This window comes from Melitaea cinxia, chromosome 5, assembly GCF_905220565.1.
Source record: "Melitaea cinxia chromosome 5, ilMelCinx1.1, whole genome shotgun sequence".
Taxonomy (NCBI): Eukaryota; Metazoa; Arthropoda; class Insecta; order Lepidoptera; family Nymphalidae; genus Melitaea; species Melitaea cinxia.
The window spans coordinates 5,364,634-5,486,529 of record NC_059398.1 but is presented as its reverse complement, the minus strand read 5'-3'; the positions used below and the strand labels follow the sequence as shown (position 1 = coordinate 5,486,529).

General features: G+C 31.5%; 5 protein-coding genes across 5 annotated transcripts; 2 read left to right on the top strand and 3 right to left on the bottom strand.

Moving 5' to 3' along the window:
• The first annotated feature begins 2,111 nt into the window (after positions 1 to 2,111).
• Positions 2,112 to 7,009, top strand: LOC123653984. Its single transcript, XM_045589949.1, has 4 exons — positions 2,112 to 2,253; positions 5,034 to 5,202; positions 5,716 to 5,930; positions 6,093 to 7,009. The coding sequence occupies exons 1-4, from the start codon at positions 2,112 to 2,114 to the stop codon at positions 6,734 to 6,736; spliced, it is 1,170 nt and encodes a 389-aa protein (XP_045445905.1). The 3' UTR covers positions 6,737 to 7,009.
• A 1,407-nt stretch (positions 7,010 to 8,416) lies between these two features.
• LOC123653983 (L-ascorbate oxidase-like) lies at positions 8,417 to 24,416 on the top strand. The gene is made up of 9 exons (XM_045589948.1): positions 8,417 to 8,537; positions 9,698 to 10,048; positions 11,012 to 11,225; positions 12,124 to 12,287; positions 17,918 to 18,069; positions 18,533 to 18,740; positions 19,376 to 19,573; positions 20,670 to 20,808; positions 23,716 to 24,416. The coding sequence occupies exons 1-9, from the start codon at positions 8,417 to 8,419 to the stop codon at positions 23,945 to 23,947; spliced, it is 1,779 nt and encodes a 592-aa protein (XP_045445904.1). The 3' UTR covers positions 23,948 to 24,416.
• A 49-nt stretch (positions 24,417 to 24,465) lies between these two features.
• Positions 24,466 to 34,108, bottom strand: LOC123653773. The gene is made up of 9 exons (XM_045589756.1): positions 34,079 to 34,108; positions 33,220 to 33,415; positions 32,700 to 32,912; positions 32,192 to 32,422; positions 31,449 to 31,562; positions 27,060 to 27,208; positions 26,337 to 26,488; positions 25,450 to 25,661; positions 24,466 to 24,899 (listed from the first exon to the last, which is right to left on the bottom strand). The coding sequence occupies exons 1-9, from the start codon at positions 34,106 to 34,108 to the stop codon at positions 24,493 to 24,495; spliced, it is 1,704 nt and encodes a 567-aa protein (XP_045445712.1). The 3' UTR covers positions 24,466 to 24,492.
• LOC123653450 (laccase-1) lies at positions 33,868 to 80,220 on the bottom strand. The gene is made up of 8 exons (XM_045589447.1): positions 80,048 to 80,220; positions 38,236 to 38,677; positions 37,673 to 37,957; positions 37,095 to 37,570; positions 36,597 to 36,781; positions 35,675 to 35,870; positions 35,351 to 35,563; positions 33,868 to 35,269 (listed from the first exon to the last, which is right to left on the bottom strand). Exons 1-8 carry the CDS (start codon positions 80,142 to 80,144, stop codon positions 34,887 to 34,889), a joined length of 2,277 nt encoding a protein of 758 aa, XP_045445403.1. The 5' UTR covers positions 80,145 to 80,220; the 3' UTR covers positions 33,868 to 34,886.
• A 5,853-nt stretch (positions 80,221 to 86,073) lies between these two features.
• Positions 86,074 to 87,959, bottom strand: LOC123653982 (odorant receptor 22b-like). The gene is made up of 2 exons (XM_045589947.1): positions 86,967 to 87,959; positions 86,074 to 86,280 (listed from the first exon to the last, which is right to left on the bottom strand). The coding sequence occupies exons 1-2, from the start codon at positions 87,957 to 87,959 to the stop codon at positions 86,074 to 86,076; spliced, it is 1,200 nt and encodes a 399-aa protein (XP_045445903.1).
• Positions 87,960 to 121,896: the final 33,937 nt, after the last annotated feature.

Here is a 121,896-nt window from a genome sequence, read left to right as displayed (position 1 = left end):
TTTAAGTAAAAACTAATGAAAATAAATAAATGAAAACATCCATACGTGTGTATGTTGCAGTCAGAACTCTTAACCAGTCAAAAGTACTATTGACTAGCGAAATCAGTCAAAAGTACTTTTGACTGGACAAGTTGGTCAAAAGTGGTTTTGACTGAAAATTATTGGTTATTAGTACTTTTGACTGCAAATTCGCAGTTAAAAATACTTTTGACTGACGCTCTCCGTCAAAAGTATTTTTAACTGCAAAAAAGCTTCAGTCAAAAGCACTATTAACTCGTTAGATGTGAATAAATTTAGTCAAATGATCCTGATAAACCATAATAAATTTATGCCCACGATCTTTTTGCGACTGCATGTCAATCAGATCGACTTGGCAGCGGCTGTTCATTTCAGTGTGCAGGATGGGTTTCTAAACCTGACCCATCCTTTTCTTGCTTTTCTTCCTTTGGCATACTTCACACATTGATAAATATATATTAATCATTTCTTTTGTAATATTAGCGTACTTTTTTACCGTTTCATTCTTAAGTCTATCGCGACCACCATGCCCTATAGAAATATGAGCAGCATAAATAATGTCGTAGATTTCCTCAGCCGGCAAAAATATTTGACAGGTTCTGTGTTTGTAACTAATTTTTTTATACCACAAACTTCAATGTGTTAAAGCGTTGTAGTCTACTGTACTGTAATGTTGTTTCCTTTTCATTAAATTTCGCGTCTTCCACATCCATTGCAAACTTTTAAAATTTTTCTTTTGTCATCACATTGAAATGACTATCTTTCATATCTTCCATTGCTAAAATTCTTTGCAAAAAGCCTTCTTTCTTTTCGTAGTCACTCATTTTTGTTCTAATAAAAACACGCTCTCCACTAATAATGAGTAATATAAAAGTTTATATGTGCGTTTGTCGTTATTTTTATCGACCACCTTAACTTTTTAAGAGTTTTGACTGATACAACCAGTCAAAACCACTTTTGACGGAATCATTTAGTCAAAAGTACTTTTAAACAGCTCCATTGGGCAAAAGTACTTTTAACTGTTATTTTAGTCAAAAGTATTATTCACTAAAGCAAATGGTCAAAAGTACTTCAGACTGATTTTGCTAGTCAATAGTGCTTTTGACTGGTTAAGAGTTTTGACTGCAACATGTATATCATATTTTTTGCTCAATTTAAATTGTCCGGTCTTACAAAACCCTCGGACTTTTTATTTCTAATTTTTAATATTTCAACTTGAAAAATAATACGTGTAATTATATAGTGATATGAAATATTAATAGTTATTTTAAACACAAGGTGTGAGGAGGGCGTGTGCTGAATTCAGGAAAATAATATGTGATGAACAAAAAATTGCAGAGTTCTTTTTCCCCTATTATTTTTTAAATGATATACCTACTTTCTTTTTCAAATCATTATTCATATGTTTAACTATATCAATAAGTATATTTTGTTTGTTTGTTAAGTAAATTATTAATTTCATTACTTGATACATGCTTGATACAGCAAAAGAAAGTTAGATTTGCGTACAGCATTCAAAAAGTAATTTATATTCGATGCAATAAATAAAAAATAAATAAAAAAGTATTGTATCCTCATTATGTCACACTGGCTCTATCTCATGTCATCCTAAAGGGTTTGCTACCAAAAATAATATATTTTTCTATTTTATAGTTGAATAACTATTAAATAACAGCGGTTAAAAGACGTGAAAGCTCAAACTTAATGACTTTCCATTAGTGATAGTAGAATTGGTACATTTTTTTTTCTGGAGAAATGGAATTCATTAAGGTTCTCCGCATTATAGTCACTATTGCACAGGAACAAATTTGAATTTATGATTTGCTTACAGATAGTAAATAATTAAATTTGAATTGTAAATATGTATAATATTTTGTATAAATAAAGTTTATAATACCTAATTCTAAAAAAAAAAAAAAAAATTAAAATATATTTTTAATAAAAGCAAAGACATAGGATTAAAATTGTAGTTGTAAAATTATAGATGAAGAATATTCGCATTATTTCCTTTTAAAATATCTGTTTTAATTTATGTCTCTTAGCACTCAGAAGTCACCGTCATATGATAAGACACATTAATCATTTTTTTTCCAATGATGCTTTTGGATTACCTGAAAGATTCTTTTAAGCAAGTTAAACACAACATTAAAAGCAATGATCTAGAAAGTATAATTTGGCTTGTAAACTTAGTTCCATCACGGGCTGGTTTTTCCATTGTGGGAGATAAAATATCTGGTAAGTTTTAAAACAAAAATGACTACCGACGGGTACCAATTTTGTTTTGTATTTATAAATTGTAAAGGTAAGAAGAATTAAAGTATGAATAATTGTGTTTGCTCGCAAACGAAAAAAAAACCGACTTCAATTACATCGACGAGTAATACAACGTAGATCGACGAAAAAATAGTCAAGTAACAACGCATTATCAAAGATTACTCAAAAAGTAGTTATCAGATCTCGATGAAATTTAAATGTGACCACATGATAAATTTAGGCTTTCGATTAAATTAAAAATCATTAAAATCGGTACACCTAATAAAAAGTTATTGCAGATTTTCAAGAAGTTCCCTCGATTTCTCTGGGATTCCATCATCAGATCCTGGTTTCCTTATCATGGTACTAAGCTTGGCATATCTCCTTTCCAACAAAAAAAGAATTATCAAAATCGATTCATCCAGTAGACAGTTATGCGGTATAATACAACGTAGGTCGACGAAAAAAGCGTCAAGTAAAAACGCATTATTAGATATAGCTCGAAAAGTAGTTGTTAGATCTCAAATAAATTTAAATGGGACCAATTGGCACACACCACCTTTCGATTAAAAGAAAATTTGTCGAAATCGCTCCACCGAGTCAAAAGTTCTGATGATATATGATATAATGATTCATACATAAAAAAAAAATACAGTCGAATTGAAAACCTCCTCCTTTTTTGGAAGTCGGTTAAAAATAAAAGGAAACGGTTTTTGTGATAAATAAGTTTAGTTGATATGTAATGAAATAATCTTTAAAATATTTCCTAACTTTTTATTAAAGGATAAAATAAAAAATAAAAAATAATTGAACATGACAAAATATGCATTGTAGTAAATAAATGTAAAATATATATATATATATATATATATTCTTAACATCTATCCCGAAAAATACCTATAAATATAATGAAACGGTAGGAAACTCAAAACTGTACACTGAATATTCTTTTAAAAGAATACTTATAAATAATCTACAATCGATACCGAAGCCAAAAATATAGTTTTTAGAGTTTTTGTCTGTTTGTCTGTATGTATGTCCGGGATAAACTCAAAAAGTACTGCATGGATTTACTTCAAATTTGACACAAATTTTATTAAGAAGTCGGGTCAACATATAGGCTACATATTATCACACTATCACCTACGGGGAACGAGCAGTGAATTTTTATTTCTTCAACGCATTCTGTAACAACGTGTAATCTAACGACGCATATTCGAATGTTGTTTTTATTATGTTAATAACCATGTCATAAGCTAGCTTCACACTATAAATAAAGACATTCTGTAGTATATTTAGTATCAGCATTGCAACCGTGCGAAGCCGGGGCGGGTTGCTAGTTTTTAATAATTGTGTTTGCAGGCAAACGAAGAAAAACTGACTTCAATTACTCGTATATCGACAAGTAATACAACGTAGGTAGACGAAAAAATAGTCAAGTCAATACGCATTATCAAAGATTACTCCAAAAGTTGTAATCAGATCTCGATGAAATTTAAATGAGACCACATGATAAACATTGGCTTTCGATTAAATTAAATTAATTTTCGAAAGATTCCCTCTATTTCTCTAGGATCCCATCATCTGATCCTGGTTTCCTTATTATGGTACTAAACTAGGGATATCTCCTTTCCAACAAAAAAAGATTTATCAAAATCGGTTGATAAACAACCGATTTATCCCCGAACACAATATATATATATATATATATATATATATATACGGTCAAATTGAGTAACCTCCTCCTTTTTTTGAAGTCGTTTAGTAAAAATATGAAAACAAATATGAGGTTTCATATTATTCTAATATAAAAAGTTCATATATGTATGGGTACGATACAAAAGTATAAGAACTTGATCGGCAAATTATTCTTTCGGTAAATTCAGTATTTACTCATACGTACCTGCTTAAATATCACAGCAATACTTCGACTAATGCTGTCTGCGAAATTGCAATAAGGTTGTTGCTTTTTGTTGTCATTCCAAATTTTTTGTTCATTATTTTTTGTTTTATCATTATCCTCATCATTACAGCCTATACAGTCCACTGCTGGACATAGGCCTCCACAAGTTTACGCCAAAAATAACGTGAACTCATGTGTTTTGCCCATAGTCACCACGCTGGGCAGGCGGGTTGGTGACCGCAGTACTGGCTTTGTCGCACCGAAGACGCTGCTACCCATCTTCGGCCTGTGTATTTCAAAGCCAGCAGTTGGATGGTTATCCCGCCATCGGTCGGCTTCTTAAGTTCCAAGGTGGTTGTGGAACCTTGTTATCCCTTAGTTGCCTCTTACGACACCCACGGGAAGAGAGGGGGTGGCTAAATTCTTTAGTGCCGTAGCCACACAGCACTTATTTTTTGTTTACATGGTTTAATTTATTTATGAGAACACTAATCTACTAAGATTACATTGCGGACTTCCGATGATTCTAATCAGTATTTAAACTCTTGTTGCTTTTTGTTTCTTGTTCATTAAACTTTATCTTTTTTGCATTTAAAAAGACATTACGAATAGATTGGTAGAATAATGTTTTTTACTAGCTAGCCGGACAGACTTCGTACTATCAAAAGTTAATGGTATACATACTATTTTTTATTTTTATTTTTGTATTAAAACCTTTAGTGGGCCTTAAGAAACATACAAAAAAAAAAAAATTGCCGAATTGGTCGAGCCATGCTCGAGTTATGCGCTTAGCAATTAAACATTCATTTTTATTTACATAGATTAATTCATACAAGGTATAATTTACAAATTTATTTAGCACCATTCTGGATTGTACACTTGTCTCTTCTATTCTACGTGTATGCAGTCGGCAATTACGTGTACCTGACGAGATTTGCGGAGGGAGCCGTGGACTCTATCAAGAGTTTCGTCAATATATCGCTATTTACGCTTATATTGAACAACAGCTATTGGTTTTTGATGAAAAAGTAAGTAAAAGCACATTGAAATATTGGTCAATAGTATAAAATAAATTATTTGTATTCATATTGAGATAATAGAATCGAATAGTCGGCTTATAGATAGATATAATATACTTTATTGCACACCACTCAGAAAAGATTTACATTATCACACATTCACAAAGGCGTTCTTATCGTTTAGTAGCGATCTCTTCCAGACAACCTTAAGAAACAATAGTCGACTTAATCACTTGATGTATAGCTTATAAAATAAATAAGTTAAAAAAAAAACCTTTAGAAAGAGGAAAATATGCATTTTTGTGTCCTACATACTACATACAAAAAAACTAAATTATTGTATATTATTTTTTATTTGTTTGATCGCATTATATTCAGGATCCATCGGATGTTTTAGGATTTGAAAGCCTTTGTCAATTGGATTAGGCTTTATACAGTACTATAAGAGGTTAAAACTACGATAGATGCTGAGTTAATTTTATAAACTTATATTTCGTGTTTAATTTTATTTACGTATTTTAGACCATTGTTGAAGACAGTACTTGAACAAGTGAGCCTTAACGATAGTTTGTCAAGAGAGAAAGAATTTATGAGGAAAAAGCATGAAAAGTTATTATATGTCATTAAGAAGATTTTATTTATTTTCTACGGATCCAATTTAATAGATGCATGTTTTATTTACTTGCCACATCGAGTCAATGTTACAGATGATTATTACTCGATGACGCCGTGTGTCGGTAAGAAAAGTCTAATATTATTAAGGCTTATTCTAAACTCCTCTTGCTTGCTAAAATAAATTACAAGAGGATCAGCGCCTTACGTACGCTCGTGCAATTTTTATAACCAACACTTGAAATTTCCTTCATACCATCTAATGCAGCACACCAAATTTATTTTAGGATTGGAGCCGCTAACTACAACACCCAACCGCGAAATATGTCTAGTAATTCTTTGTGCACAAGAAATTTGCATAATGACAGTTGTTCTCAATTATCAAGCTCTACTTCTGTTCATTATCGCACATACTGCAGCTATGTACGAAATGCTATCAGCAGAAATATTGATCTTTGATGAATATGACAATACTCCAGAAAGTTACGCTGCTGTGAAAGAACGTTTACCAATACTGATCCAACGTCACTCCTTGACTTTGAATATCATTAAAAACATCAAGGCCTTGTACTCTATGCCGATTGGGGTTAACTTTGGCAGCAATGCAGTTTGCATATGTTTATTTTTCTATGTACCTTTTGACGAATGGGTCACATTGACACCGATTCTTATATATTGTTTTCTCGTTTTCTTTTTGTATTGTTTCCTTTGTCAGCGGCTAATAAACGGTGCAGAGTTGTTCGAGAATGCAATATACAGTTGTGGTTGGGAGAAGTTTAGTATGAAGGAGAAGAAAATGATATTTGTGATGTTGATGCAAGCTCAACGGGCGGTCACTTTGTTAGCAGCTGATATAATTCCAGTTAACATTTATACATTTGCAACGACTCTTCAAGCTATGTACAAATTTGTAACTGTCGTAAAACTTTAAATATAAAAAATATATTTAGTCTGCATACTTTATGCAAGTAGTTACATGTTAATTTTTACAATCACTAATTATCACTTACATTACAAATGAACTCATTATTACCTCTTTGAGAAACACTATCTTACAGGTAAAATAAAGGGTACCTACTTATTGAAAAACAAACTCTAATGGCACAGTAATTCAAAAAGGTCATTAATTTCATGATTTGCGTTTATTTGTTGTTTCATAATGCTAGTTTTGAAATAAATAAAACATTTTTGGTTCTTTCTGAAAGTTTTCTTTGTTTGACCGTAACAAGTAAGTTTTTTATGATATTAAATAAAGGTTTGCGGTAAGAATAAATTGCTTGAAATGTTACACAAGGTTTCAATATAGGTCAAGGTCTGATTTAAGGCCAAACTGTATTACTTTTTCCGATACTTTCATAAAACCTTACTTGTTGAATAAAATTTTCTAAAGTTTCATATGCGCAATCGTGTAAAACATAATTGTGTTTGCTCGCAAACCAAAAAATTCACACTAGTACAATAAATAATAAATAGTACAATAAAACAAAAGAAAACAAAACAAAGAAAACAAAACAAAGAAAACAAATTCTGCATTTTAATTTTGTAAACAGGTGAACATTATTTATTTAAAAAAAATTTGTAATAACTAAACTAACATAGTATGTAAGAAATATTGTTTACTAACCAAAATGAGTCACTGGTCACTTTAATAAAGAATATTATTATTATTATTATATTATTACCAGTAGTCATTCTAAACTACAAAACGAGGAAATGGAAATGTCGAGAACACAGAAGTCTTGTCAGAATATTTCGTACAATCTATTAAGTCATCATGATTATCATTACTACATACGGAAAGAAATGACAACTTGTCAACATATAGTTACACATTTTGCAATTGATTATTGACCATGTGATCAGTAAGGAACCATGGGATAAACTAGAGCATGACGGATGATCGCAATGGTAATGAACGTACAGTGGAAAGATAACACTTATTTAGTAGCCTAAAATCCTTAACGAGTGTCGTATAAAAAATTTACTAAAAAGTCTTTTTTCCTGTATAATAGAAATTAGCTGGTTCAGTAGCAGTTAGACTTGTATATTTACTAAATGTACCCGTTTGTTTTCACGTTATTAGATACTCTTTTAAATGGCTTATATCCTGTATCTCCATGAAAACACAGCTATCACCGGTAGTAGATAACTGAGATAAATTCATAAGACATTTTAACATGCTAATGGCGTGCATATTTCTTACTAACTTTTTTTGGAAAACTGTCATGTTTATGCTTTATACCTATCAGAAAGTTTACATTCTTATAAAAATACTGATAACATTTCATTTTAAGAGTGAATTCGAAAAAAGTAGGCTTTTAAAAGCGAAGTTACAAGCCATGGGTAAGCAGTTATATATTCTAATTATGAATCTATAAGATTCATTCTCGTTTATATGTTGTATTCTAGAGATGAAAATGCTTTCGCCCTCAACGTGCCGACAACAAGTTCCGTCAGTTTTATTCTACAGTTCAAAGCGGGTTGTTGTATCTGTATCTATTTAATAACAAATAACTTAATTATATGATTAAATATACATAAATGAATTCATTACCGAATATTATTTTTGAGCAGTTATCTAGATAATTCCGTGATTTTCAGTGTTTTTAAGATGAGGTTGTTTATTCTTTTTATATATATTATTGCGAATGTTAGTAATAATAGCAGAGCATCGCTGGAAAGTTTTTTACCGAGTAATGATGTTCTATTGTCTGATACCACGAAAAGTTCTGGTAAGTTATTTTATTATAATATAGAAAACAGAAGAAAAATATATGATTTATTTTTATATGATTTATTAATTGTTATTATTATTTAGTAAAAACTATAATTTGCTTCTGTTTTTGTAAATTAATTAATTATTAAAATTATATGACGGCTTTAATTTGGAAACAACGTCAACATGATAGACGGTTGGTAAATTTTTACTTTTTTTTGTGCGAATTATTCTCACGGATATTGCTAGTTTTATCCTTATTTGTTTAGAATGGGTCAAAGCGTTTAATTTATAGTTGTCCGGTCGTGAATACTACACAGGCAACACAACATTTATATAAAATAAAACCTACTACAATGACGAGAACTATAATATATAACTACAATAAAATATACAATACCTAATCATGCTTAATGTAGCTTCTAATACTAAAATTCTAAATTATTCCGGTTTAAGGTTAAAATTCAATAAGGAAGTCTTATTTCATTATCATGAGATCATTGCCAATGTACTCATAATATATGTATATTTATTAATTTATGTATTAGTTATAAACGCAAACCTATTAAAAAAGTAAGTTCTACTGAGTACTGTATATGTATTTAATTAATTAATTATTGTCTATTTAGCCGACTTCTAAAAAGGAGGAGGTTATCAATTTGACTGCATTTTCTTTATGCCTCATACCTTTTTACCGGATGTACCAATTTTGATGTTTATTTTCTTGATCGTAAGCTGGTGCTTGTTTTGTGGTCCTATTCTCGAGTTCTCACGAGCATATTTTGAGTCATCCATAATAATAATACATATTTAATTGATATTTTTTGACTATATCCGTCATATTACTTGTCAATGTTTTTTGGCCGGTTTTTTCGTTTGCAATAACAACTTATATAATCCTAAGAATATTAGGAAACTGAAATAAGTTTTTCTTTTTGAAACTATTAAATCAATTCTGCTACTTCACCAAAGTATGATGTGGCTATAATATACAGTGATAAATTAAGGCTATGAAAAATCATATTATTACAAGTTCATCATTATGAAATATAGTCCTTTATATCAATTAGAAAAAAGCTGCAAGGATTCTTTAGTAACACAACTTAATTAATTATATTTGTTTTGTTTGCAATGCATACGATAATTACATATCTCTTAATGACGAACATGTTTCAGACAAATCGTGTAGCCGACCTTGTAAATTCAACGTAAGGCCTCGACGATGTCGTTACGATTTCGAAATTAAACCAACATTCGGTGAAGATGATAGACCGGCGCTAACTATTAATGGACAAACGCCAGGACCACCAATCCACGTCTGCTTACATGATATTATTGTTGTTAAAGTAAAGAATAAGATACCTAATCAGGATATAACTATGCATTGGCACGGGATCGAACAGAAAGGTACTCCGTATATGGATGGAGTACCAATGATTACACAGTGTCCTATTTCATATGGATCAGTTTATGAATATTCGTTCGCTGCTTCGTCACCTGGAACTTTTTTCTATCATGCAGATTCAGGTAAAAAAAATGAATTTTACTTTATGCACAAAATAGTTATTGTAATAAGTGATGAACGATTATTATGAATCCTTACAGTATCTACTAGTTACGAATATAAAAAGCTTATTTGCTTATCGAAGTTTTATCATAAACAAAGGTGACATTTTGTGTGTCGCCTAGTAATTAGAAAGAGTAGATTTAATTTATAGGAGACACATTATAGTTTCTTATTTCATCTATACTAATATTATAAAGAGGTAAAATTTCTAACTTTGTTTGTTTGTAGGGGGTAATCTTCGCAAATACTGATCTGATCACGAAAATTCTTTCACTAAGAGAAAGCTACACTATTTAGAAGTTACATAGGCTATATTTTATAGTGATTGAACTAAAAAAAATCAGAGAAAAATCTTATATATCAAATTCTCGTGTCACAGTGTTAGTTACAATACTCCTCCGAAACGGCTGGACTGATTTTTATGAAATTTTGTGTGCGGACAGCTCTGAGAATCGGCCAGCATCTATTTTATTATTTTTCTAACAACGTTTGCGGGGTCAACTAGTGTGTAAATATAGTAAAGATATTTCGTTAGAAATTAAGAGAAAGCAAACGACTCTTAAAGTTAATATTCTAAAGGTGTTATTAAATTACATTTTTCTTCTTATTCACTGGTTGAAAAATAATTAAGCCATTTATTATTCAAACTTATATTTTCGTGTTTATTATCATATTATTCGTTTCGTCCAACAACTGTTTTTTTTTCAATGTTCTGATGAGTTACAGTAGCAGAGTTGTACTTGCAATATATGTGATACAATTGGAAATAAGGAATAATTAAGCAAGGGTATACGAGTAATAACAAAAAAAAAACAAAGTGAAGTCGAACAGTAATCAAATGGTGAAACAAAGCCAGTGTTACAGATGCATAGTTTTAAAAATAGTTATTATTTTTACGAAATTCATATTGAACTATATTTCAGTATTACACCATAGTGACGGAGTTTATGGCACTCTCATAGTTGATCAACCACAGCCTTTAGAACCTCACGCTTCTTTATATGACTATGATAGAAGCGATGAGCATACATTAATAGTTGGAGCAAGGTTTCCAGAGTTATTGACGGCGAGACTCGAAGATACCAGCTACGTACCACCTGATGGTATTATTATTAATCGAAACGAAGATTATTCAAAGTAAGTGTAATGAAGTAAATAGTTGGCATCCGTAAAAAACTTAACGGAACAAAATCAAACACTAAAATGGGTTATTAAGGTCAAAGGGTTTTAGCCCAAGGGCCGCGCATCTTCTTGAAGATTTCCTTTGCGTAAACAAAAAAAGGGTCAAACGAGTTTCGTAATTTACATACGAGAGATAAATAAAAGTTCCAACATACTAAACAGTGTAAAAATTTTTTGCTTGTTTTTTTTTTTGTAATGGTAAAAAGCTTTTAAATACAACGTAGGTGTAAGAAATAATACGTTGATGTTTCATCAACTGTACACGTTTTTAGTTCGGTAATGTTTGTTGGCAATGAAGGATGGCAATGAAACTCATTTATTTGGAATAATAAATGTTATGTCCTGGTATAAAAACTTTTTCAAAAGTGTTAATATTGTAATGAGAAGTAGTTTTTATAACAGTAATATTTAGCAATGCACTCAAAAATAAAAATGTGTCGATTCTATTAACAACTTTCATAGAAAGTACAGGGCTAAAAGCGAAAGAGAATGTTTTTTAAGTTCGCTGTAAAAAGAAACCATTCGATCCAAGTTTGAGATTATATTTTTGTATTAGAAAGCTTATTTTTTTATCTGGTTTGGTTATTACAGTCCTTGCTGATTTCTTGACCTTTCGTCGAAGCACACACAATGTCGGCTAAAGTTATGACCGTTTCATTTATTAGTTCATATGCTTTAATGGCTTCCAATGGCGTACGTACCATAAACACCTGACAATGATCATAAGTCTTGGTGGAGCTGCTAGCTGAATTAGAAGTAAATTTACTATTATCTACGTCATAAATATTTCATAAAACCATTTTAATGTTGTTGTTATGTTTAAGTGTGTTCTTATAGTACTATATGTTTGCAGGATATTCGTGATACCGGGCTACGGATACCGGTTGCGTTTGATCAACGCGATTGCGTTAGAATGTCCTTTAGTAATCCAGGCTTACCGACATGCGGCGACGGTCATAGCCACCGACGGAAAACCTGTTCAGCCAGTCACGACCGCAGCTGTTAAAATATATCCAGGTAAACATCTACACTAATATTTTGTTGATTTATATAATTATAAATTAATAATATTCGATTTGATTTTGTGTTTGTTTGTAATGGATAAACTTAAAAACTACGGATTTTAATTTATTAAACCAGTAGAAGGCTACGTTATGCATGAGTATTTTAATGGAAGAAAATAGAAATTTCAAAATCCGCTGGCAGGGAAGCAACGAGTCAAAAATCAAAATCAAAAACAGCTTTATTCAAATAGGCTCCAAGACACTTTCGAATCGTCATTTTACAATTTAAAACTTTAAAAATCAATTATTATATTTGTAGAGGTAAATGTAATGCTAATAAAGATATAAAAATAAAGAATAGGTATAAGTTTGTTTGTTATTGATAAAATTTCAAACTACAAAACGCAAAGTAAAAAAGTAACATAGATAGTAATATAATCACAGTACAATCATAGCAATGAAGCCAATAAATATTTGGTAGTGAGATTAAGTGGAGAGCGGTAAATTAAGCTTTTTGCCTTCCCTACAATGAGAAGAAGCATTAAACAATTAATTAGAAATTTATTTCAGTTAAGCTGTGACTTATATAACATACTGTTAAAATAATGTGAAGCTAAAAGGCGACATCCAAATGTAATTTTTACACAATGTTATCTTCAACAATAGAAACCGCTACATTAATGTGTTATAAAATCTCTTTTTCATAGTAATACTGGATGTGAATGTGTGGTTTATTACGTTTTACCTTTTAGTTTTTGTGTATTTTTTACAATATGCATACATAACATCAAGTGGATCTGCTGACATAAGATTGATAATATTTAGACGTAATTAGCACGTGGCACTTGAGAAACTATCTGAATATTGGATAAAATAAAAATCAATAAAACTCACGTAATACAACTCGTTACGCATAACTTTTTCTTTTTAACCGATTTAAAAAAAATGAAGAGGTTCTCAATTCGATTGTATTTCTTTATTTTTATGTATGTTACCTCAGAATTTTTGACTGAATGGACCGATTTCAATGATTTTTTAAAATCGAAAAGTGGTGTGTGTCATGTGTTCCCATTTAAATTTAATAATGCGTATTTAGTTGCCTATTTTTTCGTCGACGTATGTTGTTTTATACCGCATAACTTTTCACCGAGTGTACCGATTTTGATGATTCTTATTTTGATCGGAAGCTCATACTTGTCTTGTAGTCTCATTTAACTTTGATCGAGTTTTGACAACTAAATTTTATAGTAATCTTTGATAACGCGTATTTACTTGACTATTTTTTCATCTACTTAAGTTGTATTACTAGTCGATGTAATTTATTGCGAGCAAACACAATTATATCATTCTTTGGAGACATCTGTAGATGTCCAATGTAACAAGTATACAATTGCAAAATCATTTTTACCAGTCATCTAAGAGTATCAATGCTACCAGTAATATAGGTTGCTGAAAGAGTTTTTTACTGTTGCGTTTTACTATAAAATGTAGTACTTAATACCTCCAATAGGATCTTCATTATGCTTACTTATGTGAAATCTATCTTACACCTTTAAAACTATAAGATTTAATTTCACACAATAAAACGCGGTGTTCGAATGCTTATAATTATATACTGCGTTAATGCTATTTTATTTGTTATCATATACCTTTTACATATATTTATTATAAATTATTGTAGTAAAGGAATTAATACAGTATAGAACTGCAACTACCTATGTCAAGTTTATAGACATCAAATACTGTAACTACGATTTATGGCAATTTGGCTGACGCGGGTAACCGCATAATTATAATAAAGTTAAATCGCGTAAGGTATCTATATGTAAAGGTAGGTAGGTACATGTATGAACCCTTTACATGTATTCACAAATACTTTCTTCTAATATAATATAATTTCTTCTAAATATACTTTAGAAATGATACAAAACTCTTGGAATAAGCTCCGTACCTTCTCCTGCATGGAGAAGAGGTATATGCCTAGCTGTGGGATGTTACAGACGAAATCAGTCAATCAATAAAATTACTTAAAAATAGTCTTGAAAGTTAATATGTATACTAATAAATGATGTTTCTATTTACTAATTCACACTGTCATTATTTTTAATTTCAATTCAATATATTATTTTCTAATTTCATTTCAATATGTTTCGTCTATAATATTAGAAAAAAAGTACTTCTTAGTTGTGTAACATTGAAATTTATGACTTCAAAATGTACATGTACCCGTACATATACTATTTCTACAAGAATTCTTTAATGTGTGTAAAATAATCTTGAGGAAAGTGATTCATCGAAAATATATTTGTCGAGTTAAAAATTAACACAGTAACGAATTACAATACCCATGTGGATATTTGTGGCAGTATGTTGTATTTGATGCATCTAAAACTAGCAAGCTGTACAAAAAACTGTGTTCACAATTTGGCTTTTAAAGGAAACGTTTTAAATTGAGACATAAAGTCTTTTTTCCCAAGGGAACTGGATTTAATTTTGGGACAAACCGTGTCCTGCCTTATTTTTGCAAATTAATCAAAAATAGGCAAACAAAGATATGTATAGATGAAATGAATAAAAATAATAATAATCATATAGATATAATAAAAGTATACTTGTTTCAAATGAAACTAAAACTAAAAGTTAAATCTCATTACTTGTAATGGTAGCAGCATGTTCAAGTAATTACGTACTTTCCCGCCGTCGAGTGAGAGGAGAAAGGTTCGTCTCGTTACACATTGGAGTTTAAGGTTAACAAACCGGTCGTGTCTTTGATTTTCACTTTCTAAACAATTGACATTACGAGTATGAATTATAGTACGTTGGTGCCTTATTACGTGTCTCATGATATTATGGTTTCTCAATTGCATTATATTTTAATGTTATTTAAAGGTGATATTGGCATTGTTTATTAAAGGCATAAATAAAAAAAAAAAAATTAATAGATAAAGCTTATTACTCGGTGCAGAATTACATAGTTGATAAAGATGTGTGGACTTAGTGACGCTGTATTTCATGCAACATGTTTCTAATTTTGTTCTAAAACACAGTTTATATATTATTTTCAAAAGAGTAACTGCGGAGTTTCTTGCCGATTCTTCTCTGCAGAACCTACATTCCGAATCGGTGGTAGCTTCACTTTTACAAAAATGATAATTAAATTCTAAAGTTTTAATTTGTAAAATGACCATTCGAAAGTGCTCTTGGAGCCTATTTGAATAAAGCTATTTTTGATTTTGATTGATTTTTAGATTTTTTTATAATATATACATGAAAATGTTTGTATGGAAATGTAGAAATATGATATGTTAGTCAAGTTTTAGTTTCCTGAAAGTGAGTTCGAAGCGAAAGCCATAAAAATTAGATTTTTCAGTTGAAACGTATTTATTTGCCTCTATTCGATATCTTGTAAAAGAATAAAACCAGTCACTTCTAACATATTTTAAAACGCTTATATGTATTGCTAAGCTATTACAACAAATCATGTGAGTAAGTAATTTGTACTTCCAAAAATTTGTACCCGCTGCTGAGTCCCTAACCGCAAAAATCTATTAAATAGGCTGTTTATCTAATAGACGAGCTGTGCCCGGGACTCAGTCCGAGTGGAATAGTGATTTTGGACAGCATCTTTGGATATATATTTTGGTTTGTTTTGAACATCAGAATGGCTCTAATATCTATCTCTTGACGCAAACGTATAAAACATTCACACAAACCTTATTTATTTCCATACTAACTTTAATCCTCTATTCCCTATTGTTATTTTATACCCTTGAGAGTAAAACTTTTACAAAATTTGAATGTCATATTTATTTATACCAAATCAAAAGCCTAAAAAATAAGTTTCAAGCTTCAGGCTCTAAAAATGACGATACTTTCATACAACTTTTCATCCCCACCATTCAACTTCTTACACCCTTTTTTGCATTAAAAAGTAGCATATGTCCTTTCTCAAACTAACTGTACAAAATTTCATTTAAATCGGTTCAATAGTTTTGACATGAAAGCGCAACAAACAGACAGTCAGAGTTACTTTCGCATTTATAATATTAGTAAGGATTTAAATCACAAACATTTGAGATAATAGCTATTGCACCATTTTAGTTTTAATTTTGAGCAGAATCTCGTAGTAAGCATTATAATATGCTATTAAAAACCCACTTCTCATTATTTTTTCTATGTTCACGATATCAAATGAAAACAAATGCAGAGCTACCTACTATGTCAATTAATATATACGTGTTTAACATACACACACGGTCGTCTCTTTCAAGATTGGTGAATTAATGCAATATGCCATGCCATGTAATAGCCGACTGAAATTGTTACACCTTTTTTTTCGTTGTATAACATTTATACATAAATATATATTTTACACCCAGACTTGGGGCGGTAATCGAAAGCCCCCGGTCAGAAAGCAGAATCTCTGCAAACTGCGGCAGTGGATTGGTCAATATATAATGTTTTGTTTCATACAGTGTGTACATACAATAGCACAAATTGACCGTACTGCAATAAATATTTCGAAACTTCTTTGAGATATCTTCAAGGAAGTAATAGCAGTAATATTACGTAGTATGCTATAAACTATTAATAATTTTCTTTTTTGTCATCATTCCTACTGTTTCAAACAAATCATTATTGCGTACATTGCGTACACTTTATTGTTTATGTGTCATATTTGTTTATTCAAATGGAAATTTAAATGTACGATAGATATATTTATTATTTATACTTATATTATATTATTTATTTGATATATTTAGCCTTTCAGAATAGCTCGAATTCGCTATATATCTAATCTATTTTTAATGAAAAGTATATGCACGGGTTCTTACCATAAAGCGATTTACACACTATGCGTTAGATCAGCAGTCTTAAGAATTGTCGAGTGAAGACTGGTCTGGTCCATGGTCTGAGGTTGATGGTGTCTTCCTTTTTCAATTTTTTGAAAGTGGGATTTTCATCCCTTAGGGTTGTAACTACTAAAAATATATTAAATGTCTAGCTTATCTTACCATATATGTAAATGAAGATTAGGATTTAAGTTTAACTATCTTATTTCTGTATATACATACATAAGCCATTGACAAGTAAAACTACATAGTTTTAGCATATCAGCTGTTGACCACAAACATGGTCAAATACTCGTAGTTGGTACCAGCTGTAGTAACAATTTTTGTAATAAAATCTTCTTTTGAAGTTATTAATAGTAAAGATTACGAAAGATACAAGGCTTTTTTGTACGATCAAGGCAGCAAAAATGCGTATGGTCAACCAGATGGTACTTGGTTACTGTAGTCTAGAGACCTCTGCAACACCAAAAGCATCGCAAGCGCGTTGCCGAAACTACCCAAGATTTTTTGCTACCTTACTCACAATAGGACCACAATAGGTATTACTTTGAAAGCAGTATTATTTAGCTGTGTCTTCTGTAAGGTTGAGGTACCTTCCCAAACGGGCTGTTCCAGATTTTGAGTTGAATCTTTCCTGATGTGCCCTACCTCAAAGAGCCAATAAGCTAAAAGATAAAAAGGCGCATTTAAACTTCTCAAATAACTTCAAAAAATAAATTTAATACTTAAATACTTCTTGAACATTCATGATATATTAATATTTCATGACAATGTTTTGTAACAATTTCAGGCGAGCGAATGGATGTTGTAATCAGAGCGGATCAAGAAAGCGGCGGCTATTGGGTCCGAGTCTCCGGTGAAGGACTCTGTAAAGGACTAAACACATATGCCATGCTTCTGTATTCCGGCTTCAACTATACTTCTATGCTTTTAGATGGACCGGTAAACATTTTTTACGGATTACTATAATTTTTTATTTGTCTGATAACAAAAAATACTAATGAAAGTTCTTTTAAAGCCTACTTGATAAATAAAATTTTGTCACGAAAATTATTCGAAAACGGGATATTTACCATGTTTATTTATTTACTTTCGCTTTGCGGAGCTCGATATTTCGACATTGACTTCGAATGTCTTGATCACGAGACTGGTAAATATCCCGTTTTCGAATAATTTTCGTAATAGAAGTAACCATCTTAATCTAAAATCTTAAAATTTTGTCTTCTTAATTTAATACCATTTTATTATTTAAGTGTTTTGATGAGTAATATAATGGCATAATGTTAATTAACTTTATATACTTTTTCATGCAAAATTAAATTATTTTAATTTAATGATAATATTAACTATATATTATAATGAAGTATTCATTTCAATACATTTATATTTAAATGTATATTTTAAGGACGCAGATACAGAATTTGTACTAGAAGACAAAGAGGCGATAAGCGGACAAGCATTACACTCATCGCGGGATGTACCCGCGGTTGACAACATAAAGTCGATATATCTAAAAATAGATAGATCTCACTTGAGGGTCAAGGACGACGATATCGATTTCCGTTATTTAAGCGACGCTGTGCCACATAAACCTTTTTTCCCCGCTGCATTATGTAAGTAACATTTCCGCTGCGATATATAAGTACGTACCTAATTATGTTTACGATTATTTTGTGCTGGAATCCGTCCAATTACAGTTTTTATTAGATAATTTAATTACTCATGCATATTTCATTTTACAAATTTGCAGTAATTGATTAAAATATTAAATAAAACGCAGCTATATGTTATAAATGTCATATTCAATTTGAGTTAAGAAAATAGTATCTCCCAGCTGTTACTTTGCTGCGCCTCATGACCAATAAATTAGTAGTAAATAAGAATTTCGTGTTCCTATCGACCAGTTTAAGTAAGCCCTTTAGACAGACGAGAAAAAGACTAGTTCTTGGAGATTTATATGAATGTTTTGACGGACGGTATGTAACAGCATTTGATAACAGCCTAAACGATGATTATAACGAAACAATTCACTGTTAATGGATCTTCTCATTGTTAATACATTCAAATCTTAGATCGGTCTTGCAGACAACTTTTTCACGATTTGTGTAAGATACGTTATTAATGTGTTAAATGACCAAAAAATCAATTTAAATAACATTTACTGATTTGGATTAAATCCAGTACTGAAGCTGGTATCCTTTTTCTTAATTATGTAATAATTAAATTAAATTTTCTACCTTTTTTCTAGCGCTACGTGATGATGTTGTTCAGATAAACGGTAAAAATTTCCTATACCCTACCGCGCCGTATTTACTGAAACGCCGTGAAGTTCCCCAGCAAACAGTTTGTATTGTTGGAGAAGAGGAAAATAACAAACAACCTCAATGTATGCTCATTCTGAATGTCAATCTTAATGAAGTCGTTGAACTGGTCTTAGCGAATGAAGGTAAGGCATTTGACATTGGTATTCTTCGTGCATGTCATATTAATTGAGTTTTTTGTCTCTATGGCGGTGCATTTTTAGTGTTTTATTAATTTAAGGGGATTTATTCACTTTTACCTAATATGATTCTGGTTATATCAGTTGCCTATATTAGCCTATAGCTTAGTTTTTTCTTGACTAGGCCATTGGCGGAGTTTGTAATGACAATGCTTTCTTTTCCGAGGGTTGTGGATTCGATTTCCACCTCAAAGTTGGGTGTAATATATATAATATGTTTATCTATATATGTTTTATTTATATAACGTATAGTATGTGTGTAATTATCAACAACATTTATAATGTAAATGGTGATGTGAAAAACTGATAATAGCTTGGCTGTTCAGAGCTGGTTTCGTTATTCAGTAATTAATGGCTTACACACATCATCATCTAATTATACTAAGAAATATAATATACAAACATAAACACAATAATCATGTTTTTTTATACGACTGGGTCGGCAAACATGCGTAAGATCGGTAACTTGGTAAATAGTGCGGTACCGGTGCAGACGTCTGCAACACCAGAAGCGTCGCAAATGCGTTGCCGACCCTCCCCCCCCCTTCCCCCAGGAGCTCTGGCTACTTTACTTACCACAGGAACAGAATATTTCTTGAAAGCTGTTATTTTGTTGAGGTACTTCTCCAGACCGGCTGCTCCAGATTTTGAACAGGATATAACCTGTTGTGCCCTACCATAAAAAAAAGTGAAAATATGAGAAAATATCTCTGGGTGTAAACGTTATTCACAGGAATGTTGTTTCCCGATATGTTCTGATAATAATTTTAATATTTACTTAAATTTATGAGATTATTATAATACTTTTATTTATTTCATTGTAATGCATATTTTTTGTAAGCGCTACTAAATTTGTACGTATTTATGTCGTAATCTTTGCGAAATATACATTTTCTCATCTACGTAAATTCTATTTACTATCGCTTTCCTATAGTTTTGAAAATTCAAATAAACGTTATGTGTAAAATAATATTTACGTCGCTCAGTCTACTTTAAATTACACTGATTTTTTTTAAACTTATTTTAATTTATACAATTACAGGTCATAGAAGTAATGACACGTACACATTCCATATGCACGGCTATGGTATGCAAGTTGTTACAACATGGCAAAATCCTGGCAATACTCCGATATCTAAAGAAGATTTTCACAGATTGGAACGCGAAGGTTTAATTACAAGGTATCGTTTTTTATACCATTAGGGTAGCAAACAAACTTACGGCACAGGTCACACAGTCGTCCAATGAAACCGTTTAGACAGGATTGCGCTGAGTGTGGAGGGGTGAGACGCCGGTAGGCTAGCCCGAGCTGCATACGCCGCTGCCGCCTGAATTAGTTAGTAACCCGGGACATAACTTTTAGGGTTAACACGCGTTTGTTTTATTTTGTAAATAATAAAAATTGTTCATACTACCTGTGCTGTGAGAGATTGCACATTTTCATCCCGCATAAATAGAGAATTGCGATTTCATCAAATTTCGCACACGGAAGAAAGATCACAAGAAAAAATATATACACCTATTTTTAATATTAATATATTATTTTTTTGTCATATTTTTAATTTTGAATCAACATAAACAAGATGACGGATATAAAAGACAAACATTACCCAAAACATTGAAATATCTCAAAAATAAAAAATAAAAAATAAAATAAAAAGCAAACAAAATATTTGTCATTTTTTGAATTTTTTTAAAAGCTTTTATATAAATTGCATTGTATATGAGTATGTATATATGTTATGTATGTAATCTTTAATAATTAAGTTCAATCTAGTAAATCTAGAAACCGAAAATATTTATCCGTTGCCCATTTATACTAGGTGATTTCGAAATTTAGTTATTATTCATAAATAACATTATATTACATAAAGCATTGTAAAAAGCGTTTTGAATTTTGTTACCGTGAAATGCCTTTTTAACCGACTTCCAAAAAAGGAGGAGGTTCTCAATTCGACTGTATTTTTTTATGTATGTTACATCAGAACTTCTGACCGTGTGGACCGATTTCGACAATTTTTTTTTAATCGAAATGTAGTGTGTGACAATTGGTCCCATTTAAATTTATTTGAGATCTAACAACTACTTTTCGAGTTATATCTAATAATGTGTTTTTACTTGACGCTTTTTTCGTCGACCTACGTTGTATTATACCGCATAACTTTCTACTAGATGTAGCGATTTTGATAATTCTTTTTTTGTTGGAAAGGGGATATCCCTAGTTTGATACCATGATAACGAAACTAGGATCTGATGATGGGATCCCAGAGAAATCGAGGGAAATTCTCGAAAATCCGCAATAACTTTCTACTGGATGTACCGATTTTGATAATTCTTTTTTTGTTGGAAAGGGGGATATCCGTAGGTTGATACCATGATAAAGAAACTAGGCTCTGATGATGGGATCCCAGAGAAATCGAGGGAAACTCTTGAAAATCCGCAATAACTTTTTACTGGATGTACCGATTTTGATAATTTTTAATTTAATCTATAGCTGATGTTTATCGTGTGGTCACTTATAAATTTATAATACTTTTTGAGTAATCTTTGATAACGCGTAGTTACTTGACTATTTTTTCGTCCATCTACGTTGTATTACACGTCGATGTAATTGAAGTCGGTTTTTTTTTCGTTTGCAAGCAAACACAATTATTAGGTATATTAAGAACTTCAATAAATTACTAAATAATAAGATTATATTTTAATTAAGTTATATAAAAAAAAGTTTGTCTAAAATGAATGTATTTTTCTAAAGAATACTTATATGACATTTTTTTTAAACTTGAAAAATATCTTTGTTTTATGATATTTATTTTTTATTTTCGCCTTCTCATATTACTCTCCAATCAAGTAAAAAAGTGCTGAGTGATTGTGCTTGTAACTTTCACGCACTGAAGTGTCACTTTAATTGATTGCATTTATTTTGGCATTATAATGACAAGTCTGGTTGTACGGATACGTAATTATCTTATCGGCATTTATTCTTAATATGTATAAATTTTGTAAAAAGTAAATGTTATAATAATAATAATAAATGTAATAATAATAATAAAATGTTATATTAACTCGTCTCTTTCTGGATAAAAAGAAAAAAGTAGTAAACTAACTAGTAACTCGTATCTTTATGGATAAAAAGAAAAAAGTAGTGTTAGAAAGTCAGCTCATTAGAGAAGTTTCTAGGCTATTACTATAAGCCATGATTCAATTGAACGAATAAGTATGCAACGCGGATGAAATAGCGTGGTTCTTTTGTATAAATATGTAAAACTTCAATTTGATTATTAATTATTTTTGTACTAATAAATATAGATTACGTTATTAAACACATTTACTAATTTGTCAAGAGATTTGACAAAATTACAAATTACAAAATGCTTGAAATTTTCTCCTGAATAGATTTCAGTGGAATCTACCTTTCTAAAAATGCGAATGTTCGTGGCGATGAATGAATAGGCTAATGATTTCCTACTGAGTTATGATGATACTAAAAAGTATTTAACCGATTGTGATAAATATGTTCATAACTGAATTTATTCTACTGTGCCCGCGACTTTGTCCGCGTGGAATTTAACAAAAAAGTTATTTTTCAATTTGCAGAGTTATAAAATAAATAAATTTCTAGAATATAAGCAGCCTAAGTTACTCCTTACTACATCAACTATTTGCCAGTGAAAGTCCCATCAAAATTGGTCCTGCCGTTTCAGAGATTAGCCGGAACAAACAGACAGACAGAAATTGTAAAACATGTTATTTTGGTATATGTGCACTGTATTTATCCATATGCACATAGAAAAAAGCGGTTATTTTAATATCACAAAAAGACACTTCAATTTTATTTATTTGTATAGATAAAGTGAAGTATTCTAACATATACGAGTAGTATACACAGCTGAAAAAAAAGGCTACTTCGATACTTTTGGGTCATAAGTTTAGGTATACATTATAGTTTTCTTTTTTTTTGTTTGCCATTTCCATGATATATAACTTGATTTATGCACTTGCCATTTTTTACATTCTAAATAATATGTAGAGAGTAGTAGACGTTACAAGTATTAAAAAAAAGTTATATTGAATTATTCTCTTTTCAGGAACGTTAAGAATCCACCAGTGAAGGACACCGTTGTTGTACCAAACAAAGGAGTGACAATTGTAAGGTTTACATCAACATTTGGCGGAAGTTGGCTTCTGGAGTGTAGATCATGCTCATTTTCATTACCAGTCGCGATTCTCATCAACGTTCCCCTATCTATACCTAAGTTGGTTACTGACTCTCTACCAAGTTGTGGGAGCTATAAACCTGCTGACGTACTGCTCAATTAATTATTTTTAAAATCGAACATTAGAGTTTTAAGATAAGTCTGAAATTGTACATAATATGATTTAGTGAAGACTGTATATATTTAAATGTTAAGTTTATTTATTAACGGGTTAGAAGGTTGTGTTCGAAGATTTAATAAAATGTATTTAGGTAATCTTCGTATACTTTCTGTCAATTATTATTACATTTGCTGGCTTAAAAAGCTTGCTGATTTATATATAACTGAATTTTCATTTCAAGTTCCTTTATTTAAAATGACATTGAGTTACTTAAAATAAACAAATTATGAATATATATTTTCATCAACTCATTACTTGAAGATTTACATTTTATCAAAGTAAATAATAAAATCAAGCAAAAGAAGAGGTGGAAAACTTATCTGAAGAAACAGTCAAGGTGGTAAAAATGCTATATAAAATAAACTAGAAACAATATATAATTAAATACAGAAATAAAGTGATATATCGGAAACTGGTAATTATTTATTTCATTTCACAGGAGGTAAAATAAGAAAAAAATGTTAAATTTTGATTATTTTTGTATTTATTCATGGCTGAGTGTATTCTTTAATAAAATCTAAATATTCTGACACCTTCGTATACACAGATGGAGCTCCTTTATCTCCGCAGGGCGACATACCCCATGATACAATACCAACAACTACTGGTACTTTTTCCGTATCATTAGACCTAATCATTTCCTGCTCAAGAATATTATTCTGGTTACTATTATCTATATAATTTTCTTCATCGTAATTATCATAAAAAAGCTCATCAGTTGTTTGGTCAACGCGGTGTAATTTATTTCTAGTTGCGTATTGTATCAAAGGTCCGCCTGAGTCACCACTGCACGCTGCGATTCCGCCTGTGATTGGTCCGGTACAAATGTTTGCCTCTTCGTTTAAGGGATTTACCTCATTATCATCTTTGATTTTATCAATGGCTGCATAGCATTCTGAAAATATCAATTTATCATAAATTATAAAAAATATATATGTATCTAAATGAAAATATATGTTAATGGAGTTTTTATCAACTATTAGCTGTACGCGCATTGCTACGTTTATTTTTATTTTTATTTTTGTCGTACCAACTCAGAATCTTTGTGGGCACATGCACATCACTTTGCTGATGATGGTATTATGATCAAAGGCATAGTTTACGATTCTATAAAGAACATACCGACAAACAATCATTTTTATATATATAAATAGAAGATAATGTTAAAAATAAATTAATCTGTTTCTAGTACGTAAAAATTCTCAATGTCTGCTATCGATTAATGGTTTTTTTTTTTTAAAATTTTTCAAACAAACTAACAAACGCCTTTTTTATGAATTAATTTTAGAGTTAACTCCTAAAAATCATCCAAATATAATGTAATTAAAGAATAATCACCTAAAACTGGTATAAAAATACCACGATACTTTGTAAATCATACGTAACTTATAACCGACTGAAATTCTCTATTTCCCAGCTATTAACAACCGAAAATTTTATTTTACCTTGATACGGAATGTAAGTAACTTTGACTTCTTGTAATCTACTCGGAAGATCTGGTATCAAGAAAGTCGTTCTTAAAACACCCCATCCTGCTAACATCATCGAATCGTTGCTGATTTTATAATTGTATGGTAGGTTTATTGGTTGAATTTCATTTGTGAATGTGAAGGGAGTACTGGTTTGTAACACTGCAATGTCATATGGACCGATGCCTCTAAAATATAAAATCTTCTTTAAAATAATAAAAAATTTAGTAAGTCCTAATTTTAAAATGTGTTAACATTTAAATTATAGGTAAGTTTAGTGTAAAGTGTAGAGAGTAAACGGAATAATGACACACGTAAACTGCATTTGCTAAAAGACACATAAACAGTACAATTACAATAATGTTTAGTAAGCAGTTTTTTTTTCGCAAATGAAATCACAAAAATGTAATAGTCTGACTTAATGGATTATTCGTTGCTAATAATTTTGTATGTACCTATTCATGATTTATTCTTTAAAAAATACTTTTTTATTACATAAAAAATATTGCATTCAAAAATACAACAAATAAATAATTACATAAAATAATAACAGCTATCATTAACAGCTTCCTATATAATAATAACTAATGTAAAATTAATTAGGCAATAAAGAATATGTTAGCATAGGACAGTGTTTCCCAAACATTGATCCAAACATGGACGATGATTTTTACATTGCTTTTTCTAGGCCCACTTAATACTTTTAAACCCAAGCTGATTCCATTAGGTGAAAGTATACACATTTATTAATAGTAAAAATCAAAGCAAGGCAAGGTTTATTTTAAAGACCCGGTACCTGGTCGCGACCCGGGGAATGGGAAACGCTGGCTTAGGATAATCGTAAAACTTTTAAAAGAACTGACCCTGGATATAAAGGATGCGGAAAACGTTGGCTTATAGTATTTATTTGGGCCTCTGGTCCGAAATTATTGACATCGTGCGCTCCCGCAATGGCGTCCACCGGTAGCCACCTAACTAGAAACGATTCCTTCACGCAGTGCGCGGCTGTTAGAATCTGCGATATATATAATATGTATACAATAAATTTGTTGTGTAATAAGCTCAAAATTGCTGTTATATGCTGTACTACTGCTTAATGCTACTGGACTTTGTATACAAGAGGTATACAATAATAAATAACATTTAAATCATGTATGTGTAAATAATTTTAGTAAATTAGTCATCGAAGATAAACAGAGATGTATTTCGTAAAAATTCAATTGTTTCCCTGTGTGAAACAGAGCTGGAAGATTATTTTTTAATCAGCAGGCACTAAATATATTTAATACACAGTTATGAAAAAAAATCGAGCTCCTTTAACCTCAATTTTAACTAAAATAATAAATGACTACTAATCTAATTATATCAACCGACCTGCAGTGGGGCAGCCTGGTAAGTGAGCTCCAATCTTTCTACATGGAGAAAGAGGCTTATGCCCAGCGGTTGGATGTTACAGGCTGAATGCGTACAATATTTTTCTAATATTCGTAGTAACGACAATGTACGAGTATATAGCTACTGATTTTAGAATTTATTATTATTTTGGACATTTCTTATCATATTTTTATAAAATGATAATTACTTACCCAATTTTCGTTCAATATACTGCCACCACAAAAATGTGCCCTTATCCATAGGAACCTAAGCTGAAGAGTCACTATGTAAGGATGGCTATACGGCTTGGCTTCATGGCCACCCACTAGTCTCCCATCCCCTATATAGTTATGTTTACTAGCTAAAGGAGAAATTTAATTTATTTGTGAGCATAAACTTGAAAATGGTAATCGATATTTTAAGGGAATAACTATAAAAAGTTAAAAATTGTTCAGTTAAACAACCAAGTAATAATTGTATGATTACACTTGATATGTATACGGAAGTTGTTTTATACGTATATTAAATTATCGCATGAAAAGTCATTTAATATTATAACTACTAAGAATTTACTATTTTTAAATAAATTTTAAATAACATACAGTTTTGCTATCTGGAATATAAAAATTCTTTTCTACCTACCAGCCAAGCAGAGGTAACATTTTAAAAATATTAAAAACAAATTCACGACAAAGTTCATACTCGTAGTAAACATTGTTGTGTCATATGATCTACTAAGGCTTATATAATATTTAATTAAGATGCGTGTGCGTATTTTTCTTTTGCATAATTGTAAATATCAGAGGAAACAAACAGTGACGAATGAAGTTCATATTTTGCTAATATAAAGGTGAAAATATTAAGGCTTTCATGAAAATTGTTCTCAAATTGTACAAAAACTAAAATATCAACATTATAAAGTATATCGCTTAAGAGAGATTGCTAACATAAAAGATTACAATTTTAATTAAAGATTGACAAAATAATGTACAAATAATATTTATTTACTAATTAATTAGTAATGATACTGATTTGGAAAGATGAATATACAAAATAAGTACCTAACCAAAAGTAAGTAAAAGTAAGTAACCTTAACCTACTCTAGTAATAAAATTATGATACTTCTAGTATGAACATGGTGAAATAGTTTAAAAATAACGGATTGTGGATGATTCCTAAAAGTAGAAGATTCTGGCAAACGTAATATACGTAATAAACGTATAGTCAATAAAACTTCTATTGAAATTCCTAGCATAAAAATGTGTTTTCTTTAATCAATAACCAATTAATTAATTAAATTCTTTTTCAATAATAGATAATCTTTTAATTAAAAAGAATTATATTAGCTTTTATAAAACAAGACAGATTTTTTACTATTTTAGCACTTATTTTAAATAAACAAAAATAATGAGAGAAAATCTTTTCAAATAATAAATAAATAGTAGATTAAATAAAATATTAATGTTTCAATTGTTGATATTTCCTGATACAAATGTAAAACACAATATTCGTCAAAAATGGTAGTATATCAGAGCCTTAATTGTATGTCTACGGATACTTAATAACATATCTACGGGTGATTATAATATTGAAGTAGGTCAAGTATGTGGTACGTTGTATAATCACTCACAATTCAGAGGAAGCTGATAACGATGTTATGAACGTAAGATTTCTTTTTAATCATTTATAACACAAAAAAAGAAACAACTATAATAGATACAATTCATAATAGTAATACTTGATTTTTTCAGCTGTTTGTTTCCGTGACGAGATTTCGAAAATCATGCAAAAGGATGAAACGAAAGAAAACAATATGAAAAGTCTATAATCACATTAGGTATGTAAGATAAATGCAGACTCTATATTGAGTATAAACATTATGTTCTATATATAACGTTTATATAATGTATATTTCTATAACGTTTGTCTGTATGTCTTTTATAGAATCTGAAACTATGCATTATCATGTCATGATCTTCAGCAAAGTGTTGTGTATGAGCCCACAAAGGTTTCTGAGTTGGTACGAACAAAAAAAGAAAAAAAAAAAGAAGCGTAGCAACGCGCGCAGTGTACATCTAGTAATCTAAAAAAGTGATGATGTTCTGAAAAACGCAGAGCGGTGGATACGGTTAAAAAATATTATTACGTTGTTGAAATTTAATTGTGTTATAATGTTCGAATATTTCTAAACCTTGTGTTAAAACTCAGGTACACAGAAAATGTTCTTATCACTGTTGTCTTGATATCAGTTATTTCGAATATATTTATGTATGAGAAGACCTTTCGATGACTTGTGTATAGAACCGAGCCAGGAAATAGAGAAGATCCACAAATTCCGAAAATGATGTTTATGTGTGTTTATGTATTAAAATTAAGAATCTAAACGTAGACAAGAAAAATCAAGCTCTTGGATTTTAGAATATGGATAACGCACCACATAGACCAGCTACTACAGGTAAACTGCTCATTTTAAAATACTGATGTGTATAATATAGATTGTAGGATCCACTTGTGTTTAATTTTTGTTTTGCCTTTTTGATGACCCTACTCTGTTTTGTTTTAAAATCTCCTCTACCCCAAGGTTGTCTGGAAAAAAACGCTTACCTAGCGATAAGACCGCCATTGTGCATAATATTATTTTGTAAGTTTTAGTTTTTAAGATACCTATGTATGTTAACTTGTATGCACAATAAAGTATATTTCTTCTTCTTCTTCTTCTTCTATTATGATAATAAAACAATAATTTATTTACATTTTTTTCATTTATTTGTTTTAGTTTTTTTTTGTTATTTCACTCATTCGATGTAGATCAATACATATTTAATAGTAACTTAAATACAAATATACAAAACATTATTAATTATTATTAAGCATAAAACTATAAATGTTGTGGCAAACCCACCACAGACGTATATTTTAAGTTAAAATACTACTCTGTGTCAAAATAACCAAGCTCTTCATATCAGATAACTGATGTTAACGAAAGCGAACAAATCTTATTGAACATATCAAGACTTCCAAAATACTTGATCAAAAATAATTATGTTATCTTTATTGAAATAACAATAACACAGTCGCCTGTTACTTATAATACAAGCATTAAGTTGCTTACTTTAGGAACAGACGACCGTGTGTGTATTGTGTAGATATTTATTTATTTATTTAAAAAAAAATAAGTAAACAGAATTACAGAACATTATTTAAATGTTAAGTTGTTCTTATCTTAAGCAATATTATGATTTGTTATTTAATTAACAAAAAAAAAAAAATACTTGATGACTATATTTTGATTGAAAATACAAAGCACACATGTCAGAAGTGAAACTTCTTTGGCAAACAAACTTTTAAGTCTCGTTTATATTTATACAAATCTAAAGCTTTAGATTTCCGTTCCAGCGCCATAGATAAAAACGTTGCCGTTTCATCCGTAAAAATTTTAACCTCATGCGCCAAAGAAGTTTCACTTCAAAAATTGAGGTGATGACGTCATTTTAAAAATAAAATCTTGAATGATATTATTCTGCTTTAGTTAAAATCGGTTATTTATTCTTTATACCTTCTAATGAAGCAAATTTTGAAGTGCTTTTTGGTATATTCTATACATAATATACAAATATATCTATATAACTTTTGTAACAAATATCTATTAAATGTGCAGAAGAAATTGGTCGCCGTAATAAAAATTACGGTCTCAAGTCTTAACGACTTGAATCAAAGAAATACAAATTTAATAATACGAAGTATCATTTCATAAAACACAATATTACGTCTTCTACATCGACATTGTTTTTTAACATACAAAAGGTTGTTGTACACAATAGTAACACTGCTTATACAAAATTTTATCTAGGGTAGAAAATAGATTTTTCTCATCAATTTAGAAAATAATGTCGTCAATTTGCCCTGACTGCAGGGTGACTGTGCTTGAGAAGTCGCATCTGTGTGTGCACGCCGTTGGATAATTATAAAAGTCATAAAAGTACGTGGACTTTAATACCTAATGAAAAATGTATTCTGTTGTATAAACGTACTATAAAAAAAATTATAACTATAATCACTAGGTTATACATTACGCGAGTTTTCCTAACTATGTTTATTTACAAATCTAAAACGGGTAACAAAACAAATTGAGGTAAAAACTTTAACGGATTACCATTCGAGCCCCTAATCGCCTATAAAAAAATACAAAAAAAAAAATAAAAAAAAATCAATAAATCCGCTAAAATAATTTACATCAATTGACATTTTTTTAATGAAAACAAAGTAAAAAGGTTAATACATAAATAATAATAATTATGTCAAAACAGAGTAACAATGAAAACATTCACAAGTAAATTAATACAAGGGGCTATATTATATTCGATAACTTTGGTCTTCTAGTTAAAAAGATGTTTATCATGGATCGTTTATCCAATATAATTTTTTTCGTTCGTACGTTGTTCATATTTTTAACAACACAATAAAATATGGCAGTACGCGTATTTGATGTTCTCGGGTATATAATACATACCGTACTAGATAGAGAGCGCTGAGATCAGCAGTGATCTAATGTTAGTGAATAGGATACAAGGCTGGCGTTATCGACGGTAGATGGTGCCCACATCTTGGAAAGTTCGGCGGAACGGGCGGTAGATCCCTTTGCGTACCTATGTGTAATATTAAGTTCATTCCGATCACTATGTGGTAGATGAAATGACAGTGGAACAGCCAATATCCTGAAAAAAGAAAAGGACGATTCGATTAAAGAGGGTTTTTACATCTTTATGATACGTATTGGCATAAAATAATTATTATTACAATTTTTAAGTGTTGGTTCTAACTCTACATACGCATCGAAGTTACGTTCGAAGTACGTCATCGAAGTACGTTAAATTACGTTCGCAAACGAATCGAAGTTAATTAAAATAATTCTTTACTACTTTAAGGTAATTTTTAAAATCTAAAATACGCACAGCTGTTATGTACCTCGATTATATCATAACAGATTATAAATAAAGTATTTATTTTCTGAATAAAAAATCTAAGAAAAATAGGGTTCAAAAGCTGGGTAAGGTAGGCTAAGGTTTTGTCGAACGCAGTGCTTGTTTCAATAAAGTCCATTTTCAACCGACTTAAAAAAAGGAGGAGGTTACTCAATTCGATGTATATATATATTGGAAAGGAGATATCCCTAGTTTGGTATCATGATAAGGAAACCAGGATCTGATGATGGGATCCTAAAGAAATCGATGGAAACTCTCGATTTGCATAACTTTTTACTGGGTGTACCGATTTTAATAATATCATATAATAATATCATATTTATGCCATATTAGTCATGTTTATTACAAAATTATTTTCTCACCTGGATTATCAGCTTTCAGTCTTAATACAACGTATCCATTATTGGGCACGGCGAGTGTATCTTTGAAGGGCGGTAAATTATATTGCCTATGCAAAAGACCCTTTCTGTCAAGATCTAGCGCGTGCTTCAAGTTTATCTTCTTGATATTCTTATCTGGCGATCTTCCCATACCGATGACGTTATACGATACTCCGTGTAGATGGAATGGATGAGAAAGATTCGGAGATTGTACTGGAAGGTGTAATTTTTTTAATAATTTACGTTAATTTTAATATGTGTACAATATAGTATGAAGATCAAATATATGACATCTTCCACAACTAATTAAAATAAATTACCAATTTAGTTAAAATAAATTATCAATTTAGTAATTACTCAATTGGCAACGGTATCGTATGCAATTGGTACGGCTCTTCTAAGCAATGTCTATTTACTATTTTCCCGATTTTTACACATAATTTTAATAACTAGAAAAAGAATCAAAAGGCTGACATTAGCTAAATATTACCTTCATCCACAAGAACTATTTCAACAATAGAGTTTAGGGGCACATCAATCATGTGCGTACATCTGCAGTCGACTGAACAATCAGCAGGTCGGTTATCGCCGTTACAGAATAGTTCTGGAGGCAGTTCATGCATTTGAGATAGTGGGGGAGCTGGAGGAGCTGTGTATGAGATCTCATCAACTAAACTCAGGACGTGATCACCACCTGGAGCCACTGTAAAAAAAGTAGATTTAAAATTGAATCATTTCATAATAAAAAATAGTATAAATATAACTGTAGCACAAAACTGGTAAATGGTAATATTACTGACTAGTATTTTAAGGGTAAAAAATTAAAAATACAAACATAAAAATGTAAACTCCTGTTTATGTAATATCATATGAGATTTACGAAAATATTAAAATAATTACATTTGGTTTACTTTTCAGTTAACGTTTGTTTGTTTTATGTAACGTAATGTAATACAGTTTATTTATTTATAAGATTTATTTATTTTCTCACACTCTCACAGTGAACTCACCTAAAAAGTTTTTGTACGTATTTTCTTTGAAGAGATCCTTAGGTTTGTAGAAATGGAATCTAAACGGAAGGAATATTTTGACGTCAGGTCGCTCTTGTAAAACCGCCTTGTCGACAGGCTTAGCTGATTTTAAATTACTGACACACACAGCGTCATTACGTTTGACATCGCAAATTGCATCTAATGGGTTCAAAACCTGAAATTTATTTATCAGATATTAATATAAATGATAAAAAATATAATATGAGATTAATAAAAAAAAAAAATAATAGAAATCATAAAAAATCTTTAAACAAAAACATTTAAAAATAAAAGTAAAGGTTACATTTTACTATAAAAATATATAAAGTAAAAATTAAATATTGTACAACCTTTATTGAAGGGCCTCGTGCAAGAATCCAATAGGGACCAGTGTGCCACTACACTTCAGCTAAGGGGTATTACTTCATGGTTCACTATCTACTGGTGCATTTAATAATGTACAAAAATACCACCACAGGTGTGCAATTTACACTAATTTATTCATAAAACAGCATTCAACTCAGTGACATCAGAATTCTGATTTAAAACGGTGAGTGGGTGTTTGTTTAATATTTAGTAAATAAACATTTTATAATTATAATAATAGGGGAAAATAAAATTATACCATAGTTTATATATTTTATTAAGTGGTATAAAAATTTACAATTTTCTAAAAAAGTAAATATAAAAATAATTTGCTGGTAATCTGTTGATGATGACTTTTCTTCTTCATATTCAACGAAATATGTATAATAGAGGTTTTATCAAATGAATATTGTTTTTTTTTTTGTATGAAAAATATTTTTGAAAATCAATTTGAACGAGTACTTCGTCTTACATAAATATTGGTAACTGCGTGTGGTAACATTTTGTTTACTTATTTATATAAATGGTTATAAACAGTCTTCAGTGGGTGCTGTGCATCTGTTTAAAAACCAAACGGTACATTTTTATTGTGTATGTACAAATATTGCAATTTTTACTAAATATTTACATGTTTTTCATTTTTTTTGTTTCATGCAATTCTGGGTTAGTAACTGAAATAGTAACTTAAATATCTAATTATATTTTAAATGATCGCCCACAAATTTAGCCACCCCGCATAATTATGGTATGTTCAAATTAAGATAACATTTTAATTAATGACGTTATTATTATACAAATACTACATAGGTTGTAAACAAGAATATTTTGGGCGACTTATTCGTAGGCGACAATAAGATTTAATATATACACGCAATAAATATCCTTGGTGAAAAATGAAATGGCAAGTCGTTAGTTACATAACAAGTATGTTCATAAAATATAAAAGTCGTACATAAAATGTACAATAAAGAGCCTCAACTAAGCGATATTAAAAGTGATATATCGACCGTAACAACGTATCACCAAAATAAGACAAGATTCAATTGAAATTCACTCAGCAATTATCACCTTTAAATAAAATCACAAGATAGCACGAACTCCAGTAGAAACATTCTAATATAAAATAAACACAAAAGGCAGAGTCGAGCACTTCGATTCTACCGAACACATCACACAAAACAAACATAAAATTACACTTAGTTAACATAAAAAATCAACTGAATTACCAATTCTTGCGCACAATACGGTATGAAAACTGTAAGATGTTTCTAGGAACCGCTTTAGTTGATAGGAGGAAGATGGTCTCCGCAAGTTGGGAAGTTGGGAGGGATTGGAGGAAGGTCTGCGTGAGTGCCTACTTGAAGTACTACGTTCATTCCGATTACGATATGAAATAAGAAGTGGCAATGAAGAAGCCAGAATCCAGGATTGTTAGCTCTAAAACGAACAATCACATAGCCATTGTTGGGGACAGCAATAGTATCCTTCGCTGGAGGGAGGTCACCCTGTTTCAAATGACGCTCCAGCAATCCTCTTCTATCAAGATCGAGAGCGTGTTTCAAGTTAATTTTCTTAACGTTCTGGTCTGGTGACCGTCCGATACCAATAACATTGTATGCGTATCCGTGTAAGTGGAACGGATGAGATAAGTTAGCGATTTGTACTGAAAGTAAGAAAAAAGTTGCGTTAAGGCATTTATATAAGAGTAAAAAATAATACATATTCACTGGATTAAATTATTTACCTTCATCTACCATTACAACTTCTACAACAGCATTAAGGGGGATATCCACTTTGTGTGTACACATACAATTTTGTCCACAGTCGGCTGGTCTGTTGTCACCGTTACAAAACTGATCTGGGTTAATATCATCATATTGACTGATAAGAGGAGCAGGAGGCGCCATGTATGAGATTTCATCAATCAAACTTATCACGTGATCTCCTTGTGGTGCAACTGTAACATTGAATTAGTTTTAACATCTTGTTCTTAATGAAAATGTATCGCACATTTTACTAATGTTTAAAATTATATATATGGTGGTGATATATATGGTGGTAGCCTTACCTAAATATCTGTTGTATGTATTAGGTTGGAACAACATTTCTGGCCTGTATGCAAAGAAACGGAATGGCAAGAAGATCTTGACGTCAGGTCTCTCTTGTAAAATCGCGGGATCAATGTTTCGTGCATTTTTCAGTTGGCTGACGCAAATAGCATCGTTTCTGCGAATATTACACCTCGCATCCAAGGGGTTCATTACCTGAATAGTTAGTGGGGAGAAAGGTTCGTGCAATTACTAAAATACGTGCATAACTACTTCTACGTCTAGGTCTTCTACGCTTATATTTATTTAACTACTTTATTATAAGTAAGAATATAATTGATAAAATTACTTTGATTGGTAAAAAGATTTAATTGATACATTGTAATAAACTTTTAAGTAGTGCAATGACTTCTGTCATACATTTTTAAAAGAAGAAAAATAAATCTTTTTGCCATAAGTAAAGTCCATTAAGGGACGTGCAAAAGGGGTTCTACATTAAGATACCACTACTTTTTTGTATACTGCTTCATTCCGGTAGAATATAAGTAACCTTATTATGTATTACGGTATTTACAAATCTCACTTAATATAAGCTTTCTATACCATTGCATACTGGTCAATAAGTAATTAAAAAGATAAAATGATTTGAATTATCTTATTCGAAACTAATGTTTATGCTTAAGAAATAATGTGAAATCAAATTGGCTAAGTTTATCGAGGTTGTCGTGTCGGCAAAATTCCAGTATGCAATATCCGCCGATTAATGAGTAAGAGAGGTTCATGACAAAAACTAAAGGAAGGGTAATTCATTCAAAGTGTTCAAAGGAAACATAATACTCGAACACCATATTTTAGAAGTACTTATTTACATATGTGGATATTTTCAAATCCATTTTGTAGACGTGTTTAAATATATACAAAGTGTTTTTTTAGAGAACTTACGACTCCTTGTGGTATTCCCACGTCGTAGGTTGGTGGGGCGGATGATGGTTGGTACGGTCCTCTAGCATATCGAAGTATACCTAATTGCTGAGTTCGTTTAATTCCGCACTCTCCAAGTCCACGAACTTGAATCCAGTACGCACCAGGGATATTATTAGCTTCGATGACAAAATCGTAACGTTCACCTAAAATAAACCATGAATTACGATTATTTTTATTCTGTTTCATGTTAATAATAATTAACTGAGAAAATCGGCGTAATCGAGGAAGTAGTAAGAAACATTATTCAATTCTCTTCGCTTGAGTTGATGCACAAGTTAACGAGATACAGATTACAACATAACAAGGTGTGCCTTATTAAAATTACGGTCGACTATTAAAATATTCATATTGTTAAATAATACATATAATAAAGAACTTCCGGAAAGTACATTCAAGAGCTAACATTAAATATCTTTAATTTTATATTACTACTCATTTATTTAGATCTGAACTTACCAGAGAACGAGATAATTGTATTAACTTGCACAGGCTGTACCGGCTCACCGTCAGTTGCGATTACGGTAAGATTATGTCCCGCGATGGTGACTTGGGCGGGACAAACTGAAGCAAAGGCGTTAATCATTCTGAACCTATATCTCCTGCCAGGTGTAATAGTAAAAACTTCAAGTGGTGTATTCGTCATAAAACCAGTATTAGGGTCTCTGAACTGTCCCTTTCCGTTAATCAATACGTTTTCGGGGTCTTGGCCAGTATTTACGGCCAAACGACCAGGGAATCTTTCAGCTGCGTCTTCGTGGAGCCAATCGCTGATCAACATAACGTGAGTTGTTAAGTCGTAGTCATACAGATGACTGTTGGGATCCTTTGATGGCGGTTGACGAACGACTATACTTCCGTATAAACCATCCAATTTCTGTAGACCAGTGTGAGCATGCCAGAAGTGAGTGCCAGCGTTACCTTGCCATTGGTATCTAGAATGTAAAATTATTGAAAATCAGTTTATATCATTTATACTTTAAAAGTTTTAAGTATCGAATTGCTTAAAATTTAATGTAGATTACATTCAAAATTACCTAAAAGTGTTTCCTTGTTGAATAGGACATTGGGTAACAAATGGCACACCGTCATAGTATTGGGAACCTCGTTGCCAGATTCCATGCCAGTGAATAGTTACTTCCATACCTTCCATGTGGTTCTCTACGTCAATAACGACTTTGTCGTTTTCACACACTTGTATAGAAGGACCAGGCAACATTCTGTTTGCAGTAAGGATACCACGTTCTACTCCATCAGCTAACACACACTGGCAATGAGACCATACTACGTTGGTTGCGTTGGGTGTACATACTTGACAAGCCCTGAAATTAATAAAAATTAAACATTTCTAGCAAGGACACTACCAAAAGTTTACATAGCCTAAAAGTATTATATTTATAAACCGAAACCAAGATATTTTAAATTTATGAGTCAACAACTTATTTAATTAATATTACAAGGTAACAACTCGCCCTGGCTTCACGTGGGCGTATTTAATTAATATAACACTAAAGAATTTTAACCAGTACAACTATTCAGTAATTATGCTTTATAAGTTAAACGTATAATTACATCTTTTAATGGAGTAATGAGTACTTACGCTCCCAGAACAGTGTAGAATTCGAGGGTGAAATGGTAGTAACATATCCTCGGAGGTTCGTTTTCTCGACACGCTCTTGCACACTCATCGGGAGCTGATAAAGCAGGGTTTCTTCTAAGCTCAGCAGTAGCGCTGCTCGTGAAGTCCAAATGTTTTAATGAAAGTTTTCCATTAGCGTTTCTCGCTAAAGGTGGGAGGGGATTGCTTCTGAAGCTACCACCACTGAGCGGACCGCTGCCGCTTGTTGGCACGAAAGGATTCGCTGAGGGTCCAATTGTACTATCGATTGAACCAAACGAACTGAAAGGATCGTTGACAGTTGGGTGAGTTTGAACTAAACCATGTGTAGAAGCGAAGTTACCACTGTCGCGGAAAGGCGTCGCTGTGCCAGACTGCCACCATGATGCTGAGGTTGATTGGTCATCCGGGATGTTTATTGCTTCTGTAAATAAAGAAAAAGTAATTTAGCTTTAACCAATAATAAGCTATAAGTTATAGCCATCCGCATTAATACGTCACTATATTAAAAAATGAATTAAAAGGGTTGTGTGATTCCAATATTTAAAAAGAGTAAATAAGACGATGTCTGTAACTATCGGCACACTACCTTATTGTCATCTATTGATAAAATTGTCGAAAAATTTGTTTGCGATCAGATTCACACCTACTACCAAAACAATAATATTATAAACAAACATCAGTAAGGATTCCAGCCAAGTAAGAGAACAACGATGCTTCTATCCAAATTCACAGACTATATCAATCATAATCTTAACGATAAGAAACAGGTTCTTGCACTTTTCATAGACTTCTCCCGGGTTTTCGATGCCCTTGACCACCAAAAGAATGAGCTTTTTTTTAGAACAAGTTTAAATAATACAGGAATATAGGGTTATCCTTTGGAATGGTGTAGAAATTATCTGAAGGAACGGTATTTAAGTGTTAAGATACAAAGTTATTATAGCAGGGACATGAAAGTTACCGAGTGGGCTGTACCCCAGGGCTCAGTCCTCAATGACAATAATAGAACGCTGAGCCACTGCATCACCTTCCAATTTGCAGATGATACCTGTTTACTCTTTGCCGATAGTAATATAAAAGAAGCAATGAAAAAATTACAAATAGATTTAGACGCTCTCTGCAGATGATGCCACGATGCAGGATTGGTTCTAAATGCGTAAAAAACAAAATTAATCTACATTAGCTCCTATCAAAAAAGAGACATTCTTCAAAAACATATTTTAATATCCCGCTGTCACTCATGCCTTCATAACCAACAATTACCTATGACTTGTCCGAATGATTGCCAACTCATTGAAGTTGTAGACAACCACACATATCTTGGTCTTGTAATAGATCGCAACTTAAACTGGCAACCACATATTTATAGTATATGTGAAAAATTAAGAGCATTTTTGGCCAACATCGTAATAATAAAAAACCGTATTTATTTCATACACGCTTGCTGATTTTATAACCTCTGTCTTTTTTAACCTCTGTCTTATCCTCCGGACTCAGTAGTTATGGACGTACTTATCGCACTTATCTACCACAATAGTATTCATCGATTTCAAATAAGAATAATTAAAAACATTGTACCGCCAAAAAATTAAATTGGACTTCGCTAATAATGATAATCTATTATTTAAAACCTGTAAAACACTTCCCGTTCACGACCTTGTTAATAACAATTTACTTAAAAAACAATTGTTAATTTAGATATTTAAAAGTTAAGGGAACACAAAATTGCCACACGTCAAGTAACAAACAAAAAATTAAATATACCTAAATTAAAAATATATATGTACGGCAAACGTACCAGCGCCTATCTGATTCCTGTTTCAGTCAACGATCTCGACCTAGAATTAAGAAATAATATAACACCAACAAATATAAAATACAGACTTAAGATGCATTTCTTGAAAAAACTATAACAGTCTATATAAATATCGCTTCGTAAACTTAACATCTTATATCACGTCACCCTTATATGGTTGACATTCCCCCTATTCACACTAAGCGATTCGCTAGTACATGCTTGATCCGTACGGCCAAAGAATGGAACTCTCTACCAGCGTCTGTGTTTCCGGAAAACTATAACCATGATATCTTTAAGTCGCGAGTGAATAGGTTACTGCTAGGTAAGCGTGCTCCATCTTAGACCGCAATTTTACTTATCATCAGGTGAAATAGCGGTCAAACGCAAGCCTATCAATGTATGAAAAAAATCTGTATGTATATGTATATTTTTATTTAATGAGCTGCCCGGCTTGTCGGATTTCTTTTAATACTACCTTCATAATTATGTTTTGTTTTGATTAAGAACTGTATTGTGATTATTGTGTTGCGAATAATTGTTGAACGACATATTCCTGTGTAAACCTAATTTTTTTTTTGTGAATGTGTAATTTGTATTTTTGTTACATGTTTGTATGGTAATAATAAAAAAAAAAAAATACGTAACAAATAACAAATACAATAATTTCAATTGTAGTTGGTAACACAAGTGTTAAACTAGATATGTTTTTGTTGGATCTCTCGTCGTCTTTTAACATTTGTATTGCATCAATGAAAATTTTGTTTTGTATTTAATTATTAGTCCAGTTTACGCGTTGTCACGACCGTTTTGCAATTGTACTCGTTAAAGGGGGTCCGGTCTCGTGTCTATCCTTAATTTATAAGGACTTTTACTTCCTCTATTACCGTGTGTTAGATTTCGCGACAGTTGTTCTATATTTTATCAAGCGTTACACTTAATTGAACATTTTGTTAGATACAATCGTATTATTCTATTTCAACACCATTTCTTACTCAACGTTGGACTACTATGTTACGGACTGTTTTTATTTGTAGCTTGGCGTTTGGGATCCACGACCGTGAATCGATTTTAACTTTTACTTCCTTGTCTCTTTTAATTTGTTAGGTAATTATTTTTTTAATTAATTTAAGGTAACCAATTGTTTATCTGTGGTGATATATTTCCTGTTAATATCAGCTAATGCAGGTAATCTTTTAATCAAAGTATGACGCTGTATATTGAATATTTGTATAATAACTCCTTTTTAATAATCTAAGTAGAGCAAGAAAATATGTCACGTCTTACTCAATATCGCAAATTTACGATTATGCGAATCAATGTACAAAATTAAACTTAATATATTTCTGTGGCCGACTATAATTTAATGTGCTTGTGAAAGAACTACGTAATGACTAGTTGGGACAGTGGTTACTGTCGATGGTTGTCACTTTAAGTATTGGTTGTACGATATTTACTTCGATAACTATTTGAATATATATTTGCATATATCCATACGAATGAGATGAAAAAAACTTGCCCGATCATACTTTTCGTAACGCTCTCGTCACGCATTCACTAGCTTACTCCCCTAGTCAAGCGGGCGTAAAAAAGTTTTACTTCAAAATTTTGTAAAGAACTATAGAACTTGTGATATTTAACATCATGACATTGTTTTAAATAAAAACATTTGCATTGAAAAAATTAACAGGCGCTTACGTAACTGTTATGTGATAATAAAATAATATTTTTAGGTCGTATTAAAATCATGTATGATTAATATTTTAGATTTAAGTAGGCTGCTATTAGTTTGATTACCGACGTAAAGTAATTGTGCTCGGGCGAGCCTGTAATTATATAGACGTTGTTTGAATATCTATTACTTATCATCTTCAATCTACATATTAGATTTTAAAAAATTCTCGCAGTTTCGATTACATTAATTATAATAAAAAGTTAAATCTTTTAATCACTCACATGAACATGTTCGACTTGGTTTTTCTGTAGTCAAATTGAAGACTTAAAAAATCTCTTCGAGGGTTTGTATAAAAAAGGGTTTATTGATGAGTTTTTATAAGTATAAACGTATTAATAAAAATCTTTTTGTTATTTAGCATCAGCTGTGCTCCCGACTTTGTCCGCGTGGAATTCAACAAAATAGTTATTGTTTAGTTCGCAGAGTTATTGTCGTTTTCAATTTATTCGCGTCTTCCAAACGTAAAATACATTTAAAAAAAAAACAATGTTTTGTTATTACACATTGATTGATTCAGCCTGTAACAACCCACTGCAGGGTGCTGATTTATCCATGTAGGAGAAGGTTTGGAGCTTAATCCACCACGCTGCTCCGCTGCGGGTTAGGGGATATATGCCAAATACGTATGAATAACGCTATGACAACGAAATTGTTACATATAAAAAGTAATATTATTGCATAATATTATCCAATAAGTTAAATCAATTTAGGTAAGATGTATGCATGAGTATTATATCGTATGTTCTAATCGAGTATGATAATAAGCGGAACACCAGTTTTCCGTTCCGTTCGACCGAATTAAACGTGAACGCCCTGAAGCAGAATAGGAAAGATTCGTTATTGTTACCTTCGAATTGAGGACGATAATGATATTGAGATTGCTACGAAATGTAATTTCTTGATAACATCGTGATTTTGTAATTGTGGGTTTTCACAAATAATCGAAATCTACATCGATTATGGAATTGGATGTCAAATTAAATTAGAATTTTATGCAATTCCTTGTGACATTGTTTTGAAACCTTGAAAAAAATTTCGTAATCGATATTTAAAAGAATTATGTTCCCTAATTTGGAAAAACCCAAACTCTGCAAGTCTTATATTAGGTGTAATCATTGCCTCATACATAATGTATTTGAAATATAAAATTCTCATGTCGCGGTGTTTGTAGTTAAACTCCCCCGAAACGGCTTGACCGATTCTCATGAAATTTTGTGTGCATATTGGGTAGATCTGAGAATTGAACAACATCTATTTTTCATCCCCCTAAATGTTAAGGCTAGTCCACCGCTAAATTTTTTTTAATATTTAGATAAATTCTTTATATTTTATTTTATTATGATTTGGCGTTGAAAAATTTATACAATCCTAAATTTTCACCCTTCTACCACAAACCCCTATTTTTAAATAGCGTTTAGCGGCAAGACGTTTGCCGAGTCAGCTAGTATGTATATATGTATATATAACGAAAGCGACCTTATCAATTAATAACGCCTAGTTGAATAGTTTCAATACTAACTTATTATCATTGAGGCCGGACGATATTATAATCGTTCAGTATTCGGCGTTTCATGGACGTAATACAATGATTGATATACTGGCTGCGTTTGTTATACGCTTTTGTATTTAATCTAGAAAATATTATAGTTAAATATCGCCACTGATTTAGGTTATTATCGCGTTATATAACACTGATCAATGGCCGTAGCCATGTAATTTATTACATCGGATTGGTTTTTACATTCATCAGAACAATTACATTTAGATTAGGTACTCGATCTAATAGTACTAAAAGAAACATAAAACAGATTTTTATTGTTCTAGTAGGAACTTGACTGAAATTTTAAAAATTACATTTTAAATAATATAAGGAGAATGTTTTAAAAGCCTTGTTTAATTTTTTTATCTGTGCTTTATTTGTGTGTACAAATTAACGAAATATTTTACATAACGAGTGCATAATGATTGCAGTTCAGTGTCTGTTTCATTGCATTCGCGGAAACTGAAATAAGACTATTTATTTACATAAATACTTTATCTTTTTAATTTATTTTGTGTTACAAAACTTTATGGACTATTCAAAGAACCAAGCTTTTACTTAGTCGAGCAAGCAACTGTGTGCGTTCAAGCATGAAGAGTGAAAGTGGACACTTTAGCGATGCTTATAACTTTAATCGAGTTTGAGCGACTAATGATGTGTAGTAAAATACGTTGTCGGGTTCTAGAATAGTATTACGAGTTTGCCAATTTTGGTAGAACTAGTCCACTTTATTAAATAACACAAATGAAATTAAAAAGTTGTTAAGTTACTTAAAAGAATGTCAAAAGTTTGCATTATGTGATTTAATTTTCTTAATATACCCACATTCGTTTATCTAACGCTCGTAAAATTAAACGAATAAGAATAATATTTAAAATAAATCAATCGTGTTAATAATAAATACAGTCTAGATCGTAAGCCAGGCTAGTTAACAAAGCAGACCGCTTACGGCAATTCGACGTTGACATAAAATTAATTCGTTGTCAACTCAACAACCGCGTAAACGCAGCCTTTCAGTTCAATATGAAACTATATTGCAAATGCAACATTGTAAACGGGTTTGATTTTAATTACAGCCTGAGCCCGAAATTGTCAGTTGTTTTTACTGTCGCGTGTCGTAAAACTGCTTCAGAATGTAAGTAAATAAATATAGTACCCGGAGATTTGTAATTTTGATGTAAGAGCGTTACAAAATGTTCATATGATTAGTCCGAAACTGAATTCCTTGGTATACTAGAGCTCTTAATGATTATATTTATTTTTTATTTATTTACTTAATGCTTTATTGCACACTTTAAAAGATCAGAGAAACGCATATGTACCTATGTGTACATAACATTTTAAGCTTTATAACGATTTCTTGAACCATTAAAAAGTTTAAAAGTTTGTGTATCATAACTTCTGTCTGTAAATATATGTGTTTATATTACACTTTAGAGCGTATGTACGTATTAATTTATTACCCAAAAGTTTATCTACCTCTCCGTATCAAGTATTAAAATATAACTACAAATGAAACATGTTTTGTCACCGAGTAAACCAATTCTGTTATGAATTATGTATCAATATCGGCGGCGGAAACTATAAAATATACAAATGGGTTATTCTACGTTCCAAAATAATTTTGTTTGTTGGACAGAAATTGTAAATCAGATAACTAACTTTCAGAAGCTGAATTAAGTAATAAACTTTATTTTGAATAATGTTAAATAGTTGGTTCGTGTTTGTAACTTCCACAACAGTTTGCTGTTTTTATTTTAATTTTAAACCAACTTTAATTGTGACCTCGTCTGTGGTAGTTATTACATGTGTGTCCAAATCGACTTCATTACAATTTTAATACAATTATTTATAGAATAATTACGAGAGGGAGGATATTTCAAGATAAAAGCTACACAAGATTTCCAGTTAGATCTTTAGGAATGCAATTTATTTTAGAGAAAAAACTAAAAAAAAAAAATAGAAACAGGAAAATACTCAAAATAATGCTTGTAGCTACTCATGCTCTTATGAAAATCCCAATACTTCGTTGTCCTTAAGCATCTTTCAAAATACAAAAACTTTCGATTACAATATGTTTGACTGTTTGTATATGTTGTCATATACAAACAGTCAAACATAGATATTAATTTTATGACAGCAACGAAAATGTAAACTTTTAACCGACTTCCAAAAAAGGAGGAGGTTCTCAATTCGACTGTATTTGTTTTTTTTTTTATGTATGTTACATCAGAACTTTTGACCGGGTGGACCGATTTCGACAATTTTTTTTTAAGCGAAAGGTGGTGTGTGCCAATTGGTCCCATTTAAATTTATTTGAGATCTAACAACTAGTTTTCGAGTTATATCTAATAATGCGTTTTTACTTGACGCTTTTTTCGTCGACCTACGTTGTATTATACCGCATAACTTTCTACTGGATGTACCGATTTTGATATTTCTTTTTTTGTTAGAAAGGAGATATCCCTAGTTTGGTACCATGATAAGAAAAACAGGATCTGATGATGGGATCCTAGAGAAATCGAGGGAAACTCTCGAAAATCCGCAATAACTTTTTACTGGGTGTACCGATTTTGATAATTTTAATTTTATCGAAAGCGGATGTTTATCATGTGGTATGGTATCATTTAAATTTTATCGAGATCTGATAACTAATTTTTGAGTAATCTTTGATAACGCGTAGTTACTTGACTATTTTTTCGTCGATCTACGTTGTATTACTCGTCGATGTAATTGAAGTCGGTTTTTTTCGTTTGCGAGAAAACACAATTATTTATTTCACTTGACTTTTACTATTACGTGTAACAGACATTTTAACTAATTATATTATGCTATATAATTCGAATTTAAATATTAATATCGCTACAACGATTCATTTATCATCGCTAATGATTACAATTTTACATGAATCATTTACATTCTATCATAAATAGCACGTGTGATATATTTTCATACATTTCAGTGTTTAAGTGATTCAATAGAAGTTGAGTAATCTTAAGATTGTAATTTGATTGTTATTTCATAAATCATGACATCATAAGTTACTGAAAAGGTTTAATTGATGTTTATATGCTATAATAATTCGTTCTAAATAAATGCAATGAATAGAGTTATTTACCAACGTTATATAAAATGTTAATATTGTATCATATTGCAAACACTAAAAGTACCTGAATTTAAATACTTATGCAGATTTCAACAACAGTCATACTTGTGCTTTATAAATAGTTACGGTACTGTAATACGAGTTAAAACTGTTATAATAAGTATAAACACATTATCAACCTATTCTAGAGTAATTAGCATTATTATAAAAAAAGCGTTGTTCTTGTAACATTGAATATGTCAAAAATCAAAGTGTAGCGATTATATCGTTAAAAAAATATACAGTGGAACATGGAACCTCTTCTGATTTTGAAGTCCATTTAAAATAAGGGTCTATGATTCACCGTAGTGTGACTTTTGTAGCCTATTTCCCTTTTGGATAATGTCGGTTTTAGTTATAAATCATTTATAAAAATCAGTCGATTACAGACAAACGAACAAATCTCTCATCTTTATGTCTGTTCACGATTTATCTTTTTGATTCTAGTTGTAAAACACACTTGTAAATACACTGTTTAACTTACATTTTTCTCACGAGTGTTATTATTTTATCGTAAATATGAATCAAAATAAAATATCTTAATCTACGCGTGAACAAATCATCGTACAATTAGATTAGACTAGCAGTGCGTACTATCCGAATATGAAATCATAAAACACGTACACGTTTTGTACGTTACGGTCACGAAATAACTGAAATTTGATAATAAATTGAGATTAACAAGAAATTATTTTTTTCGTGATCATATATTTTTGTTTCAGGGGAGTTCTAGTTTTTATCGCTACGCATCAACAAAAGCATGCTTCTTCTTCCTCTTCTTAGTTACACTAAACTATGTATTGATACTTATGCAAATAGCTTTTGTATGTTGCTTAAGAACTTTATTATCTCTAGAGATATTTGTACGTATATGCCGATGTTAATGTTAATGAATCAAACTACAAGCGCATTAAAACAATTACTTGAATATACACAATAATAAAATTTTAAAACTTACTAAATTCTTAAACTTACGCGTAATATACTATTTAAAATATTAAATACACACCGTGTGTAAGAAATGACATAAGCTGTCCGATCTTAATTTCTTATTTTATTTTACAATATCTGTAATTAACTATTTAGTTTATTCGTAATCTATAAAGTATGTACCCTCATTTGTTACCTCCATAACAAGTCGATTATAAGTTTGAAACTTTGATGAGAGATAACAACACTGCACTGTTATGTTATAATTAGTCTACACGTATCATTACAATCCGGCTAACATTCTAACATTATGACATCGCATTAATAAAGTTTAGTGTCTGGTTCATATATTCAGATAACGACTCGTTTTCCTCGCTTATTTCTTAAACGCGATGTGCTATAAATTTTACGGTTCGTAGCCATAACGAATGGTTTTCTGAATATACATAAATAGTTGCTTTTTTACTTTTTTTTTTTATAATAATATTTCTGTATTATAGTTTAATATCTTTGTTAGTATATGTACGAAGGGACCGTTTACGTATTTATGTGTTTTGAAGTGACTTTGAACATAAGTAGGAGGGTCTCAATTCGACTGCACAGAGTTATTTCATAACTTTCTTCACTGGATGTAGCGCCTTAGGACGTATAAATAGCAAATAATGATTGTATTGATTTGTAAAAAACACTATTCACCAAAAAAAATAAAAAAAAAATAAAATTACTTTAAGTTGCGTATTGATATTTACATTTGTATAACCAATATGAATAGCTTAGACGACCCTTGCGGTTTCACCCGCGAGTATAAGCTAAGCTTTCAACGACTATTAAAATAATCTAGTAAATTCTGAGCTTGAGGAGTTCAAATAATGAAACAGATTTTTCTGTTTTATAATTTTCGTAAGTAACATGAGTAAAGTTGATGTGTCTAACGAACTCTTTTGTTAAACGAGGAAATAATTTTTAATACTTATGTCGCTTATGTTTAAATACTTATGTAGCTAATTGCATAGCCATTAAATCATCATTGAGTAATTATGTCTTAAAAATTATTATCACTTTTAAAATAAAAAGTGAAAGTCCATAAATTGTACTAATGAGTTGTCAGTTAATGAATATATTTAATCTGTCTTTCATTTTACTTTTTAACATTTTTACTTTAATATAAAAATAATAATAAGTAATTAAAAATATATAAAAACATCTTTTTTAATTATTAAAATACTACGTCCGTAAATATATGCACAGACGGATTGTTACGCATATTAATATCCACTTTCACTTTTTATACCGTTGTCTTGTCCAGTGTGGTATGCACATGTTATTTTATGTTGCTAAATAAGATCGGATTAGTTGACGCACGCCATGTTGTGCAATGAAGCTTTTGTTGGTGTTTTTTCACATAGTTCTCTTGCAATAAAATAAACGCAAGCCATAAACACTCACTAAAACGCACAACAGATTGTGTTGCAATATCATACCTTTTTTTTCAACAATTCGCAAACACGCGTGTGCTACGTGATTTTTTTTAGTCTATACCTTATTTGATCCGAGTGATAATCAATATATTTGTTTTTAATTTTTTTATACTATCTTATTGTTGATCTGAGTTTTTAATTATAGGTAATAAACTAACAAATTAAGCCCATATATTGAAAAATAATAATTAAGATCAAGTCAATTATTATGGGTAGCTTAGATGAATTATCGGCTCAGAATACAGAAAAAACTTGTTTGTTCGTTTTGTTCTGTATTCTGAGATTATCGGCTTTGTGGCTTTAAAGGTTTTATTAATATTTTAAGAAAGCTACTTAGTATCGATATTTTGCTTAAAAAAAAACTTTATCTGTGCGACAAATACTAAAACATTAATTGATAGTTATATTTTATTATTAGATAAATAAGTGGCAAAGTTAGTTGTTTAAAGTGTCACGGACTATTAACCCGTGAACTGGTTTAAGGTGAATAGTTAAAATCAGTAGCATAACATTTTTGTACAGAGTAAAAAATGTTTCGTATAAAAAATGCATAATTTGAGTAACAAAGGCGTGTAAAACAACGTATACGAGTAATTTAACTCTATTTTTTCAACGAGGTCAAGAAAACTGTTGAGTTTTTACTATATCAGTAGTCTATAGTAACTGTTGATTTTATTCTAACTAAATGTCTATTAATCCCTTATTGTATAAATATCTCTTGGTTTCCCAAAGTTAAATAAGAAAAAATAAATTATATTCTTTTCTATATTTTATTATTATTCGAAATTATGTATAAATCGATCTATTAAACCCCATGCTTAAACTACGAATACATATTTTAATATAGCCTACTTTGAATAATTTTTTTTGGATACATATAGCTTAAAATATTTGAACTATTTTTTCACGTCAGTCACCATTTATCAAAATCACTTTAAAAATATGGATAGACAAACGGTTTTATTTCTTTTTTAACAATATTAGTTTATTCCTAACTACGCAAGTGTAATAGACAGAACCAACACCTAATAAATTGCTTATTGATAGATTTACTGTAAAAGAAGGACGTAATAGTGTCACAATTTTCCGCCAAGTGATTAACAAAAATTTGCTTGGAATATTAAGTGAAATTGTTATATTCCGGAAGGCGTAGCATCACGATCTACGCTACTAAAGACATTTTTTTTATAATTAACTCGAAAGAGAAATACTTGATTCGAATAATTGTAAAATGCAAAAAAAAACATCATTTCGCAAAATACTGTTACTTAAAACATTTTCGTAGAAAGTCTAATTTATCAACAATTTCTTAGTTTAGTTTTTAATTAATTATTCAAAATTATTTGACAATTAGCATTGGGCAAGTGATCACTGTTTCAACTAATCTTTGAATAAAGTTATGTGCTTACTACATAAAGCAATTTTTACTAATTAATATTACTAAAATATCTATTTAACCTTTAATACGTCGAGTTGTTTACATTATATCGTAATATATAAGTGACGTCCAATCCAAATTAACACTAATGACTACACTGATGCCGGCCGTTACTGTTACTTGTAACGTAATGTTAGACAGCCCATAAACTTTTTTAATAAACATACAAGAAAAAAATAATAATAATTAAATTAGATCTTGAAGTAAAAGATTAACGCATTACAAACATTTTTTTATTATCAAGAAACAGACAGCATTTTTTTGTAACTCTTGCAACGTAATTGAAAAGAAAAAAGTTTTACCTAGAATCTAAGCAGTTATAATTCCACTTTTACATATTATTCCCACGGCGTTTTGTCGGTGGCAAATCTCTAATGAAGTTCGGTTTAATCAGCATGGGTCTGTCTATTTACGTCTCACTCTTCCATACTAGGTGCTCAGTTATGGGGCAAGATAATTTCAACTTGAATAACGATCACCAGATCGGTTAGCTTATTTCATTCCAATACGGATCTAGATTTATACTGCAAATTAAGGCTCAATCTTTATATGTGGTATTTTAATTAATGGAAATGTTTCAGTTTTTTGAGAATAAGCTTACAATATGCATGTTTCGTGTGTATAAAAAAGTCTATATTATGTAACTGTGTAAAGGTTATCATGTTATAGAGCTTTTTGTAATGTCGGTTACATACTTATTGATGGTTGACATCTATCACATCTGTGTTAGTACTTCAAATTGTGTGGCTCTGACTTAAATAAAGAATACAAGGCTTTTGCGCTACTGCTTATTTTAGTATTAACTACGTACTCTATTTGTTACATCTGACTAGATTTACAGATTTTTGACATATATTAATGTAACTTATCAATGTGCTATAAAAATACTATTCTGTGTTTATCTGACTTTGTCATAGACAGAAAAATAACGTTAATTCTATTTGTATTTACCTGACAGTATCAATCTATTATTATCTATTAAAATTTAAAGTATAATTGCGTGACATACTTTTTTCGATGTCGGTAAAAAGACGAATAATATATTTTAACCTGCCGTTTTACTCTCGTTAATTTAAGGAAAAATGTACTAAAATATTTTCAAACCATTACTGTGCAAATCGGGTAATTTACAGGCGCGCCGTATCGTTTCTGCGTCGCAAAAGTTTCATTTGGTTTCAAATTATCTCCTAAATTATGCGACCAAATTAAATTCTATAAAAGACAAACTTTATCTTCATAAAATAGTCTTATTGATGAAGTATTTTTGAATTATACTTCTTTTGGCGCGTTCAGGGAAAAATGATGAAAGTAAATTTTTACGATGTGTCAACGAAGTGTCGCACAGTCAACGAAGAAGAAGTTAGCAACGTGAAGTTAGCTAGCCAATGAAGAATAACTTCTTACGTTCGTACGTAAGTACACACACACACACACACACACACACACACACACACACACACACACACACACACTCACACACACTCACACACACACACACACATATACACTTTTTATTTTTTTATTAGAATTGGCCTGGCCAATAATAATGTAAAATTACCTTTTAATTTTTGTGATCATTAATTTGTTGCAGAGTTATTTGAAAACTATGATACATATCTTCTAAGATATTCATTGAAGTCAAATTATATGAAGGACCATTTAGTTAAAAAGAAATACTTGTGATGAATAACGTATTTCATATAATTTATATAAAACCATCTTCGTAAATAATGCATTATCTTAGAACATATTGGATTACAATAAAAAAGTTTATAATGATTTAACCTTAAAAGATAGACGAATGCTGATGCGGACTTTTTTTTAAGAACTTTTAATGGCAATCCACTCCATCATACATAATTTTTGGGTAGCATTAACCGTTTACGCGGCGTACGCAACGGAAGCTCACAAAAAGTAAAAATATTTTTTGCCGTTTTCATAACATATCTTATTAATGCTCAGCTCCGATTAGTCGTAGCGTTATATTTTATAGCCTCTAATCTTCCTCGGTAAATATATATGCAACACAAAAATATTTTTTAATACGAAGCAGTAGTTCTTGAAATTAGCGCGCTTTAACAAACAAATAATGAAACAAGTTTTTAGCTTTATTATATATTGGTATTATGACGGTTATATTAGTATAGATGACGGTTTACCGACATACATAATACAGGGTAATTTGGTATTACGATGTCTCTGTATAATCGCGGTCGTGTTACGTTTTTGTACTGCAATATTTTGCCTGGGAGAGAGGAGGGGGGGTGCCCGCGCGAAACAAACAAACTTATGTCAGTTATGCAAGTGGCAATCTTTAATGCTTAAAATAACAAAATACGCCTGTAAACACAGACATCGACAAACAAGTTAGGCAACAGTATATACGTATATAGTCTTGCTCAATAAACAAGGACAGTGAAATTAACAACAACAACAAAAAAAGCAATTTGGTGCAAATAACAGATGAATGTAGGATAATTAGGGCATTACGGTAAGGCCGGCGACTTTTAGCGATCGAAGAAAATTGCAATAACGTCCTTAACCTTAATTCCATTATGACAGCTTTGTCTATAAGTTCTCACGAGCATAGCTAGTAGATTGGGTGCACTATGCATCGATTGCGATTCAGAGGAATAACAATCAAGTCCAACAATGTATGTGACGATTCACACGTTCAAGCTATTACAATAAAACGTATATGAGTTCGGCATTTTGTGTAGATGTTATTTCACACAAAAATTAAAAAAAAAATACTTTACAGCTATGTAATATTTTGTAACAAATAAATGAATAAATAAAAGCCTCACACTAGATTTGCTTCTGTGTTGGGGGTTGAGAAATACAAATGTCCAGCCACAAAGGTTTTCCGTGAGCGGGTATCAGACATTCGACTGGCAGCGCAACCAGTCAGTGCTGTGGTCGATGCGGCAACGCTTCGTCATCATAATCATCACTAATAAATCTGATCGAGTTTATTTCATTGTATTGTGTACACGTCAATACTAATAATATAATAAATATTATGAAAAAGTTTCCTTATTTTTATTATTATAACTAGACTTCAAATTGAATGTGACACTTTTATGTATATATTAATACGTGAAGCAAAAACTGTGCTCTTTTTATGAAAAATGCGCTGAAGGAGGAGTATGAAATGTTGTACACTTTTTATATAGAGAAGGAGTGCAGAATGCTAATATTTTTTTTAAATTATGCATAAAAATATATTAATTCAATAAAACAAACATTACACACACTATTATGTATTTGACACAACACGCATATTATACACACTATTTTGTTGATGTCTGTAGTCAATTTAATTTTTAAAAAAAAAAGGTTCTTTATTTTTATTATATTTCATCATTTTGGGTTTTATTTAAATTTAAATTTTTAATTTTGGTCGAATTTCGACTACTGGGCGACCATTAGTTTTAATAAATTGACTATAAATAATACTTGAATCAGATATATAAATATAATACTAGATAGCTTAAGTAAGAATTTTTTTAATGCATTCTAATAATATGATAAATATGTTTCGTTTCAAAGCGTTACTCTCAGAAACAACTTATCCTACTTTGAAAATTCTTTTTGAAACTGGAAATTATCACTCTTCCGTTCTTAAATACGGAGTAAAATCATAAAAGCGAGCGATTCTGAATGGGTCTTTTAATGAGGCATAAAAATAAGAATCGCACTTAGAAAAATAATTATGTATTGCGTTTTTATCTAATTGCATAAAATACCGCGATCAAATAGGACCACGTGATAGGGACCTAATTAAAGTTTTATAGCCTTTTATAGAAATACACTTGTATAAAAAGAACATAATATATATTTTAAGAGTCAATACACTCATTTATTTAAAGTAATTGGATTAGTAAATATTTATATATCGAGTGTGTTAAACGAACCATGTTGCAATCGAATAAACGTTACTTTTAATTTTGTATTCTATAATTATATTGACTACCTACCTATTTTTAACATAATGTGTAATAAAATTAAAAATAAATCACGGTTTATGAAGAATTTATATAATTATATAGATTATTTTATTTTATACTACTTTATAGCTCGAGTTAACATTTATTTACGGAAAAACATGTGATAAGTAACAATATAATGATATTGTTTTGTATAGAATTTTGAACTAGTTCTATTGACGTTAACATTTGATAATATGAGATAAATGTTAGCCATAATAAATTGATTAACGAACATTGATATAAAAAACCTTTATCTACTGTCGCTTTCAATAATGAATAAGTAATGTTAAAAGCATTATTTATAACTTTTTACATTAAATAATAATTAGATTAACATTGACAAACTGGATTTCACTAATTATGCATTAATTACTAAGCAAGAATATTTTAATTTACATAGTTAATTATTATGATAAATCTGAAATACATATAAGTTAAAGCGATAATATAAAATAACTATCAATAAATATCTAAAAATAATAAATGAAAACGCTTTTCTATACGCTGTCCTATACCCAAAGGTTGGAAGAAATCGCTCTTTTAGCGATAAGGCCGCCTTTGTACATCTTCCTCTAATTATACTACTTTTGTTTGTATGTTTTAATGGTGTGCAATAAAGAATATTATTATTATTATTATTAAATGAGCTTACGAAACTATATCATGTTTATATATTAAAAATTAAGATTTAAGAAGACTAAGATAATAATATTTAGTCGAGATTTATAAACCAACAGACTGTGATCTTAGTTTTATATGTAGATTGTTATCTGAATTATAGAGCAATGTTTTTATTTTCTCTGATTTATTGTAATAATCATGGACACGTTTTTTTCGTGGAAGAACCTAGTAAAGGATCATGAATCAAGGCTTTAGTGCCATCAGTACCAAATTCACACAAAAAAGCGATCAAATATTTTGTATATGTGCTTTCTCACATTAAGCAACAATTCCCTAACTGTCCCATTCTTTAATGACACCTATTTCTTTTTTTTTCTTTTTCTTTAGTATGCTCAGTTGCTAGGACGTGAAAATAAAAAATATACCTACCAAGAAACTCCAAAAAGTTATACAATAAAAACAGCAACAGCTATAGCTTAAAAATGTAAGCTACAGCAGTTTTGGTACTTTTGAGTAGTTGATCGTAAAGTAATTATAGACATGTTTTTGACCGTGTTTGTAAAGATTTTGGTTTACACCTTGCTAAATATTGCGTACTAGCTTAGCTTTTTACAGGAACCAACCGTGTCAAAAGGACTAACGTGACTAACGATTGTGGGTGGTTATTAATAGTCCGGTCGCAGTCGTGATAAGTCGATTTTAAATCAAAGACAATATTTCTATTGGTGTTAGTAAATTACAGAGCGGCAATAACACAATAATGTGGGCTTGTTCGAACTTAACAGTAAAGGAATCGATTCACACGGTTATTGTCTTATAAGTGATAGGCATTAGAAATGGTATAAAGCTGACACTACTATTTTAGCGATTAATTTATTTCTCGAAATTCTGTTATGTTTAACCTGATTATATTTATGGCTATTGTTACGGTGTCTTATTTTTAAAAGATGTTATTCTTAATGGTGAAAAAATTAACTAAATTACCTTAATAGTTTCAAAGGAGCTCTTCATCTTTATATTTATGTATTAACATAGGTTTAACATGAGAGCTGAATATAATAATGTCTTAAGTGTAGTGATTTATTTAATAATGTAATTATTATGCCGTAATTTATTTAAGTGTTTCCTATTTAATCAAAGTTAATTATGACTATCTATTCCATTCCTAATAAACTCTCTGTTCTGTGTCTGTGCTTTAACATTATTACGCTGTAAACTCGATGCTGATTCATGGAATATAAATCTGACGTCATGTTTGTAGGCGTAAATGAAAGCAAAATGGTGAAATTCGCATATAAAATTGGAATAACAAACATGTATTAAATATCCTAATACAGAACCATGTAATAAAATAAACCTTCGTGTTATTGTATTTAAAGATTTAATTATATTTTTTATCTTTATGGAAACAATGTTTTAACAGTATTATGAGCACAGAAAAGTCAGCCAAATAGATAGAGATTTTTAATAATTAAGAAATCAGAGGCAAAAGGTAAACACGAAACTACTATTTACAAAAAATAAAAGCGTTGAGAATCACAACGGCTCTCCCGTGACCATGGTTGCTGTAAAGTATCCGAAACATCGCGCATTAAAAAAACTAAATAAACGGCGATAAAATTCGAAGAAGTTGTTTCATTATAATGAGTGAAATTCGCGTAAACATTAGAAAACAGTACGCGTTGAGAAACATTTCACACCGGACTCTACTCGTAAAAAATCTATTATTCTTAATGCTCGCAATAAACATAAAAGTGATAAATTAAATTACGTAAACATCATCATTCACAATCATAATTGTCTTCCGTATTTGTAAGGAAATATTTAGTTATTAGTTTTATAGTTTACGCTTTGCTTTAATATTATTTTAATACAGATTCAGTTGCGTAGATAATTTGATAAATATATCAGTTTGTCTAGATTTTGATCATAATAGTTGGCTGTGATTTATTGATGTGATATGAAAGTTTCCAGTTCCAATTCCTATGATTATTATGGTAAGAACCATTGCTCAATTTCCCCCATATTATAAACAAAGACGATAATGAACTTTTTGTTAATGGATACTACTGCAAATAATCATAATTAGTAAATATTAAAATGTATTCGTACAGAATTTTTATACTATAAATTCGTGAACAAACATCGTTATATATGTACATACTTTTACTTAGTCGTTGTTGTAAATCGATTTGTCAAAATCTTAAGCGCTTGTACTATTACTATTGATAGTCTAGCTAGCATAATCGCATTTGGGACACTGTATCGTAACTGTCTACAAGTGTGTATTGCTAGGAAAAAACGAAGAATTAAGAAGAAGGGTCGGAACATAAGTCTTGTACTAGGAAATATTTGGATATAAGCGTCATAAATGAATTCTCTTCAAATATCAGCTTTCCTCGCTTTGTTTTCCTTCCTCGTCAAATACGAAATTAACTTTAGTATTAACATACTCACGTGTTTTATTGCCATCTCAGTACATTTGCTTTGTACCTCAATATGTCTAATATTTCATCAAAGCGGAAACGAGATGGGGTATCAACGTGGCGACACAATAATATGCTTACGAACCGTGTCCGTTGGCCGTGTAGTCGTCCTTTATTAACGTGTAGACATTCTGAATTAATAACACTACTTGATATAATTATTTCTGAAAAAACAATAGACCGCGTTAAGCAACTCTACGTAAGTAGACGGCAATTTATGTCTCATTACGATCGTTTATTGTAAGTTTTAGCTTAACACGTGTTTCATTATGTTTTGTACATTTAAAGTATATTTAAACATAGCTCATAACTATCATTCTTCTTATAGTTTTATTTCCATCGGAGTTTCGGAATTCGTGAAGTAAACGTTTATTATAACGCTTTGACACTCATAGATCTTCATTTGTTATTTAGATACAAGAGGAACAGTTTTTTTTAACAAAGAAAATCTACAAAGAAAGAGTGTAGCAGTATAAGCACGGGTCAGATGCCCCTGGGGGAATTTATGTCAAAATTTTGATGACGAAATCACCGTGTTAAGAGGAACATTTCCCTAGGTTACCACACCTCTGAATGCGCTAGTTTTTCAAAAAAAAATTTTTTTCAAATTTTGAAAAAAAAATTTTTTTTCTTTTGCAATATAATATTTATTTGTAATTTTTCTACCAATCGCTAGATACACTAAAGAAGCATTTAATAAGGTACTTTTGAAGTCTTCGCAGCAATTGATATATCGGAATATCACAAATTCAAAATTTTAAAATTTTAAATCTCACGTATTTTAAGAGACACTATCACGAATTTTTTTGTGTAAATAGCCCTTACTACGCTCTATAAAATATATTTTTTTCAAAATTTTCTCTAGGGTAGATCAGTGTTAAAAAAAATATTATTACTATCCTGATATGAATAATTGAGCATCTGAGCAAGTAATACTGCTATAATTTTTAAATGTAATTTTAATATTTACGATATTAATAATTATAACAGTAAGAAATTGATGTGCGATTTTTGTTTTTTATGTTTAAATTTTTTTTATAATTCTTAATGATGAACTTTTACTTGTTTTATGCATTAAGTTGTATTTCTACTCAAGAGGCATGAAAATTAAAAGATTATTTTAGCTACGTCTAAAGAAATTCTTTTAGTTTGTGTTTTATTTGGGAATGTTTTATATGAGGTTAATTTATATGTATATTGTTACTATTTTAGTTCTCGGTTTATTGTTACATTTGTTTCGAGCGAGCATCTAGTCGTCGCTCCCAATACGCGACAAGTTGATGCGTGTTTGTTTACTTTGTTGTTTTCTTGAATTCGCGGTCTAAACGTATGTTTCTTTTGTCTGCTGATACGAAATCATCTTATTACGAAGTTGACTGCCATATAGTTCAATATTAATGATTCTGATATAGTGATTCTAATATTTTTATACTGTGATTTTGAATAAAAATAATTTTAAATAAATTATTTAAAACTAACATTTAAAGGCGAAAACGCAGTAATGTAACATAGTGACATTGTATTTAAATAGTAACATTTCATGTGATCTTAGCTATTTATCTTCGTTGATAAAAATGCAGAGTGATAAAAATGTCGCGTATTGGGAGCGACGACTAGATGCTCGCTCGAAACAAATGTAACAATAAACCGAGAACTAAAATAGTAACAATATACATATAAATTAACCTCATATAAAACATTCCCAAATAAAACACAAACTAAAAGAATTTCTTTAGACGTAGCTAAAATAATCTTTTAATTTTCATGCCTCTTGAGTAGAAATACAACTTAATGCATAAAACAAGTAAAAGTTCATCATTAAGAATTATAAAAAAAATTTAAACATAAAAAACAAAAATCGCACATCAATTTCTTACTGTTATAATTATTAATATCGTAAATATTAAAATTACATTTAAAAATTATAGCAGTATTACTTGCTCAGATGCTCAATTATTCATATCAGGATAGTAATAATATTTTTTTTAACACTGATCTACCCTAGAGAAAATTTTGAAAAAAATATATTTTATAGAGCGTAGTAAGGGCTATTTATACAAAAAAATTCGTGATAGTGTCTCTTAAAATACGTGAGATTTAAAATTTTAAAATTTTGAATTTGTGATATTCCGATATATCAATTGCTGCGAAGACTTCAAAAGTACCTTATTAAATGCTTCTTTAGTGTATCTAGCGATTGGTAGAAAAATTACAAATAAATATTATATTGCAAGAGAAAAAAAATTTTTTTTTCAAAATTTGAAAAAAAATTTTTTTTGAAAAACTAGCGCATTCAGAGGTGTGGTAACCTAGGGAAATGTTCCTCTTAACACGGTGATTTCGTCATCAAAATTTTGACATAAATTCCCCCAGGGGCATCTGACCCGTGCTTATACTGCTACACTCTTTATTGTAAATTGTTAAAAAAATACTGAATTCAAAAAAATTCAATGCCATGTACCAAATCACTGTAGGAAAAAATAACGATTTCCTCAATAATAATACAGTTGTTAAATTAAATTTTTGTCTAGTTTCTGAAGGGTAAACAATACATTTACGAAATACATACCGAATTATCGTAATATGAAATTATTTACATTGTACATATGTACTGCCGAGGTCACTTGTTTAAGGTCAATTTTTATCATTTTTATAGAATAGACGGAAAAAACTTTTGTTTTTAATGACCGCCGCATATTACATAAACATATTTTTATTATATTATGTTCTATTTTGAAAATTATGCATTTGCAATGCTTTAATTGAGAACTTCACTAACTGTAAGTAATACTTAAGGCTATATTCGTAAACATAAATCGCGAATATTTAACAAAGGTGAGGAATATTTAAGTAATTGTAACCGAACTGTTATGTTTATATTACACTTGCGGTTACAGTGCCCTAGATTGTTGGTGTGGAGGACAAATGCATATGAATTCGCATAAAGCGTACTTTAAAAACTCAAGATATTTTTTCAATCGTACGAATTTAATATAAATAATAATAAAGTATGTATTTTAGTACGTTGAAACATCTAAGTATTAGCCTTTAGCATTTTGAAATAATGGGTAAGAAATATACTCGTGAGTCCTAGAACCGTTTTTTTTGAACTGCTAGAAATGCAAAAATTATGTTTTGTAATTAAAAATACTTATGTATTTGTTATAAATGAATTATAAATTTAACGTTATGTTTTCATTTATGTTTTAATATTATACTATATTTAAATTAATATGTAAGTTGCGATGGTTAAATAAGTTATTATCATATGAAGTATATAACATAAAGACACATTTTTAAGAAAGGCCTCATAAAATCAATGGTTTTACATTTCTTAATTTTAATTAATAGATTGTGTTTATACGCTTTAAATTATTAATTTCATGTCAACTCTAACACAAATATCAGCTAAAATTCAACAGTCTATTATTAAATAAAATACTGCGCATAAATTACGGCCTACGCATAGTTTACATTTATTTTCATAAACATAGTGCCAACCAAACTTCTAAAATTTTTAATAATAAATATTCAAATTATTTGCTTATTAATTAACAATCAATCGACTGACGGCTTAGGTCAAATAGCAATCGTTTACGGTTATTGGTTCGCGTTAATCAATATATAACTCAGTTAGTCGCTAGGCATCGGTACGGCCATTATATGAAAACTGTATAATAATTAGCTACTTGAAGACTAATGAAGCATTACATACATTATATGCTAGTGTCAATGATCGTTGTGTCTTACATAACTGAACACTTGAAGTTGGACTTCTGTAACTGTATAATAAAACGCCCACCGCTAGGCATAATATTTTTTAGGCTATGAAGGAAAAGGGTTAAAATTTAGATACATTTACATACAACTAATAATAAATTGAGTTTGTCAAAATCAAAGTCACAAATAGAAAATGTGTATCTACGTGGTTTTGACAAATTTTTGTAATATAATAAATAAAGAGAAATGTCTTTATTGACAATGAAATGAGTTGCCAGGTTCTGTTTCCACTTCAAATTATACAAAATATAGAAAAGTGCAGATAAAAAGTCTAATAAACATGAGTAAAAAATCTGCAACATAATTTAAGCAGTAAAGTAATAGTAAGTTCAGGTTTAACAGTCACAATAAAAGTGTTAAATTGTGACGACACAATAATGATGTTTTGATTATGTCAGCAAGAGCAATATATTGATCACATTGGCGTGTCAAGGAAATTATTTGCATGCATTTTCGCTGATTATTAATAATTACTTGATGCGTGGAATAATTAGTAATTATTAATGCCTTTTATTGAATAACTATCAGTGTAACATTATTTTTTACTTTGGTACTATATGTAAACTCAATTGATTGTCTGTATTAAACAACAAAACATTAAACATAATTCATATAAATTGCCCTCGCCCCACATATAAAAACCTCCTCTCTTCTTGTGGGTGTCGTAAAAGGCGACTAAGGGATAACATAGTTCCACTACCACCTTGGAACTTAAAAAGCCGACTGACGGCGGGATAACCATCTAACTGCTGGCTTTGAAATACACAGGCCAAAGACGTAGCGTTTTCGGTGAGACAAAGCCAGCCCTGCGGTCACCAACCTCCCTGCCGAGCGTGGTGACTATGAGCAAAATATATGAGTTCACGCACCAGTGGATTGCCATAGACTGTATGTATAGATAAATTTCGTTATGTTACGTGATAGGCTATGTTTTTTTTTTACTACAATATAATTTTAATTGTATTCCTAAGACGGTATATCTTAGTTCACTTGTTCACGTGAAATAACTCCAAGTAACAGTAGTTGCGAAGGCGTTAATAGTGTTAATAGTACACATAACAAGACAGCAGTTCATCAATCAATCCGGAACATTCGGTACACACACCCGTTTATAAGCGTTCTATTTTTTAGCATCAATTACTTTTTATTTTTTCGTAACATCGAAGTTGCCTCAAATAACGACAGTCGGAGTACTAATATTCTATTCTTTATTTTTAAAGAAGATTGCTGGATACCAATTAATATTACTTAACTATTTATAATGAACGTTTCACGGCTGAGTTGCCTCACTTTCGTGCTAGATTTCATTCCATCTTGTGAGCTGATAAATAATTACAAACATAAAGAATGGATTAGTCTTTTCCTAACCGTTTTTGCTTTGACTTCCGTTGGTATTTAGAGCTTACTTTTGTCTGTTTACACTTGTAGATCTATGTTTAATCGATTTTAGTCTTTATTACAAAGGTGCTAGAAACTACAGTGTTACATAGTTAATTAAAATGTCGTAAGTTTCACAGGATACTCGTAGTATTTATCTGGGTTATGAGTTAGTCAAACTTCATTCATTGCCGTTTTTATAATATATTTATAAAATACCAAGATTATTTATATTGTAAATTGTAATTATACATCTGACATCCGTATAGAAAATGACTAAATATTGTGTTATAAAATTTACGCAATAATACTAATATAAACTACAGGAAGATAACTATTACAAATTTCCGTAGGCTTAGTATATACTAAAATCTTATTTATTGAGTCATCGATGTTTGTTTTTAACTTGCACTTTCAAGAGCGTCGCACGTGACCGACCGTTTCACTGCTCAATTGAAGTACATTATTTTGTATCTGGAGCGGCTACCGACTTTCGCTGAAACACGATTAGGTTTTTTTTACAGTTAACCGTGTCATTCCATTTTCAATTCACAAATCTCATTCATTTCATTCAACACAATTTATTAGGAATTGATTAATTTTTGAAATTTCCGTTCGATTTGTTGCGTGATTTTTAATGATGAAAGGCTCTACAAACTTTATTTCTTATTTCTTTTGTCAGGAGTTTTGTGTCTAGTCTTCTAGATGTTTCCTTGAGAAATCGAAACGATGAATGTTACGAGTACGTAGGCTCTTAAAATTATGTTAACTTGATGACTAGCGAAATTAGCGAGAATATTATGTATCATTATATTAGAAAATAGGAAGAAAAGCCGGAAGAGTTACGTTAAGAAAATACCTATGCAAATTAGTTGATTATGAGTAATATCTGTATGAATACGATGGCCACAGTCAATATATATTTCACGTTTACCGTGTTTTCTACCATTTCTATAATTATATATGTATACTTACATGGGTACATAAATATAGAAATATATGTATGTACGAGTATATGTCTGTCAACGTTGGACTTCTTAGCGCGGGGTCCTCATTCCAGCTCATCTGATCGCGTTGTGTTTTTACGAATCAAAAGTCAGCTGTAACTCTTACATTCGGTTGCAAAGTCATATTTTTTTTGCCGTAAGTTCTTAAATAATAAAAAATAGCCATTGTTAACGTTAATAGCCTAGAGGCGTAATTTATTCAGATTGGTTGACGACTTAATAAAACTTAGTTCCGCATACCGTGAAATAAAACGAGTGATATTATTCATTAGAGAAAACGAATCAACGCTAGAAAGTACTCCTAGGTTGCGCTAAATGTGTTAGCGAAAATGAACGAATTTGGACGTAAAAAATTGTAATGTTACGGGTGTCTACTTGTAACATGCCTAAATAATTCTTGCGATACACAAAAGTAATAAGAATTTCAACAGCAATTAAAAGTAATGAATGTATTTAGATGATGTGTGTCAATTGTTTTTTGTTCAAACTCCGAAAATCTTCAATTCAGTGTTGAACGTTACCTGCAACAAAAAAATAAAAAATAACTAAGAGATCTATAAGTTAAATGACAGGCAAATAAAAAACAATTAAATCGTAACTTAACGTGTAAATATTTGAAGAATAATTAACACTTAAATATTACGTAAAATATTTTCGTTACAAATACAAACGACTTGTTAACACCGTGTCATTGGTTCATTAATTACGTATCTCGTGAAACTTCACACGCTCTTATAACTGGTGTAGTATAAGTATTGCGAAATTTTACATAACGCTATACCAATATAACAACTCGGAAGTACATTTTTATCGTTATTTGTTTTACTGTAACGTGTGTTTGTTAAAGAAATTAAGTGTGGGATAAATTTTTTTTCACGCTCGCCTAAACGGAGTTCTCGTAACGATTTCATAGAGATTAAGTAATCTAAAAGCTTTTGCGTTGTTCGTTAATTGTTATAGGTGACTGTTTTGCGAAGTATGTAACAATGTGTATGAAATAATTGTTTGACTTACGACTAAATTATACATTTTGAACTTTAATGGTGCTGATAAGTTATGTTTTATTAGACTATAATCATATAAAGTGATCATAAAAAGAACTAACGTAAAAATAAAGTTAAATTAATTTTTTTCTAGTATTTTTTTCTTGTAATTTTCATTTTATTTTATATTTTAAATAGATTTTTCAAAAGTGGTTTTTGTGGCTTTTATTTTAAGACGATAATGTTTGTGGTTTAAGACGAGTTTGTTAATAATTTCTTCTCAGCTAGTAAAAGTGGTTTGTAGGAGACAAGTGTCTCCTTGTCAAGTTGCTTGACCGCGAATCATGTACTCTACTTGTTAAGGTTGAACGTTTTCCTACATTTTTCTACGTTTAAAAATATCTCACTATTCAAGCGACAAAATAGTAATTAATTATCTGACAGAGATTATTTTTTATTTATAAACTAGCTGTCCGGACAGACTTCGTCCTGTCAATAATTAATATTAAAAATTAAATAAATGTAGTGTAATGTTAATAATTTTGTATTTAAACCTCCTTTGGGCCTTAAGGAACATACAAAAAAAAAAATTGGCCGAATTGGTCGAGCCATTTTCGAGTAATGCGCTTAGCAACATTCATTTTTATTTAAATAGACGAGTAGACTACAAAGTTATTTATGCTATGACCTTGTAGAAAGAAAAAAAAATGGCGGTAGTTACCGTTATAATTTGATATTTTGTTATAATAATTATGTTAGAAGCACAATTGCTCTACATTTACATCGTCAGTAGTCCATATAAACTAGCTTCAAAAACTTGCGCGTTGAGTTTTATACTTTTAGTTTAATTGACAAAGTTCCTGTTATAGATACTCGTAGCGTGATGTTCCAAAATTTCCCTTAAAACCTGTTTTCCAACAGACAATAGTTTTTTAAGCCACGTAACATGTTAGATTCCTTTGTACAAACAAATTCTTATTATTTTATTAGTATAAATTACTTTAATGGTACCTAGAAAGTGGCTTTCTTAAGATTTAATCTTTGACTAAAATCGTTTGGGCGTTCACGCAATTCTCCTGTCTACTTAATGTCACATGTGTCAGTGCGTGTGTGATTTGTATTGCAACAATGGTGGTACATACTTTAATGATATTATAATAGGTCATTATAAGATGGGAAGGCACATCCGATGTGCAATTGTTATTGCAGTCTCGTTCGTAATTATGATATTTGTGAAGGTTAACTGAATTATGAATGGTTACTCTATATATAAATTAAATAAATATATGATATTTTATATATAAACAATTCTCACATAAGAAAAGATGTTGTTCTTAGATTATTGGCGTAATAGATAATTATTGACATTTACATTTAGAATTGTTATTAACTATGACATTATTACATTATTATGACTGTTATTTGAAATTAACATAAATGTGTTCGCATGTAAAACCTATCTGTAGAAATTGCATATAAATTATACGTTGTAAGTTTTAGAGACTCAGCTATTGCTTCAGCTAAAACAGTTTTCGATGCAGCTTTACTATCATCGATCATAGAACTAATTGAAACGCCGTTTCCATACTCGTTAATGACTCTTTAATCAATTATTCAAAATCAATGAGTATTAATTACAGATAAATAATTTAAGAGCCTTCTAAAATATATTAGTCTATTTTAGTCACGTTTACGTCGATCCGTTTACATAATTAATAATTGTAATATCCGAGATTATTATGCTTTGTATTATAATAACGTTCATATTTCTGTTGTATACGTGTAAACAGACTGATTTTCGTTTTAAAAAGTAACGGTAATGTTGTAATTTTACGTTGTTACATTCGTTTTAGCCTTATTATTTAGGTATGTAAATCATAATTCATATAAGTAGTCATTGAAACTACCGTATCACACCAGTAACCGCAACGTAACTATGTCAAAATCTAGCTACATAGCGCAATTTATTACATATACTTTGAAAATCATTTCGTGTGTTGACTTTGTTCTAGAGGCTAATTTACTCAGTTATTTAACTTAACTTATTTTACTTTATTATTAAGTATGTTTCCTATGTGTGCGTAAGTCAAGAAGGTAACGTTTTTATTTGTTTAATTATTCTGAGCTGAATGCAAATTGAAAAGCTAAGCATTTGACAAATTCTAAAGGTATAATAAATTGAATACTTAGTATTCTAACGACAATCATTAGGTACACTTATGAAATCGCTAAGCATTGCTGCTATCAGCGGTCGATTCTATGACAAGGGCGTTGTCGACATCCGTCACTCCGTGTTATTTTTAAATCAATTAGATCTGCTTTTAAAACTGTCATAACAGTTTCGAAACAATTTCTACTTTATTATAAGCGACGGAGTTGCTAAATTCGTTTAGCGTCCTTCTAGATCGCGGGTAAAGAAGTAAAAAGGAATTCTATTGTCGTGAGTCGGGGCCATTCTCGCGAATTGGCCTTGCCCACAACAAGGTGCACCTTTACTAGTCCGGAAATTACTGTGGTTCTATGCTTTGACATCGATTTGCCAAAATGTAATTAAAGTTTGTGGTCACTGGCACCAATATGAGACACAAATGTATCTGTTATGCTTTTCTTTCGTAACGCACAAATAGCTGCGATGTATCGTTGCACGTGTATTTGCATTTTTTTACTTATTCATTTTTTTTTACATGAGTTCTCAATTAGCTTTGACAATGCTTATCGGTAGTTATAAGACACAGCGTTATGCAACTTTATCTATCGGCGAGCGAATTCTTGTACACAGATATCAGAACTTTTAGATTGTGTAAGAATGTTTATTGAGAGCAATTTATTTTGTTAGTTGCGTCGGGGGGAATTCAGTGGTATCGTAACAGTGCGTAGTCTAGATCGAGATATTTCTCAACCTTGTCACCGCTGCTCCAGTAAGAAACCCGTTGCTACACAAACCGAACTGAAATTCACTAGTTTGGCGAAAGTAAAAGTGCCCGTTCTTGAGCTTGTCATTGGAACTGTAGTTTTATATTCAAATTATGTTCTCACAGTTTTATCCCATTTGTACATACGATAAAAATGTCTGAGGATTGTTTTATTCGATGTGTTGTCTAACTTGCCTTTTATACGCGAGTTTACTGACTTTCTTAATTTTTTGTATATATTTCAATTTGACGAGAATAAAAAAAAAACAATTAGGTGAGAGTTAAATTTACATACAAAGGATAAAAAAGCGATGGAAAACAAATGACAACAAAATATACTCGCCTTGGACTTAGATTCCTAAAAGTATTTTATGTCTATTTCGACATTCGAGGGTTAAATAGATCTTAAAAAAATATGTATGAAAATACTTTAAACAGGATTGTCAACCATTCAGTCAAATTGAATGAAAGTTGTGACATTGATTTATAGTTAAGACTTGTGTAAAAAAATGTCGCTGTAGCGAGCAGCTTTCGTGCAACGTTAGAAACTAACGGCGGATACACTTTAAAAGGTAATAAAAAATAATCTTGTAAAATCTTTATAAATATTATTTAGATTTTCATGTATATATTTTTTTGTGTTTTTGTCTCCTATTAAGCTTTTTATTCAGAATTTGAGATCCTCAATATTTTTTAAACCTTAATAAAATGTTTGTAGGTACACATCTATACAAATAAATTAAATTGGAGTGTCTGTTTGTAATATTAAAATAGTCGCTTTTTACTAAATGCATATGGATGTAAGATGTACGCGGTACATATACCAAAATAACATTTTTTACAATTTTTGTCTGTTAGTCTGTCTATTTGTTCCTGCTAATCTCCGAAACGGCTGGACCGATTTTGACGGGACTTTCTCTGGCGTTTCGTTTATTCGTAATTCGTTTTATTTTTTTATTGTACACCTACACACTATACTTTCTTGCACATACTAAGGTTGGCTGGTAGAAAATGCATTAGCGTTAAACCTGCGTTTTTACACACTTGTATTATTGTATTTATTGTACAATGAAGAATTTAAATAAAATTAATAAATATACAACTATATAATATACAACAACAATATACAACTATATAACAAAAGACTATTATTTATCAGAATCATGTGTTTCTTGCGTTATTAATTTTTTTGTTTCGATTATTATTTTAATTTAGGTACATAAAGTATTTATTTTATGATCGAATGAAATGGAAAATACTGTGGGTTAGCATTACAAGGTGTTTATGGTTATTTATATGATAATGAATTATAGTTGGAAAATCCAATTTAAGATTAGTAACAATGGTTCTCAAGCTATCAACATTTTTATATTCGACTGAAAAAACTCATGTGTTGGTATCGACCCGTTTGTACCCAGATATTAAATCGATCTAATACTCACATACATAAATTATAAAATTAAAACATAGTATAATAAATAAATACAAAGTATTTTACTTGTTTCCTAGTAGTAAACAATATTAAAAACTAAAGTTATGATTTTATTCTCACACAGCACAAGACCGTTATAAAATTAAGATGTTCAAAATACCTTACTAAGATTTATCTGTTACAATAAATGAATCGTTACGTTAACTTATACATACATCCCGCAATAACCAAGGCATCAGCAAAAGTGTGTGTGTGCGCGTCTATTTAGAACAAACATTTATATTAACCATTTAATGTATTAACGCACGTTAAATATTAACATAAGCTGTGTAATAGTGAAAGTGTTTATAATATGCTGTATTGTATCCGTAATGTAGCTTTAGTTTCATCGCTCAGTGCACTTACAACTTATATTATGGTGTGCACGTATTTAATTTAGTTTTTCAACTCTATATCCTATCCAATAATGACGAAGACCTTTCTTTAATGATCTATAATATTAGTATGCTACGTGCATTAGCGAAGCAAGTGAGCGAAGTCTTAACGTAGATTAAAATCAGTAACTATTTCATTGCGTTATTACTAACCTGTCTTGTTAATCCGTTAGTGCGTGGTGAGTAATGTACTGCCTTTAATTAATTGATCTGTTTCTCAACATGACAGTTGCCATGGGAACGCGAGTGCAACAGCTGCGTTGTAAATCGTAACTGGATCAGACAATAAATACTGATTCGAATTTTTGTATTGAATTATTTACTCTTATGTCTTACCTAGATAACAGTTGCAAAATAAGTACAATAATGCATACTTGAGTAGGTACTAAACACGACAAATATTTAATAAAAATTATATTGTAATTTCTTTAGTACACAATTGATAAAATAGCGAAATAGCTATTGTTAAGGTAAAATATCTGATTTCTATCATGCCTTTCACGTCATTTATACAAAAGTTTTGAAGAGAAATCCATTTTTTTTGGGTAGATGCAAACTCGAAAATAACTAGAACGTTTTTTTTTGCACATTTTCAGACTTAGAAAGTATCACCGAACAGATTTTAAGATAAAATTTGTTATTTTAACAGCGGATTAGTTTTCGTAATAAAGATATAATAAGCATTTGGTAACTAGCGGATACCCTTTTACCCAACTACTCATAATGCAAGTTGAGTTCCCACGCTAGATCCATATGTACTTGCAACCTTGAATGCCAAGACATGTCTGCGATTGTTTCCGATCGTAGAACTAATTGAATTCAATCATTAGGTGTATTGTTGAATGATTAGGTATATATATATATATATACACTTATAAATATACACATTTCATGAAACCAACAAGGCATTTGTCTTTACTATAAATGAAAATTGCAATCTTTGTTCAATTCTTCTGTTTTGCGTCTGTTAAACCATACTTTTATAGGTAAAACTAACTTCTTTGGTTTATTTTTGAATCATAAGTTAAATATGTTCAAACCTAGCAAAAAGTAGTAATATTAAAATACAATTATATATTATATATGTATGTAATAACTCACCAATCCGCCTACTCAGCGTGGTGACTATGGGAAATACACGTGAGTTCACGCCATTTTTGGCGTGAATTTGTGGAGACCTATATCCAGTAGTGGACTGTGATAGGCTGGCTGAAGTGTGATATATGTAATAGTATCCAAATATATTATTTTTCAATAAATAAAATACAAATTACAAATAAAGTTGATTTAATTATTTAATTGTCAAATAACGTGAAATGTATGTCAATCAATCGTAAATTATTAATAACAATACAAATGACATGGCATATTATTTTCGTAATCACGCCGCTACATCGAGTTCGATGACAGCGAAACGAGAGATTCGTTTTGATGCCACGGCCAACGTTCTTGACCTAGGCATCGCTCCGTTGCGTACGAGTGAAAGACTGTATCCGATCATAAAAAATCGATTATGGACATTTTAATCAAATCAAATGAATCGAAGATGAATTTACACTAAATATTTCGCTGAGTTTGAGATATTTGGATTGAATCAAACTCCTCGACGAATCGTGAATCGAGATTAATACATTAACAGATTTTTGGTTTCGCTTTCTAATCGCGTAACAAGCAATTTTTTTTCTTACATCATTTTGGAAACTGGTGTGTGACTTAATAATGTAAATGGGTGTGTCTTTCATTAAGCGTCTATATTATCTACATTTATTTCGAAATGACAAATTATCATTAATATAATTTAATAGAAAATTCTGTCAAATGAAAGTTTATTTGAGTCTGCGATTTTTAAGTAGACCAATTGATTTACATACCATTTAAATTAGTTTTTTAAGTTCTATTAAATTATTAATTAATTGTTATATACGTCATCTGAATATTCTAATTGATTAAGGTATCCTTCAACAACATTAAGATCATTATTTTGCAACAATGCAAGACTAGCAATTGAAAGTATATTTTCTGCTGAATCATGAAAAAAATATCTTTTAAGATCTTGAGCGTGATTAATCACAAATAATTTAATAATTCCAACGAGTCATACTTACGAGGAAGTAATACTTTTTATTGACATACTCTTATGAATTTCCTTTTACTTGACAATAAATGTGACAAAAAATGTGTGACAATAACGGCTACTTAATAGAAGGTATTATAAAGTCATTTTATCTTTTTCGTTGTTTATGAGAATCTCATTCAAATCAGTAGCCAAAGAATTTCGAATAACCTAGATTTTACATTTATTACAAAGCTGTAGAAGTTTTTGGACATTTTGGTTTATATAATGCGTTGTGTAAGGCTTACTCTATATAGGTACCTATTGAATATTCCAAATACATTTTTCTTGAACCAGACTGATAGTCTTTTATAGTTCAGAAAGGAGAGGATAAAGAAGGATAGGAATAAAAGAAAAAAGATTAAAGTTTAACTTATCCTGCTATCGTATGTGGTATAAATACGGGTTTTCTTACGTTGTCTTTTTCCACCGCTGGGAATATGAACTTTAATTAAGAAATCAGTAGTGTCAGTTTGAATTATAAATCACGACTATCTAATATCAATTATCATGTTTCCACTGGACCACTCAGCTCTCATTTACTGTCCAAGAACAATGCACTGTATTGCTGTGTTCCGGTTTGAAGAATAAGTAAGTAAGAGTAATTACAGACACAAGTACGAGGAACTATAAATTAGTTAATTAGTATAAATAAGTTAAAGATCGCCGACCATTGGAACATTAGCGATGTAAGATATTAAGATACCTAATGGGGTTTTTTCGCAAGTCCGACTCTTGCACTTATGACATAAAAAACAATTATGTTTTTGTGAAGTCAAGTGAGAAAAAAAATTCTTTTGCAGATTAAAAGAAAAAACAAGAGAGATTGCACCGTGTAGCCTTATTAGCGATTACTTCGACTATAGAAAATTACATTAATAATAATTTATTCCTATAAAAACTTCAACCAAAGTTCAAGAATCTTAAAAAGAAACATTTGCAACGCAAATGAACTAAGCCATTTTACATGGAATGTAACGAACCAATAAAAAAAAATCTTTATGTTGATTTCTTAGCGATAGAAATCAACACACTCGTAATGTTACACAAATTATGACATTAATATCGACTATTAGTGATATTCGTGTCAAACCGAGACCTCCATTTCGATGTAGATTAATAAATTCAATGAAACGTAACTGATGGCCAAGGAAAGGGAAATCTGGCCAATGCCACAGTCGTAGTCGTAGCGGGCGTCTTTAGAGAAAGTTTTAAATTATACATCGCGAGTAAACTGGTAACATTGACGGTGACAACTTGGGCTTAGATGCGGCCAGTCGGATGTTAGTTGCCTGCATCGATTTTAAAGGCGAAAGTAAATTTTAATGTTATATAACGTTACACAAGATTATCTCATCTTAAAAACTTTATCGAATATTTTTATCGCGTTATTAGGAAATTCTTGATGGTTTAAACATCATTTATGTATGTTTAATGATGTATCTATTTAATTAAAAGTCAATAAAATTTTGTATGTTTTCTTGATATCTAATCTTGAAGATACTTTAGGTTCTGTATGTCGACGCAAACACATCTATTACTAATGTATTTAAGAAGAAATAAAATTAAAAGCATTTAAGAAAAATAGCATAATGCTTCATCAGCAAGCTTTTTTAGGAAACTACAAATAAGAACTACACCTGCATCTCACGGTAAAGCATATTAAGAAATAATTCAAATAAATCTACTCCACTAAACCACGAAATTGTATGATTCAGATTTACAATATTAAATTTTACTATAATTGTACATGACTTAAAAGGCACGCACAATTTTGACCGTATATAGAAGTAATAGTTGTAATAACTCAATCTCCATGCAAATGTTGGCTGACGTGTTTCTGGTGATTTGCATTCCTTTCTAGTGGTAACGTAATTTTCTTCACTCAGTAACACAGAGTAATTATCACCCACTATTGAACGAATGAATGAAACAATAGTGTTGCAGATAGGCTGTAGCGCATTCATTTCTTTCTATATTATCTTGTGCAATACACTTTACTATTAATCTCAATAGTGTTTTGACAGCTACACGATTCTGAAACTACCTGCGATGGCATAATAGCCTTTATAATGAATGCATTAAAGTATACAACGTGTTTGATGACATTATCTTGGTAAAGTACGCTCGGTTTTGTAAAGTCTGGTTTAACTTGAGTTTTTCTCCTCAGAGCTTTATAAACCTTTTAGATGAATCTTGATAGCGTTATATACGCTACGTATTACAGTAAATGGCATAAATACGAGTAGATAAAGATATATCAGCTTAGATTTTTTGTTAATTGTTATTACAATACTAAAAAAAAATGGGATAATCTTTCACGATTTCCTATTTGTGTAATAAAAATGTTTGTTGTGATTTATTTAATCAAATAGAAACCTTAAGGACATTGTTTGTATGATATTAACAGTAAAACACTCTTTAATATTAAACCTTAGTATAATGTAATCCGTTAGTACAATGTGTATCTGTTTAAATTTAAATGTGAGGTACAGTTCATAAATGAATTTACTTTTGACTGTATACTTTTAATAACATACTAGTGCATCCAGATTCGTCATACTAATGGTATTTTACAAACAAAGTTCATATTATAGAATCCTGTAAAGCAAGGATAATTATAAATCGTAGTTTAAGACACAAAGTCAACAGTTATATTCTCATGAATTTTGCTAATGCGTTGTTCACCTTTAAGGTCACGTATATTGAGGTCGAGAATTGTATCAAGCCAGGTTATATGTCTGTATATTAGTGCATGCAATTTCAGTTCTTATTATGGACATAAAAATAACCATAACTGTATAATTTGTACGCGCTATTTAAGTTGAGATTGTTATCCGATCTTAAATCTCATAGACGATAAATTGTAAGATTGTTCACACGTGGTTAGAACAATAGCTCATAACAGTTCTTTTTTTGTTTCATAATTACAAAATTTGATTCCTTATACTTTAAAAATTCTATATTTTATCGCTTATTAAAAGTTCTCGATAGTAAATATCGAATCGAACACCAGTTAAGACACGGTATAATTTAGTTATAAATAATAAAGCTAGATTAATATAGTGAAAAGAAAAGAACTAGAATGCAAACCGATGTATAAAATAAATATCGTGTCTCACTAAGAAAAAAAAAATGACCAATAATTGTGTTTGCTCGCAAACGACAAAAACCGACTTCAATTACATCAACAAGTAATACAACGTAAGTTAAGTTAAACGAAAAAAATTAACAAACGCACTAGTCGTGACTCCGATTTTCGAGGGTTAACCTCGATTTCTTTGGGATTACATCATCAGATCCTGGTTTCCTTATGGTACTACACTTGGGATATCTCCTTTCCAACAAAAAAAAAAACTATCAAAATCGGTTCATAAACGACAAAGTTATCCCCGAATATACATAAAAATAATATATATATATGTACGGTCGAATTGAGTAACCTCCTCCTTTTTTGAAGTCGGTAATACTGGAATTTTTTATCAACTTTGACTAACATAACTGAATCCATTAATTCAATTTAATACACATTATTAATTTTTTTAAGGAATGTCATAATCAAAATACATTATGCTATAACTTCATTATACAGATTGTCTTATAGCCTGACAACTATTGAAATCCAAGACGAGTGAGGTTTAGTTGGGCATATAATGCCCAGTATGATAATGTTACATTCTTGTTTGATGTAAATTAAAATTTAGCCACAATCTGCAGTATAATTAAAAATTTTGAAAGAACTCGATCTTTAATTTAGTAGTAGAAGTTAGTATAAGTATCGTAATTGTCATGCTGTATCTGTAATAGACAATAAAATATATATTTGGTCAAAATAAAAAAACACGCATGCGATTAGAATAGAATACACGATTAAAAAAGTGAAAATCGAGTTGCTATCGTTTTCTATTTTAAAATGTATGCATCGCAGCGTGTTTAAAAGAAGTAATCCAGCGTAAAAGTGAAATGGCTGCTCTCAAACATAATATAAAAAAATGTAATTTAACACCATAAATCCATTATAAAAACATAAGTATGTTTCGTAACTTTTTGTCACAAACAATTTTTAACATTGATTTACAAATTTTACTTTCCAAATTATTAAATATACTATTTCTAAATTTTTATGTTAATAAATTTAATTTAACTATTTCACAATTGGAATTTTCTTTAATTTAATTTTTTTAAATATTTTTTGTCTTACTGTATAATATTTTTTTTTGATAAATGTAAATAAGCGAATTTTATTTTATGTGTCCAATAACTAACATTAAGCGTATTCAAAGGACTGAGATCTTGCAGATCTCTGCATACACCTTATCACAAAGTTATGCGATAGACATTCGTTAGTTTTCTTACGTTAAATATTTTGATATATTTCTTCGGTAATGTGTTTAAGACCATTAAAGGAAAATCAAATTGGATCAATGATTAAAAAGTAACATTCTCGATTCCTTACATGGTTTAATAATCATTCTAAATGAAATAAACACTGTTTTTTTGGTGGTATGTCACCCAGTATTCGACATCTGTCGTATCTTACTCGTAACAAATATTTAAACTGTAAAAGGTTATTTTTCTTTGACAAGTTTTTTTTGAACTTTTATAACGTTGTAATTTGGGTTATTTTCGTTTTTGTACTGATGTTTTGTCCTTGACCAACATGTGATTTGCAACCCCTGGCATGGAATGTATTTAACAGTTCTTTCCATTTTAAATTGAGTGTCAAGAGACGGGAAAGGACGCTGTATATGAGAAAATCCTTCAAACTTGATCTCATTTTTACTACGCTTTTCATCAGATAAGGCGAGATTATGAAAAAGAACTGAGAACTTCACGGACGCGATTATTAGTTTGAATTAATTTCATAATAATATAAATTTCACAATAGACAATTTCATTTTTATGACCTTTTAATATTGTGGCAATGAAATTATGCAACGATTATCAAATATTTTCTTCACGGCCGTAAACACAGCCTGTTTCCACTTACTTTTATGACCCGTTAATTATAAAATTTAATTACATTTACACTGTTCTTTTTTATATATTTTTCGTAATAAAATAACCTTTTAATTCTGTTAATTTATTTTAAAGTTATGTAATACAAGTGAGATACCTAATGAGAACAAGAACGAAATTTGAATACCTTACTGTTTTGCCGATCGACATCTCAAACAAATCAATGTTGCATACTTAAAGAATACAAGGATGCCAATATATTCGTAAATTGAACCATTTATTAGCTAAATTATTATATTGATAGCTATATCGTATTTGTATCACACAAATATTGCCCACTAACATAATATATTTGTGATAAGCTTTTCACAAGCTAATATGAATATTTAGATTATATTAGATTCTTAATATGAAGCTCATTCTTGTAAATGCCATCATTAAAAAATTACAGTAGTGATTTCATTGAAGACTAGACGTTTCTCACGGTTTCTCGTGCATACAGATTTGTTTGCTACTTTTCCGGTATTATAAGTCGTATATTATAATATATTACGTGTTATGTTACTTCTGGATAATATAATTTCCTAATGGCGATTGAATGATTAGTTTCTGTAATTTCATAGATTATTGTTAACAAACAAACGGTGTTTCCTATTTATAATATTAGTGCGGATTGCATTAAAGCCATTTATTATCCAATATAAACTAATCACTCGAAAGCCGTAAGTTATGAGAGCATAAATAGAACAAATGTGTGTTAGCTTAGCGTGCTCGTAGCATTTAATAAGATATGAGTTATTCGTGTAATCAATCAAAAAATATCGATTAATTTCAAGTTTCTCCTTCCGTGTCATTACATAAAATAAATATTGTATTAACCTCCATTTTATGAGTGGAATTTAAATTATGACGAATCGGATTAGATACTGATCTTTATATCAAACTTTTTCGACTTTTATAAATACTATTACGATGTTGTAGTGTTAATTTAATTTTACAAAAAATATTCAAATATATGTTTTAAAAATATTGTCAATTTTACACGAACGCAATGTTTCAATTATATTAGTTTCAAATAAGGGAAATAAAGCGAGTAATTAGGTCGTGTTGTTTCGTTAACACGTAAGCCTACTAGAATACAACGAGTTTTTTATTTCATTAAAAAACCCGTATTCATGCGAAAATTACCAAACATAAATTTTACACTGATATACTTTTATAACATACCTACCTATAAGGTGTAATTAATTACACAATACGCGTGTAAAGATGTTATGAAATATATTTATTTCTGCGAGTCTTTATGTATATGGGTCAAAGTAGTCATTTAGCTATAAAACATGTATTTGTTATGTTCAGTACTATTCTTTATTTAGAGTAAAAGGGCTTATATAACAAGCTTTTAGGCGTTGAAGAATCAAATGATTGTCAGCGACTTGTATTCAAGATATTCCTTATATTACATTTTTTAAAGCGGTTTTACACAACTTGCAATTAAAATAATTTCGCGTAGATTAATGTCGATACATTAGATAGTGAATAAAATTTTGTATTACAACATTAAATTATTATTAAGTAAAATTATTTTATCAATATATAAATATTCTAATACATTTTAAATAATACGCATGGAATATAATCATAATATCATTAACAGGAAGCCGTTAAGATTTAAATTACATATTTTATGTAATTTAAAATAATATTCAAAAATAAAAGTTTTGGTATTTGTTAAAGAGAAACTGAAATTAGCAAAAAGGTGGGACAAAATCACTGTCACTGATCATAATATATGAAAAGAAGGTAAATATGTACATTTGCTTAGAGCCGGTGTTTGATTAGTGGCCGGGCAGTCCGGACGCTAGACACATGCATATATATACACACACACACACACCTACACACACACACCACAATATGCGCATGCGTTTTGCAGCATTTTACTCATGGGAGTTATTAGAAAACTCGTATAAGATAATGAGATAAGACAGGATAATTTTTAATACTGATTTCTATATAATTTACTCTTCTCTTTGTTACTCCTTCACACAAAAATTGAAGTGATTGAAATGAAACTTGGTAAGAAGATAGCTGCAAATAACACATAGGCTAGTTTTATTCCGACATTTTCGTGGGATCAGAAATCGCGACGCGTGTGAATCCTTAAGGTGCAGCATGTAGCTTTTGAACTTGCCCAATGCAATTTACAATTTTTTTGAAATGCGATTGTAGACTTAGATTGATATATTGTACAAAAATAAATTATTATTTGTTTGATATGTGTTAATATAATATTTAAAAAAATAATAATTTTGGTGTTCTCATAATTTAGTTTGAAAAGGATATGAGATTGAAATCAAACATTCATTCAAACTCAGTGCAAACTAAATCACCTACTTTCGTTTCGTGTTACAAAGTTTTGTTTTGCACGATATACAGTTATTTTTTCAATTTTATTTTGAAATACATTCGATGTAATATATTGATAAGGACTTCAAAGTAAATTTAATATGTTACGTGTAATACGGATTTGCTTTTTCTTTAATAGGCAATATAGGTTTGCAGTCAATGTTGATGACCTTACGTATAATTTTTCAAGATTGATAAATATTTTTTTTTAAAAAGCTCAATCAAAGGCCATTTTTTTTTTTAAATTATATTTACCAAAATATTACTTTTATTTGAAGCATTTAAAAATTACTTAACGCCATTTAGAAAAAAAGTATTACTTAGGTTCAGCCTGTAACAGCCCACTGCTGGGCATAGCTCTCTTTCTCCATGTAGGAAAAGTGTGGGAGCTTAATTCACTACATTGCTTAAATGCGGATTGGCAGATATTCTGTACTTAATTTTTGATTAATATTTAATTATATTTGTCATTTTAATGTAGACCTATTATTTGTTTTTGTACGTTTTTATTACTATTATTTTCTTTTTTATAAGAAATTAAAATTATAAACTCGTTTATGTGTACAAAAATTGTAAAGTACCGATAATACGTGTTTTTTATTTAATTTAATTTATACTACATTATGAAAAAAAATCAGCAAGGTCACATTTTTATTTTACAAAATATCTTTTTTATTTATTGAAATTTACTCGAGCAATAATTGTACAGCGAATTATGTATAAATTCTTGCCACTTAACCTCGATAAATGAAGTTTAAAAAGTTTTGTAACATTACGGAGCATTAAATTGTTAGAGATATATGTATCTGATAAAGCTTATTAAGAAATTTTAAATACTTTTAAATTTTATTTGTGATTTTTTTTTTGTCTAAATGTTGATGCAATTGTTTTGTTTACGAGTACGTTGACAGCACGCTAGTCCGTCGAAACCGGATCATATGAACAATACGTGGTTCGCCACGGGGATAATTCATTACGTATCGAATTTATTCAGGTCAAAGGATTATTTAACGCAATATCTCCAATCAAAGAGCGCAATTAGAAGCTAAAATGCATAATTGATTGAAAGCGGCAAACTTAATCGATATTTGAACAGTTTTTACATTTCCGCTCATCGTTGATTAGATAAATACGATGTATAATTATGTTTATTTTTTTTTCTAAAATGCAATCGTATTGTTTTATTAATTATGTACCTTATAATTAGGAATACAGTAATATTTACCTTTCTTCCGTTTGGGCAGCACTCTTACACCAAATGCAAGATCAGTCACTAGGCACAAGGATAAAGTCAGTAAACAGTATCTCGCACTGCACCCCATTATTGCACAGTCTTGTTACCCTTTTCCAATTTTATGATAAAGGCACTAAACCGCGCATTTGTTTCACGTGATAGTAGACCCTAATCCGAGTTCGCGTGAAAACACGCACGAACGCACCCACTTAAAAAAATATTTATTTCGGAGTCGATGCACACCCGGCGACTCGGTGCTATCGAGTGAACCGCCCGACTACCCTATATTTTGACTTATAGCAATTTGGCAGTGCGAAATCCACTTGTATATAAAACCTTTCGCCGGTTCGGGGCGGGCGGTCATTGGTTGTGCGGAGCAGTGTATGTGAAGGTGAAGGGAGATGGAAGTGGCACCCCCCACGCGACGCGAGGAGGGGACGAGCCAGGGTCGGCAGACACTTTTGCTATCGTCGGCCACGGTAACTATCACGCTGCGCAGGCTTTACCGTTGTGCCCTGGTTACGTTACATCACACGCAAATTAACCTGATAACGCTACTTCAGTTCTTTTAAATAAATTTTTACATTTTTACTTAATATCCAGTAAACAATATTAACATAAAATAATTGGGACCTCCTTGTAAAGAGGATAAAACCATCTACGCAATTTTTTTAAAGCTGATAGTTGCATGAACTTGCTAATTATGTGAGCTACTGGTCGGGCGTATGGTCTCTGTAACTCAAAAACTTTTATTTTAGTAGCATGTTGGATACTATCGAAATTATGGGTACATAAGTCGTGAGATATTTAAAATAAGTCTACAATTAGAAAAACGTTGTTATTTATTTTAATTTTTAAGGTTCTATTTATATAGGGTTCATGTCTTCTAACTTATCTCTGTTTACTTTAAAGACGGTTTGATATACATAATTATCTCTTTTGTTTTACAAAAGGGTAATAATAATTATAACATGAGGAAGTCTGCTGGACAGTTCATCCTCATTTCGTCAAATAATAATTACCAACCTACATTACTTATCATTAGATAAGATTGACCTTAAAATTAAGGTTCCTATTTCTAATCCTTCCTATACCTTTTCATTGCCATGTACTAAGTATACATCTTAATATTTATCTTATCACTTTGACTGTTTCTTTATTTTCAGTTGATAATGAAAAAATTTAACCCAATATATTAAAAAATATTAAGAAGTACATATTACAAAAGTATAACTGTGTTAATTGATCATTATGAACCATATGCATATGAAATATATTACTACAGATCACTTAAAGATCGCGAAATAAGTGAAGAGAAAAATAAGACGGAAATTATCTCAACGATGATGCAACAAGTGGAAGCAGTAAAAAGATGCGTGTGCGCACGTAATTAACGTACCGTTTATACTACCAGATATTTCGTTATATATAAGAAAGAAAGACGCGAATGAGTTTTATAATAATACTAATAATTGGAGCTAGATATTTATGTATTTTTTTGTTCCTTTTATATTGTTTTATTATTGGTGTAAAGTATTTCTATCCTAGACTTATAAGTACATAATAGATCAAAAGTTCGGGAGGGGCAGACTTTCGCCATTTCATAAAAGCTAACAGTTTTTCAGCGCATGCTCTAACACAGGCAGAAGCAATGTCCAAATATGATGTTGAACTCATAGTGGTTTTGGCACACTACAGCAAGTAATCTATATGACCCATACAAATGTTTGCTATGTAAAAGTATCCCAGGACCGCCAGCGTAAAAGCCAGTGCTGTGACCGTCAACACATCGTCCTAAACAAGCAACACATAATATTATTTGAAAAAAAAAGTGTGTGTGTACTTATGTACGCAAATAAGAAATATTCCTTCATTGGCTAGCTAACTTCACGTTGCTAACATCCTCTTCGTTGACTAGCTTACTTCAGGGTGTCGGTTTTTTTGACGGTGTGCGCGCGCATAGTAAAATTTACTCTCATCATTTTTCTTTAAGGCATAAAAAGAAGTATAACTTCAAAAAAAAGTATATCAATTATACCGATAAGTAAATACAACGCAGGTGGACAAAAATTAAATAGTCAAGTAAATACGAGTAATCAATGGTTACTCCGAAAGCTCTCATTAAATCTTGATCAAACTTCAATGTGTAACACAACAAGCACCATCTTTCAATTAAAAAAAGACTTATCGAAATCGGTCGATCCAGTAAAAAGTTATGAGGTATAATACAAAATAAATCGACGAAATAATAGTTAAGAAATATTCAGTATTAGCGATAATTCATAAAGTACTTCATCATTTCAGCCTATCGCAGTCCACTGCTGGACATAGGCTTTCTAAGTTCGTGCCAAAAATGGCTTGATTTCATGTGTTTTGCCCATAGTTACCACGCTGGGCAGGCGGGTTGGTGACCGCAGGGCTGGATTTGTCGCACCGAAGACGTTGCTGCCCGTTCTAGGCCTGTGTATTTGAAAGCCAGCAGTTGGATGGTTATCCCGCCATCGGTCGGCTTTTTAAGTTCCAAGGTGGTAGAAGAACTGTGTTATCCCTTAGTTGCCTCTTACGACACCCACGGGAAGAGAGGGGGTGGCTATATTCTTTACTGCCGCGGTAACCACACAGCAAAAAAAAGTACTTGTCAGATTTCAATTAAATTTAGATGACTACCACATGACACGTACCACATTTTGATTTAAAAAAAACATTAAAATCGGCCCGCCAAAAGTTCTGAGTACTGATACTGTGTTCTGATACATAAAAAAATACAGTCGAATTGACAATCTTATCCTTTTTTTAAGTCGGTTAAACACAAACAAACTGTCAAAATGATTCCAGATACAGAAATATTCTCGGAAGCTCAATGTAAATATTCAAGATTATATATAATTTGACCGCCAAAGTCATAGAAGGTTAATGAAGAAATAAATATATGAAAAGATACAAGAGATTTAAAGTAAAAAAAAAACACACACACACACAAAGAGACTTTTTGGTATAATGCCGAATCGGTGTCGTTACGTTCCGCTCTAAATTACCTTACCTTTTATAATGAAAATAGAAATTAAATCTGTTTAATCATATAGTAGTATGAAAGTGAGCGAATTTTGATTATTTAAATGAGTACCTAAATTATTACTACTGTACAATAGGTGGCGAAAGCGAACATTAAATTTAAATTTATTCGTTTCAATGTCTCCTGTTAATGGATATGCAGAAATATTATTATTCATTAAAAACATAATATATATGGTAAAATGTGAATTTTTTATTTATAACAAATGTATCGACATTTACACTTAGTTGCATATAAATATTAAAAAATAATAACAGTTTGCTAAGCTTTCATTCCGTGAAAACAACCAACATCCGCAAAACAACAAACAGCGAAGCGAAATGATAATAAAATATAAATAATACTCATGTAATTTAGATAACTACAGAGATTTTACAGTTATAATAATCATTTTATATCCTCTTTCTTGTCCATGCGAGCAATAATACAGACATCAATTCTAAGATAATGAATCTAAAAACATCGTTACTCTCTCTCCTCGGTCGTTTGCTTCATTTCTGAAGGTCGTGTCCACTCTGATCCAGGGTCTGGGTCACGATGTCTATGAATTTTCTCCAGTCCGTCCTGTCCTCTGCTTTCCTCAAGGCTTCGGTCACTTGGAGACCAGTGAGGTTGGCAACTTGGTCCGACCATCGTGTGGGGTAGCGGCCACTTGGTCGTTTCCCCTCTACTTTGCCAAGCACCATCAGCTTGTCTAAGCTGTCAGGCTGCCTTCGCGCTATATGACCAAAATAACGGAGGACACGCTGGTTACAGGATCGAGACATTGGTTCTCCTGGCCGTCCACGGTACACGCAGCATTCTTCCTCTCTAAAGCGAAGCGAGCGAATTGTTCAGGATTCTGAGCCGTAAAGCAAAATGGAGAACACCAAAGTCTGAACGAGTCGTTTTTTCGTTTTATTAAGATATATTCCTGTCCTGCCATATTCGGGTCAGTTTGCTCATTGCAGACTTGGCCATTTGGGATTGTTACTCATAGTAGGGAATATATCCGCCAACCCGCATTGGAGCAGCGTGGTGGATTAAGCTCTGATCCTTCTCCTACATGGGGAACGAGGCCTATGCCCGGTAGTGGACTATTACAGGCTGAAGCGAATCTAAAAACATATAAAAATTTAAACAACCACATCTAATTACTGTTTCAGTAAGTTAATGCTTATTATTTTACACGATTCAAAGCTAAGAAAACTAAAGGATATAAAAACCGAGATGATCTAAAAAGTAATACTCATAGATTTTAAATGAAGAGTCTTGGTAAAAATAATAACTTGAGAACGACGGCTTTATTCTTTCCTTTCTAAGTTTTTTCGTATTCTGTAAAGTGTGTTTTGGTGGAAATAAAGCTAATTACGCAGAAAATTGAAAAATTGTAGAACAGTTAGCGAATTTTAAACTTCAGCGTTGATTGATTGATCAATTGTAATTTTTTAAAGTAATTTTTTCTTTATCCGTATTTTCATTACACTTAGAATTTTATTTTCTGAGATAACAATAATGATTTTCGAGTCAGGTAAAGAATTATTAAAATATTAAAAAAGAAAAAAACAGAATCTTAAAAGTGGTAATAACGAGATAAAATTGAAACCTTTGAAGAGTAGTGCACACTACATTTTAAGTACAAGCTAATAGTTTTGATAATAATATTTAATAGTATACTCAATAATTTCATTTAATTGCATGCATTTAAAGAAAATAAAGTGAGTATCACCATTATTGAAGAGTAGTGCACACTACATTTTAAGTACAAGCTAATAGTTTTGATAATAATATTTAATAGTATACTCAATAATTTCATTTAATTGGATGCATTTAAAGAAAATAAAATGAGTATCACCATTATTGAAGAGTAGTGCACACTACATTTTAAGTACAAGCTAATAGTTTTAATAATAATATTTAATAGTATACTCAATAATTTCATTTAATTGGATGCATTTAAAGAAAATAAAGTGAGTATCACCATTTTGATTTTGATTTTTCCTTTATCTGTACTATAAGACGTTGCTTCGTATCAAATTTCAAAACTATTACCTGAAATCACAATGCAATCCCAAAATTATAAGAAACAGTGTTTCCATAAAAAACCGGTTATGTGCGAATCGGACTCGCACACCGAGGGTCCCGTACAAAAGTTATTAAAAATATTTTTATTATTTGACGTAACTAAAAATTTATGCTTTTCGCAATTTTTCCTTTATCTGTGCTATAAGATGTTGCTTCGTACCAAATTTTAAGATTCTGAGTCCACGGGAAGTATCCTATAGGTTTTGATTCCCTTGCGAGTGACGAAAATTTGTAGCATAAACAGCTGTATCTTTTGGTTGCGTTGACTTAGAGTTTTGTTTTTTTCACAGCTCCAAGGGACAGTAGACTTCGGAATTTGATATGAATTTCAGCTTGAAACCTCCACGCTTTCCTGAGAAAAAGGATCTTGACAGACAGATGGACAACAAAGTGATCCTATAAGGGTTCCGTTTTTTTATTTTGAGGTACGGAACCCTAAAGAAACAACAAAATGTTTGAAGTTTTATTTCTTTTACGCTCACTACATAAAATTTATTGTAGGATTTCATGATATAAACTTTTGTCATTAAAATATAAAACTATGTACTTATGATGTCACCTTTTTGCTAGTCCATTCGTTCCAGCTGGTTCCAGATCCTTTACATGTTATTTTTATTGACAGTAATTCTTCAATTGTCAACATTTGTTTTTATCTTTCTGTGTCGAATAATTATATTTTAAATTAACCTCTTTGTAATCCCAATACTTGTTTAATACTTGTATAATTCAATTAAATTTATTACTTTACTTCAATTAAATGTATCATTGTTGCGTATATGTATATACCTTCGTGTTTTAATTGTGCAATTAATTTAACCTACATTAATGTGTGAATATTTTATTATTAAATAAAGAATTTAGGTTAGGTTGCAATAAAAAATTAACTCGAAATAAGCGTGAAAAATGAATACGATGTTTGTAGAACAGATATGAATAACTGCATGTTAAAATAAACTATCCCTTTTCCTGTGAGGATCAGGGTTTGTTGTGATTTTGCGATCATAAATATAAGTAATTTTGTAACTGCAGGGTCAGCCCAGGACTCCCAATTAGCGTTGTACAGATCCCAGCTTAGCTCTTCACTGGTCTAAAAAAATAAATAAAAAAAATCCTTTAATTGTTACAATAACATGCAATATTTGCCTTGAACTATTTAACTATTTATGCTAATGAACCGAATATTTCTATTTTGATGTTTAAAACCTAAACTATAAATAGTTTAGCTTTCGAGTTTGTAATTTGACATTTTATTGTTTCATAGGTTGTAATTATCTTTAAATATATTTAAATTTTAAGATCATAGTTAGAGTTAGTAGTGAATTATCAAGGCTTGAAGTTTTTTTAAAGTTTAGATCAGGCTTGCGTTTGACCACTATTTCACCTGATGTCAAATGAGAATGCGGTCTAGGATGGAGCACGCTTACTTGGAAGTAACCTGTTCACTCGCGACTTAAAGATCCGCAGGTTGTAAAATATATTAATATTTGTTATAAAAATCTTTAACTCATAGTAATACCAAAATAACTAAAATATCAACACTATCTCCCTTCTATCTAATTCTGGGAATTATTTTCTGTATTAATATAGTCATATATTCCATAAATACTATATATTCTACAATTTCTGAAATTGGTCTTTAAATGTAATTATTTATAAAATATCGTTTATATTGCTGTAAGTACTGTAACACTTCGTAATAATCTGCCCTTGATAAAATAAACCTCTACTAATATTCGAGAAAATTTATTATGTACATCAGATTTATTGTTTTACCTTCATCAAATTACTGGCGAAATAAGATGGTGCAAACATATGAATGATTCCACTTATAGCGAATATTGTGTACTTGGGATCTATTCGATGATTAAGATATATTTGGTATATATTTAGTGAAATAAGCAGCGATGTGAGCAAGAACACCACAAAAAGCCAGCCCCCATAAACGTCTTGAAGATCATTGTAAAATACTAAAGCTTCTTGATGATCTCTTATAGTTTCTTTTACTCTTATTTCCAATTCGTCCCTGGAATGAGAAGTTTGAAAAGCCTTACAAAGTTTACGTGCTAATAACTTAAATTTAAGACGTAAATGATTTGTTGCAATGCAGAAAGATCCGTCAAAACCGGTAAAGTTTGGTGATAAAACGACGCACTGCACCATGTTGTAAGCAAATACCAGCTCGAAATAAGGTGACTCATATTGTTTATCTTCAATATGTTTAAGTTCCATTTCATGTATCATATATTTCTTTCCTACATCGCTTTTTAAACTTTCATAAATCATGCAGGCACCCGCGTATATTGGAAATTGCGAACTCAACAAAATCGGAATGATAATCCAACATGTTTGACCAAGTTTTCCAAGTTTAATGTATTGTTCATATATGACTTTGTAATCTTCGTCCATATTGTTGCCTTTTAAAAGATCATCCGTTATTTTTTGAAGAAGTTGATGGAATTTATCGGTTTTGTAGTTAACGTAGAATGATTTAAAAAAGAAGAGAGACGCAAGGATACCTATTGTCACTTGTCTAGACAGGTTAATCATGTCTAATCTGTACATACACTTAACCAAGTATAACAAAAACCAATATAAAATCAAGGAATTTATAGCTATGATGACGAAGAATAATGCAACTCTCTGTTTCGTTTTCGCTGGATTTGGATAAATTAAAGCAATAGCCAAAGCAAACGCGCAATGTGGAAACGTTTCGTTGAAAGACTTAAATTTTTTCTCAGGCATTTTGATTTTAATTTCCGTCACCATTTCGGTTTAGCCGGAGACGTCTTGCGGTTGTGTTTCCTGACTGGTTATGACGTGTGAAAACAATTTGTTGACGGCCTCTAATAGGAAAGTTTCTTCGACATTAGAGGTAATCACGTTATAAAATTGCTAACCATTTTACAGCCATTATACCAGTAATGAAAGCACCACATAATCCGTCATCTAGAATTCCTTACGTAGCACGTTTCGAGCGAAAAGTAATTTTTAATTTGAAATTATACAATATATATACTGAATACTAACATTAATACCCGGTTTATGCTGTAGTAAAAATCATAAATTTAAGAAGAAGGTATAATGTTTTGATTTATAATTTCAAAGCCGTATTAAATTTTAGTGAGAATTATGTGAAGAAGAATGATGATGATCCTTGATAGCTAATGAGTTTTTCTTATAGCTCGTTTATGAGATCCGATATGGTGTAGAATGTAAGTAAAGGTTGTGTTATAATGTTGTTGTATTTCTTTCGCAAAATATTATATCATAATTAAGTATGAAGTTTTAATATAAACATTTTTTTAATATCATATCAAAAATCGACCGTTCCAGCGGGGATCGAACCTGCATCTCCGACTGACTGTGTCGATGCTCTAGCCAATTTTTAATATTTTATCATACTAGCTACATAACATATATCCGCAAATTTATCTGGATAGAAAAATATTTTATTTAGTAGATTATTTAGTACCAGATATGAAATAAGATGTGATAATAATATAAAATCTACCCTATACATACCTAAAACGTTACCTCTTAGTTATTTTTTTTTAAATTAACATCCACGGGCTCAAAATGCCCATACTCTTTGTTAAACATGCATTATGACACCACAGGCGATATATTATTAGAACTACAAATCGACAGTCTTAGTAAAGTCCTAGTAAAGCTAGGACGTAGTCCGAAACAGACGGTTTTTTTAACCGACTTCCAAAAAAGGAGGAGGTTCTCAATTCGACTGTATTTTTTATTTTTATTTTATGTATGTTAGAACAGAACAGAACAGAACATCAGAACTTTTGACCGGGTGGACTGATTTCGACAATTTTTTTTTAATCGAAAGGTGGTGTGTATCAATTGGTCCCATTTAAATTTATTTGAGATCTAACAGCTACTTTTCGAGTTATATCTGTTGCAGTCAGAACTCTTAACCAGTCAAAAGTACTATTGACTAGCGAAATCAGTCAAAAGTACTTTTGACTGGACAAGTTGGTCAAAAGTGGTTTTGACTGAAAATTATTGGTTATTAGTACTTTTGACTGCAAATTCGCGGTTTAAAATACTTTTGACTGACGCTTTCCGTCAAAAGTAGTTTTAACTGCAAAAAAGCGTCAGTCAAAAGCACTATTAACTCGTTAGATGTGAATAAATTTAGTCAAATGATCCTGATAAACCATAATAAATTTATGTCCGCGATCTTCTTGCGACTGCATGTCAATCAGATCGACTTGGCAGCGGCTGTTCATTTCAGTGTGCAGGATCGGTTTCTAAACCTGACCCATCCTTTTCTTGCTTTTCTTCCTTTGGCATACTTCGCACATTGATAAATATATATAATTCATTTCTTTTGTAACATTAGCGTACTTTTTTGCCGTTTCATTCTTAAGTCTATCGCGACCACCATGCCCTATAGAAATATGAGCAGCATCAATAATGTCGTAGATTTCCTTAGCCGGCAAAAATATTTGACAGGTTCTGTGTTTGTAACTAATTTTTTTATACCAAAAAAACTTCAATGTGTTAAAGCGTTGTAGTCTACTGTACTGTAATGGTGTTTCCTTTTCATTAAATTTCGCGTCTTCCACATCCATTGCAAACTTTTCAAATTTTTCTTTTGTCATCACATTGAAATGACTATCTTTCATATCTTCCATCGCTAAAATTCTTTGCCAAAAGCCTTCTTTCTTTTCGTAGTCACTCATTTTTGTTCTAATATCAGACGTTCTCCACTAATAATGAGTAATATAAAAGTTTATATGTGCGTTTGTAGTTATTTTTATCGACCACCTTAACTTTTTAAGAGTTTTGACTGATACAACCAGTCAAAACCATTTTTGACGGAATCATTTAGTCAAAAGTACTTTTAACCAGCTCCATTGGGCAAAAGTACTTTTAACTGTTATTTTAGTCAAAAGTATTATTGACTAAAGCAAACGGTCAAAAGTACTTCTGACTGATTTTGCTAGTCAATAGTGCTTTTGACTGGTTAAGAGTTTTGACTGCAACATATCTAATAATGCGTTTTTACTTGACGCTTTTTTTGTCGACCTACGTTGTATTATACCGCATAACTTTCTACTGGATGTGCCGATTTTGATAATTCTTTTTTTGTTGGAAAGGGGATATCTCTAGTTTAGTACCATGATAAGGAAACTAGGATCAAATGACGGGATCCCAGAGAAATCGAGGGAAACTCTCGAAAATCCGCAATAACTTTCTACTGGATGTACCGATTTTGATAAAAAAATTTTTGTTGAAAAGGGGATATCCCTAGTTTAGTACCATGATAAGGAAACCAGGATTTGATGATGGGATCCCAGAGAAATCGAGGGAAACTCTCGAAAATCCGCAATAACTTTTTACTGGGTGTACCGATTTTGATAATTTTTAATTTAATCGAAAGCTGATATTTATCATGTGGTCACATATAAATTTTATCGAAATCTGATAACTACTTTTTGAGTAATATTTGATAACGCGTAGTTACTTGACTACTTTTTCGTCGATTTTCGTTGTATTACTCTTCGATGTAATTGAAGTCGGTTTTTTTTCGTTTGCGAGCAAACACAATTATAATGTATACATACACTCACACACATACACACATATATTACATACTTAAACACACCTATAAAATCATCTATCCAACCTATATTTAGTTGTAATATCCAATCTAACTCTACATATATTTATAACAAAAGCTCGTGTTTAAGGTATTGTGTAACTCTAATTTTGTAGTGATAGCTTCAATATACGGACAGATAGAGTAACTTTCGCATGCGCAAACGTGTAAACATAAGAAACAATTTATAGACATTCTCGTTAACGCCGAAGTAAGACCTGTATAAAATTGTGAAATTGTCATACCGATTCAAAGATCAATGATAGAAATAAACTTGCACAGTTAATTGGGGATAAGTACGCAGTAAGTAGTAGTGAAGTGAATGTGGTCGAGTCTGGTTTTTTAAGTATAAAATTATGAGACCCGTGAGACCGCACAGTTTGGCGACAACTTGCATATTATGACACTGCGAATTACATTACGTGGGCGTTATCGAATTTACTCGTGTATAAATGAGATATTTGGAAATTATTTAAAATGTTCCGTAACAAAGGTTAATGTTGACAGTTTTCCGGTTGCGTATGTCATACGCTCCCACGCCAAAACAGCGACTAAAAAGAACTTCTATTTTTAATATAATTTAATTAAAATATTAATTTAGTTATCAATATTTTAAGTATATTTAAGGAATAAAAGATATATAATGCATATATTTTTAGTGCTACCAAATACAATTTTTCGTAATTAAGGATCTTTAAAATGTATTAAACCACAGAAAAATCTGTATGGTTTTACCCGTTTCCGTTTAAGGTCCTATATGACGATAGCTCTGAGGCAGTAGTGAGGTAAAATCAATTAAAGTCAGCAGTCGCTGGTTCAATTCTCGCTCATAACAATTCTATGCAGTTTTATACATTTATGAACTGGTCTTGGTGTACATCCTTGTGGGTTTCCCCACCGTGTATCAGTGGGTGTAAAACTGTCGGTAGATATTGGTTGTTTTATAAGCACCTATTCGTTATACATTATTTACCAAGTTGCAGAAGCGGATAGCTTCACATATTTGTATATTTATTGAAAAAAGTATTTTGCTTAGCCGTAGGACTAGCACAAATTGTATCAGTCTAGTTGTATTTCAGCATACATCCCTTCTCTGAGGCCTTATTCTAGCACATTTTTGTATAGATTTTGTTTACACTATTTCAATTAAACAAAAAGATCATTTAATTAATGATTATACTTATAATACCGTTTCAATAATGGCGATAAGAAAAATAAGTCATAGTAACTGATAAGGTACTTTATGGATGCGAGCTCGGATTTACTATTCACCGAGCCTCGGGGAGCAGGTTAAGCTGTCGGTTCCGATTGTTATCATATACTACACTTGATAGCAATCGTTACACATAGTAAGGAATATATCCGCCAATCCGCAGTTGAGCATCATGGTGGGTTAAGCTCCGATCCTTCTCTTGCACGGTAAAGTGGCCTATTCCCAACAGTGGGATATTACAGGCTGGATCGTGATCGTGTAAGCTCTATCATTGAGTACCCATCTTGTAGGAGGAAAGTCCGCCATATTGAATTTAGAGTGAAGTCACTTTATGTTTCGAAATATTTTCTCAAGCCTTTAAAATGGCTTCAGCAAGCCATTTTAAAATAACTACTCCGTTATCTTAGGTGTGGGCACCATGAATTTAGAATGATGTCAAATGGCTAACCATGCTTTGTCATCCAAACTGAAAGTGTATACAAAATTTCCCCTAGAAACATATATACCTACACACATACATATACGTACATAAGTACAGTACTTACAGAAAATAGTGTGTGGTTTTATATGTCAGCTTTATAAATTAACGTTATGTTTTTACTTACCTTAGGCTATAAAAGTTATCAATAAGTAAAAATTTAGTGTAATAAAATTTGAAAAATTAACAATAATATTCGTAAATTTAATTTTGTTTTACCGTTTTTAAAAGACATAATTTCCGCATTTTATCTCATATAATTATTAATGAAACGAATCAAATTCGAAAGAACTTTTACTAATGTATTATTATATAAGATACCTGTATTTTGGTTTTACCGTAGAAGACCAAGTAATTTTAGTGTGCTAACTTATTGTATTTCTTTAAGCGTTACGAAATTAAAATTGTGATTACTACAAGATACAGTTCACATGTCAAAAAAAATAAAAAATAAACAAACTTATGTAAAGTTGCAATAATTACTTTAACGGATACTTTATATTCATAAACTGTGAACATCGTTCAATCTCATTTTAGCTGACTTCAAAAAAAGGCGAAGGCTCAGTACTTTTTAACCGACTTCCAAAAAAGGGGGAGGTTCTCAATTCGACTGTATTTTTTTTTCTTTTAATATATGTTACATCAGAACTTTTGACTGGGTGGAGCGATTTCGACAAATTTTCTTTTAATCGAAAGATGGTGTGCGCCAATTGGTCCCATTTAAATTTATTTCAGATCTAACAACTACTTTTCGAGCTATATCTAATAATGCGTTTTTACTTGACGCTGTTTTCGTCGACCTACGTTGTATACCACATAATTTTCTACTGGATATACCGATTTTGATAATTCTTTTTTTGTTGGAAAGGAGATATCCCAAGTTTAGTACCATGATAAGGAAACCAGGATCTGATGATGGGATCCCAGAGAAATCGAGGAAACTTCTTGAAAATCCGCAATAACTTTTTACTGGGTGTACCGATTTTAATAATTTTTAATTTAATCGAAAGCTGGTGTTTTTCATATGGTCACATATAAATTTTATTGAGATCTGATAACTACTTTTTGAGTAATCTTTGATAACGCGCAGTTACTTGACTATTTTTTCGTCGATCTACGTTGTACTACGTTTGCGAGCAAACACAATTATTATTGGGTGTAATGATTTCGATGATTCTCATTTGAATCAAAAAGTCGCGAGTGTCATGTGGTGTAATTGAAATTGAATTGAGATCTGATAAGTACTTTTCGAGTTATATCTAATAATGCGAATTTACTGAACGATTTTTTCGTCGACCTATGTTTTATTATACCTCATAACTTTTTATGGGGTTTACCGATTTTGATGATTCTTATTTTAATCGAAAGCCGGTGCTTGTTTTGTGGTCCGGTGTAAATTTTATTCTGAGATTAATTTTGATTCCGAGATCTGATGAGTACCTTTTGAGTAGTCTTTGATAACGCGTATTTACTTGACTCACCGTCACCAACCCGCCTGCCCAGCGTGGTGACTATGGGCAAAACACATGAGTTCACGTTATTTTTGGCGTAAACTTGTGGAGGCTCATATCCAGCAGTGGACTGTATAGGTTGTAATGATGATTTACTTGACTATTTTTCCGTCTACCTAGGTTGTATTACTTGTCGATATTAAAGTCGATTTTTTTTTCGTTTCCGACAATTGTTATGAACGTTAACGTCAAGAACTTCTTCATGCTTTGTCACTTTACAAAATACACCAAGTGTCAAATGTCAATGGCCTCATTGACACACAGGAAAATGGATAATGCGTACGTTATATTTAATTGTACGCTCACAGTTTCTGTTAATCCGAAGCTTCTAACAATGAATTCACGATTTTTCGTCGAGATAATAATTATAAAACGTAACACACTTTTCTGTTTACAATTTGAAACACTATAATTAAATAATCCATTAAATATATGAATTTGTAACGAGGTCGTATAAATGAAACAGATTTTAGAGATTAATGGTGTGGAATGTTATTATCAACAGAGTGGTCAAAAACGCAATGGCTTACTACTTGACAGCAAGTACGAGTATTGTAAGCTATGGATTAAGTCACAAGGTCGTGGTATGTTTAATATACTCGTATTTTAAGGTCAACATAATATGAAGGGCTTTAAGATATTTTTTTTATGATTCTTTTTGCATCTATTTTTAATTTTACTTTTTTTAAAATTCGTTTTTTTTTGCTTATCTATTTATAAATTTGATATTGCCTACGTTCTGTACATGGTCTAAATTAATAACGTTTCATGCCAATTTGAAACAAAAGATAACTACATCAACTTGTTCATTACTTCTAAACAGAAACCTTAAAGAATATTTATACTAATAGCCGAATTATAAAATACTTTTACTCACTTAGAACTTCAGATTTCAAAACAAAATCTTTGTACGCGTGTGTAAAATCGGTTTTGTGTCAAGACATTAATCGCTCAGGTTCCTTCTTTAAAAGTATAAGTTTTTTTTCGTCAGTAAAATGTAAGAAATTAAAACCATATGAAAAACCGACAAAGTGTCAGTTCCACAATTTAAGGTTACTAAAGTAATTTTTAAGAATGCACATTTACTGACGATTGCTCTACTGTAATGGTGCGTGTGCCGTGTCGGCGGCGCATAAACACCGACGGTCGGGGCTTCGAGTCCCGCTCGGAGTGGACATTTGTGTTTATACAAATATTTATTTCCGATCTGATTGTTTCTCTTTATGGGTCCTCCCACCGTGCCTCGGAGAGCACGTTAAGCTGTCGGTTCCGGTTGTTATCATGTTACACCTGATAGTGATCGTTACTCATATAGGGAATATATCTGCCAACCCGCATTAGAGCACCGTGGTGGATTAAGCTTTGATCCTTCTCCTACATGTCGAAAGATGCCTATGCCCTGCAGTGGGACATTACAGGCGGAAGCGATAGCGACATTTAATTAAAAGAAAGAATGTGTTTTTTATATTGATAAAACTGATAAATATGAAATGAAATGAATAATATCTAAATAAGTCTTAAATATGACGGATGGATAACGATTGACAGTAATTAGGTTCCATTGGAAGATTTTGGACTTGAATGAAAGTTTTTGAAATTATCAAAATTATTTCATAATTTAAATAAGTTTTGTGTCATTAAAATTGATTGCCTCATTTATCGATATATGTATTTCGTTCTATTTTTGAACCAATTTTAAAAATATTTTGTGTTTATTATGTAAATTAAATTCTATTAACACTTATGAATGAATAAAAATAAGTATGCTTGTAAAATTATACAATCTCCTTTTTGAAATCGTTTACCAAATTTGGACCCTAGTTGTATAACTTCAGGTACATTTTTAATGAAATTTTATATTTTACAAGTCCAAAATAACCTACTATGTAATGTTATATGAAAATAATTGGAAAAAATCCAAAGTCGTACACATTTGTAACTGTAATTTGTTTGTAACAACTGACCTGATTTAAACAGTGTTTTGTTATTATTTTTTAACTTAGAGTTTACATTCTAAACATTTTTGAATATCATATCAAAAATTGACCGCTCCAGCGGGATTCGAATCCGTGTCTCCGACTGACCGTGTCGGCGCTCTAGCCAATTAAGCTATGGAACGATATACCCGCTAGAGCGAAATTTTTGATATGATGATTTTTATTTTCGGTTTAAGCGAACCGTGCCGCCGTCTATAGTGAGTTCTTTACAGAGACCCGTAACTATTCAAAGTTTCATATTACAATGAAAATCTTTGACAGGAGACGACACCATGCTATTTTTAATATGTACGATTTTATTTTTGTGTTACCCACACATTAGGAATTCTAAACATTTTTGAATATCATATCAAAAATTGACCGCTCCAGCGGGATTCGAACCCGCGTCTCCGACTGACCGTGTCGGCGCTCTAGCCAATTAAGCTATGGAACGATATACCCGCTAGAGCGAAATTTTTGATATGATGATTTTTATTTTCGGTTTAAGCGAACCGTGCCGCCGTCTATAGTGAGTTCTTTACAGAGACCCGTAACTATTCAAAGTTTCATGTTACAATGAAAATCTTTGACAGGAGACGACACCATGCTATTTTTAATATGTACGATTTTATTTTTGTGTTACCCACACATTAGGAATTCTAAACATTTTTGAATATCATATCAAAAATTGACCGCTCCAGCGGGATTCGAACCCGCGTCTCCGACTGACCGTGTCGGCGCTCTAGCCAATTAAGCTATGGAACGATATACCCGCTAGAGCGAAATTTTTGATATGATGATTTTTATTTTCGGTTTAAGCTTTTGGCTGATATTCAAAAATGTTTAGAATTCCTAATGTGTGGGTAACACAAAAATAAAATCGTACATATTAGAGTTTACATACTTAATTATATATTTGGAATTCAACAATATTGTTATATAGTAATTGACACTGTTCTAAAACATAATCACTAATTTGTACTCTCGTTGTTTGAAAGAAGCTTTAAGTACATAGAGCCATACTTAGAAAATTAAAAATTTTAAAATGAAGGAATATTGACATTTTCTGCAAGGAACTAAAAATAGTTGATGTTCAGTTGTAGTCTTTGTTTGCATGTTTCATATTACAATATTCATAACTTTTCATATTGTAATTAACTAACTTTTAAAAGGGTTAAGGCATCTGTAACTTATATTTAATAATATTATAAAGTGGGAAAGTTTGCTTTCTTAAGTAGGCTGGTTCAAAATCTTTGCACTTAACCTTTAAGAAAGAACCTTTTAGAAGTAAGAATCCTCAATAAATAAGGTCATCAGCTGCCACTCACAATCGAAAGCAGAATTAATAAATTAAAAGTAAGAACCTTTTTAAAATAATAAAATATATTTAAAATAAAAAAATAAACTTTTACTATTAACATATGAAATGATCTCATAATTGACCTGATATAAAAATTGTTGTAAGTGTTCCCTATGTACTTACCTACTTGTAGATAAATAAAAAAATTATATTAGTGGATCTGATTGATTTTAATTTTAAAAACTTTCAAACTCAGTACGAGTAGGTACTCAATTATGGCTTTGGTATTGTAAATAAAATATGGGTTGGTTGGAAGATATCTCTTTTAGAGATAAGTTTGCCCTCGCCAATATATTCCTATATTAATGACTATTGTAAAATAAATTAGTGCAATCAAGAATATATGTATATAAACTGGCGAGAAAAGGTTTCTTCGCCATATGGTGTAGGTTACTTTGTCTCGCTGCACCAATGCATGCTGGCGCATTATCCATCCATATGATTATTGGATAACTTTGAAATTTAAGTGCTTACAGCCTCATTAAGCAGACCTTGCGAAGTTTAACTGTTCCACATTATATAACGTTAAGTTCTTGGAGCCTTTCACCAGGACATATATTAAAAATCTGTTTTGTGTAATTTTAACGTACTTAAGCAATTACGAATGTTTTAACAAGTTAAATCATTGTGTAAAAATTGACAGATAAAATTTCACGTTTATATGTAAACAGTCAATTAATGGTGATTTTTTATGATATTTTCGCCAAATGTTTTTTAAGTTCATTTTTGTTAATAATATTTTTTTTTATCATAAATATTATGTAAATTGATTATAACTGGAGTGTAACGAACGGCCTGTAAATGTTCCACTGCCCGGTAAAGGTCTTCTTATACAGAAGAAGTGACTCCAAGAATTAATCACCACGCAACTCCATTTGTAATCTTAATTTTATAAATTTCTAACAAGAAAAAAATAATAATAAATAAAATCGCAATACGCATTATTTAATTATAACTAACTACAATTTTTAATTCTCTCAAGGGAAGCCTATTTAGGTAATTTTAGGATAAAAAGTATCCAGTGATTTAGTAAAATTTATTAATTGCTATTGGCATGATGCGTGATCTATGTAGAAACAAGTAAAAAAAAGCCAGTATTAATGATAGTACCACTCCAAAAAAACAAAAAAAAAAAAAAAAATTATAATATTTTCTATCTAAGATTGCGCCACACAGTCTTTATAGTTTTGATATAAAAAAAATTTAAAAATTTGTCGACAATATCATATAATACATAATTATAAGTTCATAATAAAAATATCTCGATACCCATAGCGCAGCCGGAATAAAGGGTTTTTACTATCATGTCAATGACATCACGGATAACCCAATACAATTTATTAAACCGGAACCACATTAAAATGTATACGGAATGTGATAATTATAATTATTATTTATTGAAAAAATCTTTAGAAAATCCCTGAAGCGTAAGTAAAAGAATTTTTTTCAATGCGAAGGTAATTTTTACTTTACTTTACCTGAGGAAATATTTAATGTCGGTTAAGTAATTAATTATAAATAATTATTAATAAAAAATGAGTACACTTTTCATTATAAGACCATATATTATAAAGTTTACTTAGTTTGATAAAAAAAGTAATAAAAAAGTGTATATGCGATATTCATACACAGCAAAAGTAAAACATCTGAAAATTCGTAGGAAGGTTGGCCTTTAGATTTGTTCTATCGACGATGACCACGGTTTCGTGGAATAGTTCGTAAGCGCCATGCAAAACGTATCGCTTACGCGTTTTGAGCAGTCATGTATTCTATTTCTCTCCTATAAATTTATGTGTTTGTTTCTTTACTGTCACGAATTTTTCGTTTCATCGAGTTTCGAATCACAATGATCCAAAAAAGTTTCACTTCAAAAAAAATCTCCATTTTTGTGCTTTTTATTTTCAAATTATTTAGATTTCTCTTTTTACCCGTTCAATAATAATTTACGACTGTGCAAAATCGCTTGTCGCTTACATTTTTTTACAAGGAACCACATACTTGGGACAGTTACGTGTGTATTGTATAACTATATTATAAAATAATGAAAGCGTGAAAAATATTTAAATTAAAGATTAGATGCAGAGAGTAACTTTTTTTTTTATTTCGTCATACTATTCGTAGTTTGAAAATGTAATATTAAAAAAGTTTCTTATTTCGACTGAATTTAGTATTTGTATGTTTTTTCTATTTCTATATATTTCTTTTAAATTTACACCAAGATAGTCGCAGTTGATTTTAAGTAATGTAACAACCATATAGAGAGCATTTCCTGTTTTAATTTAATCTTTTTTGTTATTTCTTTAGCCACAAAGTCAGTTGTAGCTCTTTTAGTTATAACTACGTATAGAGGTAAAAATGGACATGCTTGAAAATGATAAATAGTAACTATAGTAGCAGATTCTCGTACAATTAAGCTGATGAGACAAAGAAGAAGGTTCTTATTATATAATAGTAATTTCTGATTTTAATGTTACCTTTTTTTAAGATTACTTTTAAGTTTCAATTCGTTTTTGATGTGATTATTTTTTTATTTAAATGTTAACATACTTTTAAACATTTAATAATTTAAAATTTATATTAAGTTAAATCAATTTAAGAGCAATTAAGTTCGAGCGCTTTAACAGTCAATCTTTCAATACTTATGAATGATAGTAACCGGTACCGACACGGCATGTCCACCGCATTCTGTATTACATTTTCAAGGTAAATCTCGCTGTTTGATCTCACGCTGCCGATAGTTGACCGCGGATATGAATGCGCGTTTCCATTGGTTTTATGACTTTTTAAAGTACTAAATTTAGCAATCGGAAATATTAACGCAATAGTAAGGAAATGCGTCGAAGTTGTAACGTATTACGTACTTTGTACTAGAATATCGTATTATTATTTAAATATACAAGAGTTTGTGATGATGAATGGATATATTTTTAGCCTTTTTCCACCAAAAAAACTACTGAACTAATTATAATGAAACGTAGTAAAACTTCGTACGCTGATAGCTTAAAATCGAAAATAACACATAGTTTATGATACAATTTAAAAAATTCTGCCACCAGCGGAATGTTAAATTATTACTGAATATCGAAGGCAATATAATTATTAATGGAAGAAAACGGAACAACCAAAATCATGTAAACTACGCGGGCGGAACCGCGGGCGGAAAGCTTCTATTATTACTGCTACAAATTCATTTTCTATTGATATCGACAATTATGAGAACTCAACATTGGTTTTAATAATGTCACGATATGACGCTGACTTGCACTTCAATTGTATTTCAACATTCAACTTTATTGTTGTATGACTAAATACTCGTATTACGTTGCTATTGTACACTGCGGTGTCTTACTTATTGATTTGTATTTATTATAAATAGAAAATGTTAGAAGTTCGCTTTTAAAATTATAAATAAACACCTTCCACTTAATTTTTATGCACAGAATTTAAGGTAATTGAAAAGAAATAAATTGAAAATAAGAGCATACTAAATGCACATTTTATTTTCTTTTAAATAACTTATCACATGCGTGTTTATTTTAATAATTAAAAAACGAAACGTCTTAATTATGTTAATTAATTTTATTTTAAATTAACAGCTAATTAATGTGAAATGGAATAACACGATAACTGCAATGTTTAAAAGTAAATAAGTCCATATTCATTAATTAATTATATTTCATTAATTTTAATACAAAATTATAAAACCAATTTAAATTTTTTTACCTATGAATTGTTATGTTAAATAAGAAAAATTTAATGCCATATAGAACTGTGTTATATTTATAGTGCGTTGTTGCATGATATAAATAGAATATTAGCCATGTAAGTAAGATCACAATGATCTCATTTGGTTTAGTTAAGGCTACGAACTCAAAAAGGTCATTTTGAAATTAATTAGCGTGTGATTATCGTGTTAACCTAATTTCGAAGTGTTAATTACGCTTACAGTAAAACCTTAAGTACCTTAAGGTATGTGTGTTGTAATTTTTGTTTATTACCTTGTACCTATTTGTTAAGAGAACTGGTTCGCGAAAGAAAAAAAAAAAAAGAATTTCCTTTTATACGTAATTTTAGACGGTACTATAGAGCATTTTTTGTGTAACACCATGACAAATTTTTATCAAACTTATAATGGTGATGTGATAATTTTCGTCAAATTAAGCGAATAACGGTTTTTTTAATGAAAATAGCGATAAGTCACGTAAAGAGTAAAAATGTAAAATGATAATTGAAAGGTGGTGGACAAAATTATGAAAATTCACATATAAAATATTTTTCATCAACTACGACGATAATAACAACAAAAAAGTAAATACTAAAAGATTGAGTTTGTTGTAAAAATTTACCCCAAGTAGCTATAACGTAAGTTTTGATATCGAAAATAGTAAAGAGGTAAAAGAAAATTAAAGTTCACTTATGTAGTAATCGTAGTGTAATGGATACTGTTTCTTGGGGCCACAGTACAGAATGTCGTGCTCTTAATTTCGGTAAGGTTACCAACTCAACGGCGCGTTGCGTGGTGTGAACAATGTTTTACTACAAAGGCCGTGCTTACGATTAATTACCATGGGATTAACGCTTGTTATATTTGATTTTATACCGTCAATTTGAGAGGGTCACAATTGTCTACAGATTATAGTTCATTGCTTATGTGTCACTAAATTTACAGTTACAAATAATGGACAATAATTTTGGTTGTATGTTCCACGTTTTGTTATTTTATATAATACTCGCTGTACCCTCCGCGCGTTGCTATGCTTTATTTTTTTTTTGGTCGTACCAACTCAGAAACCTTTGTGGGCACATGCACAACACTTTGCTGAAGATAATGACATGATCAAATGGATAGTTTACGATTCTATGAAGGACATATAGACAAACATTCATTTATATATATGCTTTTTATTGAGTTTGACTAAAGAATATAATATTACATACCGTTTTTATTACTTTTGTTAACAATTAAATGATTCCATAAGGAAATACTTGTCTTGATACCACTTATACTTGTAAATTAGCTTCTAAATTTACTGCAAGTGGACTACTTTCACTGTTTGTACTGAGAAGTGTCGTAGTAGCATTAAGAAGTCCCATAGGTGGGACTCAGGCTTTCATTTATATTTGAAGATGGTTTATTGGTTCTAATAAAAGTATTGCATTACTGTGGGCGATTTCGAGTGATTGACAAATCATATACGATTCAGAATTTGGTAAGATATAGACAAGATTTATAATAATGGTTCTACATTGATACACATATAATATAAAAGTAAATTAATTCCTTTAAAACATTACAAAAACGAGTCTTTATAAAGAATTTGCAGTGAAGTAAAAGACTATATAATTATGTACGCTTCGTACGCGGGAGCCTGTAATATCCTACTACTGGACATAGGCCTCTATCCCGCCCATGTAGAAGAAGGATCAGAGCTTAATCCACCATGCTGCTCCAATGCGGGTTGGCGGATATATACTATGAGTAGTGTTTAATGAGTAGTTTTAGTGTCAGTAGTGTTTAATTTTTCAAAGATAATTTTATTTAATATTTTTTTGCAGATAACTCCCGACTCCTTTGTTAGCAATCTCCAAAAAAGTGCAGTTATTCATGATACTAGAGAAAAATTTTGACGTCCACGACACGAGACAATTATTTATATACAATATGTGGTAAAATTGTATTTGATAATTTTAAATAATCGTTAGATTATATATTGTTGAATTCATTAATAAAAGTTCAGGCCTTGAGACAATTCGACCGTTTGAACTTGAATAGGGTAGTAAAGGGGACTGTCCATTTTCGGCCCGGCGTGAACAAAATTTATACAAAAAAACAAATGTAACAAAAATTTTCATATATTAAATCATGATTATTCGTGATTTTCAGTTGTGTCAATATAAACTGATAAAAAGTTTATTTAATAAGTGTTTTAATTCATTAATTATATAATACTTGTTTATTTTCGGTTGGTGATTTATTATACCACGTTGCCAGTCTTAAAAAAACAATTATTATTAACGAACAATCGATTTTAAAATATTTTTAAATCGATTATTTGTTAAAATCGATTAAAAGTATTGTTAAATCGAATTAATAAGAAAAAAAGTTATCTATAAAAGTGTATTTAGTAAAAAAATATTTATCTTTGGTGAAAAATAAACTATTTTAGAAACATTGTTATTGACTAAATAAAAAGCAAGCAATTAATTATATTAAATTCGATTATCGATTTAATTGATTTATTTGTTTATTGTAAATATTATTTATTATGGCAACCCTAAACTACAGACTTTTGCGTCATACATTCATTTGACTTCCATTCATAGTGATTAAGCAACCTACTAAAAGGTTTTCCGTCAACCGAGAATTCATCACTAATGCAACGTAAAATACACAGTAGGCACCATAAGTAGGAAAATATATTTTGTATTTATTTTATATGTTTTTGTTATAATAAAGGTCAGGCAGAGAAGCCATAAAAAATATTATTGCAACTGTATGGTTGGTCGACGGACGACAGTAGGTTGTTGTGCCCATGTCATGACAATTATTTGGTTTTTGGGCTGGAAAAGTTTTCAAGATTTTATAAATCTACCTGCCTAGTTTTTAGATAACATTCTGTTAACGTACGAATCCGATTAGTAAAACAAAAATAACAAAAACAATGATTTTTTATTTCAGAAACCTTCTTGTAATTATCCACAAAAAAACAAAAAATGAAACACCTGGACACAAAACTATATCATTTTTCTAATTCCTACTTGTTAGTACTACTAACTTAATATATAATTATTATTCTCAGTGACTGTCCACTCGGGGCCGAAACCCCCATACAAAGTGGACAGTCCCCTTTTGGGTTTAATAATAGCTTAGGATATATTATAATTAAATTTTTACTTCAAAAAAAATATAGGTACGTAAAACATTCATCAATTGTGCAATTTCGTTATAGGTTCATTTCATTCTGTAATCAGTACTTCTAATTCGTATCATACCTCCTAAATAGAAGAAGTCTGCACTGTTTAAGATTATTAAAATTATTACAAATATCAATCAACCTTTTAATTGAAAATTACAACACAATTCATATGCAAATGAAAAGTAACATCAGCGACGTGTCATTTTATTAATTCTTTGGATGAAAAACAAAAACGGAACTAATATATGCAATCGAGAGGAAAAGAGCTTACGCTTCAGCCTGTAATATCCCACTACTGGCCATAGGCCTCTTTCCCCATGTAGGAGAAGGATCAGAGCTTAATCCACCACGCTGCTCCAATGCGGGTTTGCGGATATATTCCCTACTATGAGTAACGATCGCTATCAGGTGTACATGATAACAACCGGGACCGACGGCTTAACGTGCTCTCCGAGGCACGGTGGGGAGACCCACAAGGACTGCACAAACACCCAGACCACGGCAAACACCTGTATGGCCAATACAAATGATTGTCATGTGCGGGGATCGAACCCGCAACCGCCAGCGCAACAGGTACAATCCATGGCTGTGACCGTTGCGCCAACGCGGCGTCAGAAACGCTCAGAATCTGAAAAGAGCTTGCAAGAAAATTATTATTTTTTAACCGACTTCCAAAAAAGAGGAGGTTCTCAATTCGACTGTATTTTTTTTATGTATGTTACCTCAGAACTTTTGACCGGGTGGACCCAGCGTTACAAAAGCTACCGATTTATCGGTAGATCTACCGATTTTGGCCCTTGTCTACCGATATACCGATTTAGCAGTGCTATCTACCGAATTTTTGAATTTTCAACTAATGTAAAATAATTTTCTAAAAAAAGGTAAAATAACATTCTTAATACGGTAACATTAAAATAAAACGGTAACACAAAATCAATGCACGGGGACTTCCCGAAATTCTTCACACCACGTCGATATATAGTTCTGCTCGCATATATCAAAGAGCATGTTAATTAAGGAAAACCTGTTATTAAGTTACTATAAGATTGTAGAGTGAGTGTGTGAGTGAGAGGAGTGATATGTTTAGTAAATAAGGCTGTTGGTTTCGTAAACAAAATAAATAAATAACATAAATAAATTACTTCTTGTTGTCTCCATTGTATGGACTACTTCTATAATTAATGTTTCTTAGTGATAAAACGTATTGCTTTTGAGTACTTTCTTTTTCTGTAATGTAATTTAATTATAATAATAAATGGAACAAAAATTTGCACGCCATTTAAGGTAGATTAGGAGACATTGCAACTAATAACACCTCATGTATTAACTATATTCATGCAAATAAAGAATTTGATTTAATTTTACGGAACAAATTTAAATAAATGAACGCATTATTGACTTAGAATACTTTTGTTTTACTCCGAGTAAAAATCTACCGATTTCTACCGATTTTTCGGAGCCAAATATACCGATTTTTTATTTTACACTTTTGCAACACTGGGTGGACCAATTTCGACAATTTTTTTTAATCGAAAGATGGTGTGTGTCAATTGGTCCCATTTAAATTTATTTGAGATCTAACAACTACTTTTCGAGTTATATCTAATAATGCGTTTTTTAACCGACTTCCAAAAAAGGAGGAGGTTCTCAATTCGACTGTATTTTTTTTTTTGTTATGTATGTTACATCAGAAGTTTTGTATGGGTGGACCGATTTCTACAAATTTTCTTTTAATCGAAAGGTGGTGTGTGCCAATTGGTCCCATTTAAATTTATTTGAGATCTAACAACTACTTTTCGAGCTATATCTAATAATGTGTTTTTACTTGACGCTTTTTTCGTCGACCTACGTTGTATTATACCGCATAACTTTCTACTGGATGTACCGATTTTGATAATTCTTTTTTTGTTGGAAAGGAGATATCCCAAGTTTAGTACCATGATAAGGAAACCAGGATCTGATGATGGGATCCCAGAGAAATCGAGGGAAAGTCTCGAAAATCCACAATAACTTTTTACTGGGTGTAACGATTTTGACTATTTTTTCGTCGATCTACGTTGTATTACTCGTCGATGAAATTGAAGTCGGTTTTTTTTCGTTTGTGAGCAAACACAATTATACAGTCATTATGTCAAAATGCCAATTAAAACTTGAATGTCGCTTTTTTATTCATTATGTTGAAACGAAACGGACAACTTTCTAATTTGTTTGGCGAAATAAAAATTTCATCTGTCACATTTATTGTAATTTAAAATTTAATTATACGAGATATCAAATGATTAAAAAAATAATAATGACTGATACGGAGTTGGTATTCTATTCTATACATATAAATAAAATTGAAGTGTCTGTCTGTGTTTTCAAAGTGCCTGTGTTATCAAGTGCATTTAGTTATTTACACTATACTGAAACACAACAAACGTTTTAAAATTTTTGTTTGTCTGTTTTTCTGTTTTTCCGGACTATTTTCCGGAATGACTGAACCCATTTTTAGGGGACTTTTACTAGAAGATAGTGTATGTTGTGGAGCAAAATATTAACTAATTTTTACCCGAAATTCCCGCGAAATCGGGATTTAACAAAAATATTTTGGGGAGTAGATAAACCGTGTTTACCTACCGCCCCGATAGATTTAAAATAATTAAATGTTTTCTATTAATTACGACAATTTTTAAAAGGTTTGTTCGAATTAAAAATTTACAAATTCTACAATATAGACGCACGGTTGTCTGTTCCTAGTGGTAAGCAATTTAAAGTTTGTGTTAAAGATAACAGCCAACTGATATAGCTACATTTTTTTCGATATGCATGCACACACACACACACACACATATTTAATATATCTATTACATACAGATTCGGGGCAGAAATCGAACTCACGATCTGGAGCTGTGAAAACGCGTAACGCACGTAAAGACGCGGGGCACAGCTAGCATACAACAATTAATTACTTACATATATTTATTGACTTTTTTCATTAATAGTTTTAATTTGTATCAGAAAGCATACTATGAATAAGTGCAAAATATAAATGATAAGCGCGAGTGTAGCCGCAGTAATTGACAAGTACTTTTAATATAAATTATTACGTACACCTTCAAGTACCATTTATTAACCTTAACCTTTATCTTTTCTTAGAACTATCTAATTGACCTGACCTGTTGTAGCCCAGGTAGATTTTAAAGAACGACCGAATATTAATGTTACCGAGAAGATGTAGTAAGTTCTATTAAAATTATTTATATGTAAAATCAGATAATCGTGGTGCTTGTCGTTGATCATTTTGACTTCCTAATATTTCGGAAATACAATAGACAATCGTATTTACAATAGACAGTGCAGTGGTTATAGGCACACACTCTGGTGACACTAAATAACCAATGATAAACGTAATCGATATTTCGTTCTATGTATAAATCACAGTATATATATATGTGTTCATTTTATATGCAGAAGCTACCTAGCCCGTAAAAATTGATAATTTTATACTTCCTTAATTGTGGAGAACCGTAACCTAGAAGATGACTGATGACTTTAGAAAAAAATGTAATGATGTGTAATTTATATACATCCTGTTAACTAATTTTTATTATTATAGCCGCCTGCATGCAGCTATATTCCGGAGTCTGCCGGAGTATGGCGACGTACGGTGCCCCGGTTTGGGCGGATCGCCTCACTGCGAGGAATAAGGCCGCGCTGCGGTCTGCGCAGAGGATCATCGCGGTGAGGGTGATCCGGGGGTACCGTACGGTATCGTGGGCTGCAGCTACTGCTCTAGCCGGCGATCCCCCGTGGGAACTCGTGGCGGAGGTCCTTGCCGAGACCTACTCATACGTCTCGGGTAGGAGGGCTCTCGGTGAGAACCCCACGTTAGACGGGATCCTACGGGTGCGCCGGATGGGGCAAGAAGCACTAATGCGGAGGTGGGGGGAGGACCTGGCGGAGCAGCCGTATGGCACACGCGTAACGGCTGCCTTGCGCCCGGTCCTTGAGCGGTGGATGCGCCGTAAGCGCAAACCCCTCACCTTCCGTCTGACGCAGGTTCTCACCGTGCACGGCTGCTTTGGTGAATACTTGTGTCGGACGGCCCAAAGGGAGCCGACGACTGAATGTCACGATTGTGGCGCGGAGGTGGACTCTGCCCAGCACACCCTCGAGGTGTGCCCGAGATGGGCGGCGCTACGTCGCGATCTGACGACAGTCCTCGGAGGGGACTTGTCACTGCCGAGCGTTATCACCGCGATGCTCGGCGACGACGAGTCCTGGAAGGCGATGGTCTCCTTCTGCGAGACAGTAATGTCCCAGAAGGAGAACGACGAGCGGATGAGGGAGGGGGCCGCCGACGAGGCCTCCGTCCGCAGGCGACGAACGGGGGTGCGTAGGAGGCGCTACTTAATGCGTTTCCAGTAACGCCCCTGTGCCCATGTCGGGCCGGGACGGGAACCCGGTCCTGCTAGACATGGCGTCGTCGGGATTGTTCAGAGGTGAGCCGGACAGTCCCATGGAGGAGAAGTCTGGTCTTTTCGCCGAGGCCAGCCTGTCGCTGGGGGGATCCTGTTGCCTGCAGATCCGGGACCCTCCAATTAAAGCGGCTGAAGGCTCCCGCAGGGGTTTTGGTCGGTAGTGCACCCCCAAGTGCTAAGCCGACATACGGTCTAGGAATGCCTACCCGGGCATCCTGGATATCACCCGTAAATGGGTTACCCTGCGATATCAAAAAAAAAAAAATTCTGTATTACAGGATATAACAGACAACATTAACGGCGTACATCATTAATTTTTAATTATTATGAATACTGTTGATACAGTTTAAATATTTCGTTTCTTAGAAATTATTGTCATTCGCTCTCATTTTGATTACAATTGGATATTGATAACTTTTTAATGAGATTTCGTAGGCGTGCCGCGGTGCCGTAACATCGGTGTCCGTCTGGTTTTAGCAACGTTATTTCTTTATGACGTAACTTATTAACAACTGATAATAGAATTACATAGCAGGAAAGAATTCATTTTGTGTAAACGTTTCATTAAGTTTTCTAATAACTGTATAGAATGTTAGAAAAAATACTCGCGTTCTATAAAATTATTAGTAATATATGTTTAAATTTGATAGCCTTTTAATTGGTACGTTGGAACATTACAGAACAGTATATAACTCAGTCAGTGTATAACTCACAAATCATGTAATTGGATAGTCTAAGTCTGTTAATATGTAATAAAGATTTTTCGAAGGAGATGAGCTTGCAGAAGTATTTTAATATTTTGTATCTGTTTGTAATCGTATGATTACTCACGGTTGAACCCGAATAAAATTAAATAATTAACAATTCTAATATTGTTTATTATTGATGATTAAACATGGGAAAAAGGTCGTAAATTGTTGTCATGTTAATAGCAGATCGATGGTATTTCTTGAACTTCTCCAATAATGGTCTGCAGTAGTGTTATAAGGTAAAATGCTGGGAGCCCTTTCGCCTAAAGCTAGCTAATCATTTTTCGTAACACAAGTCTTTAGATGTGCAGAAAAATATTTAGACGATATTATTTATTACACCACAATATTTATAAACTTTACAGTAAGTCTAGCTCCTTCTCCATGAAAAGCCTATCCCTGGGGATGGACATCTGGATGTAGGACGTTATAGGTTGAATCAAGATTAAGATCATGATGCAAGGAGTTCCTTCCGTGAAAAAGAATTTGTTCCACATTTTTACAATTTTCTTCAGAGAAACTATATTTTTCTGCATTTCATACCTGCAAGATTACATTGTATTTTATTATTCTATTGGCAACGTTACTTAGTTGCTCGAGTGGCTTTCTAGGAGCAAACTTGATTATGTTATAAAAATACAGCACATTTTGCATAATAGATAATAACTAAACCAGGTATCTAATCATTTACTATCGTTAATATTATACACGCATATAATACAGGCTATGTGCAATTAATTACAATATGAAAGTAATTTAAGTGTTTTTTTTTCTATTGCTCTATTACATTCAAATTCTGTTTTGCTGTTTTTAAATGTATTATATTTGTATTGTATTGTTGTTTGACGACGCGTTGGCGCAACAGTTACAGCACTGGTTTGTGACTGTTGCGCTGGCGGTCGCTGGTTCGATCTCCGCACATGACAAACATTTGTATTGGACAAGGTGTTTATTTATTTATTTCAAAAGCACAATTACAAAAGACATATTAAAAATTAAAATTGAACAATATAAAGTATCTGATATGCATGTCACTTACAAGTGTACATAACAATTTGAAATACAATGATTATAAACACAAAAAATCACAAATAATTAAAATATTTGAACTTTAAATATACATTAATTATACAGTTCAACACTTATTATATTTAAAAAAAGATAGTGACACTTAGTGTAGTAGTAGTAGTGTTTGCCATGGTTTGGGTGTATGTGCAGTCCTTGTGGATCTCCCCACAGTGCCTTGGAGAGCACGTTAAGCCGTCGGTCCCGGTTGTTATCATCTACGCCTGATAGCGATCGTTACTCATGGTAGGGAATATATCCGCCAACCCGCATTAAAGCAGCGTGGTGGATTAAGCTCTGATCCTTCCCCTACATGGGGAAAGAGGTCTATGCCCAATAGTGGGATATTACAGGCTGAAGCGAATATAAACACTTGGCAACGTTTGATGCTTGTTTTTTTGAAGTCATTCTTACATTTATATTTTTCATAGATTAGGACCTATCGTTCATCGATTTACTCTGGTTTCGTCTGGGCGGTAACCCAGTTCATGTCACAGTGATAGCTATTCGTTATATGTATTTATATTATAATTTTATATTTTGTATAGGTCCAAAACGTCATCAAATATAGATGACGCCATTTTTCTTTTTATGTCGATGGTTGCACAGTTGCTTTCTTCTCAAGAAGAAGGTAAGATCGCTTCAACAATCCGCTACAGTGATAGATGTGCCACGTTGCAAGAGTGTTCTTTCTCATTATGTGTGAACTTCTCGACCTTTAGTTCATAAATAGAAATTTAGTCAATTCTTTTAGTATCTGTAATTTTAAAGGATGAAATATTATTTCATATTGTAATAACAATGTATTACGACACTGAGCGATGTTTATCAACTTTAGAGTATAAAACCTGAGTTTGACTTAGTTTAGTTAGGATGACATATTCATGAGCCGGACAGTCCCCACGGAGGAGAAGTCTGGCCTTTTCGTCGAGGCCAGCCTGTCGTTGGAGGGGTCCTGTTGCCTGCAGATCCGGGACCCTCCAATTAAAGCGGCTGAAGGCTCCCGCAGGGGTTTTGGTCGGTATTGCACCCTCAAGTGCTGAAGCCGACATACGGTCTAGGAATGCCTACCCGGGCATCCTGGATATCACCCGTAAATGAGTTCCCCTGCGATAACAACAAAAAAAAAAAAGGATTACATATTCATATCCGAGGTACAATACGCATATACTAACATCTACAAGTCTTCATATAATCTATACAAACGTATGTTATGTACTAGGATCGATCTCGCGAATGTTATCGCAACAGTAAAAAGCAATTGCTCTGTTTTTGTGGTAGACGCAACACCCACTTCCTCCTGCATGCTCAAGGTATCAGACGGAACTCGGACGGACTCTTGCACGCGAGCTTGCGTGCTGGCGTTTGTCTTAATTTGCCTTTAAGATAAATTGTCTGATAAATGTTATGACATATTTGTACTTCTGATTGGAATTATTGTAACATTGTTTTTATAGAACTTGAGACAGGAAGTATTAAATTAAATTCTAAGTAGTTTTTGTAAAAACAAATTTATTATACAAATTCAGTTTGAAGTAAAATTATCACAGTTATTAGAACTAGAGACCCTCAAAATAAATATAACTCACAATAAGTTGGAATCATGAATAAGGTATTTTATCAGATGTGTGTTAATAGTACAAGTGTTGATAGCCAGGGGTAGTGTTTAAGTCACTTAAGAATTAGGTTTCTATTAGATTTTAATTATTAGCTATCTACTCTCTAGTAGCTTCTAAAATGTTTTTGAACTATAAGAATATGTTTTTATTTATTATGATACTATTATTATTATTTTTCATTTTTTATTTATTATGTTACTATTATTATTTAAAAAAAAATAATTATTTTATCTTGTATAAATAATATGAGTCTTAGAAATATGTATTTTTTACAATTAATTTTTTTCATTTATGTATTAATGCTTTCAAAGTAGCACTAAGTGAAATGAAATATCTAAAACAATATTTTTTTTTATAAATTAGAAAAAAAATATGAAAGGGCAAAAACTCATACGAACTAATGGTTAACCTAACGCGGTTAAAATAACCACGGCGATTTGTCGTATTAAAATAATGTGCGCTTGGACCGCAAATGGAAGTCAGCATTTTGGGACATCACAAATTAAATGAAGACTCTTGTAGTCTATGATATAAATGATATATAATATTTTCTATAACTGAATAAGTACTAATACTAGAGCATAATAAAATTATTCAATTATAGAAATAGTACGTGTGATGTGAGTGAGTCCGTATTAACTCTTGAAATTCTCAAAAAGCAATAAAGAAAAAGAGGAACAGACATTTTACCTCAAATTGATTTTCTCTTTATGTTTTAAACTAACAACAAAAAAGTTCTTTTAAAAAATAATCTTATGATGTTATGGATCGTATCTGCGCATTTGTCAACCAACACGATGTCTTCAGCATACAGCATACACTGAGGAAGAGTAGCCTGGACGAGTTAGTGCCGAATCTTGATGTACTCCAACTTTGACTTCAAATGGTTCACTGGTTTCAGCTAGACTTCTTACTTGTGTGCAGATGCGCTCATATGGGTCTCTTACCAGATTAATTTAGTATTCTGGTATTCCTTGCGCCCTTATAGCTTATCAGACTAACGTGCGTGGTATTCTATCAAACGACTTCTCAAGGTCTATGAAAACTATATGAAGATTTTCCTTACTGGTTCTGTGCTTCACCATGAGGACTCTTAGAGTTTGTATTGCATCATTGGCTCTACCTGGTGTTGAACCATATTACTTTTTTAGAATTAAAATTATATAACAAAGAAAAAAAAAACCTCTTTCGACTGTGATTTTTAATAATTACCCTACATAATCGACAAAGCTTTCACAAAATGAACTAAAAGTATAATAAGGCGTTCATTTTACGAAGAGAAATAAAAAATAAAAGACTACACAGCACTATTACCAAGGTGGCGATTTGGTAGCAATAATAACATTAGCAATTTATCCACTGATTGCCCTTAATGCCTTAATGCTAAAGTTCTTTACTTTAATTGGCTTCTTGAAACACAATTTTATTGAATCATTAAATGTATGTTGAAGAGTAATTTTCCTATTAACTGTTTTTTTTCCTATTTTGTTGTAATCGAAACATATTGCATGTATTACATACAACTTGAACTGATTTATATTAATAAATATATCTAAAATTAAATTATTTTTACTTTCAATATTTGAAAAAAAAATTGATTAATTAATTATTAGGTATTTATGCGCTTATATATATAATAATAATAATTTGTCCATAATAATTTGTCCATTTTTTTGTGGAAATGATAAAACTATGTAAGGTTTTATGAATACCATTATTTGTAGGTTCAATGACTTTAGGCGTCGATGTTTATTGGCGGAGATTTTTAGGATGAAAATTTATTTGTCTGTACAGGATCGAATGTTGAGATAAATCTGTTTGAAATGAGTAATATAACAAGTAGTTTAAGTATACGAGAACGTCAAAACGCGAAATCATTTTAAGTTATTTGCAAATTTTCAAAACTAGTTTGTATCATAATAAAAAATAACTATTCCTGTCGTCTTCTTATATCTTTTTTTTATTAGCTGTGCCCGCGACTTCGTCCGCGTGGAATTTAACAAAAAAGTTATTGTTTAGTTCGTAGAGTTATAAAATAAATAAATTTCTAAAATAAAAATAGCCTAAGTTACTACTTACTACATCAACTATCTGCCAATGAAAGTCCAGAACAGACAGACAGACAGACAAAAATTGTAAAAAATGCCATTTTAGTATATGTACTGTGTATACATCCATATGCATTTAGTAAAAAGCGGTTATTTTAATATGACAAACAGACACTCCAATTTTATTTATTTGTATAGATTACTGAACAAGGTATACAAGTTTCTTTTGTGAATACTGCATTTAATGTTTAATTTCTCTATATTCTAAATATAAACTTTATTTCAAAAAACGTCTACTTACATAAATTTTTATTGTTCTTAAAAAAATCATATTCTAATAATTTATATGTGCAAAGGCGGACTACTCATCGCAATTTTAAAGATAAAATCCTGTAACAAATAGTCGTCCATTTCAGCTGAGTCTTAGTAATTGGGTTCTGTGGCACCCATTAGTGCTAACTTCCAAATTGTTTTTCGATGTTATCTTAATTTTTTCTTTTAGTTTTCGTGCACAATTTTTAAATCTATTTTAAGTAATAGTTTTGCTTCATCATAAAAGTTGTAAGACATTATTGTTACAAAAAAAGCTATGTTACCTACTTTCAGCTTCTTTTGTTTACAACTGACTTTCTCTTTGCTCAATTCTTTATGTACCAGAAAGAACAAACTTTCCATAAAAAGCTTAATTCGTTTTCTATTACATGCTTAGTAATTGATACTGGACTAAGGTATGGTAGATAATATCTGTAACATTTAATAATGGCGACGCCTGAAGCGCGGACATAAAAAAAAACTGATAAAAATTACTTTCCAAATTTAATGATGGTGGTTATTACTAATAACAATTCACCGCACCACACATTACTACTATAAAAATAATAAAACTGACTGAAACTATTAAAATCGGTCAAGTTCGCGTCGACCTTGCACATCGATTGTCATGTATGGTGTCAAGAATTCTATGAAAAATTTGCAAACTAATGGGTTTAGAATTTTTGTTTTTTAATTATTTTTAGGGTTCCATATCTCAAAACGAAAAAACGGAACCCTTATAGGATCACTTTGTTATGAATGAAATGAAAATTAATGAAAATTAATGAAAATGAAAATTGTTCTCCGTCTGTCTGTCAAGATCCTTTTTCTCAGGATTGCGTGGAGGTATCAAGCTGAAATTTATATCAAGTACTCAGATCTACTGTACCTTAGAGCTGTGAAAAAATCAAATTTCTAAGCAGACGCAGTCAAAAGATACAGCTGTTTATGCTGCAAATTTTCGATACTCGCCAGGGAATAAAAACCTATAGGATACTTCTCGTGGACTCAGAATCTTAAAATTTGGTACGAAGCAACATCTTATAGCACAGATAAAGGAAAAATTGCGAAAAGCATAAATTTTTAGTTACGTCAAATAATAAAAATATTTTTAATAACTTTTGTACGGGACCCTCGGTGTGCGAGTCCGATTCGGACGTAACCGGTTTTTTATGGAAACACTGTTTCTTATAATTTTGGGATTGCATTGTGATTTCAGGTAAAAGTTTTGGTAAGTTATTTTTCCCTTATATATTGGATACACATGCTTCAGCCTGTAATATCCCACTACTGGGCATAGGCCTCTTTCCCCATGTAGGAGAAGGATCAAAGCTTAATCCACCACGCTGCTCCAATGCGGGTTGGCGGATATATTCCCTAATATGAGTAACGATCGCTATCAGGTGTACATGATAACAACCGGAACCGATGGCTTAACGTGCTCTCCGAGGCACGGTGGGGAGACCCACAAGGACTGCACAAACACCTAGACCACGGCAAACACCTGTATGGCCAATACAAATGTTTGTCATGTGCGGGGATCGAACCCGCAACCGCCCACGCAACAGGTACAATCCATGGCTGTAACCGTTGCGCCAACGCGGCGGCTTATATATTGGATACAAATAATAAAAAAAAACCTCTCAATTACCTCTCAGTAGGATTATAATCCAGTCAAAAGGGTTTTTTTTTCGTTAGGGGGCAAACACAAATATTTTTAAATGCAATCTCATGTCCTAACATCGGTCGACCTCAATTATTACCCTTTTTATATGACTAGGTCGGCAAACAAGCTCGCGGTTCACCTGATAGTAAGCGGTGAGCATCACCGGGACCATCATAAGCGCGTTCCCGACCCTACCCCTAATCCTCCCTCCCAACAGATATGGTCGCTTTACTCACCGCAGGAGCACAACACAACTAGAGAGCTGTGATTTTCTGTAAGGTTGAGGCGCCGGCGAAGACGAGGTCCCCCGCGTTAGGGTGGTTCGGATACGCCTAGGTGCAACGACCGTCGTCAACTCGCCACAGTGCTCCACATAGCGCCTCCTCCACTCCGACGACGTTCTAATCCGAGGTGCGATCTCGCTAGGAGACACCCTTAGGCCTCCAAAGGGCCCACATCTTCCTTCGCGGCCGGTGTCTTTAGTACGCGGCCCCTCTCACCGGTGACGTTGTAAAGGCCATTAGGGCCAACAGCAACAGTCATTTCGAAAAAAAAAGTAAGGTATATAGGATATATCCTATTGTGTCCTGCCTCAATAAACCTACATCTATGAAGAATCATATATTTATGCGTTGCAATACTTGTAATATATACCTCCTTTATTTAGTTACGTTGATGTAAATCATCTGTAAGCTTCTTTCAGAAAATAATTTTTAACAAAAAAAAAAACCGACTTCAAACAGGAAACTAAAAAGTGAAAAATAAATTTACTTAGTACAAAGTAAGTCGTATTTTGATTTAGTTAATCAGAAATGATTAAATAAATATTTTATAATTTTGAAGTCGGTGCCAAGTAAAACAATAACTACTCTAGTATCTACTCGTAAGTTGTACTCAGTTTTCTTTCATAATTAGTTTCATTGACTATTAGGTTGAATACTGTTATTATTCTGTTATTGTTTTGACATATCTAATAATATTTTTTGTACTTGTTTGTTGTGTGTGTGGTGTTTGTATTTGTTATTGTATCCAGGTTGTTGTAGTATTTACTTGGCACCAACTTCAAAATTATAAAATATTTTTTTAATCATTTCTGATTAACAAAATCAAAATACGAATTACTTTGTACTAAGTAAATTTATTTTTCACTTTTTAGTTTCCTGTTTGAAGTCGGTTTTTTTTTTGTTAAAAATTATTTTATTTTACAATTTTTAGTGATGGGTAGACCTAACAAGGATGCTTTTTCTCTTGTGTCGGGGGACCGGATACATACACAATACACAAGCACAAACACCCAGACAATGACAAACATCTATATGGCCAATACAAATATCTGTCGTGCGCGGAGATTGAACCCACTAACGCCAGCGCAACAGCCGGTGCTGTGACCGCTGCGCTAACGCGTCGACATACTATGAGTAAAGTTCGCTATCAGGTGTACGTAATAACAATTGGGACTGACAGCCTAGCGTGTTCTCTGAGGCTAGGTTGGGAGAACCACAAGGATTAACAACTAGACCGAAAATAAATATTTGTATAAACATAAATATCCACTCCGAGCGGGAATAGAACCCGCGACCGTCGGTGTTTAGGCGCCGCCGACAAGGCACATGCACCATTATATCAAAGCGGTCGTCAAACGCGGTCGTTTTGACATATCTAATAATATTTTTTGTACTTGTTTGTTGTGTGTGTGGTGTTTGTATTTGTTATTGTATCCAGGTTGTTGTAGTATTTACTTGGCACCAACTTCAAAATTATAAAATATTTTTTTAATCATTTCTGATTAACAAAATCAAAATACGAATTACTTTGTACTAAGTAAATTTATTTTTCACTTTTTAGTTTCCTGTTTGAAGTCGGTTTTTTTTTTGTTAAAAATTATTTTATTTTACAATTTTTAGTGATGGGTAGACCTAACAAGGATGCTTTTTCTCTTGTGTCGGGGGACCGGATACATACACAATACACAAGCACAAACACCCAGACAATGACAAACATCTATATGGCCAATACAAATATCTGTCGTGCGCGGAGATTGAACCCACTAACGCCAGCGCAACAGCCGGTGCTGTGACCGCTGCGCTAACGCGTCGACATACTATGAGTAAAGTTCGCTATCAGGTGTACGTAATAACAATTGGGACTGACAGCCTAGCGTGTTCTCTGAGGCTAGGTTGGGAGAACCACAAGGATTAACAACTAGACCGAAAATAAATATTTGTATAAACATAAATATCCACTCCGAGCGGGAATAGAACCCGCGACCGTCGGTGTTTAGGCGCCGCCGACAAGGCACATGCACCATTATATCAAAGCGGTCGTCAAACATCAAAAGGTAACTGCTGTAAATTGTTGAGAAATTCCCTCGAGTGTTTATGGGCTCGATCATCAAACCTGGTCCTGCGACACAGATGATCACACAGCAGGTAATTGCTATAAATCGTTGAAAAGTTCCCTCGACTATCTTTCGTCTCCATTATCAGATTATAATGGCACTTGTAACTCATATAGGTGCAAAGTTCTCATCAATAGAAACGAATTAAGTTCAAACAGCAGGTAATTGCTATAAATCGTTAAAGAGTTCCCTCGACTATCTTTTGTCTTCATCATCAGACTGTAATGGCACTTATAATTCATACAGGTGCAAAGTTCTCATCAATAGAAACGAATTTAGTTCAAAAACTAGGTAATTGCTATAAATTGTTGAAGAGTTCCCTCTACTATCTTTCTTCTCCATCATCAGATCGACTCCAGATCTTTATTAAATAGTAGTGCTTTATAGTGCTTAATGAAAACATGATTAAATTTACTAGTCACCCTTACGATATTTGAAAGTTTCCCTCGATTTCTCTGGGATCCAGATCAGATCCTGGTTTCCTTATCATGGTACCAAACTATGGATATCTCCTTTCCAACAAAAAAAGAATTATCAAAATCGGTTCATAAACGAAGAAGTTATCTCCGAACATACATAAAATAATATATATATATATATATATATATATATACTACCTGACCCGGCGAACTTTGTATCGCCTAACAGTGACTTTTAAGTATTATCACAAATCTTTTGTATGGGAGGATAGAAAAGTGTTGTTTTTAGAGCTTTTCAGAAAATTTAAAAGTTTATTTTTTTAGAATTTTTCTCTCCGTAAGAACCATCCTCGTACTTCAAGGAATATTTAAAAAAAAGAATTAGCGAAATCGGTCCAACCGTTCTCGAGTTTTGCGCTTAGCAACACATTCAGCGACTCATTTTTATATTATAGATACGGTCGAATTGAGTAACCTCCTCCTTTTTTTGAAATCGGTTAATAAAAATAAGTAAATTTAAAAAAAATGGTTGTTCTTTTGATGCAAGAGGTCTTTATGGTTGTTAGGGATGATTACGTAAACATAGATTATTACTTAATATAAAAAAATTTAGGAGTAAATTTTGGAACAAAATCAATATATTAAGTCTATGTTTTACAGACGGCAGACGGCTAAGTTCGTCTTTTGCTCAACTAATTTTTAATACTCATGCGATAAAGTGAATACATGTACGAGTATAAATTGTAACAAAATAAAAATAAAAAATAAAAATTCATTTAATGTCGAATTTTTACGTTGAAAGTTGTCTTAGGTAAATTCTTAACACACAAATTGCTGTAATAATAGTATACTTCATAAAAATGATTTATATAACATCAAGTCAATTCGTGTACAATGAAATAGTGATAAAACATGTTTTTGATATTATATTTATGTGTTCAAATAGGATTTTAATGCGCTATAATTAAGATTGAAATATGGTAATGTAATAATGTTGTAGAATTTGCTTGTTCGTTTTGACACTGACTGTCTGCTATACTTTTTTTTTAATAATAATTAATTATTAAATATTGAATTTAAGGGGTTTTATAAACTAATTTAAATATAAGATTTTTTTTCTCAAAGCAACCGTACATTAAAGATGTACTTAGCCTGCAACACAATGAATCGCAAGAACGTTGCCGATCCCATACCACTGTTACAACGTATCTTCAAAAGCTGTGGCTATCTTAGTCATCACAGAAATATAATATTATTTGAGAACTATTTTTTCCAAAGTCACGCTGCTCCAGATTTTATATTATCTATTAGATTATAATTAAAATATAATATAAACTATAATATTCGACTATAATATTCGACTGGATTAACTGGAACTCGTAAGCCAAAAGCCTGCGCCATTGAAGACAAAGACGGGCGTCTACTTACTAATATGGACCAAGTGTTAGAGCGCTGGAGAAACTACTGCGCAGGGTTATACACGGGAGAGTCCAGTAACGCTAATATTTCATGGTCGGAAGAAGAACCAGATATCCTTCCATCTGAAATTGAGCATGCCATCAAAGCTCTTAAGTGTAAGAAGTCACCGGGTAAGGATGCCATAACAGCCGAAATACTTCAAAATTTAGGTCGGCGAGGCACGAACGCGATTACTGAAATTTGTAACACCATCTGGAAGACTGGAAGGTGGCCAAAAGACTGGACGGAATCGGTGTTCATACCCTTACATAAAAAAGGTTCTTCGAAAGACTGTGGTAACTACAGGACGATAGCGTTAATATCTCATGCGAGCAAGATCCTCCTCCATGTGATTAACCGACGCCTGAACTACTTTTTGAGCCGTCAAATACCCGAAGAACAGGCAGGAATTGTGAGAGGCAGAGGAACACGAGAGCAGATACTCAACGTTCGGCAAATCATTGAGAAGAGTAGAGAATTTAATAGCCCCGTGTTCCTATGCTTCATTGACTACACTAAAGCCTTTGATTGCGTCCAATGGGACAAACTGTGGAGTGTGCTACTTGAGATGGGAACTCCGGAATACCTCGTTGCGCTTATTCACAATCTGTACACTGAGAACCGTTCTTTCGTCAGGATTGGTACGGAATGCTCCAGTATGTTCCAAACAAAGAAAGGTGTGAGACAGGGTTGTATTCTGTTCCCCGCACTTTTTAACATATACGGAGAGTACATTATTAGAAAGACGATTGAAAATTGGAGGAAAGGTTTTCCTATAGGTGGAAAAAGACTATCAAATCTCAGGTATGCTGACGACACCATTCTTCTCGCAACATCCGTAGAAGATATGAGAGAGCTGTTCCATAGGCTGGAGTCGGAAAGTCTAAATATGGGGCTTGCAGTAAATCGAACGAAAACCAAGGTTATGATAGTGGGTCGAGCCGGAAACCTATCAAAAGATACTCTCAACATTCCGGGCATTGACACCGTCGATCGCTACATTTACCTAGGTGCCCAAATCTGCAATGACGGCAGTTGTGTCCCCGAAATAAGAAGGCGTATTGGGATGGCAAAGGATGCTATGGCGCGTTTGAACAACATCTGGAAGAAAAGGGGAATCGGTATCAGAACCAAGACCAGGCTGGTACGAGCCCTTGTTTTCCCTATCTTCCTGTATGGAGTTGAGACATGGACAATCCTGGCCCGAGAAAGGCAAAGGATTGATGCATTCGAAATGTGGTGCTGGAGGCAAATGCTGAGAATACCTTGGACTGCGAAACGCACTAATGCGTCGATCCTGGCCCAGCTCCATATCAAAACCAGGTTGTCCACCATATGCCGACGGCGTATTTTGTCGTACTTCGGCCACACGATGCGCAGAGGCGATAAAAATCTGGAGAGACTGATTGTGGTTGGGAACACGGACGG

Bases quoted from the DNA above. Each gene is read 5' to 3' on its own strand.
- LOC123653983 (XM_045589948.1), top strand. From the start codon at position 8,417: ATGAGGTTGTTTATTCTTTTTATATATATTATTGCGAATGTTAGTAAT. The intron at 11,226-12,123 runs GTAAGTGTAATG...ATATGTTTGCAG, and splicing joins CGAAACGAAGATTATTCAAA to GATATTCGTGATACCGGGCT. The intron at 18,741-19,375 runs GTAAGTAACATT...CCTTTTTTCTAG, and splicing joins TTTTTTCCCCGCTGCATTAT to CGCTACGTGATGATGTTGTT.
- LOC123653984 (XM_045589949.1), top strand. From the start codon at position 2,112: ATGATGCTTTTGGATTACCTGAAAGATTCTTTTAAGCAAGTTAAACAC. The intron at 2,254-5,033 runs GTAAGTTTTAAA...AAATTTATTTAG, and splicing joins TGTGGGAGATAAAATATCTG to CACCATTCTGGATTGTACAC. The intron at 5,931-6,092 runs GTAAGAAAAGTC...AATTTATTTTAG, and splicing joins CTCGATGACGCCGTGTGTCG to GATTGGAGCCGCTAACTACA.
- LOC123653982 (XM_045589947.1), bottom strand. From the start codon at position 87,959: ATGGTGACGGAAATTAAAATCAAAATGCCTGAGAAAAAATTTAAGTCT. The intron at 86,281-86,966 runs GTAAAACAATAA...TTATTTTTTTAG, and splicing joins TCGCCAGTAATTTGATGAAG to ACCAGTGAAGAGCTAAGCTG.
- LOC123653450 (XM_045589447.1), bottom strand. From the start codon at position 80,144: ATGGGGTGCAGTGCGAGATACTGTTTACTGACTTTATCCTTGTGCCTA. The intron at 37,958-38,235 runs GTAAGTACTCAT...TATTAATTTCAG, and splicing joins TTCTACACTGTTCTGGGAGC to GGCTTGTCAAGTATGTACAC. The intron at 36,782-37,094 runs GTAAGTTCAGAT...GGTTTATTTTAG, and splicing joins TACAATTATCTCGTTCTCTG to GTGAACGTTACGATTTTGTC.
- LOC123653773 (XM_045589756.1), bottom strand. From the start codon at position 34,108: ATGTTACCACACGCAGTTACCAATATTTAT. The intron at 33,416-34,078 runs GTAAGACGAAGT...AATAAATTTCAG, and splicing joins ACGCAGTTACCAATATTTAT to GTTTTGAACCCATTAGATGC. The intron at 25,662-26,336 runs GTCAGTTCTTTT...TTTATATTTTAG, and splicing joins CCGCATCCTTTATATCCAGG to AGGCATCGGTCCATATGACA.